The sequence below is a fragment of the Mixophyes fleayi genome, chromosome 1 (genome assembly GCF_038048845.1).
Source record: "Mixophyes fleayi isolate aMixFle1 chromosome 1, aMixFle1.hap1, whole genome shotgun sequence".
NCBI classification, from domain to species: domain Eukaryota; kingdom Metazoa; phylum Chordata; class Amphibia; order Anura; family Limnodynastidae; genus Mixophyes; species Mixophyes fleayi.
This window is the reverse complement of record NC_134402.1, coordinates 396,842,766-396,986,944: the sequence shown is the minus strand read 5'-3', so window position 1 is coordinate 396,986,944 and position 144,179 is coordinate 396,842,766. Positions and strand designations below refer to the sequence as shown.

Here is a 144,179-nt window from a genome sequence, read left to right as displayed (position 1 = left end):
TTATCACTAAAGCTAGGTACACACCGAAGAATTTTCCGACCGACGTGTTATCTACAATGACTATACATTGAACCAAAGGTCCGATCGCTCGGACGATTAATGCGTACACACTCGTCACAGTTTAGACGATTAACGTAAGACTGTCCGTCCGGGCACCGACTTTTCCCAGCCATACTGTCGTGAGCAAAGATTAGAATTTTGTACACACTGAAACGACTTATGAGGTCCATGTCACGATATCCCCAAGAAATTTGAATGAAGGGCAGAGCATGTTCAATAGTACCCACCCCAAACCTCACAAAAAAGCGAAGGTGACATGTTTCAGTTTTTTTCAGAAGCTTATGCCACAAAGCACTAGCCACTTTCACCATTAAAAAGTCCAATGTTATAGTACTAATATAATATGATATATAATATAATATGTTGAACCTTTATTTTTTAACTGTTCATTTTTTCTACAGAATTCAATAAATCTGTTAGATGTACAATGTGTGGTTTATTCTGTGTATTTTACAAATATATGCATTAACAAGTAAATAAAGGTTCAATAATAAAACATATTCAATGTACATGTAAAGGGTTACAGAACACAGGCACAAGATGCATTATCATTTACACAGGTATACTAATATGCAACAAGACATATATAAAATACACATCTATACACAACTATAGGAAAAACAAAAACATGTTATATGCCAAAATTTATATAATTATGCACACAGACAAATGTAATACACATATTTTGTATTTTTATTAATCTGTATTGAGTGTACAATAAAGTGACACATAGCTATAATTAAGGAGGCAGACATAAGCTATACACATATAAATGAAACGTTGTTTTTTTACAACACTGACAAAGGTTTCTAATTAAAATGGCAGACATATGCTATACGCATTAACGCAATAGACAACTGCTATTGCTTTACCGCTAGAAGCACCTAATTACCAAATGAGTGATGTGCGGTCACCTCACAACGTGGGACTGGTACAGGCATCATTAATTAACACACACACCCCCAAAGAGGAGTTGCTCGTGGATCGTATACACACTACATGATCGTTAGGTGGATTGGTCAGAAAATATTAAACAGTACGACCAACCAAATGAGCCTACAATCGACACTTTAGAATGACTTTTGACCATCGTGTCATTATACACACTAACCCGACTTCAATGCCCATTTTAAATAACATAAAATAAAATGTTTAAAAGCATAATAGTGACATATGTAAGACAGTCCTCGTATCCTCTTATTGTTATGATTAATAGAAAATATAAAGATTCAGAGCAACAATTTAGGAGAAAAACTTAAATATTGACATTAATGAACGAGGTGGACATAAAGAAAGTAGGTTGGCGTTTGTAATGATATTTTTACTGTTTCCACCATGTTCAATTTCTGGATCATCCAAAAACTCATAAATATAGGTGCAGATTTATTTTGCAGGGTGTTTAATAGACATGTACCACTTGTACCATGCACACACGCACCAAATTGTGCATTTTCTAGTTCCATTCTTCATTCAATAGAGTAAAACTGTCTAGCACACATGGGCCTAAGTCATGCTTAGCAAGGCCTTCCCTGATCCGACCAACTCTTCACATTGGCAAATGAGAGGTTGCATTTGTTCTGTGATGGGATAGAAAAGGTCACGATAGATAGAAAGGTCAGACAAGCAGAGTTTGTCAGTGTGCAATAAAACATACAAAGATGACAAACATATGCAAAATATTATAGTCTGGCAGTGAAGACTGTTAGTGCAGCAATATTGCCACAGTGTATCAATTGGTGACAATATGATGAGTTTTGTGTGATATAGGTAATAAATTGTATTTTCTAGTTAGCCTCTAGCTATTTCACATGTGTTAAACACTGTTTTGGCATTTTACCACTAATAAGTAGCCAAGTCTGCTTCAATGTACTTTCCCAGCTAATGCATATCCATAATAATCTACATGCAGTCATGAGCAAACATCTCATAGTTTAGTTTGCAGAGCTATTTTCCCATCCAGAGAAAAAAAATGTGGTTAAATTTGTCTGTAGGCAAAAAAGTACAGTCAACATCAAGGGTATCTAATTAATTCGGGATTTGTTATTATAGAATACTGTTTTAATAATAAAGTAGTCAAACTGTATATTAAAATAGGTGCACTAGAAATGGTGCTAGATTTTATGCTATAAATTGAAATAAAATTCTAGCAAAATTAATAAAGTTATGCAAATTTTTTTTTATAGAGACCACTATTTATAGTGAACAATTTTGTGGATGGTAAAAAAGCAAAATTCATAAACATATTAAAAATAATAGGTGAATATTATTGACAGAGATATACTTATGCATTATTTCTTGGGTGGTAAAGATTATACATTGCTTGCTTATACACTTTCTCAAAGTCACACACTTAGAGCAGTTTTCCAAGCAGGGCATGCATATCTGATTAAGTCACAATGACCCCATCACTCTCATTATTCACGTCAGGCATCAACCCTTGGCACGCATGTCACAGGATGGCACTTGAGGAGCTTTTGTTTAGCACATGAGTCCTGTGTTCCTGTTTTCCTCCTCTCCTCGTGGTGTACAGCTGCTACGCATATTGCAGCTTCTCCCTGATTTTTAGCCCATGATTTTCCAGGCAAGTTGCATTCTCTCTGTTATCTACGTTTGGTACATGTCATTATATTATTGTGAGCAAGTTTTTTCAAGACTAAAAAACAGTTAGTCCTGCTGGCAGTAGATTAACAGTTCCAAATTCTGAAGCATGTCTTCGTCTACAAACTGAAATAATCAACCTACCCTGAACAAATTTGCTGAAGGACAGGGAGGCCCATAACATTTTAAGTACCCATCTGTTACTTTTGTAAAAGATTATATATATTCAAATATGGGTGGCACTCCATAATTTTTTTTGGCTTGTAATGTTCATCATCTGGCACCGAAGAGAACAACATTGCGTACCCCTGATTTAAGCCATAAATAAGGCTAAAATGAGTAGTGTTTTATTATCATTGTTTCTCCTATTAGAACAAGCACTATGTGAGCACTACGGTCTTGATGAAGTCAGGAGTGCGCAGAGCCAATTTACGTGCGTTTTAAAACAAACACACGTTGCGCTAGCATGACTTGATGAATCAGGCCCAAAGAGCAGGGCCGCCATCAGGGGGGTACAGGGGGTACTGTTGTACCGGGCCCGGGCTCACCAGGGGGCCCGGTGCAACAGCGCAACACAAACTTATATGGGGGCCCACTGTCTTGCAGTCCGCTGGTCTCCGCTGCTCTGCGCTGATGTCTTCAGCCTGGCTGTCACCGTGACAGCCAGGTACCAGAATGCGATCGCAGGGGTGGAGGAATCAGTCCCCTGCGATCATGTGATCCCTGCGTGACAGCCAGGCTGAAGACATCAGCGCAGAGTAGCGGAGACCAGCGGACTGCAAGACAGCGGGCCCCCAGGTAAGTTTGTGGTGCACTGTTGCTCATGGGGGGGTGCTCATCGGGGGGGGGGGGGGGGGGCTCGTACTGGGCCCCATGATTTCTAATGGCGGCCCTGCCAAAGTGTTCTGCAGTGCTCATTTATTGAGCTTCGTAAATAAGGCAGCGTGAATTAGTAAATCAATGAGCTGATCTGTTTACTGTCTGAAGTGTCCTGGACAGTTTATAGCATTATTAGAGATGGGGAAACTGTAGTTAGGTCATAAGTTATTCTTATTATCCTGAGCTGCCAACCAGCCAACATTTATAGAACAGATTTAATTTGTGCTTAATTTGCACTGAAGTACGCCAACATATAATAAGAAGAAAATTACACTGTTATATAAACAACTAATCCTCAGTGAACTTTAAAATGTTTTCCAGACTGAAGCACCATATGGGAAATACCAGGAAGAAAAAAAATCTCACCTTTCTCTTATCTCATATGACTTTGATCATTTAAAACAGATTAAGAGCATATTGAGAAGGAGGCAAATGTAACCAAGACTAAATTCCAAGCACCATCTGATTCTGTTACATGCTATTTACCTATTCATTGCAAAAGAAATATGTTACAGTTCCTTGTCACGGAAACTGTACATTTTTTTCTGTAGTACCTCCTTCTAGAAGGAGGTACTACAGAAAAAATGCAGTAAAGTAGGAAGAAATATCTGTTTTACAAGAATTTTTATTTCTTTATTTGCTAAAAAAAAAAGGTTTAAAGTGAAGCAAAAGGGTACTTATATATTTAGTTATCTAAAAAAGGGGGGGCATCTCTTTAAGGCTGGTTACCCACTGTCTTCTGAATGCTCACCTCAATTGCGTTTTGAATGCAAGTGAAAAGGATAGAATGGATTTTATTTTCAAATACCTATGCATGCTATGTGTTCATGCCCATTTTTATTGATGCTTGTGTTAGTATTTGTGTTATCACACCCTTTTTCACGCTGCTTCTTCCATTTCAGTGTATTCAAAGGATGTCCCTCCACCTGAAAATTTCTTTAGTCTCTAAGAGAGCACATTGCGTACATACAGTTTAACCACTGTTGTGTTGTATTTTTTCCATTCATTTCAATTGAGTTGTGTGTTAAATTGAAATGCTATTGAAATAAATAGGCCATTCATTTCAATAGTCCTTTACTTTCGATGGAGTCGCTACATAAAGCACACTGGAAATCCCATTGAAATTAATTGGTTGTTTAAATAAATAGAAAAAGCTCTGTGCTGCTTGTGTTTTGGATGCATACACAAATAAATGCAGATTGTGCCCTGTGCATATCAGGTACATCGCATGTGATCCACATATAATTTATGAGCGTTCATATGCCTTTTCACATGTGATTTACATGCAGATGGTTAACCAACCTAATTCCACAACTTTCTATTTAGTGGTGTAGCAGCAGGGGTCACTGAGGTTGCATCTCTGATTGGACCTATGGGTCACCGGTGCCCAGGCTGCAAACCCTATTGCATACAGCCTGACATTAGATCCAATGGTAGCTTTGTTGGTCTTAAGTACTGCTACTGACTGCTATCTGTCTGGGAGCAGCACTACCTCCAGTAGTAAGGTACGCCTGTCTCTCTCTCCTGTGCATGTGACATCAGCAGAGGGGAGGATAGTAAGGGTACTACAGTCATGGTGAGTAAGATGAAGTGTATTTTATATGTATTTGATGTGTATGATTTATGTGTCTAACATTATCTATTATATGTGATGATGGTAAAGGAGATATATGTAAGCTCTATGTAATATGTGACCAAATGTAAATGAAAGTCTGATTAATATATCTGGATTGTTCGGTGCATTTATACTGATAATGTGCATTGTTAAAGTTATATGTAATTAATATATACACTTAGGGGCTCATGGAGAGTTGAAAGTAAGTCTGCTTTTCGCATACAATACGCATTTCTGTGCTGCGCATGAACACCAAAATGCCTAAGTCTGCATATGAAGATTTTGTTGCATTTTACAATTCCGACTGAAAGGTGGAGCAGGGAAGGGATGGGCAATCATAGGCCTAATACAGTAACAGTATGTTCACGTAATTGCGACTGAAGTAGACTTGGGCACATATGCATATAAAGCCTGCCAGGAAGTGAATTTCTTGTGAGTGCTGGAGAGCTGGTGCAATGAGATGCAGTGATGATGATGATGATGACAATCAGAGGAACTAGCTAGCTGCTTCTGATTGTCTGATTGGCCCTTTACATTGATAGTACTTTTTCTTTTTTTTAGTATGGTTGCTATATTATGAAGTTGTAGTCATCTGCTAAGACTGAACGCCATTACTCTCTCCTAATTCTCCTTGATCTCTCGGCTGCATTTGACACCGTTGACCACTCTCTTCTCATACAAACGCTGCAATCCCTAGGTCTTCAAGACACAGTTCTATCCTGGTTCTCATCTTACCTCTCTAATCGCTCTTTCACTGTTAATTTCTCTGGAGCCACCTCTGCTCCGCTTCCCCTATCAGTTGGAGTACCACAAGGCTCGGTGCTAGGTCCTCTGCTGTTCTCTATCTATACCGCTTCTCTTGGAAATCTAATAAGTTCCTTTGGCTTTCAGTATCATCTCTATGCGGATGATACCCAAATCTATCTATCCTCTCCTGATATCTCGACATCTGTGTTGTCCCGTGTAACTGACTGTCTTTCTGCCATTTCATCTTGGATGTCCTCTCGTCAACTCAAACTTAATCTTTCTAAAACAGAGTTAATAATATTCCCACCCGCCAACAAGAGCATACCTGACATTTCTATCTCTGTTGATAACATGACCATAAATCCCACCCCACAAGCTCGCTGCCTAGGTGTAATCCTTGATTCACGCCTATCCTTTGTTCCCCACATTGACTCTATATCTAAATCATGTTACATACATCTAAAGAACATTTCCAGAATCCGCACATATCTCACACAAGACACTGCTAAAACCTTAATTCATGCACTAATCATCTCCCGCATTGACTATTGCAATTCCCTCCTTACTGGTCTTCCCAAAAACAGACTCAAACCCCTAAAATCTATTTTGCATGCTTCGGCAAGACTGATTTTCCTTGCAAATAGCTATTCCTCTGTTGAATCACTCTGTATGTCTCTACACTGGCTGCCTGTCTTCTACCGAATCCAATATAAAATACTTTTACTAACCTACAAGGCCATCAACAAAGCTGCACCAACATACATCTCCTCTCTTGTCTCAAAATATCTCCCAACTCGGCAACTCCGTTCTGCAAAAGATCTGCGTCTCTCATCCACCCTCATTACATCCTCCCATTCCCGGTTACAGGACTTTTTTCGGGCTGCACCCACTCTATGGAACTTTCTCCCTCGCACAATAAGACTCTCCTCTGTTCTACAAACTTTCAAGCGTTCTCTGAAAACCTACCTATTCAGACAAGCTTATAATATTCCTCAACCACCATCTTAACCTCACTACCTTTAGCCTGTTACACAATTTCACACAAGACAACTACCCCCGGACCAACATTGTTGTGTGACAGGATCATTTAGCTTATGAGTCACCCTACCTTTGCAGTCTGGCTGGGCCAAGATGCAAAATGTATACTTAACCTCATGTGTCAATCTCCCATTGTCCCATAGATTGTAAGCTTGCGAGCAGGGCCTTCTTACCTCTTTGTCTGTTTTACCCAGTTTGTTTATTAGTTTATTACGTTTGTCCCCAATTGTAAAGCGCTACGGAATATGTTGGCGCTATATAAATAAATGATGATGATGATGATGATGATGCTTGCATTGCTTAATAGATATTTCCATTTGTAATGAGGCAGAAAAGATTTCCATTTTAGTTATAAAGGGGTAAACAACAGTTGTTAGTTTGTATATTTAATTATATTTTATATGGAAAATGTGACTTTCCAAACACTATTCTCTTTTAAGTATATGACACTTCATTACATTATTTTATTGTGAACAAATAGGGTAATGTGACTTTAGCATTTTCTATTAACCCTCTCAAGCCTCATCTCTACGCAACTCCTATGATATTCTTACGCTTTCTCTACACTATCGTGGTGAGTACATATACAAACTTAAAAAATAGGCAACATAGATGGGACCATATGGCTGCCATGGAAAGGAAATCAATGGCAATAATTAGAGATGCTCAGACTCGATTTTCGAAAAACCGAGTCCCCCCAAACATTCTGGCTCAGTACTTTCCCGCTTCCTTGGAACTGGAATCGAGGCAAAATGTCATTGTTGTAAGTACCTCCCTCCACTGGAGATCTGGCACCATTGCTCAGACAGACACAGGAGGGATAGCAGCGTTCTTGGCAGTCTCCAGTGCCATTGCTCAGCACCATTGCTCACACAGAAACAGGAGGGGTGGCAGTGTTCTTGTCACTCTCCAGTGCCATTGCTCAGCACCATTGCTCACAAAGAAACAGGAGGAATGGCAGTGGACTTGTCACTCTCCAGTCTCCAGTGACATTGCTCATTGCCATTGCTCGCACAGAAGCAGGGGTAGCAGTGTTCTTGTCACTCTCCAGTCTCCAATATCATTGCTCTGTGCCTTATCTCGCACAGAAACAGGGGTAGCAGTGTTCCTGTCACTCTCCAATCTCCAGTACCATTACTCACACAGAAACAGTATTATTAAGTTGTCAATTCACATGGTGGACAGTATGATTAGGTAGACTATTCAGATGTGGACAGTATTATTATAGGGCAAGGGATATGGTTAAGTACAAGTCTAGGGACAGGGAGAGGGACAGGGATAGGGATAGGGACATGGATAAGGATAGGGACAGGGTTACGGACAGGAGGGTTAGAGTTAGGGATAATACTGTCTATATTTGAATTGTCAACCTAATAAATACTGTCTACATTTCAATTGCTGTCCTAATAATACTGTTGATGTCATTATATTGTCAAGTTTATAACCTTGTCTAGTCTACTGCCCATCATTCATATTACGGCAATCCAACATAAGGGTGGGTGGGAGGTCCAAGGACAATTCCATCTTGCACCACTTTTCTTTTCTGCCACTGCTTTTTGGCAATTTTTCCTAGATGTGATATAAACTGCCACGTGTTTGTTTCGTTGCTCTATCGCTTAGTAACCAGCCTGCTCGCTGCAGTCTTTGGCCTAAACTGGATGAAAATAATATTGTGACCTGTCAGGTGGTCAAAATTGACTGGAAATTACTGCTATTAAGGTTAATAATAGTGTAGGAACAAAAAAGAGCCAAATTATCTGATTTTAGCATTTTTTTAGAAATTGTTGCAAAAAAATACAGATTCAAAACCAAAACCATAACCAAAACACATGAGGGCGGTTTTTTCAAAGCCAAAACCAAAAACCAAAACACAAAGTTAATACAGATCTAAAACTACAACACGAGGGTCAGTGAACATCCCAAGTAATAATTAGCTTATTTTCTTATTACTCAGTGGCAGACATCCACAATGGGATGTTAGTGGGTTTCTCATAATCATCAGTACAAATGCAAATATATGCAACAAAATTTTTTTGCTTGAAGGACATCCCTTCCACACTGAGCTTCTGCAGAGGATCTCACATTAAGAAGATAATGTCTGGTAAAGGTATGAAGATATGACAACCATGCTGATTTGTATAAATACTCTGCTGTAGGCTCTACAAGGGCAATGGCAATCTATGCCCTAGTAGAACGTGCCTTTATTATTCCTGGCACCTTTTGACTGTTCCTCTGGTAAGTCACCACAATCACATCTTTGATCCATCTTGCAAGAGTCTGTTTTGATGGAGCTTGGCTCCCACAGTGACAAATGTTTGATACAAGGGTGATTCTTTTCACTGCCTGAAAGAAATTCATAACAAGTTTATCTGTTCCCAATTTGGTGTCCCAAAAAATATTTAGAGCTGACCCTTGGATTTTCAGGGTATTGAGAGTAAGCCCTGTATGCATCCCTATGCATTGGTTGCTATAAACAACATCCAGGGCCGGTGCTAGGGTCCATGCTGCCCTAGGCAAAATTGGAGCCCTCTCCCCCCCCCCCCCCGCAAAAATCGGCGCCCTCCTCCCTCCTCCCTCCTCCCCCCTCACCCTGTCTTTTCTTACCTTGTCTCACCACCGCCGCCTCTCTGCTCCGTCTCCTCCCCTCCACTCACTGACACTAGTGAGTGGAGGGGAGGAGACGGAGCAGAAAGGCGGCGGTGGTGAGCAATAGCCTCTTTCCCCCCCTCCCCATGCATCTGAATGCTGTGTGGCGGCTGTGACAGGTATGGTCAGCGGTCGCCGCACAGTTTTAAAATTAATTTCCAGTTCTGTGGCGCCCTCCAGGCGCCCTCCAGAGCCCGGCGCCCTAGGCAAGTGCCTAACCTTGCCTAATGGGAGCGCCGGGCCTGACAACATCTCCATTTTTTCAAAACACAGCTTGAAAAATTTACCCCTACGGCTGTTCCAAAAGCATTCCCCAAGCCACTGCAAATCACAGGTGGTATGGCCAAAAGAGGAAGTACTGCTATGACTTCCTTTGCTTCTATCTTTGTCTTCTGCAGAGTGCAGATAATAAGAGGATAAGGAGGGAAACATATCCTAGTTTGCAGTTCTGTGGGATTGATAGAGGATCTATTCCCCTTGTTCTGATGTCTCTGTGATGGTAAAAAAAAGTTTTTAAAACAAATGAGTTTTAGGTGTTTGAAGAGAATACCATTAGATCTATTTGAGTTATCCCATAGTTTTGTACTTGGAGTTGAAATACTTCCTTGTGTAGGGTTCATTCTCCTGGATGGATTTGATATTGAGTCAAATAATGTTATATCTTGCTGTAATTGCCTGGTACATGGATATCAAATTCTTTTTTGCACACAACAGAAATGTGGATACATCCACAATCATGGACTTGCACCTTAGCTGCTTAAAAAAAAAGCAACTACTATCCCACTGTCTGATAATACTTTGAGATGTTTTTGTTTTAAGAGGAATTAATATGTTGATTTGCGTGGCATACTGTTCTCATTTATATAAAAATATTTGCATGTAGATGTCTTTTGTTCTATAGCCTTGTACCACTTTTGCATTTAGATGAAAGTCTTTGGTCATCACACCCATTCAGGGTCTAAGAAGGACACATCATGATATTTTAATTTTTGATTTTTACGCTATATCAGAGATTTCTATGGAAGCCTGATAAATTGATCTAGGCATGTTGGATTGTGATACCACTGATAGAGTATAGGGACAATTCGAGATCGTTTATATACCACTTTGCCCAAGGAAGAATGCCTTTTGTGGACGAGAACATTCCTAGAAGATGGAGACACTTTTTTATCAGCACTGTTTTTTGCGACTGAAACAGTTAAGCTAGATGCTGAATTCTGATAAACATACTATGTCCTTGTTAGCAGTGTCGGACTGGGGCATGAAGCGCCCATTGGGGGACTGCAATGCTAGAGGCCTACCACAGGGGGTGTGGCCAGTCGTCATAGATACGAGACCAGACACTTGAGGGGGAGTGGTCAGCCCACGAAAGACATTTAGCACCATAGTGTTGTATATGAAGAATGCAGTATGTATATAAAGAGTACACAGTCTTGACCTGCCCCTTAGATTGGGCAGAACAGTCACCAAAAATCGGCATTGCTCCACTACTCAGAACATTTCACAGACTGTCCTACCTGTTCTTGTCACTTTCACCACCTGTGGCTGCTGGTTTCTTTAGTTGCGGCTTGTCTGGATCCTGGAATGTTGGGGGCCCTATTTGGAAAAAATAATGGGTACATTTAGAAAATTCCAACCAGCCCCAGCATTAAATCAATAGGACCCACAATTAATACTTAGGCCTTCCTCCAGCCCCAACATTAAAGTAATAGTATTCCCATTTAATAAATAAACCTATTTCCCTCACTCCAGACAGCCCCAGCAATAAATTAATTGCATTTACATATAATAAATATACCTATTTCCCGCAACCTTCACTGCCATTAAATAATTAATATTTACATTTAATAAATAGACCTCATGCTCCCCAAACTCAGCCCCACATTTAATTAATAGCCCCCAAACCACCCCATCTTAAATTAATAGTCCCCACTATCAAATTAAATTGCCCCACCATCACCCCACAAACAAAATAGCACCCTTTAGTTAGTCACCACCTACCACACACACATAACATTGCCACAAGCCCGCTGTGCCATCACTCACACATTACTGTGTCCCTTAATCACCATGCTGTGCCTCCTTATGATCACACTGTGCCCTCCATGCTGCTTTGGCCCCCCTTCACACTCTGCCATGCTGCTTTGACCCCCCTTTAAACTCTGCTATGCTGCTTTGGCCCCCCTTCATACTCTGCCATAGTGCCTTTGCCCCTTTTCACTCTCTGCCATGCTCTCTGTGCTCCCCCTTCACTCTTTACCATGCTGTCTGTGCTCCCCCATCACTCTCTGCCATGCTGTCTGTGCTCCCCCTTCACTCTCTGCCATGCTGTCTGTACTCCCCCTTCATTCTCTGTTATGCTGTCTGTGCTCCCCCTTGCTTCCATTCCTTCACTTACCTTTTCTATCGGCTTCTTTCTTTTCTTCTCTTCTTCTGTCTTCTTGCCGACTCCTCTCTGCGCCGTTCTTTACTGAATGTCGGGCGTGATGACGTTACGCGCTGGGGTCACGTGAGTATTTTTTTTTCTAATTTTTTTTTAAGTTACCCGCTCCCCCCTCCATCGAAGAGGGGAGTGATCAGGGTACCCCGGCACTCTGGCGCCCCAGTCCGACCCTGCTTGTTAGGATTATCAGCATGAAAACCACAGAGAATAGTTGTAAATGCAAACAGAGTGTCTTTATTTTGAACACCGGTCACAGAGGTTATAGTCAAATGCAGTCAATAGTAATACAGCTCTCACAGGGCCGTAACTAGGGCTGCGTGGTAGGGGCGACCTCCCAGGGTGCAACACTGAAGGGAGGCACAGTTTATGAATATCTTCAGGTAATTTGGTTAAAACTGAGGACTAGGGGGGACAGCATTTTTGTTTCTCGCCCCAGGTGCTAAAGTTTTAGGTTACGGCTCTGAGCTATCACAAGTCCATACGTACAAAAGGTAATGCTGCTAAGATATATTTGCAGATAGAAACAAAAGTACTTGATAATATTGGTAAGATATATTGTAGACAGGAATAAAAGTACTTGATAATGCTGGTGACCAGGATTAGCAGATGAGTTGGTGCATAATAGGTTAAGTGTGGATTCATGTTACCAGGTTTAGCAGATTAAGTGCAGACACAAGCAGACTGAATTACCAGGTTTGCCAGGAGGCACGAGACATTGGACGATCCATGAGAGAATCAGGCAAAAGGACAGTCAGGCAAGCCAGGGGTCAGAAACTGCTAGATCCAAAATATACCGGGGAATAAGCAGGAGTCAGCTCAAATGAAACTAGTGTCTGGGTCACAAAAGGAGGTGGAGGATGATGGAACAAAGCAGGAGCCAAATGCCAGGAAGAAGTCAGGTTCCAAACAGGAGTATCACAGATACCAGAAGCAGAGACAAATGACCTGGCACTAATCTGTAGGAAAAGGCAGTCTTAAAAGGTCAGAAGCAGATGATCACGATCCAGATCAGATAATGAGGATTTAACCCCTTGCAGGCAAGGAGAAACTGTCCAGGTATAACAGCAGCCCCTCTGGTAGCACAGAGGTACTGCATGCCAAATTCAAAATAAGGACAGAGTCCTAAAAGTCCTGTGCCGTGTCTTTCTGAACTCTCAAGATTTGTAGTTGCTGAAATGGCCCTTGTCGTCTTTAATCTGCATTGATTTATCCAAAAAGAAAACCATGACTTGGACTGTTCTATATTTGGCAATGTGCTCTGATATTCCTGTTACCAGAATGTCGTCCAGATAAGGCCATACTGCAATTCCTTGCTTTCTGAGAATGGCCATAAGTAATACCAGCACCTTGGTGAAGTTTCTTGGAGAAATGGACAGTTCAAATGGGAGAAATGCAGTGTTCGAAGTGGAAATTTAGAAGTGGCTGTATGGAAATTTACAAGTGGATGTATGGAAAATGTAAGTGAATGAAATTTAGTTTTACAAGGCAGTAGAAGAAATGGCTTTATGGCATACCACCATATGCCAGCCCACTGGAGACACGAGAACTGTAAATGGAGTTCCCTCCAAAACAACTTGGTGATGCTGAGCTACAATAGGAATGTGTAGATATGCATCTTGAAGATATATTGAAGTAAGAAAGTCTTCTTTCTCTATTGCATGTAGAATGGACTGTACTCATTTCACTTGGAAATATATTGCTTGAATTAATTGATTAAAGTGTCTCAGATTGAGACTGTTCAAAATCGTCCTGAGGATTTTTGTACTAGTAATATTTTAGAACAAATTCTTTGCCCCTCTACTGCAACAAGAGCAATTACCTGCATTTTCTAATAGATACTGTAGCCTGTCCCGTAATGCCTTAATTTCTACTGGAGATGAGGGAAATTAGATTTTCACTGAGATATTCCCACTAGATAATTGATGATGTCAGGATTTCGTGGAAGAAGATCTAGACAATAGTAATTGCAGGGTCTTTGACTAACTTACCCTCTCTATTTCTGAATGCGCAAAAATGTTGTTTAAATGTGTTTTCATTATGCTGCCAGAAACTTTGTTTCCCTGGACAATAATTTCAGGCTTCTTTAAATTGTTGGTGAGACGCTGATGAAGATAAGTTTCTATTCTGCCTATCTTGTAGTAAACTATATGATTTACCTCCAGTGACTGTTTGAATTATTGTGTCCAGTTTTTCTCTAAATAGAAAATCTCCAAGAAACGGAAATGTCGTTAGATTAGTTTTTGAGTGCGGATTCTTTCACCAAGGTCATAGTCACAAGGCTCTTCTTGTACCCCACTGGTAGAGACTGTAGATGAAAAATAAGAGGCCTTACACAGAGAGTGTCAATTCCTTTTTATATCAATCCAATACTTTTATTCAATACTGTCTATTTATTTTATCTTGCATATTCTTATTTGCATCCAAACTCTCAGTACTCTGGAGTCTGCAGCCATCGCTATACTGGACTTAAGGGCTATTCCTAAACTAATAAGCATTTTCTTAAAACATTTCTCCATAGAATCATAAAGTGTGCCTGTATCTTCTAATGAATATTTGTCCTTGTAGATAAGCCAGCCACGGCTGTATCTATTTTAGGCACCAAACACCATTTGGATGCTCCCTCATCCTGAAAGGGACACATACGGTTAAGTCTTTTAAAATTAAACTGTCTTTAATCCTTGTGATGCCATTCTTTATTTATTAGATTTTTTACTACTTCATACACTATAAACACTATATTTTCCTCCATTGATCTAAAAGAGAGGATCTTGGCATAAAGCTGAAGCTGGGGTATCATATATCCATGTGGTTTTGTTAATTTGTTTAAGTAAGACATTAACTATTTCAGCATTAAGTTCTAATGGATTTTTCCCAATTTCTTCTGACTAATTTAATGATAACTCCAGTTATTCCCAGGTATTCACTAGCACCTGAGGGACCAGTCTCTTCTGACCCTGTATACTATACTAGTCTTCTTTAAAGGCGAATTTCTTTAATTTGTTCAGGCGGTTGAGCTGGGGTTTCTTTAGACCCAAAAACACAGTTTATACTTACAGACCCTGCACCAACCTCTGGTAATGCTATACCACAAATTCCACACACACACAGTAATGCATTTTTCAAGATTTATTTCTTCCAGCGGGATTCACAAGAGCACCGAGAAAAGACAGACACACCAAAAATTATGCTAGAAGAATTATTTAAATAAATTACCCTTAAAAATGGGTTTTAATCTAAAAGACCCAGGGATAAATTTATCAAGCTGGGATTTTCCGGCAGCTTTGGAAAGTGGAAATGTTGCCTATAGCAATCAATCAGATACTAGCTACCATTTTGTAGAATGCACTAAATAAATGATAACTAGAATCTGATTGGTTGCTATATTATTATCATTTATTTGTTAGGCGCCACAAGGTATCCGCAGCGCAGCGGTATCCATTGCTATAGGCAACATCTCCACTTTTCAAACCCGCCGGAAACTCGCAGCTTGAAAAATTTACCCTTCAGTTTTCTTCAGCCTTTAAGGAGAGAGCTCAGGCTGTATTTCTGCAGAACTCATGTTGTCACTGAATCTGTCAGCATTCAGGATGGAACTGATCATCATCATCATCATCATTTATTTATATAGCGCCACTAATTCCGCAGCGCTATACAGAGAATGCACTCACATCAGTCCCTGTCCCATTGGGGCTTACAGTCTAAATTCCCTAACACGTACAGATTAGGGTCAATTTGTTCGCAGCCAATTAACCTACCAGTATATTTTTAGATTATGGGAGGAAACCGGAGCATCCGGAGGAAACCCACGGAAACACGGGGAGAACATACAAACTCCTCACAGATAAGGCCATGGTCGGGAATTGAACTCATGACCCCAGTACTTATTGTGTCTTCCTTCGGTTAGCTGACCTAGGAGTTGTATCACCTGCGCTCAGGGAGCTCCCTGTTACCGGAGTGCCCCAGCTTACCGCTCTGCGATTGCTATGATGAAGGCAAGATAGCAGACAGTGCTACCAAAGTGTCACAGGGACCATCCAAAACACAGAGAACAGGTAAGTACATAACATAATAAAGTACACAATACTTACACCACTTCACTCAGCTGAGAGAAAGAAAAAGACTCCAAATGGAAGGAAGAGTCACACTATATACCTTCTGGGGTGTTGATTTTTCCTGACTCATCTTAGTAAGGAATTAGCCCATTGTGGATGTCAGAAATGGAGTGAAAAGGCAATAGAGGGTATGGCGGCAAACCTTAAAAAACAGCATGAGTTATATATAAAATTTACATACAGATGCAAAGGAGACATGAAAAGACCCAGAAAAATTATGCTTGTTTGAAAGATACCTTAAACATTATTTTGAAGTTCTGCAACCATTCAAATGGCTTCTCATGACAAGCAGTAATAATTAAGAAAAAGGTAGAATAGGGACATTTATTTGGTTACATAATTGCCAAAATTATATATTATGTTTAATTCATTTGTAAATAACATACCTAGCCACAATTATATCTGTGTACATGAAAATAGTTTATATAATTGATTTTAGCAGCAGTAATATTTTATAAGATTAGTTAAAAAAAAATTGCAAATGTACTTAAAAAGGAGGACATGACAAGCATTTATACAGTTTTGTACCATTTATTTGATTTACGCTTATGCTATGCTTGAAAAAAATTAGGTTAAGACCACTTTGTAGTACTATATAACAAGGTCCTGCAGTTGTAATTCAACTGTTATTGGGGTATACAGAGACACAGACAGACACTAATGTTCCCAATATACATTGAAATCTACTGATACAGTTACATTACACTGTAAAATGTTAAAATCAGATACGAAAAAAGGCAAATCTAAACCATTTATTTCTGTAGCTAGGCATTGCCTTATTACACATTGAAATGCATCTGGTATAACAGCGCAATTATGTCAGATTTCAATGGGAATATGAATAAAATCAGTTTATGGATGATTATAATTTGCTGCATTTTAAGAACAAATCTAAAATATTATTTTCAGTTCTAGGTTGCTATTATATGAAAATATAGTCTTATGTTCATGAACCATGCAATTAATTCAGTGGAAAAACAACATACAAATAACTAAAATGGATTACAAAGTATAATATAGTATATAAGACAACTTTACTTTGTAACTAAATAAAAAAGTTTTTCTCTTGCAAGTTTCACTATTAGTCAATAAATGTAATTGAGGAATTCAGAAATTGGATATGTAGAGATTCTCGGGCTCAGTTCCCCAAGAACCGAACACACCTGAACTCTGACTTTTCGCGCCCTCGGAATTTAAAACGAGGCAAAACATCATTGTGACGTCATCGGAGCTCACGAGTTTTTGATGCTATAAGTACCGCCTTCCACGGCGATCCAGCGCCATTTCACAGAGGGACACAGAAGGGGTAGCAAAGTTCTTGGCAGTCTCTAGTCAGGGGCGGATCTAGGCAATTGCTCTACCCGGGGCGATTTTAGGGGGGACGATTTAGGCCCCGTCCCCTTTCTGATGTCTAAGGCTGCCGGCGGCTGCACAGTATGTGCAGGTCCGCTCGGCAGTGACAGTGTGCTGCCCGGCTGCTCTGATTGTTTAAAACACAATCAGAGCAGCCGGGCAGCACACTGTCACTGCCGAACGGACCTGCACAGTGTGCAGCTGTCGGCAGCAAGCCCGATTGCCCCCCCCCCTGGATCCGCCACTGTCTCTAGTGCAGTTGGGCAGCGTCATAGGTAGAACAGAAAGAGGAGGGGTAGTAGTGTTCTTCAAAGTCTCCAATGACATTCAGGAGAGCTCCATTGCTTCATTGCTAATTGCCATTGCTGAAATAGAAATAAGGCTGGCAAGCTTGTTCTTCTAAATCTGCAGTCAAATTGTACAGTGTTATATAGGTAACATACAAAGAGGAGAGCTCCATTGCTAATTGTCATTGCTGAAATAGAAATAATAGGTCTGGCAGGTTTGGTCTTCTAAATCTGCAGTCACATTGTACTGTGTTATCAAAATGGATTTACAGCAGTACACAGAAGACCAGGAGCACCACAAAGCTGCTGGCACCAGTCATGATGATAGTAATCCCTATATGTCATCTGCTAAAGCCTATCTTAAAGTGCATAGTGTTTTTAAGTCAGAGAAACAAAAATGTAGAAAAAACACCTTTTACCTTGCTAAAGAAAAAAAGACCTCTAATCCAGGCAAAGTTAAATGCAGAAAAAAAATAAAATTGCCAACATGCTATTCTACACAAGCAGTGGTAAGGAAAGAATGAGGCCTTCGCCTTTCCCTATGAGTGCTACTTCTGCAACTGTCACTGAGGCATCTTCTTGTAAGGTCAGTCATGACCAAGCAAGACCTTGTCATTCGGACTCCAAAAGTGGTGTCCAAATACTTTTACGTGTGAAAGCCGAGCGGGAAGAAAACAGTAAGGCATTAGAGGAAAATGTATGTTCTGATTCAGAAATTAGACAAATCCTGAGGAGAGTCTATCCACGAGTGCTATGTGTAATCCTGACCTGTCTGATAGTGTACCTCTAAAGAAGGCCCCTTTCAGCATTTCTGCAGATGTGTGCATGAACAGCCCAAGTGTAGCCGATGATACACAAATTGAGGATGCCCCTTTGGAATTGCAACAGGATGAGGGGGATATTTGTGTAGCTGATGAGGGTGCTAATGAGGATGTTGATGAGGATGATGTTGTTTGTGTAAGTCCTGCCCCAGTGGAAGCAGTTCTTGCACGTGATAATGAACAAAAAATCCACCTCTGATATGTGGAATTATTTTTACCCAAATCCTGACAACAGTTGTCTAGCCATTTGTAGCATTTGTAAAGCCACAGTAATGTAAGTAGGGATGTCTAAATAGATGTGTATATGTATTACCTTCTACTTTGCTGCTGTTTCTTCAGTATTGCACAAAGTGTTTGTAATCTGCACTTTACGTCAAAGGTACCTAACTATATTATATTTTGGGGGGGAATTGGGGCTGATTCGAAGCTCAGTGATGAACTTGCTTTTTGCTGTGAATTACAATGGCTCTTTTTGTGCATTGTCTGGCACCCTGGATTGGTCTGTGTCTGATAAAATCACGCATCCTGGGGGTGGGGGGGGGTCAGCGCTCATTGCCATGCATTAGATGTAGAATTACCACAGGAATGGGTGGAGCGATCAAATAAACCATAACTGATTTCATGATCCAAGGACAATTCCATCTTGCACCACTTTTCTTTTCTGCCACTGCAGTGTGGCAATGTTTCCTAGACAACTATGAACTGCCGTGTGTTTGAGTCATTGCTCTGTTGCTTAGCATCCAGCCAGGTCGCTGCAGTCTTTGTTTGAAAGTGTATGAAAATAATGTTGTGACCAGGGCCGGATTAACCCGAGGTCTAACTGGGCTATAGCCCAGGGGCCTCGGGCATCAAGGGGGCCCTTCAAAGTCCGCAGCAGCATTATTGATCGGTCCGGGGGCGGGTGCACCCCCAGCCCGATCAATGCTGCTGAGCACTGTCAGTCCAGTCCAGTCCTCCGTCCCCGGCGCTCAGTACTCTGCTCGCGAGATCTCCTCAGTAAGGAGCATACAGCGCGCCGGGGACGGAGGACTGGACTGACAGGTAAGCGCTTTGGGGGGGCCCTCACGGGGGATGGGGGCGGTGGGCGGCTCACAATGGTGGCCTCACGGGGGAATGGAGGGGCCCTTAGCCCAGGGGCCTCCATTCCCTTAATCCGGCCCTGGTTGTGACCTGTGAGATGGTCAAAATTGAGTGCAAATGACTTGAAATTAGTGTTATTGAGTTTAGTAAGAATGTAGGGGCAAAAATATGTGATTTCAGCCAAAACAATAGGGATTTTAGAAACAAATCGGGATCCAAAACCAAAACACGCAAGGGCGGTTTTGACAAAATCAAAACCGAAACCAAAACACAAAGTTAATCCAGATCCAAAACCAAAACCAGAACACGGGGGTCAGTGAACATCTCTAGTTATGTGTTTTTCCTGTGTTAAACATATAAAGGGATGGAAGCACAAGGATGATTATCAACTATTAAAATGTATATATATGAGATTAAGACTCCATGGGCCCCTGGCAAGATATTGGTTTGGACCCCACTCCTCTGATCTTTCTCTGCTAAAATGTCTTTCCGATGACATTCCCCACCACCTTTCGAACAAACCACTTTATTTTCTTACCCTATACCCAGATGCCCCCCGAGCTAGACACGAAAAAGGCAATTTTGGGCCGGTACAGGGACGGCCCAAGTTTCTATTACTTTGTGGCTGGTCCCTCCTCTGAGACCAGCCACAATCCATCGCTGGCTCCGCTTGTCTCTCCCCTCCTTCCCCGGTGTCACATGGGACACGCAACACGTGGCAGGTGCCGTCCCATGTGTAAAGATCAGCGCGCTTGGATGGAACAAGGTAAGTGGTGTGTGTGTCAGTAAAGTGTGTGTGTGTCAGTAAAGTGTGTGAAATGTCAGTTAAGCGTGTGAGATGACAGTAAAGCATACTTTAGTACCAAAAAAGAGAGAAAAAGTGTGTCCAAAAGTTGAGGCACTCAAATGGTCAAAGATCTTTAAAATATATAGCTTTATTAATTTTCATTAAAATAAGTTTTATTCAAACAAAAAATAGATAAATTCATCAAGGACTTGTAGCGAAATATTTAAAACTTGCATGTGATGTATATAACCATGAAAATTGTTCCTGTTAAGAAGCTAGAAAGAACTACCTAGCTGCGTTGCTGCTCCGTTTTATAATTTGAAACCTCCTTATCAATGCTAAAGGAAACTAAAGGAAATTAATAAAGCTATATATTTTAAAGATCTTTGACCATTTGAGTGCCTCAACTTTTGGACACACTTTTTCTCTCTTTTTTGGTACTCAAATAAATTTTTATATAGTGTGTGAGTGCACCCTCCATTTAATATTATAAGAAAATTCCCTTATTATTAGTAAAGATTAAAGGAGTACACATGGTCTACTTGGTGCGATACAACATGATTCTTTGAGGTAAAGCATACTTACCAACTTGACAAAGTAGGTTTCCGGGAGAGGTGGGCGTGATGGGGGCGGGGCTCCAAAATGCGCGTCATTTTGGGCCCGCCGCCGTGACGTAATGGCGCAAACACGGCGGGCCAAATGCCTCGATTCATCGGGAAACGCAATGTTTGGGAGCTAATTCTGCCGTATTCACTAGGAAATGGGCACTTCCTAGTGAAGTGGGCAGATCCGGGATATTGCCACACAGTCCGTGAGACTCTTGCAAAATGCGGGAGTCTCCCGGACATTCCGGGAGAGTTGGCAAGTATGCAGTAAAGTGTGTGTGAGATGTCAGTATAGTGTGTGTCAGTAAAGTGTGTGTGTGTGTGTGTGTGTGTGTGTGTGTGATGTCAGTACAGTGTGTGTCAGTAAAGTGTGTGTGAGATGTCAGTATAGTGTGTGTCAGTAAAGTGTGTGTGTGTGTGTGTGTGTGTGATGTCAGTACAGTGTGTGTCAGTAAAGTGTGTGTGAGATGTCAGTATAGTGTGTGTGTGATGTCAGTAAAGTGTGTGTGTGATGTCAGTACAGTGTGTGTGTGTGTGTGTGTGTGTGTGTGTGTGTGTGTGTGTGTGTGTGTAATGTCAGTACAGTGTGTGTGTGATGTCAGTAAAGTGTGTGTGTGATGTCAGTACAGTATGTGTGTGTGTGTGTGTGTGTGTGTGTGTGTGTGTGTGTGTGTGTGTGTGTGTGTGTGTGTGTGTGTGATGTCAGTACAGTGTGTGTGTGTGATGTCAGTACAGTGTGTGTGTGTGTGTGTGATGTCAGTATAGTGTCTGTGTGATGTCAGTAAAGTGTGTGTGTGATGTCAGTACAGTGTGTGTGTGATGTCAGTACAGTGTGTGTGATGTCAGTACAGTGTGTGTGTGTGTGTAATGTCAGTACAGTGTATGTGTGATGTCAGTACAGTGTGTGTGATGTCAGTACAGTGTGTGTGTGTGTGTGTGTAATGTCAGTACAGTGTGTGTGTGATGTCAGTAAAGTGTGTGTGTGATGTCAGTACAGTATGTGTGTGTGTGTGTGTGTGATGTCAGTACAGTGTGTGTGTGATGTCAGTACAGTGTGTGTGTGTGATGTCAGTACAGTGTGTGTGTGTGTGTGTGATGTCAGTATAGTGTCTGTGTGATGTCAGTAAAGTGTGTGTGTGATGTCAGTACAGTGTGTGTGTGATGTCAGTACAGTGTGTGTGATGTCAGTACAGTGTGTGTGTGTGTGTAATGTCAGTACAGTGTATGTGTGATGTCAGTACAGTGTGTGTGATGTCAGTACAGTGTGTGTGTGTGTGTGTGTAATGTCAGTACAGTGTGTGTGTGATGTCAGTAAAGTGTGTGTGTGATGTCAGTACAGTATGTGTGTGTGTGTGTGTGTGATGTCAGTACAGTGTGTGTGTGATGTCAGTACAGTGTGTGTGTGTGTGTGTGTGTGTGTGTGTAATGTCAGTACAGTGTGTGTGATGTCAGTACAGTGTGTGTGATGTCAGTACAGTGTGTGTGTGTGTGTGTGTGTGTGTGTGTGTGTGTGTGTGTGTGTGTGTGTAATGTCAGTACAGTGTGTGTGTGTGTGTGTGTGATGTCAGTAAAGTGTGTGTGTGATGTCAGTACAGTATGTGTGTGTGTGTGTGTGTGTGTGTGTGTGTGTGTGTGATGTCAGTACAGTGTGTGTGTGATGTCAGTAAAGTGTGTGTGTGTGTGTGTGTGTGTGTGTGTGTGTGTGTGTGTGTGTGTGTGTGTGTGTGTGTGATGTCAGTACAGTGTGTGTGTGAGATATCAGTAAAGTGTGTGTGAGATGATTTCAGTAAAGTGTGTGTGAGATGATTTCAGTACAGTTTGTGTCAGTAAAGTGTGTAAAGTGCAAAATTATAGCCCCCCGGGCTATAACTTGCCAGCCTTCCCCTGCTCCCCTGCTCCCAGCCCTACCCCAAGCACAACAATTAGCAAAATGAATTGACCACTGTAAGAAAAACAAAAGAAAGAAATGCATTGCACTCTACCTCTGCATTTTTCCATTTTCAAATAACAGCCTGTTTTAGATAAAGTTGGACCTTTGGCAAGAATCATGGTGGAGCATCCTATGCAGTGAACGTGCGCAGGCAGCTTATAGCAATTTCAGATATCCCATTCCCATCCATATTGCACAACACATCTGCTAGCCACCTATTGCTATTCCTTTCTTTTTATAATGGTACTCCATCTATGCTGCAGTTTGAGAAGAGGCTTCCTTCTGCGATCTGAACTGGAGCTGACAGCTCATGCATCAGCTTCTGGTTTCAGCTCTTGTTCAGTAAACAGCTAGCAGCACAGGTTATGGAGGCGTTTACAATATGAACAAGCCTCTACAAATTTGCCAAATAGCTAAGGGCTATCTCCAAAAGGTAGTTAATATGCTGATCCATATTTGGTGTCAAGTTTAATAAGCAGGGGCCTGATTCATTAAGGTACGCAAACGCATACGCATCTGTGTTTCATACTTTGAGTGACGCAAACCGTTATATTTGCGTGGGAGTTTGAGATTGAGTTGACTTTGAGTGCCGTATCTGCTCTGTTTGCGCTGCGTATGTGGTGTTTTACGTAGCTCAAGTCCCGTTAAGCAGATGCGTATGCGTTTGCGTACCTTGATGAATCAGGCCCCAGATCACTATTTGGTGCTAAGCATAATATGTTGAGCCATGTTTGGTGCCAATTATGATATAATTATTATATTTTGTACCAAGTAGAGATGTTCACTGAACCCCATGTTTTGGTTTTGGTTTTGGATCTGGATTAAGTATGTGTTTTGGTTTTGGTTTTGGATCTGTATTTTTTAGAAAACTAGCTAAAATATGCTAAAATCACATCATTTTGCTCTTTTTTTTTGTTCCTACATCATTATTAACCTCAATAACACTAATTTCCAGTCATTTCCAGTCAATTTTGACCACCTCACAAGACACAATATTATTTTCATACACTTTCGGACAATGACTGCAGCGACCTGGCTGGATGCTAAGTGACAGAGCAACGACACAAACACAAGGCAGTTCATAGCACATCTAGGTATCATTGCCACACAGCAGTGGCAGAAAAGAAAAGTGGTGCAAGATGGAATTGTCCTTGGGACCTCCCACCCACCCATATGTTGGATCTTAAGAAGGATATGCACACTTTAACAAACCAAGCACTTCAGTGACAAGGAGTTGGTTTGTTTGGGCCCCCACAAAACAAGCTAACAATAGCCTTAAGGCACCTAAGGTAACAGTGCTGTTAATGAACTCTTCTGTGGCAAGATGCTGTTGTCATCATCCTCACCCTCTTCCTCACTCTCATCAGTGTGTACATTATCCTCACACATTATTAATTAATCACCCCTGGAATCTACCGTTACAGAAGTCTCAGTATTTTGAAGTAATTGGCGGGAAAGGCCTTCCTAGTGGAAATAGTAGTTCATTTTTATGAACATCATCTTTTCCACATTTTGAAGAAGTAGCCTCCTACGCCGATCGCTGACAAGCTTCCCGGCTGTGTTGAAAACTCTTTCTGAGTACACACTGGAGGGATAGCAGCTTAGATAGTGCAAAGCTAGTTGGTACATGCGTTTCAAAATTCACTTTTTATCATCCCAGTATGTAAAGGGACTGTCTGATGGGTCTATTTCTATGCGGTCGTTGAAATAATCCTTCACCATCCATTGGATGTTGATAGTAGGATCAGGTGGAGTTACGGCAGAGGTGTTACGCTTTTGGGTCAATTCTTTTAGACCAGACCAGAGGTCAAAATGTTGTGCTGAATCATCTGCATCCTCCCTCGGTCTCTTGGGAAAGCTACGTTTTTTCCTAGCAGCAGTTGACTGAGAAACTGAAGGAGGAGACGCCGTCCTGTCAGGTAAAACTTCAGCTGTCATCTTGCTCACCAGGGGCTCCTTGCATCTCTTGAGATCTGGGTCAGTTGGAAACAAAGAGAAGACATAGCTCTTAAACCTAGGATCAAACACAGTCGCCAAAATGTAGTGATCCGATTTCAAGATTTTGATAACTCTTGGATCCTGGCGAAGGGAAAAAAGTAGATGATCTACAAATCCGACATACTTAGCATAATTGCTTTGCTTCATCTCCTCCTTCAGTTTCTCAAGCTGCTTTTCCAAAAGTCTAATTAAGGGAATCACTTGGCTCAAGCTAGCAGTGTCTGAACTCCCTTCACAGGTGACTATTTCGTATGGTTTCAGCACCTTGCACAACACAGAAAGTATTCTCCACTGTGCTTGAGTAAAATACATCTCCCCTCCTTTCCCAATGTCATAGCTTGTGGAGTAAGCGTGGATGGCTTTTCGCTGTTCCTCCATCCTCAGAAGCATATACAGGGTGGAATTCCACCTTATTACCACCTCTTGCTTCAGTTGGTGGCAGGGAGAATTAAATTGCTCTTGCAGCTGCTGCAATCTAGTACATGCTGTTGTCCACATATTTTACAGGTCACTGAAAGCATCTCCTGCACATCCCTGTCATTTTTTAAAAAGCTCTGCACCACCAAGTTTATTGTGTGAGAAAAACCGGGAATGTGATGGAATTCAGCCAGCTGTAATGCTCGCACAATATTGTTGGCGTTATCAGAAATGACATATCCTGAGGAGAGTCCATGCAGGATAAGCCATGTTGCAATGACATCTCTAACTTTTTGTAACAGATTGTCAGCTATATGCCTCTTGGTGAAGCCGGTGATACACAGAGTAGACTGCATCTGAAAAATATGACGTACTTGGGTACATGGTTCTTCTGTTCCTGCTGATGAAGGCGAATCACCAACCCAGTGGGCTGTCACAGTCATATAATCTTAGTTTGCCCACTTGTCCGCTGTCCACATATCTGTGGTCATGTGTACAGTGGGTATATGTGTACAGTGGGTATATGAATGGAATTTTGTAACCCAATAATTACATTTTTACGAACTTTCTGGTAGAGGTGAGGAATAGCTTTTCTAGTAAAATGGTGTTGTGATCGAATTTGGTAACGGGGACACAAGACCTCAATTAACCGTCTAAAACCAGTTGCATTAATAGTGAATATTGGATGCAGATTGGCGTCTGTGATTCGCTTTGCGACTGGGTGACAGCTTTCATACTTGCTTCCTCTGGCAAAGGATTGTTTAACAGTCAATTGTTGTAAACTACTAGTAGTCTTCTTCTTGTTCTGCTTCTGGGATGAAGATCCACCCCCCAGCAGCAGCAGCAGTAGTAGTGGGACTATCGCTCAAGAATTCTTCTGAGGAATCCAGAATAGTGAAGGAGTCATCTAGCCTTAGCAACTTGGATGCAGGACTAACTGCGATCACTACTGAGGATATTGATGAGGAAGGTGTAGATTGCAGGTGCTGGGATCTAGCTGAGAGAAGAGACCTAGCTGATGCTGGACTGCTTGTTGTTATTTTTTTAGAGAAAAGATTTTCCCAACAACTTGCCATGAACTCGCTTCAAATGGCGTAACATGGAGGAGGTTCTAAGATGGTTAATGTCCCTAACTCTGCTGATTGTGGCTTTACAAACGCTACAAATGGCTAGACAACTGTTGTCAGGATTTGGGTAAAAATAATTCCACACATAAGAGGTGGATTTTTTGGTTTTATGCCCAGGCATGACAATGGCCTTCTTCTTATCATGTGCAAGAACTGCTTCCACTGGTGTAGGACTTACACAAACAACATCCTCATCAACATCCTCATTAGCGCCGTCACCTACACAAATATTCCACTCATCATGCAGCAATTCCAAAGTGGCATCCTCAATTTGTGTATCACCGGCTACACTTGGGCTGCTAATCCACACATCTGCAGAAATGCTGAAAGGAGGTTTCTTTATGGGTACAGTATCAGAAAGGTCAGGCTTTCACATAGCACTCGAGAATAGATTCTCCTCAGGGATCTATGTCATTTCTGAATCTGAACATACATTTTCTTCTAATGTCTTACTGTTTTCTTCCAGCTCGGCTTTTACACGTAAAAGTATTTGGGCACCCTTTTTTGAGTCAGAATGACTAGGGGCTAGATATACTAAGCTGCGGGTTTATAAAAGTGGGGATGTTTCCTATAGCAACCAATCAGATTCTAGCTATCATTTTGTAGAAGGTACTAAATAAATGAAAGCTAGAATCTGATTGGTTGCTATAGGCAACATCCCCACTTTTTCAAACCCGCAGCTTAGTAAATCTAGCCCTAGGTCTTGCTTGTTCATGACTGACCTTACAATGAGATGCCTCAATGACAGTTGCAGAACTAGCACTCATAGAGAAAGGCGAAGGCCTGATTCTTTCTTTGCCACTAGGAGTGTAGAATTGCATGTTGGCAATTTTATTTTTTTCTGCAGTTAACTTTGCCTGGATTATAGGATTTTTTTTCTTTAGGAAGGTAAAGGGTGTTTTTCTACATTTTTGTTTCCCTGACTTAAAAACACTTTACATTTTAACTTAGGCTTTAGCAGAAGACGTAGAGGGATTACTATCATCATGACTGGTGTCAGCAACTGCTTGGTGCCTCTGTTCTTCTGTGTGCTGCTGTGAATCCATTTTAATAACACAGTACAATGTGACTGCAGATTTTGAAGAACACTGACAGCCCTATTATTTCTATTTCAGTAATGACAATTAGCAATGGAGCAATGGACCTCTCCTGTTTCTGTGTGAGCTATAACTCAATAGAATGTCACTGGAGACTTTTAAGAAAACTGCGGTACTTATAGAATCCAAAACCCGTGAGATCCGACTATGCAATGATGTTCTTTTGCCTCGTATTCACTTCCTAGGGTATGCGAAAGTACCAAGCCGGCACAGCTCGGTACTCGAATCGGTGAAGTTCGGGTGGGCTATCTCTAGTACCAAGTATACAAAGCTAAACTATAGCTAAGTCAAGTATGAAATGCAGACCCATACCTAGTGTCTCCTACAAAAAGGTGAGCTATTTCTGCTGCCAAAGTATAATATTGTAAACTATTTGTAATGTAATGCAAGACTGTAACTAGGGCTATGCTATAGGAGTGACAGCCCAGGGAGCATCACTGAAGGGGTGCAGTTTAAGAATATTTTAGGTTCATTTGATTAAAATTGAGGAATAGGGGGCGGCATTTTTCTTTCTCACCCCAGGCGCTAAAATATTAAGATACGGCTCTGATGTAATGTGGTCTGTAATTTATCAGTACTTCTGTTACTGGTCATGGTTTGCTAGGCACAGTAATTCTCTGATTATTGATGGTCATAGTGGCCTATAGCTGCGAGACGGTGTGCTGAGATGCAGTGGTGTGAAGCAGGAGCCAATCAGCAGGTGATACCACGCCACTGAACATATCATGTTGTGATGCAAGGGGTGCAAATTTATTTTGACTACCGGTAAAATGCTGACTGCTTTTGAATGTAGCACACAAATACTTGATATCTTTATTTAAACATAGTGATTTAGAGTTAAACTAGTCCAGTTTGTTTCGGTCTAAGTTTCCACGATACCTAAAGTTACGATATTACAAACATGCAAGTTAAAGCCATATATGCTGTCATATATAATATGTAATATACTGAGCCATAGCTAATGCCAGGTATAACATACTGAGATATATCTGGTGGCAACTAAAAATTATTGAGTCATATCTAATGCCAAGTAAAATACGCTGAGCAATATCTGATGCAAAGTATAATTATGCAGAGACAATGTCTGCTATCAGGAACACAAAGCTGTGCTATATCTGGTATAATATTCAGAGGTATACAAAATTAAGCCACATCTGGTGCCGAGTGTGGATATGGAGCCATATCTGGTGGAAATCATAGCATAAACAAATTTTGTATATAATATTATATTTTGTGCCAGATATAAAATGCTAAGTAACAGATAGGAGGACTCTTAAAAATAGAGACCATTTTAATGGGGGGGGGGGGGGGGGGTAAAAACAGCAGAATGAAAAGGAATATGATTAAATTTAATACAGATCCTGTTTTTATTACTGATTATAGTTCCCGTTATAAGACTGTATGTGATATTCTCCAAAAACATTTACCTGTTTTAAATACAGATATAACTTTCATGGAGGTTATAAGTAGATTTTGTAGGTTTATTTTTAGAAGAGGAAAGGCTGAGAGATTTACTTACACCCACTTTCTATACATCTAACCGGGGAACACAGTGAATGTGGCTCAGATACCGGGGCATGTACAGAGGTGGTGTCAATTGATGTTTATGTTATAAAAAAAGCAGTAGTAAAAACAGCAATCACACATAGAAGATTTGCTTCTTTAAATAGCAAATTAAGTATTTTTTAAGCATGCATCTGATAATAAATTTTCTTAACTATCGCCTTTTCAAGCTCTCTTGTGGACAAACAAAAATGTCTGACAGACACAGACACAGGCTCACAGCTCTCAGCTGGTCATGTGATGGCAGAGGGGTGGGGATGTTACAGTGCAGACAGAGCTCAGAGGCACGTTCCAAAGCATCTTTGCTCACCACATCATGTGCCATGTGACTATGGTTTCCATGGTAGTCCACAATCATAAATCATTAATAGCATTATGAAGAAAAGACAAGGGAAATTGTAAATACCAACATTCTTCATATAGCATGCCACAGAGGTTTATGTAAAAAAAAAAAAACACCTGATTTTTTTTCATGTTAATGCTGTTTTAAGGTTTTATGAGATCCATGCCACAGGAAAATATTTAATTTTGAAAGAACACTGCAATTATAGCCCCAAGAAAGTAATTTACCTTCTTTCCTGTTCATGTGGTGAGAAATATGTCAGACAAATGAATTAGGGAATGTTTAGGTTTAATTTAAAGAGAGGATGAAAATCATCCAGTTTCCAGAAAATTAACAAGGAGGGGACCCAAAAGGTTATGATCATTTATTTATATAGCGCCACCATATTACTCAGTGCTGTAAAGAGAATATTTGTCATTCACATCAGTCCCTGTCCCATTAGAACTTACAGTCTAAATTCCCTATCACACAAACACACGCACAGCCAATTGACCTACCAGTTTTTCTTTAGAGTGTGAGAGTAAACCAGAGCACCCAAAGGAAACCTACGCAAACACGGGGAGAACATACAAACTCCATATAGATACGGCTTGGTCGGGAATCAAACATATGCAACTGTGAAGCAGCAATGCTATCCACTTTGCCACCCCGCTGCCCAGGTCTATATATACATACACTACATGGCCAAAAGTATGTGAACATCCGAAAGTAACAGTCATATTTGTATCCATATACTTGCTGAAAATCTCATTCCAAACTCCATGGGCTTTAATAGGGTGTAGGTCCCCCCTATGCTGCTATAACAACCTCCATTCTTCTGGGAAGACTTTCCATTAGACTTTGGAAAATGGTTGCACATCTATTCAGCCACAAGAGCATTAGTGTGGTCGGGTATTGATGTTGGGCGATAAGACCTGGCTCGGCATCAGTCAGGGTTCTGTGCAGGCCAGTCAAGCTTCCACACCAAAGTCAAGAAACCTTTTAATGGCCCGAACTTTGTGCACAGGGGCATTGTCATGCTGAAATAGAAAAGGGTCTACCCCAATCTGTTGCCACAAAGTTGGAAGCACTTAATTTCTAAGAATGTCAGTGTCTGTTGCAGCATTAAGATTTTTTTCACTGAAATTAATGGGCCAAAGCCAAACCATGAAAGATAGCCCAATATCATTATTCCTCTTCCACAAAACTTTACAGTTGGTAGAAAGAATTTGGGTAGGAAGCGTTCTCCTGGCATCTACCAAACCCAGATTTTGTCCATCAGACTGTCAGATGATGAAGTGTGACTCCAGAGAATAGCACTGTGATTTACATCACTCCAGTTGACATTTGGCATTGCGCATGGTGATCTGAGGTTTGTGTGGCTGCTCGACCATGGAAACCTAATCAATGAAGCTCCTGATGAGCACTTCTGCTGGCATCCAGAGGCACGATATGTGCTTCAGCACTCATTGGTCACATTCTATGAACTAGTGTTGCTTATCGCTTTGCATCTGAGCTCTTGTTGCTCCTAGACATTTCCACTTCACAATAACAGCACTTACAATTGATTGAGGCAGCTCTAACTGGGCACACATTTGATGTCCTGTTTGAAAGGTGGCATCCTGTGAGATTTAAAAGTCAATGAGCTCTTCAGTATGACCCATTTCACTGATAATATTTGGGTATGGAGATAGCCTGACCTAATTGCCCCCCTCTCAAGATACATGTGCTGCTGAAATCGGGGGCAGGTCTGTTGTGCTCGAAATACAAGACACTGCTGGATATGTCCAATACCTATGTGGATTATAAATTCACCAAAGAATGCACAGGGAAAAAAAATATTGAATTAATGTAACCTGTTCATAATATAGCATCAATGATGAAACAGTTTTTTTTAAAAAAAGTGTTTATTCTTTTGTTTTTCCCCCATGAAAGACATATATTATGATGTTGTTTACGTCTACTGAGCATAAAATACATTTATACAGTTGCTTGTGATTGCAAACACATGTTATAGCATGCATACAAGACTGTCATTACTACTGATCAGGACTTGGACTAGTCCTGTAGCTGGAGCAAGAGATACGGCAGAAAAAGAAGTAATTTTGAGATGGCCAGAACTTGATTCAAAAGTGGCTGCGTGCGGTTGAGTTTGGCACGCCCGTACTGTAAACTGACTATGGTTTCCACGACTCCGTTCCCTCCCCGAAATCTTAGGCTGTAGTAAGTGTCCTTTGTTTTCAAAGACGCAGCAGACAGGGCTTCGTTGACGGACGTCTCTCCCGTTTCTGGGCGTACACAGAGTGATTTTGCGTATGATACGCTCAAAAATCGGCAGATACGTGCCTTGATGAATCAGGCCCTAGATGTCTAGTCGTTTGTTGGACAGGACTTGATGACGCTCTTTGTGTTAATATACCCCCGTCTCCCCTCACTGTGTGATAACATGATTGCTTCATTTAGCAGGGGATGGATCCATAACTATGCAAATCGTGGCCTCACACACTCCTCATTGCCGGAGCTGGGAACAATTCTCTCTGACAAGGGGTATTTTATTATTATTATTATTATTATTATTATTATTATTATTATTATTATTAATATTATTATTATGCCCCCATCAGCCACATAGAGAAAGGAACAACTGCTCAGCTATACCATGTCCTTCACTTCTGATTGTTACTAATCACAGTTTAGTCAGAAAACATCTGTCTTAGCAATAACAAGTTATATCTACAAACATATTTCCATATAAGGACTCAGGTGATATGGTGATAAAAACAAATGAGTTAAGCATTTATTCTAAGCTAAATGTTTTCCTTTATTAGTGAATATTCATATTCGTAGTCACTTCTTGAGCCAGATTTTTTTTAAAAATGTAATCTGCGCTAAGGATTACTTATGGCACTTTGCAGAACTCGAAAGTCATGAGTAATTCATTTACATGGTGACTAGTGTATGTATTATCACCATACTTACCTACTTTCTTCAGCTCCCTTCCGGGAGCCAGCCAGTGGAGGGGGGCGTGAAGGGGCGGGGTGGCCGAAATCGCGTCATTTCGGCCCCGCCCCCTGTGACGTCATGACGCAAATTGCGTCATTTGACAGCGGGGGCGGGGCCAAACGCCGCGATTCACAGGGAATCGCGGCGTTTGGGATCTAATTCTGCCCACTTCACTAGGAAGTGGGGCACTTCCTAGTGAAGTGGGCAGAATTCGGGAGATTGCCACACTCGCCCGGGAGTCCGGGAGACTCTCACAAAATGCGGGAGTCTCCCGGACATTCCGGGAGAGTTGGCAAGTATGATTATCACATCTAGACCTTTTGTAAGTGGGAATAAAAGTTGTTTTAAAAAAATATTTCTTCTCTTTCTCTCTCAAGGCTAAAGTTACATAGGTGATCAAACTGGTGCTATTTATATATTATTTGAGACATTAAGCAAAACACCAGCGGGCCTCTCTTCCTGTTTGTAATCTTGCCAAGCAGGATATGTTAATTTATTCTCGGTATTCATAGCATTTAGGTATTCTAAGAAGTAAAAAGCTACAGCTAACAATGTATTTTAAAATATTTCCCTATCAGCTAACGGTGTTTATATTGAAGAACACATATTAGAGGTGAACATGGTATTATTTTCTCAACATAGAATGTATAAAGGGGTTCTCCAGTTTTTTTTTTAAAAAAAATATTGCTAATCCTGACATGCACTATTTAGTACCTAATAATATTTAATTATTTTTTTATTTGTACTTTGCTAGCTGTGATCTAGAGCTGATTAAGCATTGTACAGAAAGTGTACACCAATAATCTCTCTACTCCAAATCTGTAACAAAGAGGCATGAGAGCTTGATGAATAGGATAGGATTATATAACTCCCTAGGGGTTTTTTCCCCCACATATAGTGCCTCATGGAGAGTTGGACACAATTTAAGCTTACAGAATAAGCGGTAAATTGTTCCCGTTATTTACTTCATATTTCAACTTGCAATAATAAGCAAAATGCATACACTTTCGTTATTGGTCTTTTATTTATAGGGTGCCACAAAGGGTCAGCAGAGCCATACAGTGAGCAAACAACAAGACAGTACACAGCATTGAAGGAAATACAATATATACATTGCAATACAATACAAAGCACAGCTACAAGTAGCTGTAAAGGTCAATGAGGTGCAAGGCGGTATAGAGCAACTCACGATAATTAGAAGAATTAAGCAGGAGAGGGAGGTTATTGAATAGGAGGCAAATCAGCACAAGCTGAACCTGTGCCCAGGAGCATGAGCACAGATAACAGGATCAGAGCCACCAATTAAGGTAAGGAGACAAGGTATCTATAGAGACCAGAGGCAGAGATCCCAGGGTGGTGGCCTAAAACATTGCTAGTGTGTTTGAGCTCAGGCCGTTGGTAAATCCCGCAGGTATATGTATGGCTGCACTGCTGTAAGAGGTTATCCACGGCGGGAGCTCTTAGCGAGTTAGTACTTTGTTGTGCATCATGGTTTGTTTTTTTTGCTAAGACCAGGATTGCTGGATGTATGACAGATGAAGAAGATGCCATGGATGCCAGCCTGGATGTAGTTGAGCAGTAAAGAAGCAGGTGCGCACTTAGGTTGGGTTTCCAGTACTTTACTTAATATTCCCCCTCACTGGGATGCAGAGGCTAGAGGTTTTCTTGTAGTCTGACAGCCCCAGTGACACCTTGGTCACAGCGTATTGCTACTGCGCACAGCCCCTTACTTTTGCTCTGGTGGTTCCGCCTCCTAAAAGCCCCCCACCTTTCCATAAAGAAGGCAGATTGTGTCTATTGAGCTTTAACAACACAGATCCCACCACCAGCTCTACTCAGGTTAGTACTACAAGCGCCACCATGCCCAGACACAGGGGGTGATGCAGAGTATGAAGCGCGCCAGTTTGGTTAGCATATTTTCTGCATGCCCAGAAATTGGGTGTAGGCATATGCTCCATATGCCCGACTTCCATGATTATGGCACCTATACCCACCAGAGAATGGAGAGGCAGGATAGGGGAGAGAAGGGGTGTGCAAAGGCAGTTGAAGTACACTAAAGGCTTTCAGACAAATGTGGCTCATGCAGACCTGCAGAAACACTCATACACCTGTTATAGGGTAGGTGGAAATAAGTGCTGTGGAATCCATAGGTGCATATGGTGCTACATATGAGCAGAAATACACTTGATTTCCATTCTAATTTTTAAAGAGTAGTTTACTCCTATTTTGCGGCCTACTCTGCATCAGCCCCTAATGGTGGCCTGGGCATCGTGAGACCAGTAGTGTACATACTTGCCAACTTGGGTAAGCTGGCGTCCGCAAGATCGGGAAGTGAGGTGGGAGTGTGGGGATGGGGCTCCGGAAATTGCCTGAATGGCTCAGCCCCCTAAATTACATCACACAGTTTTATCTAATTACAACAGGGGGTGGGGCTACGATGACGCGTGAATTGCATCATAAGCCCCGCTCCCCGCCACTAAACTAATGGTCGGCCAGGAACCGGAAGGTCGTTATACCATGCTGTCTGCCTTTTCTGTACTATGGCTACACCTACTTCCCCCCCCCTCCGCCATTCCACCTCTCTAAGTGTAGTATAGCTGCTGAGTATGCGTAGTTTGAAATAGCATTTTCTTGCACTTACAAGTCGGACTTATGTCTGATTCTATATGTCCCCCATACCACTTAAAAAAACTGTAAATAAGATAAATTAGCCTTCAATATATATCTTTGTGTGCAGAGATTGTACCTGGAGGTTAGTGAGCGAGGTATTGTAAAAGAAATGTTATAAAGAATGAACTCTGTTGTTAACCCTTAGGGTCTATTGCGAACAGTAAAAACCTCTTAAATGCAAGTAAGCATTTTTAGAAATGTAACTTGCGAGAAAAAAAATGTGTAGCCTTGGTGTAACATTTTTGAGTGTGGAATGAGCAGTATTTTACAGAGATCAATAGAAAAGCACCAACAAGTGTCTCAAACCCACACAAAAAGAGTTATTAACTGAAGTACATAACTTAGAACAGCTGGGTGCACCTGAGTTTGCCTCCATCCTATCCAATCATGTAAAAAATAATTATTTTCATGCTGCATTGGATAAGATGAAGGCAGCGGTACATCCAGTAAGTTGGTGTAGTTATGAATTTACACTTTATGCTAATTCTTTTATTATTATTATTATTATTATTCATTTTTATTTATAGGGCGCCACTAGGTATCCGTAGCGCCGTACAGGGACAAACAAAATTACAATACAAAGGTGAGATAGCACAATACAGTAAACAAAACGCACAGTAACTCAGTGAGCTCAAAGCACAGCTAGAGGGCCGGGGGAGGGGGGGCGGGAGGGGGAGGTCCCGCACACAGCGGAGCCCAAAAGGGAGGGCACGGATGGCAGGGAAACCCCCAGATTGGAGAGGAGGGAGCAAGAGGGAACAGGGAGAAGGAGGTCCTAGAGGAGGAGGGCAAGGTAGCTGGAGAGCAGAGTTAAAAGTGGTGAAGACAGGAGGAGAGATGACCCTGCTCAAAGGAGCGTACAATCTTTTGACTTTACTATGTACTCACTCATTGCTGGGATGTTTCCATTATTAATTAGGCTCTGTCCAATCTGAGCTATATTCAGCAACATAATGAAACCATACCAACCACATGTGGACTAGACTACTACTTGATGTACATACTAGAGTTCACTATGAGCGATGTGTGTACTTCTCCATAGGGACCAATGATCCCTATTTCAAATTATATGGAGCCTGTTTTCACCATCCAGCTGTTAGCAGCTCGGTTTGAATGGACCAGGTGCCTCGTGTACACAACTTTAGATAGAGATCTTCATTATCTCATGTTTATGGCACCTATTAATGATAATTATATTGACTGAATTATAAATACAAATAATATGCCTTCATTTTGCTTTGTTAAGGTGAAGAAAGAAATAGCTTTAGTTATTACCATCCATCAATTGAAGAACTCCACCCTGAGAGAATGGATACTGACATTTAGCTGCAATTGGTGGGATTTATATGCATGCGGGAATAAAAAAACAACTCTTGTAAATCCGTTATAATGAATAAACTGTCATTCATGTTTCTAGAATATAATGCCTTAATCAACACGTCGGCCCCTATTTATCAATATTGCGACAATGTTTTGTTTGTGTACTGATGCACTGCTGTTTCAACCAGTTTTTAACCAGTTATAATTAATGTAATTTGGGCTAATTTTTTTCTTAACATAAATCGATGATGTTGAATAGAAATGGATACAACTGGAAAATAAGCAAAGGTCAAAAATGCAAAACGTTATCACTGTTGAAACTGGACATACTGGCAGTTCTGAAGTACATGCAGAACATAGATGAAGAAAATGATAAACGTGAGAGAGATTTGCTGAAAACTCATTTATTACACCTTTAAATTTGACCGCTAGAGTAATGCGGTTCGGTTAAGTAGGACAGTTATGGCTGCCAGCAGCTGACTGTTTTAAGATTTCTGAGTGATTGGTCCATGTCTCATGCCTCCGCCTTCTGCTGCCTCTCCTTGTTCCAGCTGTGGCACAGCACTGGTAGCTGCACAGACATGCCCGTTGCCAATGGCTACTTTATTACTGCAAGCCTAACAGTAGCCACACACACTTCCCCCAACAGCATCTTCAATTGTTATTCCGCTAACTTATGTCTCAAGCGTTCCCCACACCACTTAGATTGTAAGCCGATTTGGGAAGGGCCATCTTTGCCTTCTGTTCCACGTCACTGTAATTTACTTGTGTTATGACCCCCTGAATGTACAGGGCTTTGTGATATGTCTGCACTTTATAAATAAAAAATAACAAAATTTCATAGGGCATATTTTCCGAAATATCATGGGTTTACCAGATGATTCACAGAGTCTCATGATGCACACACCTGTACTCCCAGAAGCCGAAGGACTGGTGGAACCAGAAACAGGATTAGCAAAACAGAGTCCCATCTGGAAAAGCAGCTTCTTGCTGACAAAAAAATAAAAATTGTATTTACAACAAATTGTATCCTCATATTAACAAACTTCAAATGAATATGTACCTCTCACGCCATGAAGAATCTACTGTAGTGTATAATGTACAAACCAAAAGGCATAATTAGGATGAAACAGCTGGGGCTGTAGCTGTGGCAACAGACGATCCAGTCCTATACTCGCCTCGCTCTTGGAGCGGTACCTTATAATGTAGTTGCCATAATAACTTTGCCTAACGTCCAGGGATAGTTCCAGGTTTTAATGACTTGTACCTGGAATTTTTGGTGCTGGAAATATCCCTGTTTTTTAATATTAACTAACTACAATGTTTTTCTGTATGTTAGATGCTAATCATACCATCTATCTTTGTTCTCCGGTCTTTAAACTTTTAATATAAAATGTAATATTTATTGAACAGAATTAAGTTCTAATCCAAATCAATAAAAATCTTTGGACTATAGTGCTCCCAGGTCCACCAAAACAATTCTGCACAGGATGATCTTGGCTGCAGCAAAGTGCCCCTTGGAAACTATTTTAAAATGTTGACAGTAATGCAGTGTCATGCGCAGCTTCATCTTCTGTTTCTTTACAGAACCAGAGCTGATTGGATATGCTTATACAGCCTTTCTCAGCATAATAGCAATTATTAGTCAGCCTTGGAAGAGCGTAAGGGAAATCCAAGGGCTTCAATTGGTCTAAACAGACTCAAGGATGTCTACATTTAATAGTGTCACTCAACTGGTTTTAGTAAAGCTCCAGTTACCTGGGTTTGCTGTTGTGTCCCAGCTTGGCCATCCTCTTGGGATGTAGCGTTTGGCCAGAGTGCAATCTGTCTGGTTTTTCTTAAGGTGCACATTCATCCTTCAGTCATTAACCCCTCATCTCCCTCATAAACGCTACATATTTGATCATTAGCCCCTCAACCTACAATAAACCTCTTTCATCACCATCCTTCATTAATTCCCCTTCATTATCATTCTTTATTATCCCGTTATGATCCTTTAATCATTAATCCTTCATCCTCCATCCTTTACTGCATTTCATTATCATTATTCTCAATTAACTCCGTCTTATCCACCTGACAGCCCTCTCCCTCAGTTGTTAAAGGAAAAATTGTATATGTAGTACAATGCCCACAACAAAATGAAACCAGCAATGCAGTGTACAATGCTTCATTCATCAGCAAAATGTAACTTTAACCTCTAATTAGAACAAAAATAAAAACACGCTGCACACTTTATTGCATAATTGTCTGTCCAATTATGCATACGGACACCCCTCCATCGATTGGGATGAACCCAATGTTTAGGGGGGTTAAGGTCCCAGTCGGATCTCCTGTTGCTGTACATTGGGCAGAACTTTTACCCGGGGAACTTGTTTTGAGCCTTCACTGTATGGATTTGGTCGAAAACTTCACAGAGTGGAAACATTGGCTCCCAGAAGACATACTAGGGGATTGAGGTCTCAGTTGGACCTCCAGTTAATGTACGCTGGGCAGAACTTTGACCCAGGGAGCCTGTTCTGGCCCTTCCATTGGATGGATTTGGATGAAAACTTCACATAGGGTTGGCAAATTGGTCTGGGGTGCCTAATGGAGTGGATGGGGTCCTGGTTGGACTTCCCGTGGGTGTATGCTGGGCAGAACTTTGACACAGGGAGCCTGTTCTGGGCCTTCCACTGGGTGGATTTGGATGACATCTTAGCAGCTAATTATTATTAAAATGTTGACCGTTATATCCAACTCATTGATAACTTAATAACTTGAAGATTTAAACCCGGCAATGCCGGGTACTTCAGCTAGTTGTAAATATTTAGAGCCTGATTCATGTTCGGATGTACATTCATGTGCGTAGAATATCTTGCATGAAATAGCTCAGCAACAGACATTACGCCAATGCACACAGATGCATGCACTTCATGTCTGAACAAAAATAACAATAACTACTCCCTACAACTTGAGAGGCGGAACGAGGGAGGGAAGGGGTAAGTTAACGTAGGCCATGTACACTAAGGATGTTCCAACAAAGATGTGGCCAATTCAAGTTGTGGTTGTTGTAAGTATGCTTCTATTGTACTCACTACAGGGCAGGCCTAAGTGCTGACTGTTAGTGATGACTGACACTGCATAGTATTTGAATTAAAATGTGCGCATGTGTGCCACTAGCAATTACAAAAGTGTAAGCAACTAATATATACTATGAAAACTCATTGTTTGGACAGTACAAATATTTATATAAATGATTCTGTTAAGCGTTATTATTTTATTTTATAGTTAAATAAAATCTGTATGCGTTCTAATGTGAACATTTATCAAGTGCCTATACTGCAGCCTGTTCTGTGTGTCCATGTACCACATGCAAAGTGCTGTTAGGCACAGCATACTTACACCCAGATTCAAATCACAATGGGCCTGAGTCATTAAGCAGAGCAAATCAAAAAAAGGAGTAAATTTTATCCTGGACAAATCATGTTACAAGGCAAGGGGTGCAAATGAGTTTATTATTTTGCGTGGAAGCAAAATACTGGCTGCTTTTTCATGTACCACACAAATACTTGATAGCTTTATTTTTACATTGAAATTTAAAGTTAATTTAGGACATGCCCTACCTGAAGCATAAACCTGTCCCCACATTTTAAATTTACCTCCCCCTCCAATGCAACATGGTTTTGCTTTCCTTAATGACTCAGACCCAATGTATCTGGAGATACACTTGGAATTGAATAACGTCAGAACTATGCATAAGTTCTGTGCTCTTTTTAAAAATGCAAGTTGCGTTCGGACGTGAATCAGGCCCCTGTGTGCACAGTATGGCAAAAGAGATACACTGTACAGTAGACCCATCTGTCCTTATATATGCTTCCCTATAGCCTCAAATAAACCATATAGCCAATTTGCCAACGTATAGCCAATACACCTCTATATAGTCTCATCATGTAGCTGTAGTGACAGCATTATTGTTTCTCCGTTTTCCATGTCTATTTGTGCTCCCAAGAAGGATTGTGGGAACAGGATGGCAGAGGTACTGAAGAATCAATTGTTTACTGGTGTAAAAAACAAATGTTGACCAGAGTCCACTAAGTTATGTCCATGTGTCACTGTGCCAAACTTTCTGTCACTGGATGGGGCTGAGTGATTGGCAGGTATGTGTATACAATGCAGCAATTACTCACCTGCTGTTGTGTTACAGTTAATAAGTAATATTAAGTAAGTCAATCAGTAACCATGAGATAGAGACAACAAAAGAGATAGCAGGAGAAACTGAGAGAGAGAGAGAGAGTGAGAGAGAGAAAGAGAGAGAGATACTGAGAGAAATGCAAAGAAACAGAGAAAAAAAGAATGGTATATAGAGAGAAGGGGAGAGAAAGAGGTAGAGAGTTCTTGATGCAGTAAAATAACATTAGCAAATATTTCCTAAAATATATTTTAATCTGGCTGTCTGAATTATAGAAAAATAAAACTTCAATTATGCCAATTATGATTTAGCCATTACAAATCAAATCTTAATAAATCTTCTGCAGATTGTATTGACATATTTATGATCCTTTTTGTGCTGCATGACCCACATGTTATTTATTATGTTTCAGTCTGGACACCTATCAACATTCCCTATTGGAAAATTAAGACAACTGTAGCCACACCCTGATCCGCCTGAACCAAACGGATTTCAGGTTCGTCCCTTTTCTGCTAGAAAACAACCTTTTGCCCATTGAATTATTATTTTCTTTTTTAACATGGCACCCACATATCTAGCAGACCTCCCAACTTTCCTAATTTGAAAATTTAAATATGTTAGGCCATAACCCTGATCTGCACATTCCATGTCACAAATACCCAAAATATTGAGACTGGCCCTCCTAATTATGAATTGCACACATTTTTAATCCAGGAAGTCATTATAGAAGTAAAAAGATTCAGATAATTATACCGACACCATTGTTGGGGAGAAGGCACTGTAAGCTCCAGAACTAAAAAAAAAGGACAATTACATGATGGGGTCAGAGGAAGAATAATGTTAGCTTGGCGGTCACTAAATGCTGAACCTGTGATTGTTACTGCTCTCCAACCAATCCGGGATAATTAGAAGTATACCTTTCAACACCATGAAATTAATCACGCTGTAATTAAAGCCCCAGGCAGACGTTATCTGGTTGCCTATGACATGGGGTGCATGAGACTATTTAAGTGGTATATGAGGCTATACATGGACACATGAAGTACTATAGGGAACATGTAAGACTGCATTGTGGCATACATATAAGCGGAACCGCCCATAAGAATTATGTGTCCCCTGACAAATTGTGTTTGATGAGTTTATTGACTTCCAAAACTTCAATCGAAGGATCAATGGTATGTACTCTATGAGTCTCATGCAGATTTGGATCAAAGAGTTATGGCGGTTAATAAGTGCTGGCTCTGTCCACCAGACTCTCTGATTGGAGATGAAATGTGTGTCCCTTGGTATTTATTCTCGCAGTCACTTTAAAATTACTGTGGACAGAGTGAGAAATATTATAGATAACCTCTATACCTGTTTAACTGGGATATTTACTAATAATGGCATGGTAAGCTTTGAATTGAGGTCAGAAGATCAGCTGTATGGTACCGTAACTATCATTGTATTGTATATAAATAAATAGTGATAATGATGATGATGATGTTGATGATTGTATTGTAAAAAAAAACAACTTATAGGAACTATACTTAATGTCACGGGCACTAGGAGTCTTTACCCAGGGATCACCAGATGGTAGGCTTACCAGAGCAATGTAGATGGTAATAGGGTACTCTGGTAGCTGGGTGATCACGGAACATGAAATGATGGCCGATGAGATGCTCAGGAAAGTCTATGACTAGCAACACTGGTAATAATGAGGTAATGATACACAAGGAACTGTATGGACAAGGACACGTGAAGGTAGTCAGTGGTCTGCGATAGCAAGTTGTACCACTGCTATAGTGAGGAGGAATGTCCAACAGAAACAAGGAGGTGATGAGAGTCAGCGGTCTGCGGGTAGCAAGTTGTACCGCTGTCTGAGTGAAGGAATGGAATCCAAGTGGAGGTATCCAGGTAGTCAGTGGTCTGCGGTAGCAAGTTGTACCACTGCTATGTGAGAGGATAATGGAACAGGTGATACCGGAAACAGGGATCAGTGGTCTGACATCAGCAAGTTGTACCACTGAATATATATGTGAGGAGGTGCACGGGGGAAGACTGCAACACAGGATATACACAGGCACCTTATACACGATCCACAGTAATATGCACAATATAGATATATATATATGTAAATGACTGATCAGGTCTGCAATCTAGAAAGTCTCTTGAAGTAGTCCAGCACAATGATAACACAGTCAATGATGGCAATAGACTCAGCGGATAGCAGACTCCAGAGAGAACCAAACACAGTCCAGCAAGATATGCAATACACAGCACAGTCAATGAGAAGTATGCATACCGTGGTTCAGCAGTAGCAGTCAGATGGGATTGCAGCGGTACCTGAGCGGCTGGAGACCGACTGGATAGGAAGTCCCTGGATAGGTGAAGCAGCGGTCTAGCAGGTGCAGCGCACAGGTGAGTAGACCGACAGGGACACGAATCCACAGGAGTCAGCAACACGTGGAACTGGACTCATAGGAAACCCAGGAGAATGGAGATGATCCAGCAGAGGGTAGTAGAAGAGATACAAATCCAATGCTGACAGAAGGGTAGAGACCAGTGGAACACGTGAAGGCGTGGAGAGTGGATCAGCAGGAGATGGACGATAGCGCTGACCACAGCGGCAGAACCCAGCGGCAAACGGAGGTAACCAGTAGCAATCACAGGAACCAACAGCGATGGGAAACAGGAGTGCAGCGCAGGGCAGGAGCTGTAGATCACGAAGTGTAGCAGATGGTAATGAAAAGCGGCAGTCTCGAGGAAGTCACAGCAAAGATGAGATGAGAGTGTAGTGCACGGAGGCAGCGGATAGTAATCAGCTGGCAGTCACGATGTTGAACACAGGCAAGTTGCAAGCAGGAGACTGTAGTGCACAGAGGCAGCGGATAGTAGGCAGCTGGCAGTCACGATGTTGAACACAGGCGAGTTGCAAGCAGGAGACTGTAGTGCACAGAGGCAGCGGATAGTAGTCAGCTGGCAGTCACGATGTTGAACACAGGCAAGTTGCAAGCAGGAGACTGTAGTGCACAGAGGCAGCGGATAGTAGTCAGCTGGCAGTCACGATGTTGAACACAGGCGAGTTGCAAGCGGGAGACTGTAGTGCACGGCGGCAGCGGATAGAAATCAGCAAACAGACTTGATGAGAAGCAGGTGAGTGAGGTAAAAGCTGGAGTGCACGGAGGCAGCGGATAGCAATGAGCAAACAGTCACATAGATATAAAATAACGTTGAAGTGGTGTAGAAGACTGTAGTGCACGGAGGCAGCGGATAGGAATCAGCAAACAGTCATGATGATACAGTTGATGGTAGAAGTGGTATGGAACCACAGTAGTAGAAGTGGTTTGGAAACCACAGGAATCAGCAGCGCTGAATACACGAGTAATACAGGAACACCTTCAGAGACTCATGAGGAATGAGACTCCAAGATCAGGCCACGTGGTGTTGACCACAGGTGCTTAATATAGGGAGTGTTGCCTGATCTGCCAATTGAGTTAAAGGGACATACACTGACGTATAGGAAAGGGCTGCGCATGCGCAGACCCTCAGGATGGAGGACGGCCACGGTTCCTAAATGTCCGGGAAGAGGCACTCACGGTCCGGTGAGTGACAGTACCCCCCCTTTTAAAGGTGGGCACAGAACGCCTGGAACCGGGCTTGTCCGGATTTTTGAAATAAAACTTCTTCAAAAGGGCAGGAGCATTAAGATCTTCAGCTTTGATCCAAGAGCGCTCCTCAGGACCAAAGCCCTTCCAATGAACGAGGAAACGAAGTACTCCTCGCGAAATTTTTGCGTCTAGTACCTCAGTAATTTCGAAATCCTCCTCCTGATGAACTTGAACTGGCTGCGGAGCTGAGGGAGGTTTTGAAAAACGGTTGATAATAAGAGGCTTGAGTAAGGACACATGGAAGGCATTAGAAATCCGAAGATTCTTAGGAAGAAGAAGTCTCACACATACTGGATTGATTACTTGAATGATCCTATATGGACCAATAAAACGAGGAGCGAATTTCATAGATGGGACCTTCAAACGAATGTTTTTAGTAGATAACCAGACACGATCTCCAATTTTTAGTGGTGGAATAGCCCGCCTCTTCTTATCTGCAAAAGACTTATATTTGTTAGATGTCTTCTTTAAACAGGTTTTGACCTGAGACCAGATATTTTTGAAGGTCTGACAAACAGTCTCCACAGCAGGAACTTGGGTGGGAGGGAGGGCAGGAAATTCCGGAAAAGATGGATGGTGACCGTGAACCACCAGCACTTGACTTTTTGAAGATGACTCCTGAGATCCATCTTCAACGTCCGATGACGTCCCGAACGCCCGATGAAGAGGAAGGCGTTCAGACTGAACCTTATCACACAGATCCGTAGATGAAGGATCCTGTGGAGGAGAACCTGGTGGAATAGACGAATGCTGTCTTTTGAATGAAACCATTTGAGAGAGACAACGATGATGACATTCAGCTCCCCAAGATGTAACTTGAGAAGTGCGCCAGTCAATCTGGGGAGAATGACATTGAAGCCATGGAAGGCCTAAGACAATCGGACTTGTCGTAACAGGAAGAATTAAAAACGAAATCTCTTCATGGTGTAGCCCACCAATCTGAAGCGTTACTGGAGACGTACTCTGGGTGATGAGACCATTGATGAGACGTGATCCATCCATAGCAGTCACAGTAATCGGTGTTTTTAAAGTGATCACTGGTAGAGACCATTGATTCACTAGAGATTTAGAAATGAAATTTCCTGCTGCTCCAGAATCAATCAATGCCTGTGACTCAAAGGATTTGGTAGCAAAGGAAATCGTAACATCAAAAGCGCAGGCTTTTAATTTCGTAGAAGATGGAGAGGACTCCAGGAACCCTAACCTTATCTCCCCAGTATTGGTTAGAGCCCGACATTTCCTGGGACAAGAATTGAGCATATGCGTAGAATCGGCACAATAGATACAAAGTCTATTCTTTATTCTTCGGTCCCTCTCCTCTAAAGTTAATTTGGAGCGACCTATCTCCATGGGTATCACCGGAGATGAAGCTGGGTGAAATTGAGGATTTGAGAGAAGAGGTGTTTTAACCGAAGTTGTTTTCTCAGGTTCTCTTTCACGAAACCTCAGGTCTACACGATGGCAAAGAGAGATCAAATCTTCTAAAGAGGAGGGTAGTTCTTGTGAAGTCAGTGCGTTTTTAATTTTATCGGAAAGCCCCTGCCAGAAGGCGGCAATTAATGCTTCAGTGTTCCATTGAAGTTCAGAGGCTAAGATCCTAAATTGAATGACGTACTGAGCCACAGTGCGAGATCCTTGGCGAAGACGGAGAATGCTGGATGCAGCGGAAATAACACGACCTGGTTCATCGAATACATTTCGGAACGTGGAAATAAATTCGGCACTATCCTGTAACAATGGATCGTTTCTTTCCCACAGAGGGGAAGCCCATGCGAGAGCTTGTCCAGAAAACAATGAAATAAGATAGGCCACTCTGGAACGATGGGTAGAAAAATTTTGAGGCTGGAGCTCAAAATGAACTGAGCATTGAGTAAGAAAACCCCTACAAGTTTTGGGGTCTCCATCGTATTTTGACGGAGTAGGCAGGTGAAGCGTGGAAGCCGTAAACACCTGGGATGGCACTGGGGAAACGGAGGAAGGCACAGGAGCATCAACAGTAGTTGTGGCATCTTGCACGGACGTTCTTTGGGAAGCTAACGCCTGGTAACACCGCAGTAAATGCCGTTGGCGAACCTCCTGTTGCTCAATACGGGTAACCAGATGCCGCAGCATCTCTTTGGCTGTAGGTTCCGTATCTGGGTCTGTCATGGCCTGATCTTACTGTCACGGGCACTAGGAGTCTTTACCCAGGGATCACCAGATGGTAGGCTTACCAGAGCAATGTAGATGGTAATAGGGTACTCTGGTAGCTGGGTGATCACGGAACATGAAATGATGGCCGATGAGATGCTCAGGAAAGTCTATGACTAGCAACACTGGTAATAATGAGGTAATGATACACAAGGAACTGTATGGACAAGGACACGTGAAGGTAGTCAGTGGTCTGCGATAGCAAGTTGTACCACTGCTATAGTGAGGAGGAATGTCCAACAGAAACAAGGAGGTGATGAGAGTCAGCGGTCTGCGGGTAGCAAGTTGTACCGCTATCTGAGTGAAGGAATGGAATCCAAGTGGAGGTATCCAGGTAGTCAGTGGTCTGCGGTAGCAAGTTGTACCACTGCTATGTGAGAGGATAATGGAACAGGTGATACCGGAAACAGGGATCAGTGGTCTGACATCAGCAAGTTGTACCACTGAATATATATGTGAGGAGGTGCACGGGGGAAGACTGCAACACAGGATATACACAGGCACCTTATACACGATCCACAGTAATATGCACAATATAGATATATATATATGTAAATGACTGATCAGGTCTGCAATCTAGAAAGTCTCTTGAAGTAGTCCAGCACAATGATAACACAGTCAATGATGGCAATAGACTCAGCGGATAGCAGACTCCAGAGAGAACCAAACACAGTCCAGCAAGATATGCAATACACAGCACAGTCAATGAGAAGTATGCATACCGTGGTTCAGCAGTAGCAGTCAGATGGGATTGCAGCGGTACCTGAGCGGCTGGAGACCGACTGGATAGGAAGTCCCTGGATAGGTGAAGCAGCGGTCTAGCAGGTGCAGCGCACAGGTGAGTAGACCGACAGGGACACGAATCCACAGGAGTCAGCAACACGTGGAACTGGACTCATAGGAAACCCAGGAGAATGGAGATGATCCAGCAGAGGGTAGTAGAAGAGATACAAATCCAATGCTGACAGAAGGGTAGAGACCAGTGGAACACGTGAAGGCGTGGAGAGTGGATCAGCAGGAGATGGACGATAGCGCTGACCACAGCGGCAGAACCCAGCGGCACACGGAGGTAACCAGTAGCAACCACAGGAACCAACAGCGATGGGAAACAGGAGTGCAGCGCAGGGCAGGAGCTGTAGATCACGAAGTGTAGCAGATGGTAATGAAAAGCGGCAGTCTCGAGGAAGTCACAGCAAAGATGAGATGAGAGTGTAGTGCACGGAGGCAGCGGATAGTAATCAGCTGGCAGTCACGATGTTGAACACAGGCAAGTTGCAAGCAGGAGACTGTAGTGCACAGAGGCAGCGGATAGTAGGCAGCTGGCAGTCACGATGTTGAACACAGGCGAGTTGCAAGCAGGAGACTGTAGTGCACAGAGGCAGCGGATAGTAGTCAGCTGGCAGTCACGATGTTGAACACAGGCAAGTTGCAAGCAGGAGACTGTAGTGCACAGAGGCAGCGGATAGTAGTCAGCTGGCAGTCACGATGTTGAACACAGGCGAGTTGCAAGCGGGAGACTGTAGTGCACGGCGGCAGCGGATAGAAATCAGCAAACAGACTTGATGAGAAGCAGGTGAGTGAGGTAAAAGCTGGAGTGCACGGAGGCAGCGGATAGCAATGAGCAAACAGTCACATAGATATAAAATAACGTTGAAGTGGTGTAGAAGACTGTAGTGCACGGAGGCAGCGGATAGGAATCAGCAAACAGTCATGATGATACAGTTGATGGTAGAAGTGGTATGGAACCACAGTAGTAGAAGTGGTTTGGAAACCACAGGAATCAGCAGCGCTGAATACACGAGTAATACAGGAACACCTTCAGAGACTCATGAGGAATGAGACTCCAAGATCAGGCCACGTGGTGTTGACCACAGGTGCTTAATATAGGGAGTGTTGCCTGATCTGCCAATTGAGTTAAAGGGACATACACTGACGTATAGGAAAGGGCTGCGCATGCGCAGACCCTCAGGATGGAGGACGGCCACGGTTCCTAAATGTCCGGGAAGAGGCACTCACGGTCCGGTGAGTGACACTTAAATTGCAGAACTGTGTATTGGTGGTGGTGTGGTTCAGTGATCTGCTCACTTGAGAAATGACGGAACTGAACGGCACGTTGATAGGTAACATGGCCAGCACATCACATGAACGGCACCATGATAAAACTGTCATGATGGCTTTGAGCCTTTGGGAGTAATGTGAATGAATGCCCTTGTGTTTATATTCTTCCAAGTCCCAAAAGGTTACTGTGGCTGGATCACGTAAAAATAACTTATTGTAGATATTTCTATCAATTAGGGGCGCAGTGCGCCACTGTATATCATTGCAAATGTACTGATTTTTTTATAGTGTGTTGCAATGTTGTATTAGTAATGTTTTAATTTCTGAGGTATTGATTTCTGACACAGTAATCATTTGTTGAAGTAAATCTGATTTTTAACTTCAAGATGAAGCTAATTACAGTGACCAACAGGTCTTTTTAGCTTGGATACACAGCAGGGATCATCACCTTTTCATCCTGTGTGTTAGAACCTGTCTGAACAATGTAAACCGTAAGTGATTTAGGAAATCACAGATTGGTGTAAATTTTGTTAAGTATAACTTGCATTTAAAATCCAAGTTTAGAAAACATATTACATCCTGATGCTAATCTTTGAATGTAATATCTTAGACATTTTGATGTCTGTTTGGAAAGGGACTGGCTTACCCCCTACCAACATAAAAGTCAGAAACTGTATAAAAAGAGAATTGTTTGACCATGTTTTGTACTATTGTACTACATCTGTAACTTCTGGAAGATCGCTAGTGCCTCAAATTAGCATGTAACTTATTATAACACTTGAGCTAATAAAACATCACTGCTTCAAGATCCTGCGTTGACACCTACTTACCTGCTGTAATTCCTATGATTAGACCAATCTAATCCCTTTACCTGACTGTTCTGAGGTTCTGTTCAGCATCTAGTACCAACGCTTTGCCTGCTACTCTGCAGCCCTGGCCAGTTTGATAGGCCAGGCGGAACCATCCACAGCAACCCTGATCTGAAGGAAGAGGTCAGGGATACCGCCTAGGCGCCCTGTTACCCAGAAGGAAGCAGTTCTAGGTCCTGGCAAAGGAGCCTAGTGGTGGCAGCAGAGCTCCTCCTACTGTGTTTTGGAGAGGTGCAATTGGCATAAAGAAAAGGGATGGTGGCAAAGCAAGCCCAGCCATTCCCCAGCACCTTGACAGGGTGTCATAAGAGATCCATCCTGTCACAGATTTCTGGTGGCAACCAGTGGGATAACCCCAGGTGGCTTTTCATGCACCAGTCAGTAGAGCCAAGTTATTCAGGAGAAGAATAACTGCAGCCAGGAGAACACACAGGATGTCTTCATACACCAATGTGTCCAGGACAGACCTTGAAACTCTGTGTAGTGCCAAGAGCATTGATATCAGGCAGGAGATGAGAGGTGATGTTGCCATAATGGATGGCATTCCAACTGATGTGATCTTGGGCAACTATACTGGGGGTCTAATTGTGACTGTATTTCTCAACTCCTTTACCCTGAGCCAAGCTGCCAGACAACAGTCTTCAGAATCTACACCTGCACAACCCAGTCCAGAGGAAAAGACTGCAGCTGCTAGACAACAGCCTTCGTCAGCAACCTCAGCATCAGCCAGCCCAGAGGAAAAGACTCCAGCTACTAGATCTTCAGTAACCAGTGAGCTCTTTGCTTTTGGAAAGACTACGTCCCCTGGCAACGCAGAGGAAGATTTGCCTCCAGCTAATCGGATCTTGTGGGGGTGCAAGGTGATGCTCGTGCCCAGAGCAGTATGCCAACTCCAACAGTGAGTATAGTTGACCACAGTGACCTCCCTCTGAATAACCCCATTTGACTGACCCTAATAACCCCAACATAGCCCATTCGGCAGACAGTACCAATTTAGACAGTATTGGGGGAAAGAGTTCAGTGCAGCTCAGTTCTCTCATCCCTCACTGGAAGGCATGAGGTGCAAAGCTGGAAGGAGCCTTTCAGGGATGGAGGTAGGGAGTGTAACCTGGCATAAAGGGTTGCTCTACCGGGTAGCTAGGAAGGTAGATGGGGATAGACCAGTCCGGGAACAAGTACAAATGGTGGTCCCATGGGGATTTCATGCGGAACAGATGTCAGTTGCCCATGAAATACCTATGGCTGGACACCAGGGGTGGGACCAAACACTGAGGCGCGCCTGACACAAAGCTTTTTCTGGCCTAGAATGTTGGATGAAGCCTGAGCCTACTGTAAGTCCTGTGATGTGTGTCAGTGGCTTGGGTGCCCCAGTACATGTGCTCCCCTCAGGTCCTTGCTAATAGTTGAGGAACCTTTCCAGCGAGTGGCTGTGGACATTATAGGTCCACTACATGTGCCCAGTAGATCGGGGAAGAGGTACATTCTCACTATGGTGGATTATGCTATTCAGTATGGGTACTATATGGCCAAGGACCTGTTCCAGAAGTTTTGGGAAAGGGATCTACCCACCCAGGATGTTGCTGTGGTGGAGTATGTGTTAAATCTCACAGATCGGCTAGAGAATCCCATGGGGCTTGCACAAGCTAACCTAGCATAAGCACAGACCAAGCAGAAGGCTTGGTATGATCAGGGAGCGCGCTGCAGAGTATTTGAGGTAGGCTAGAAGGTCCTTGTTCTGATGCCCACATGTCAGAACAAGCTCTAAGCTGCCTGGGCTGGACCGTACACAGTGTCAAAATCACCTACATGGTGTCATTTGATAGCGACGGTAGGCGGCAGTGGACCTACCACGTGAAAATGTTGAAGGCATACCGTGAGCATGTGGAATCAGTAGCTGCGGTTTGCTGCTTTCCGAATGAGGAACCAGGGAGTGATCCACTACCTGACCTCCTCGCTTATGCCAGAGGTGAAGGTAATGTAGAGGAAGTAAGCTGGGATGAGAAGTTGAGTGCCCGCAAGAGGGAGCAGCTTGAGGCAGTGTTGCGACTCAGTTTAGTAGGAAGCTCGGCCGGATATTTTGGTGATGCACCATGTGGATACTGTTGAGCATAGGCCAATTAGGCAACCTGTTTATCGGGTCTCACCAGAGGCCAAGGATTGTATGTTCAGAGATGTGAACCAGCAATCGTGCAGTTCATTGGCGTCCTCCATTGTATTGATTCCCAAAAAGGACAAGACAACAGAGTTTTGTGTAAATTTATGCTGCTTCAACGAGGTGTCTGTGTCTAATGCCTATCCCCTGCCCCGCATTGACGCTCTGTTGGATGAGTTACCTGGAGCAAAGTATATATCAACATTTTACTTGAGCAAGGGCTATTGGCAGATACCATCGACCCCAGAGGCTCAAGAACGGTCAGCGTTCATGACTCCATTTCACCTGTTTGAGCTTAAGCCCATGCCATTTGGGATGAAGAATGCACCAGGCACCTTCCAACGTGTGGTTGATTACCTACTGGAAGGGTGTAAAAGCTTTGCCCAGGTTTACTTGGATGACATTGCCATTTTCAGTAAATCCTGGGAGGACCATCTGAACGAGGTAGGGCAGGTGTTGGAGAAAATTCAGTGGGCAGGTCTGACCATCAGAGGAGACAAATGTCAAATGGGGATGTCAGAGGTACAGTACCTGGGGCATCATGTGGGGTTGAGATAGGCTTAGGCCCGGAACAGCGAAGGTAGACGCAATCTATGACTGGCCCTGACCCACAACCCAGAGAAAAGTACTAGCCTTCTTAGGGACTGCAGAGTACTATGGGGGTACTATGGGGAGTGAATAAGGGGTTGAGCCTGTACCCTGTGGCGAGTCGAGTGGGCACCATTTGCAGGATTAGGGAAGAAATGAAGAAGCGGAGGCAAGGGAAAAGTGGAAAGATAGGGGCAGGAATAAAGTGATGAAATGGAGAGAAGAGGCGGATGGTTGAAGGCAAAGGTAAACAGGAGGAAGAGGACACGAGGAAAGAGTGCCCTGCTCAAGGGAGCTTACAATCTAAAGGTGAGGGGGAGACTGACAGAAGACAAAGTGGCAAGATGGAGTGAGGGATGAAAACACTGGGGGGAGGGAAGCACAGGAGTAAGTAGGAGGCAACAAAAGCCGATCTGATGCTTATAGAGGACCTCATATCAGCCACTCAAACACTAGGGGGTTCTGCTAGATGGGGGAACCTGTAGGACTGGATGTGGGTGAAGTTTATTAAATTTTGATATATAGGGTCTGATGTAGTGGTGGTCACAAATTGGACGTAATATACGCTCAATAAATCCAAATATAAAAAATAGCGTATTTACACCCAGATGTTGAGTCATTTGCATCTTAAGATCCATACAGGTTGGCACCAGCAGCATATGCACCTGGTTTACACCAAGCAAACATCACTGACACTTACCTCCCACATGCACCCACCTTTTTAGCCATTTGCTTTATGTGCAACAAACGCATTCACTATTAAGCATTGGTAAAACTGTTCTAAAGCAAAATCAACTCCTGGTTTTGTGTCCAAAAACAAACAAACAAGTTAAACACATAAAAGCATAATAGATGCCCAAACAATAAAGAAAGCACCAATCAGCATCACTGGTGCAATCTCAAAACAGCAAATCACAAACGGTTCACTAGTGCCGAAGACTGGTATCATCATCATCCACTATATGTACCTGCCCTTGACCACCTGCAAATAATATGGCTTTTCCAGGCATACATGCGTCTTTTTCCCCAAGTTGCATTCATTCACAACTGTGTGAGCATGCCGTTACTGTACTTGACCTACATCAGAACACCTGCTCTCCAGGCACAGACTGGTGTAAGTGGCTTGGGCACATTTTGGGGGGCCCACTTTCTGGGGATGAGCAGAGTGATTTCAAACAAGATATGCTACACAAACTAGCGTAGTACTCCCTCCCTATAAACCCCATATTGTTTATATTTCAGTTGAATTCATTTCAGCAGTTCCTGAAAATTGTGTAGATTATTAAGGAGCCACTTTTTTATCTGGTGCGCACATGTTTACCTTTACAGTTGAATGACAAATTCTGAGTCATGGCTGCATCCATTAATATTTAGACATGTTTGGGCACTGCCTTTAACATTAATTCTTGCACAATACCTTAAACAATCAAGATTATAACAGTTTGTGACAAACCTCATAAAACACACAGTCTTTTGGTAACATTATCCTACTGTCTCTTAATCAGTAGACGGGTATTAAGTACAATGACAAGTCATCTCTTGATAAGTACATCACCTACACTGAATAAGCATCTATTCATTATGACAGACTGTCTAGCACCAAACAGTGCTGACATATTTAATTTATGTTCCCAGAAGTATAAGTAGGTTTATGTCTATCAGTACTTTTTTTTTAATACACATTTTCACTTAAGTGCTTTGGGGTTGTGAATTTTCGCTATATATCGCATAAACAGTAAGATGTTCTGTAACAATAATGTGGTACAGAATTATGGTATGCAATGTAACTGATCAAACAGGCTAATTAGGTTAGGATGACATTTTTTGTTTGTTTTTTGTCCTGTTTTATTAATTCCAGGAAATAATAGGCATGATACAAATATTATGTGAATTAAATAATCTGGTAGCTTCCTAGAATAATAGGATCAACAGGAACCTTTTTCATTTTATTAAATATATCAAGGAACAAATTGGTCTGTAACATGTAAAAGGATGTACTTTGTGCCATTCTGTGGACCTGTATCTGGGTTTTAATAAAGACTACCTGTTTTCATTTTCAATATGGTAGAAAATCTGTATAAACTTCATATATAGTTATTAAGATGTCTACTATTAATATAAGTTGTTTTATGATTTTATAAGCTGCAAATATTAAATAGATTTGAACATTGTTATGTTTTGACTAATAGGGGCATATTCAATTGTCCGCGGAATTGCCGAAAATCCCGCGGTAGGGGCATATTCAATTGTCCGCGGGATTGCCGAAAATCCCGCGGTCCGCGCACGATTACCGATATTTCGGTAATCATGCGCAGAAAACCCGTTAATACGGTAATTTACTCGCTGGATTTCAGCTCGCAGCTCAGAGAGCCGCGAGCTGAAATCCAGCGAGAGATTACCGTATTAACGGTAATATTTTTTCCGCACTCGAACTTTGGAACAATTGAATATGCCCTATAGTGTCTAAAATTATCAGAGAACACTCGAAAGGAAACCAAGTTATGCTGACTATAGCATGGTAAATACAAAGAAAACATGGAACAGTTACTATTCCCAATGGTATTATAGGTTATTGAGTGATGTAAGGATTTAATCTAAATGGTAGCCTTTCTGTGGTGGTGACTAACTGGTATATTTATTATACGGTGAAAATCTCTAGATACGTTGAAAACTTTTTGCCAGATTTAGGGCATCTCCCGATTTCTCTCCCATAGGCCAGTGAAGACGATTACCGGCATCCCCATGCAAGTCATGGGGAAGTCTATTTACCATGGACAGTGGCTGTACTTGTACCATCGCTATCCTCTTATAGCTACTGCCATCGCAGGATTCAATTAAAACAATTTTATTTATATATTTTTTTATTGCACCTGGAACCGTAAGGTCAAGTTCCGACAACTCCTAAACCTGCATACGCAAACTTCTTCGCCTCCACAAATGTGGCCATTTCCAGTTCACAGAAATCTAGGTACATTTGCACAGATAAAGGCTCTCCATGAATGACCTCCATAGTGAAGATCGGTTGATTCACACACAGGGACAGTCCCAGTGATGTCATAGCAGCTTAAATGCCTGCTGAATCAGCAGTTCTGACCTTCATTGGATCCCTTTAGGAGACTGTTTAAAGGTGTAAGAAGAGCTTCCGATGTTGTAACGCAATGAGTAGGTAGTGGTTTACTTTTTAACAGAGCTACAGCGGAGCAACAGTTTAACACTGAACAATGTATTTTATTTTCATGGCTCATATCTGAAAATGTCATTGTATTTGTTTATATGTGCTATTGCATATTTGGGGGATTTGTCCGTGTGTTCACACTGCTCTATTTATATTCTATGCAGCTTGAAAAATCGGAAAACAAAAATGCTGGTACTTTGTCAATTTGGAAGTTAATAACTAACAAAGAGAGGCGCAAAAAGGCAATAGAATTAAGATGAAAGGAAGACATGTGGAAAATGACAATTAATACTTTTTTCTTAATAATGTGTGTATGAGAACCAAGAAACCAATGTGTATATATAATCTACTTGTAATTAATACAATTATTTAAAAAAAAAAAAAAACCTAATATACAAACAACATAGGTCTTAGAGCTCTGGTTACTTCAAATTAAATATAGCAGCCGTCATTATCACAGGAATCATGTACATAATGTTCTTTAGTGTACAGTGCTGCCTATATAGACCAAAGTCAATAAATGGTAAATGATTGGCAATAATGCTCATTGTGACGTAAGGTCAGGAACTTGGAAACCTTGGGTAACATTTTATGAGTATGGAATTGTCAACCTAGCAGCTGCATTGGCTGATCAGATAACTATATATTTTATCTATGTTATATAATGAAAACCAGAGTAACATTTATAGTTTTGCCTGAATTCTTAATTACACACACATAAACAATATACTGTTGTGTAATCTATGTATAGTATACATTACTGGCAGCACTGTCTCCCTTCATTGCAGGGGCACACGCAGGATTTCCCCCCCCCCACTCCTAAAAAAAAGCGAGAGAGCTGCTGCGCATGCGCCTGCACATGCGTAGCAGCTCCGTTTCGGCAGCAATGTACTATACAACAGCCATGGCGCTGTCAAAGAAGCATCCGCGCAACTGTCACGGACGCTTCTTTGACAGCGCCGCGGCTGCTATATAGTACAGTGCCGCTACGTGGGGCACTTTGTTAGCGGAGGGGAGGGGTTTCTGGAGACCCAGAAACCCCCCCTGCATGCGCCCCTGCATTGTTCAGAAGCAGATGGTACAATGTGACAACATTTTTGGCATGGTACACTAGGGTAGCATTGCATCGTCCTGAAAATTTAGCTGTAATTACACAGGACCATGCGGCTTCAATGTATTGAAAAGGATTCCATTTAATTCAGTGAGGCAATGAGTTTACCCAGAGCACAAACACTGCATGAAATGCATAATTTACATATATTTTTGATGTGCTGTGCAGGACTCTTTAATTTGAGTGTGACCTTCGAGCGTGTGTAAGGAGAGTCATATGAGTGAATTTCATACATCCAACTTGTTTCAGATGAGTAATGCAAACATTACACTTAAGGCAATTTACCTGTGGCTGCATGTATGTAAATCTATAATCTCCACATTACAGTGTTTAACAAAAAGAGAATATACAGAGATATAATGTAGTGTGTATCAAATAGCAAAAAGTTGCATAGTAATATAAAGATATAAAAGGTTTGGTTGGAAAAGCTACAGATCTGCCTTAGTTGTCTGATACATGGTAAATAGCCGGAACAGGGCCTGATGCTGAGTTAGGAGCAAAGCAAAAAAAGGAGCAAATTTGCTCCCTGGCAAAACCATGTTACATTAGAGGATACCGCCTGTCAAATCATGTTACACTGCAAGGGATACAAATTGATTTCTTTTTTTACATGCAAGGAAAATACTGACTGTTCTTTCATGTAGCGCACAAACGCTTGTTATATTATCACACTGCAATTAAAGTTGATCTATGACATGCCGTATCCCAACTATATATCTATCCCTACATTTTAAATTTACCTCCCCCTCCAATGCAACATGGTTTTGCCAAGGTGCAAATTTGCTCCTTTTCTTTGCTTTGCTCCTAACTCAGCATAAGGCCCTGTTTTACAACAGCACAATAAAACAAATCACAGATGACGTGTGTCAAACTAGGCTTTTATTCATGACTCAGTTAAGCTAGGTACACACTAGAGAAAATTTCTCCTGATGTGTTATATTTAATGATCTTACCAGCAACTGAAAGTCTGATCAGCCTGCCGATCCATATATACACACTTACATGATTTTACACGATTTACTTTCAGAACTGTGCTCTTCATCTGTCATAACCATTTGTAGAAAAGATTGTGACTCTGTAAACTCTATGGAGATCTGCCTACACTGCTGGTGGTGAGTGCATACACACTGCAGAAATTGCTTGACATCATTCCATCATTTATAGAGATTTTTAGTCTGGTTATAAAAACAAATCAAATTATACGATGTGCTTTGGTACAAAAAAACATGATTGTGGGAGTGTATACACTAATGCAATATCAGACCTAACAGTCATTTATCCTGTGATTGGCACGATAATAGGGTGAAAAACCTATAGTGTGTACATAGCTTAATATAAGATAAGTGCTCTAAAGATTTCCTCTTAGGCCAAAATGACACAGAACATAGGTTAGGCCAAGCTGGATCTCCCAGTTCATTTTCTCCAGAAAAAGCTTTATACTTAGGCTTCCAATTAATCTATGTTGTCAGTCATAAGCCCTTCCTACCTTTCTGTCTGTATTACCCAGTATTTCTGTGTTTGTCCCCATTTGTAAAGCGCTACAGAATTTGCTGGCGCTATTTAAATAATGTTGATGATGATGATTCACAGTTCATGACAGATTCCATTTCTGATTACACACTAAACAAAATGGACATTATGAACAAGCATATTGTGGCTTCATAACTTACTATTGAAGCTATATTTTTCTGGAACATGTAATATGGGCTTTTGCAGGAGTGGTCTACTCAGCCACAGTTAGCTGCCTATACACAGTGGAGGGAGCTATTTTGTGGTCTGAGCAAATATTCAGAGGAGACACACAGTGATTTCACTAATCCCTAGTGAGCTGTTAAATGAATATTGGTTAAGCCCACAAATTGTCTGCCTTTAGTGAAACTCTAGTAAAAGCATGTAATTTGACTCCAGAGGACTCTGCTCTAATAGACAACCTCCCTCCCTATAATTCGGCTACTCCAGACTTGGGCCTATTTGGGATTTTAACAGAACTCTGGGACACTCTGAAGTGCTCCCTTTAGTGATTTTAATTAGCATTTCAATATAACACATTACTTTGCAGAACAAAAAGACTACAGACCCGGCTTCAATGCAGGTAGAACATATCTAAAAATGCATACTTATTTGTAAATATTTTTTTTATACAAAATAAATCTGCATTTTAGGCTTAATGTTCCTTTTTCTGTGTGTGTGTGTGTGTGATCTCTATATTATAATAGTAATGTATTTGCTACATAATGTTCCATTTTCTGCAGTTTAACAATCTATACACTGTCGTCTACACGGCCAGCTCAACATGCATTTCAGATTTGACTATAATATATGGGATATGCATAAGATACATCTCATGTGTTAGCATATTGTCACTGCCAAAAAGATAAATGTGTTGAAGTGGAACAGAGAATATATTCATTTTTCCAAAGGCTATATTCTGAGTGTGTAACATTCCAGTGGGAATAGTTCACTGGCAAATAGACCTTGGGGCAAAATACTGAATACTTTTACTGTTTTAGCAAGCGTCCATACGAGAGAGAAAAATCCACACAGGCTTTGTGAACACTGACATCTCACTTCAATGACTTTGCACTTGGACTCTGTGATATTTTCTGTTACCTACACACATTATCTAACTCACTGGGAAAATGGAAAAGCACAAGAAATGTCTTTGTAGAAAACAACGTGGCTCCTGGCCAACACGACAAATCCTACTCCAATTGAGTTTATGATCACTGCTGTAAACATGGGCAAGGATACACAAGTGATTTTTAGTCCAGGGATTGTGATTAATCCCATTATAAAAATTCTAAGGCCTGCAAGTAATGGCTTTCAATTAAGCCTGCTACATTAGTGGTTTGTTGCCTGCAGATCACAAAGATGGGAGTTCCCTTTTTCAAACAAAGGAGCCACTTTTTAATTATTGTTTGTTGATCACTCATAACCACCAGACAAATAAACACATATGTATGTAAATAAATGTTTTAGGTGCATATTTGTACTCTTGGCACATCTGTACAGTAAGTCAACCAATACAAATGGGGTGCCAGACAGGAGACCAACAGCTATTCAGAAACCTATAACAGTCCCTCCTTTTCAACTGTTTGCCCCATTTTCATTTAGTAAATAAAATATATACAACCAATTTTCCTCTATTGCTCCACGCTCTGGAAAATATTATTTATTCTAGGCTTAAGCTAGAAAGGTAGTTGACTTCTGATTTAATGCAGTAGGTTTTCTAGTTTCTTAAATGGTATGTTTTCCCTGCCTTTACAACATACTTGCCTACCTTCTCCTTGCTTTTTCCGGGAGATGGGCGTGTCTGGAGGGCAGGAGGGGGCGGGGAGGGGGCTGGATGCGACCAATCGCATCATATGGCACCGCCCCACGACGGAAATGTCGTTTTGTCGTGGGGGTGGTGCCAAAATGATGCGATTCACCACGAATCGCGTCATTTTGGGGTGCCAGTAGCGGGATGCGGGAGATTTGCCAGCAATCCCGGGAGTCCGTGAGACTGACCCGAATTTCGGGAGTCTCCCGGACATTCCGGGAGATTTGGCAAGTATGCTTTACAATAAATACATCTCATATTTGGGGGGAAAAACAATTACACAAACTGTGATAAGAGGTGACAGGAGTACATATCAACCTACAAAGGAGGTATCATTCTAATCGGGAGACTGGCAGCTATTCAGCAAGTTATGACAATCCACTCCTTCAGCTGTTGCCAAACTTTTATAGTAAATAAATAAAAAAAATATGTTATTTTCAGGTATCGCACCACTTTCTGGAAAGTGCTATGCATTCTAGTCTTCGATTATAAAGAGAACAATAGTATTTTATGGAGATGCAAAGTCTTCTAAAACAAAACAAGGTGTTATTTGAATGGGTGCTACACAGAAGAAATCATTTTTAAATTGGAATGTTATAAGCCCGATAATGCCAAAATAAACTCAGCTAAAGGAGGAATGCCTCAGAACTCAAGGGGTTAAAGAACCCATAACCTACAATAAACAGTGCCAAATGCAAAAGAGGTATCAATAATATTCATTAAATGTAAAGGTTTGCATACCATGACAGAACTTAAAATGTTTTATATTGTAATTACTATGTAATTTCTATGCAGCTGCAAGCAATATATTTTATTTTTGATCAGTCCTTTGGGACAAAATGCGGCTACAAAGCCTTTCAATTGGGCTAGTCTTTTACCTAGCACAATATAGGTCAATTAGCTGTTTTTGTAGCTCTATGTTATTTGTACATCAAGCTATCAGAAGGAGCATTCACAATGAAAAGTAAAAGTTCTAGGACCTTACTAATATGGCAATTGTAGCATGTGTTGTACTAATCTATTGAACCACCTTGTCCTCAAATATGATGTCAATCGTTGAAGATGTAATAAAAAAGCTAAAGTGCCCCAAGAGCACACAAGACATATAATGCAGAAATATGTAGATAACAAGGTTTCAGGGAACTGGAAGGGGATGCCTGGCAAAAGAAAACTTCTCATATTGCCACATGTGAGTGTCATTGTAACGTGAATTAACCTTTTAGAGTTTTCTCCTGGAAATACATTTTGCATCTGGAGAGGCGAAATGGGGGCATTCACGTGTAGGTTCAGTACACTAAGAGTTGGACACTTCTTTAGTGCATCTCTAAAGCTGTTGTAAAAATACATGTGTATATTTTGACAGCAGCAGGATGTATCCGTTCAATGTAAATAAATAACATAGTAACATAGTTGATGAGGTTGAAAAAAGACACCAGTCCATCAAGTTCAACCTATTTTGGATCTCCTGCGATCCTGTAAATAAATTATTGAAAGAAATAAACATGTCCCCCACCAAAGCAATAACAGTACAGCCGGTCCCCACTTACGGAGTGGGGGACCAGAGGCAGGCTGAACTGGGGGCCAGGTGGGCATCTGCCCCTCCGGGTCGGTATCATAGTGGGCTTCATTTTTTTCCTGTAAAATGTTTTTAATAGGCTGCTGAGTCAAGTCTTTCCAGCCCTTCCCTGTGGGGGACAGAGTGGGGTTTCATAGGTTAGGCAGCATCACACAATAACAGTGGTGTCCACCTGTCATGGTGTGAACCAACACCAGTATGTATAACAGAGGGCTGGAGCCTCTACCTTGTGCCCACTAGCTACGGTCCTTGTTCCTATGCTTTAGCAGTACCCAACTGGTCATTGATTTTGGGGGCTGGGAGGAGGGAAACGTCTTTCATTTTCCTTTCTTTCTTCAACTCTAAATCAGTGTTAATATCCATAGAAATTGCATTATTCTTTATGCATCGCAGCTCATAGTGAAACATGGGCACTTTGCAGGCAGGAAGGTAAATACTAAACTAAACAAATAACTCAAATATTGTAACCTTGGTTGATTAGACAGCAAAAGAAAAAAAAACAGAGCCAGGAGACACTTATAGGTATGTAATGAAACATTGTATAACATTAGCACAAAGATGAAATTACCTTACAATGTTTTAAGTATTAAAGAACCAGCTCTGCAAAGAGAAGCAAGATGCAGTCTTATGAGTAACTGCCCATCCCTGTGACACAAACAAGGAACTAACAAAGACATACACACACTGAACTAATACACAAATACACACAGACTGTATTAATACAAATACACTATAATAAAATAAACAATTTACTCATCAAATCTGTCTGTGCACCGTGTGACTCCGATGCTATGTGTACACCATGTCTGGTATATACATGGATAGCCATGAGCTAGCAAGTACAGATTCCGGTAAGAATGCCAGCAGAAAATTGAGCTTACAACATAACATCAAGCTTGTACAAGGTGGAGATACGCAAGACATAGGCGAGTGAGGGCTTACATTTTAGAGGATACACAATGAATGCAAGTGTCTGATTTTTTTTATATTGGTTAGTGCACATTTTTCAGAAATTAACCCAATAGACCACATATTACCAAAATTGAAACACTTGCACACATACATAAGTCGACAACATGAAGCACATGAGTGCACACAACACACAGTGATAGACCTAGTTCAATTTCATACTGGACAACGGCTGGGTTAGTACTTTTCCCAAATGTTCTCAGTAGCACAGCCAAATATGAAAGCATTTATTTACCAAGATTTGTCTGGGATGATTGAGATATATATATATATATATATATATATATATATCTACTATATAAATGCCTAGTGGCGTGTGTGAAAAAAAAAAAAAAAAAGCTGCAGCGCCACCTGCTGGGCAGAGTTATACACTGACCTATATATTTCTTGAAGGAGAAGTGACAGTTGGGAGTGGTTGGTGGTTGCCGGGGATGACAGTGGGGCATTTTTAACACCTTAAGTAGCTTGATGAAGGATGTGGCGATGAAGATGAAAGATGAGGTGATGGAGAAAAATGATGAGGTAGTGACATGTGGACAAAACCACGTTAAAAAAGGGCGCTTGCATCGGAAAGTAACGCTCTTCCCCTGAGGAGGCCTGGGCTAGGCCCAAATGCATGACAAGAACCTTTTTAACACCTTAAGTAGCTTGATTTGACTAGAATGCATGAGTATCATGCACGGGTTAACTTGTATATATATATATATATATATATATATATATATATATATATATATATATATATATATATATAAATAACTTATTTATATAGCGCCAATCATACTAGGCACATATACAGAGAATATGTCATCATTTAAATCAGTACCTACCCCATTGGAGCTTACATCTACATTCCCTAACACAAACACATACAGTACGGTCCCCTTTTGTCAGAAGCCAATTAACTTACCAGTATGGTTTTAGATATTTGTTTACCTTTAAACCATATAGTTTGTTCTATCTTTCTCCACCCTTTTCCTATCTTGTGCATTCTTCTGGATGGAGACTTTTACAGGACATTGGTTACTAGATCTCTGCTAGGGTCATCATGTGACCATGAAGTACTTCAAAGGGTCATGTGGCACCTTTGTTAATATAATAACAATTTTAATAATCTGCAACCCACAAAAGATATATAAAAAGTAGGATGAAAGACACAAGTATTAAATACCCTATGCACTGTGACATAGGTTTAGATAAGCTTGTAAAGAAGACATTTGAAACCAGTTTAACATTATGCATTAACAAAGTAAGGTGTTCATTGAATACAACTGAAAACATGTAATTAATCAACATCTCAAATAATAATGCAGAATACTCCCTTTCCTCTGCGGGTAATTTGTTTGTCCTGACACCCTAAAATTCATCACTGTCAAAAACATACAAATCTTGGCACTCAAAAAATCACAATGTCTGGGAAATGAAACACACGTCTAGGAAGAAACTGACATCAATACAAAGCTATATATGAAAGCTTATCTCTGCTGTTTTCATTTCACACTTTATAACTTTTAGAGAATAAAGAATATTAACACATCACTGAACATGTAGATACATTAGATATATTAGTATAGATATCTATATAGATATAAATAACGTAGATATATTACATATATTTTCAATCAGAAACACAACCATTTTAAACATATTGCAGTATAGCATGGATTGCACCGTTTAATCAATCATAAAAGCTGTATTAAACCTAAACTGATGATTGTGCTCAGTGCCTCCCACATACACATTGGGGCTCATTTACAAAGCACACGCCATACACACCGTCAAAGTGAATTGGATTATTAACTGGTGATTCTGGATCTGGTCTGACTAGTGCACTTCAACTCTTGGGAGACACTGCCACAAACTAGGGGCGACTTCTGGGGAGAGACAGAAAATCCCCAGTGTAGCACAAGTCCAACCTCCTAGCACTTTAGTAGCACAAACAACGGTCCTCTCTACTCTCTGTCAGCTCCTATTCATCTACATTGTTTTTGTCATTATTTATGTACACTCTTTATCTCTTATACAGCCATGCCCTACAAATAAATGTTTACTATTAACAAAGATGAAGTCAAAACCTCTATACACAAAAAAAGAACATGTCTGCTCTCATTTTTTCCCCCCGCTAAATTTCACATGCTTTAAATGATAACACAATGATTTGGAAGTGTTGTTGTTAATTTTCTCCTTCATTGTTGAAAACAAACTCTAAAATGATCAACTTCTCTTTCAAAGACCTGCAACATTGTAGCAACAATGTCAAAAAAGTAACAATAGTCTTGACTGACACCAAGGGGGGTATTCAATTGTTAGCGAGATCCCCGGAAAAACGAGCGCTCGAAAAATATTACCGTTAATATGGTAATATGCGCGTAAATACCGTTAATACGGTAGTTTACTTGCTGAATTTCATCTCGTAGCTCAGGGAGCTGCGAGATGAAATTCAGCGGGTAATTACCGTATTAACGCTAATATTTTTCGAGCGCTCGTTTTCCGGGGATCTCGCTAACAATTGAATACCCCCCCAAGTTGTACTGTAATGAACAAGAAAGGGAGCGCTCTGATTAGTTTCTTTTTAAACTGAAATGATACCTGTCAGCTGAGTGACAGTACCCTGTATATGGTGTACAATTGAGCAAATTAAGAAATATGTTACTGCCAAGTGAACAATGTAATATACCCTATTAATCTGCAGTGGTAACAGGAATTAAGGATTTAAATTAAGCATTCACATTTGTTGATGTAAATTATGAAGATATCTGGTCTAATAAACAATCTGATAATTATTATCAAACTCATCTGCCAAAATCCTAACCACATCTTGCTTATTTGTTGTAGTTTACAAACTGCTGCCAAATGTAAGGTCTTTGTTTAATATTTTGAGCCATCTAACTGAGCCGTAAGAGGAATTTATTTCAACTCCAGGTTTAGTGGCTGTTAATGAAATATCTGTCAGGTGATGGGGCCTTTAATTAAATGCTGGGTGGTTTTGGAACTATTAATTGAATGTGGGGCTGAACATCCATATCATTTAGAGCTAAAAAAGGGAAAGATTCCTATTACATTCAGTTTAATCAGTTCCTATATAAATACTATATTTTACCCATAAGGCATCAAAAAATAAAAAAAATAATGTGCAAACATAATACATTAGAAGATGTATAATAACAATCTTGTTGTAATATTGTTGAAAATATCCACTTTACAGTGTGATAACAGAGGCATAATATTTTCATTATGCTTTTATACCTCTATTGACATATGGAATATACAAAAAAAAAACAATGTCAAAAGTTAGTTAATAATTAAATAAGCAATGCTATGAAAAAATAAGATATGTTTTGTAACATAAATCACTGTGACAGACTATAAGAAGAATTTTGGTAACTTTCCTTTTCATTGGTTTGTTTCTTCAGGCTGCTATTAATGATTTATAATTATTGTGTACAGTGTTTACACAGTGATATGTGACTACCATGGCAACCACAGTCACATGTCCAATAATGTAGTGAGAAGAAATACTTTGGAACACCACTCTGAGCTTAGTCTGCTCTGTGCATTGTAAAATCTTCCAACACCTTCTTTCCCTCTGCCATCACATGACATGCTGGAATCTGTGTGACTGACAGCCAACTTGTTATTTAAAGAAAAAAGGCTATGCTGCTTTAAGGAAAGAGCTACTGACTTTCCTTTAACAAAGTTATGTCTCACATAGAGCTTGGTAAAAGCATGATGTGAGCCTAGTCATAATGAAGTGTGCAGCCTATAATTATTTTTGTTTTTCTGCAGTTAACCTCATAAAGGGTCTGAGGTAACTGTCTGCGTGGACGTGAATTATTCTTTCAAGGCCTACTTAAGGTTAGAGTTTTAGTTTTTCAGTCTTATGGTTTATTCAGCATTCTGACAAGAAAGAAATTGTCATGCTGAATTGCGTCTCATTTTTAACTGCCCATTTCAGACTCAATACTTTCCAGCAGTCTGGTTGATTGAGAAGGGTATCTAAATAAGATCTGACTCTGAAAGGACAGAGCGTGGAAGCAGTAGGCATGAGTTTCTTTCTTCTGTCCTAAAATAAATGCATAGTTTCTTAGCTGTCTTCCAGAACTAATTACTTTAGTTGGTGTCTCCTGAAGAAACTTACACCCTCTCCAACAACTAAGATAATAAAAATGCTAAAAGAAGCTCCAACAAGAATTCCAGTTTTGTATATGTCCCTGTGATCGTCTGAAACATAGGGTAACATCTCATGCAATAGCAAGACCAGTATATGAAGGCATCAGTCAAGCACCATATGTGCTACTGGGCACTTTCACAGAAGCGTTTATTTAGTATTATTTAGTATTAATCTTGCTGGGAGGGGAGGGGGGTGAGAGCAAGCTGCTGATTGCAGTGCAGCAGTTAGTTGGATGCAACAGTGTTTGAAATAACTATGCTGCAGTATTCACACTCGCTGAAGATCATAGTTCATAATGTTTTAGTATAGGTATGCTATGCGTTCATTTGTTTATTAAATTTAATATGGTTATATAATAAAATTAATGACAGGTTCAGTATGTCGACATGGTTAAAATGGCGACACTGTGACTGTCGGCAGTTGCTAAAGTCAACAGTCACAATGTCAACATTAAAATGACGATGGCACCACTAGCTGGCGGAGCTACCGGCACAACAATGACTGTCGACATTTTGGGGTTGACAGACTGACCATCAACAGGTTCACCATTGACAGATCATACCCAAACCATCATCATCGTGTAGACGGTTGTAAAAGGCATTTCTGTGTTCAGGTCTGCCTAGGCTAGCAAATTCTGAGAACACACCCTGTACTCGGCCTACACTAAAACAATCCTTCCCTCCCTTGTCACGCCTCTTCAGGTGCAAGTATACATAAGGTGTAGGTGCTTGCAATTTTTTTGTGGACATATGCAGATTGAAATCATGCAATTTATGCTATACAAACAGCTGTATATTCAACTCTGCATCAGGCCTTAGGACTTCTCTATATTTTCTATCAAAGCAGTTGCAACAAAATGTTGTACTCAAGGTAAAAGTGTGAACAGTTTAAATATTTAAAATTAGTTGTGAAAGTAAATTTCAATTCATGGTCAAAAATACAGATTCATTAAGGAACACAAGTCCCATTTCATTTTTTGTGTGAAATTGCGCATAGGGGACACTCAGGACTTGAGCTAATTACCCTGTTATTGTTCCTTCTATTTACTGCTCATTGATCTTCTCTGGACTGTAAGAGACATTTAGGAGCCTAAACCGGCATGAGGTCATCAAAAGAAGGACATCTGGGGGAGGTAGGAGGGAGGGAAACGATAAGCGATCCCAGCAAGGAAGACCCGGCACCACTCCACTGGATGGTCACCATCAGCATGGAAATTTGGTGGGTTTTAAAAAGGAGGTTACCCCAATCAGATCCTTATGTTAGTGACTGACTTTGAGTAAGGGGTGATACTGAGCCGGCTGGGTTGAACGTCAATATCTGCAAAACAAAGGGGATGAGAGTCAATGCTAAAATTGAGAGCAAGCTCAGGATCAACAGAAATGAGTAAGTGTACTCCTTTGTTTATATAGGGAGCAATGTCTCAAAAGGAGTTGTTGAGGATATTAAAAAAAATCCACATCCATGGCGCCTTTGTACAATTGTATTATGTCTAGTAAAAAACAGAACATCAACAAAAAATTAAGGTTGAGACTGTTCAACACTAAGAAAGTCATTCCTTCTCTAAGGCTGTGAGACTTGGAAGGTTCCAACACTGAAAGGAGAAGGCAGCCTTGAATTGGAACCCTCGTGGAGCTTATAAACATGGTCAGGGAACACAGGGAAATGTGTAAGGAAATGAAGAGCAGAACCTAATCAAAGTGCTTCTCTAAAGCCCTTTACTTCATATAGGAGCTACAGGAAGAATAACTCAGCTCTAAATAAAGTACAGTTGTAAGAGTAGATTGCATCCAACTCTACATAAGGCCATCTATGTGTCTGCACATAGCTGGCAGTACATGCACTTATATTTTTAATTTATGGACACTAACTGCAGTCTTCAATTTATCAGCATTCATGTAACTGGCCCCACAACATAAAATTCTCACAGTTTCTTGGCCTAGACAAAACCCCCTTCTGATAATGAATTCTGATGGGTACAGCTTCTTGGTATAGAAATGACTGGACTCCTAACCTGTGATTTGTAATTTCTATTTCTATTAATCTGACGTAAATATTAATTGATGAATGTATAAAAATATTCTCATTATAGGACCTATACCTAGTTTTGATGATTGTTAGCTTGTTTTATTGAGTTGTGATAATCCACTCAGAAGACAATAGCTGGAGCATGCCCTCCTGCAAAGGATATGTTACATAATTTGGGGTGACCTTTGAAGTCAGTTTCGGATTGTCCAGGTTCGGGAAAAAATAACAATATATCAGAGAGCAGGCAAGGAGGTTGCAAGTACAACCCATAAGCTTGCTCCTTACATTCACACAGGGAACACATAAAACTATGTCTAAGATATATATCCGTCCTGTGCTTCACAAAGAAAATTATGTGTGATTACAGCCCATTACAATAACTTGCTGAGAGTGGGATATTTTATATCTCTTATAGTTTATCTATATGTGATGCATGTGGGTGGTTCTGTTTATTGATTACATACATTGGTCCTGATTCATCAAGTCATGTATCTATGATTTTGAGCATTTCATACGCAAAATCACTCTGCGCATGCCCAGAACCAGACCATATGCCAGCAAACACAGCCATGTCCACTCCAACTTTGAGCGCAAAGGACACTTACTATATACTACAATTTAAGGGAGTGAGCATTGCGGAGAAGGGGCATTTTGCCATAGTCAATATACAGTAAGGGCTGCCAAAATCAAGTGCACACAGCCATGTCTGAATAAAGCTTGGGGCGTCACAAAGTTACTTGTTTTTTTCTGCTGTATCTCTTGCTCCAGCTACAGGGCTAGTCTAAGTCCTGATCAGTAGTGATGACATGCTTGTATGCATGCTATAACATGTGCTTGCAAACAGGAGCAACTTTAAAAATTTATTTTCTGTGCAGTAGTCATTAAGAACATCCTAATAAATGTATTTCAAGGGGGAAGGGAGAAATTAAATAAAAAACTTTAGGTTTTTTTTTTACAATTTTATCATTAATGAATTTATTATCAACTTGTGACATTAATTATTATATTTTTCTGTGCATTCTTTTGCAAATGTATAATCCACATAGGCTGCCATGTCTTGTGTAGTAGAGTACAGCAGATCTACATCTAAATTCATCATATATGTTCAGATCCATTATTTGAAGAATTCGGGGATGCGGTTCCGGCCCATTGAGTCAATTCTGTACATACAGAGCACAACATTATTGGACAACAGGTGATTCTGCAGTTCACTCACATGACCGGGGAGAGAGGCAGAGCCAGGCCATGGGTATCAAACTCAGCCTTAAGTAATATTTAAATAATATTGAGCTTACATTTGTCTACATCAAATTAGTCACAAGGGGAAGGTTAATCTTTTCTATAAATATACTCAAGATTGAATGATTATAAGAATGCTTCAAATGATTAACTGAAAGGTATAGAACAAGTGAATTAGTTGATGGCATTAAAGGTGGGATATAGCTGATTGCGTGAGAACCATATCTTGCAGGGCTCTGAGAGGTATATAAATGGATTAAGAACATACTGATGTGTGGAAGGGATGATTACAGTATAGTGATACAGAAGGACTGACCCTTAATAGCCTTGTCAAACTTACTGTGGAGTAAAGTAATTCTTTTTTCTATGCCATTAAATAAAAGCTCAATTTAAAACTATTACTGCTGTGATTAACCCCTTTCCGGCCTAGTGACAGAACCGTGGTTTGTTCCTGAACTCCTGTAGCAACTCTAACCTGCTGGCACCAATAATGGTCCATTCTCCAAGCTGGGTTCTCTGGTGATGTTTAACAAAATAAAGACATTTCTGGGATAATTAAAGGCTAAACTAGTTATTAAATCCTTAATTAGGTGTAAATCAGTATTTCTAATGAAGCAATCAACTAAATTTAATAAGGGGTCTGAACCTTTGTGTGCAGAACACACTGGCAAGTTTAGGGTGCAAATGACCTACTCTGTTTGACTCTTGTTACGTCTTTTGAAGTAAACAATTAAATAAAGCTGTGTCTACCTTCTACTCCGAATCTGTTCATCTTAATTATGCAAATAGTTGTGTGAAAGTAAAATAAAGTTATATGAGATTATCATTTCACAGTAAACTAGTATGAATATGAAGACAGATGATGAAAAAAAATGGCAATCAAGTTCAATCAATATTTATTTATTTTTGCTATTACAGTGCCATAGTTAACAAACAGTATAATTAATATCAAGATTTTGGCAAGAGCATAATATGCATAAAACAAACATATAATTCCTTAATCAAATATCAAACAAATGTGTAATTAAATGTCAGGTTCTGGCAAATAGAATAAAAATAATTACAAAATGTAGCTTAACTATTTGCATGCTGTTTTCAATATGATTATATATTTTATATTTAGCTATGTATATATTTTTTTTTAAAATAAGTGATGAGGGAGTGTGCCAGGAACAGAGAAAGTAATGGAGGGAGGAAAATAGTGCTTCAATACTTTGTGTATCAGTTTTACATTACATGCACAAATTAACATTCTCAGTTTAATAACTATCAAATAATGTTTTTTATTACATCATTATTACCTGTTGTACAACCAGTAATTCCAAATACTATCATATTTAGTATCTAAACATTAGGGTGTTTTTTTTTATCTTGTACATATAATCAGTTGTGACTAGAAAAGGTCATAAGAGTTCATTTGGTTTCCACTGTTGAGCAATATGTCTCTGAACCATTACTTATCAATTTAAGTAGCCTGTTTGTGTTTTGTTGTGGGTCATTTCAAGGTACATCTGACTAGGGTCAGAGGACTTTGATTGTGTCACTCTTTATCTTCTGCTTGTCCGGATGTTTCCAGTGAGCGAGGACAGAACAAACTGCAGCCATCAAAATCAGTAAGTTGTAATTATTATCCCAATGCTTGGAATACCGACACCCACTATTCCTACAAAATAAAACAAATAGTAAAATGACGAGATGATGAAAACATACACTTACTTTCACAGCGACGGCGTTGATTTCCAAAACACTCTGTTATGCGACGGCTTGTAATTCCGAAGATGCTACATGCCGGTGATGGTTTGTGACGCCAACAAACACATTTAAAGAGGTATGTTAATCATACGGTTAACGTTAGTGTAAGGGTTAGGGATAGGCTGCGCCAAATGTCCGCTACTTACCTGATGTCAAGATCCACCGCCGGCATGCAGCATCTTCAGATTTACCAGCCGTCACATAACAGACTATTTGGAAATCAATGCTGCCGCTGTGAAGGTAAGTTTATATTTCCACCATCTCGTCATTTTACTATTCGTTTTTTTTTTTAGGAAAAGTGGGTTTTGGTATCCCAAGCATCGGGATACCGTACCCCACCCAAATCAGTGGACTGCTCACAGCAGCTTACTGTATTTCAAAAGATGAGTGTGCTGATCTTGTGGACTCAGCAAGTTCATTTTGTTTGACAAAAGAAGATATCAGCCCGAACACTATTGTGTACTTTTCAGACATACAATTTACTTGTATGTCTTTAAGTCTTGCAAGAAATCAAGTAAGCAGTGGATAATTTAAAATCAAAACTCACAGCTTTATACAACAGAACCAATGTCTTCAAGTCAAAGCCTGCAATATTTGTCTTTCTCAAGAGAAAGAAAAGAAAGAAGATCTCGGGAACAAATCCAGAAGAAATAACACAAGAATCAAGGGTGTTCCTGAAACCGTAGATAACTCAGCCCTTCCTAATTACTTAAAGTGAATACTTAGGCACATGTCTCCAGATCTCCTGTACTAAAATTGACAGAGCCCACATAGCCCCAATACCTAGGCCTTCCGTAAAACAACTACCTAGAGACATCATTGTGAGATTACACCATTTTAAGTCAAAACAAAAGATAATGATTGCTAATCCTACCACATCTCCTCCTCACTGGTCACACTCTTTCACCCATCACCTCTCTTTCTTGCTCCGATGAAGCTGTCTCCTTTTACAATCACACCCTTACCACTGCAATTGACTCTGTCGCCCTGGCTGTCACCATCAAGCTTTTTCGGTCCCGCCTCAATTGTGGCACTCAAAACTATCTTCAAAAATGCTCCTGCAGTGCAGAATGGCTCTGGAGAAAGTCACACACTCATGCTGACTTCCACCACTTCAAGTTCATACTTGCCTCTTACAGCTCGACCCTATCACTTTCTAAACAATCCTTCTTTAAGGCTCTCATTTTCTCCAAATCCTTCAACCCCTGTCATCTTTTTGCCATCTTCAACTCCCTCCTCTCCTCTCTCCTCCCCTTCTCCCACTCCCCCATAGCGCTCTGCTGTCGACTGTGCTACTCACTTCACCTGCAAAATTGAGTCAATACGTCATGACATCTCCTCCCAGCATTCCCTCAATCCTTCCCCCCTACATCTCCAACCTCATCTCTACTTATACTGCTTGCTGCCCCCTCCACTCTGCCAGTGACTGCCACCTCACTACTTCATCTCTTCTCATTTTTGCCGTTTTCATCTCCGCAACATAGCCCAGTTCAGACTCCTCCACTCCACTGATGCCACTAAAACCCTCTCTAAAGCCACAGCTCCTTACCTCTCTAACCTCATCTCCACTCATACTCCCTCTCATCCTCTCTGGTCTCCCAACGACCGATTCAGCTCCCATCTGGTCACCACCTCACTCCCGCATTCAAGATTTCTCCCATGCTGCCCCCCTTATCTGGAACAATCCCCCATTCTATCAGACTCTCCCCCGATCTGCCGCACTTCAAACGCTCCCTCAAAACCCATCTGTTCAGATTAGTCTATCCCTCCTCCATCTACCCCTCCACTCCTCTAACCCTCTTCACTATCCATTTACACATACCATACACTACCTCCCGCTCACTCTTCCTCCCTCCTTCCTACGTTCATCTTTTCCCCTAGAGTCCCCAACCCCTCACCCTATCTTCCATCTCTGTGTCTACGGTCAGTCTCCCCCTCCTCCTTAGATTGTAAGCTTACTTGAGCAGGGCCCTCCATCCTCATGTCCGCTTCCTCCTGTTTACCTCTGCCTCCAGCTGCCCCCCTCATTTATCCCGTTTGTCACTCAATTCCTGCTGCTCTCTCATCTTCTCCCTTGCCTCTGCATCTCTACCATTGCCCAAACCTGCTACTGGTACCTACACTTGTGGGCTCAGGCTCAGCCTCATTTCTTCACTCCCCACCTCCCTCCCTCCCTCCCCTCCCACTCCTTCTCTGGACTGGTAGTATCTCTTACCTCTTTGCCTTTGCACCTGTTTTTTGTAGTTTTTGTACTTTTGCACTTTGTTATGCCTGTATGCCATGTATTGTTACCCTGTACTGTTGTCCCTTGCCTATGTACAACGCTGCAGACCCTTTGTGGTGCCTCATAAATAACTGATAATAATGTTGATAATAATAATAATAAACCAAATTTAGCATGTTTATCTCTTGGAACATATGACCTGTAAATATATGAGATATATATATATATATATATATATATATATCATGGAATAAATTACCTGGTGTTTGTAAAACCTGAGAACTGTGGGCTTCACACTTATCTGCTACCACTACCTTTCCATATATAATCTACTGGCTTTTGCCTGGTGCTTTCGCTTAGAACTTTCTCCTTTTCTTTTTATATTTTAAAGCTTTTATTTTTGCAAGGTCACATGAGAAACTGATAGTATGAGTTCACAAATTTATAACAGAAAAATAAGCGCACAGAGTGTATGACCAGCGTAGAGGTAGAACTCAACGCTTCACCAATAGAATTATAAATGAGGAGAAAGAGTGACAAAGAGTTTGTCTTACAGAGTAGAGAGAAGAAGAGAAAGGGAGAGAACAAACAAGAGATAGAAAGAGAAGAGAGGAAGAGTAGAGATAAAGAGGAGCAGTGACTAGATTCAAAGTGAGGGATGTAAGGAGCTTGTAAAAGAAAAAAAAAAAAGAATGAAAAGATGAGGGAGGCTGAAGAGATAGGAGTACTTAGTTATGTGAATGGTGAGTGAGCCTGGACAAAGGAGAGCCATAGGTCACAAACCTTGGTGAAAGCTCTAGAAGAGTTGCGGATGATGCTGGTCATATTTTACATTCACTGTGTCTGCCAGACTCTATTAATTATGGTCTGTAGAGAGTGGGAGAATTTCTGCTGCTAGCCCGCTACTATTTGTCAGTTAGCTGCCGAGAGAATGTGTCTAATTAGTCTGTTCTGTTGGCGGGTCGCCGAGGGGACTCCCAGAGGAAGAAGAAAAAACTTTGCCTCCAGGGGGATATTCACCTGAAGAATTGACTGAATCAAGTGTTTGATCTCAGTCCAGAAACTTGTCAGTTTTGGGCACATCCACCAAATATGCATTTGTGGGAGCACCCCAGCTAGCACCGATCAGAGGAGTCAGGGAGGATTCTATGAAGTTGCAAAGGCGCATAATACCATCGGTATAACATCTTATAGATATTCTCCTTAATTCAGACACAGATAGAGCATGGATCTCAGACCATTCCTCATCTAATAACTCCTCACCAAGATCACAATCCCAGGCTAGTTTGTGGGGGTCCCGAAGACCTAAAGTAGGGGGAGCAAGCTCATAGTAAAATGTAGACATTAGACCTTTTGTTGAGGATTGACGTAGACAGAGTGATTCAAAGGTAGAGAGAGGGTGGGAGAAAAGGCGGTCTTTGAGTGTATTATGGAAATGGAGTAGTTGTAGAAATTGGTAAAATTGTTTTGAGGGGATGTGAAAGCGAGATTGGATGTCGGAAAATTAAGAAAAAATTGTGGAAGAAGTTAGGTGATTAAGATTTCTGACTTTCCACGAGTGCCACGGCTGAAATGAATTAGGGAGAAGTCCTGGGGAGAAATCTGGGGAATTAAATAATGTTATCAAAGGAGAGGGGTGAGGCGAGAGGCTGTATTTTTGAGAAGAATCCCAAATAGATAGGAAATGTTAACCTTCCTTTTTATCATTACCTTTTAAATAACCCTTACATAAAAATTGGGTTCTTCTTTATATTCCTCAAAACTACTTAGTTTATGTTTAACATGTTCAGCTTTACAGAACTTTTTTGTCAGGTATTTTATGAAATTTACTATTCACCTATTATGTTATTTGCCTTGGAAACTTTGAATAAAGACAGTGATTAAAAATATGTACTTACTTCTCAAATGTTGTCTAAATCAAGTTTTCTCAACACCAAGTATGAGCTGCTCTATTATTTTATGGCATCTGACTTATTGGTGTAAACATAGGTGAGGCTGTGTTGAACTGACTGACCTCAACAATGATTTATTCATTCTCCACATGTTTCCCTTGGTTGGCATTGTATAACCCCTCAGTTCTAAAACATTCCCCTTTAAGGCACTGTGTAGAGGGATGGTAATTCGGTAGTATATCATAGGGAGAATAAGATGATGGTTTGGAAATCTGACAAGGTTATCGAAAGAGATGAGGTTTTCAACACTTGAATGACTGGAGACTTAAAGAAAGTCTTGTTGTATGGAGGTAATTTCAGAATGGTTGCAGCATGCAAAGAGTTCCATAACTGGAAAAGGGACCAATTAAGTAGTGAGGATGAAAGGTTCAGATCTTGGGCAGAGTGATAGGGTCAAGTTAATTGGATGAAAACCTCCAGTGTATACCAAGCCTAAGTTAAGGTTGACACTTAGGTAAATAGCTTTAGGGTAGTGTTTATTGTCATATAGTGAACAGAAGAGAGATGTCAGTTAAATAACTTGTTTTGTCTGGCAGCAAAAAACAAACAAATCCTGGAGCTTCAAAATGATCAGGATAAAGAATGTGTGAGAGTGGTTGGTGTAATATGTACACTTAAATTTGGGTAAGAGGATATGTATGAACGACAGAGAACGATCTGTGTGTGTGAAAACAGAGTTTTCATGTTGAAGTTCTAATCTGTACACAGAAAATTGATTACAATGATATATAACAATTGGAAAAGAGAAAATTATCCCTTGGCAGAAATTTATTGCTAAAATACTGGCAGCAAAATAGCCTCTTCTAGTTTGAAAATCTGTATATTTAATTCATATTAGCCATTAAATGTGTTCCCTTGCTAGTTAGCCTACATGTGATTGGTAGAAGAATATAATTGCTCTACTTCTGGATCCCTAGCAGTAGCTCCATTGAATAGGATGGCAGTCCTTGTAGCACCACTGCATTATGCCTATTGCACTGCAGTCTGAACATAGAACTAGTGGTTACAGTGCTATTTTAACAGCTCTTGCAGATTTCCAATTGATGGAATAATCTATTTTTGAAAGGGTAAGGCAGTAAAACTGACCACACACAGGTTCAACCAAGCATTTTGCTTTAGAGCAGAACTAAAGGACTACATTCCAATTTTGTCACACAAAAGGCCACACTAACAGCTTTTGGACTACATAGGGGCCTGTTAGTGAGGTCAGAAGATAACCAGATTCACTAATAAGCCTGATAACAATCTGAATGACTGTTATCATTATCAGACATTGTGCTCACCATTGGACAATAATATATGATATAATAATATGTGATGTAAAACAGGATGGGTTGGACCAGTAGTAACTCACCCACCTATCACCTGCAAAGTAAAGAATTAATTTGTGCTTTTAACTGAGTGAAGGGCTTGCAACGTTCTGCCTGAAAGACATTATTTTCTTTCTGTGTATGGATTTATTGGTGTGGATCTGGACTAGGAAGAAAGGAACTGACACACCAGATTCTTAAATATAACCAGGTGGGCTGCACATGGCTTGTTTGGATTTACAAATGTCTGACATGTTATTCTATAGCCAGCTATTCCCTCTAACTTCATAAACAGTAAGTTAAAAGCCTCTGGAGCCCCTTACACATCACAAAATCATGGAAGGGGTTAAAACAGGGAGTTGTACTTAATCAACTTGGATCAAACCTTTTATCAACTGGTTTGAGCAACCATTGGTCTTCCCTAGATTCTGCTAGACTCCTGGACACCATCCAATTAGCGGATAATCCCATGTGGGGCTGTTCATCCTCCTCACCCATTTTGAACTTCTAGAAATCTCCCAGCCAATCCTAAATCAGCTGACCTTAGAATAACCTTGCGCAGCAGGATTTTTGGACTAATTAAGAGTCCTGCAAGTTTCATCATCATCATCATCATCATTTATTTATATAGCGCCAGCAAATTCCGTAGCGCTTTACAATTGGGAACAAACATTAATAAAACAATACTGGGTAATACATACAGACAGAGAGGTAAGAGAACCCTGCTCGCAAGCTTACAATCTATTGGAAGTTTGTGTGTTTGTGGATCATCTGAGCTTGTTGCTGAAGTTTAGTCTCAGACCAGGTAACCTTTGTTCCTGACTGCAATTCGGAATCTGAATCGCATTGTAAGCGGAATGTCTGGATCCAGTGATTCAACGCTACATTCTGAGTCTAGGTCACAATTCTGCATAATAGACACATTTGTATCTGAACATCCTGCATCAGCGAACCTCCGCTCCAACGGGAGCTGCATGTCAGTCTTCCCTCCTGGTGTGCCAACAGGAGTAGGCTAACTGGTCTCCAGACTCCTACCACACTAGTAGAGAGCTTGTGGTCAAACTTCCAGGACCAGTAAAAGAAATGAACCAGATCGATAGGATGGCCAAGAATTCCATGTCAATTGCTGGAGGCAGTACTTCACAAGTCTGTGGTTTTAACAGCGTAGGTCGGGAATTAACATTTACCACCTGGACTAGCAAAAACTCACACTCATTGATTGGCTGGGAACTCCTTTACTTTTTCACCAAACACTTTGGAAATGCTACACGGAAAAGGAATGTAGTTAATTGTATCTTTAGTAGTTATAGAGGACTGGCGTATCATCGATGGATTTGCTGCAGGGACAATCTTATGACCATTTATGACCATTTTTTCATCACTACAACTTGGTCTGTACACATTGCTTTACTTTGGCCGCATAAGCTGTTGTTGTAATTTGGCCAGAATTTGCATATCTGATATTTCGTGTATTGAGTACCCTACAGACATTTTTTTAAAAAGGATTGACTAGAAATAGGACTAATAGTGGACGTATAGCGAATACTGGAATATTGAATCTGGGATGCTTTGGGAGTTTTGTTCAATTTTGGTGACACTGTGATTTGATTTAATTCATGTTATTGTTGTTTGTTATTGTTTGTGTTTTTACCTTCAGTAATAAAGATACTGTTACATCTTCTATCTCTCCTTGCCTTTGTGATCCTAAAGAACCCTAATGTGACGGAGCTCACTAGGTAATTAGGGTTTCCTAGTAAGCTCTGGCTCACCCTGGTATCTTCACAGATGTTATTTGTTTATATTTCAGATGGGGCTCTTGATGCCCTATGCTTGGGAGGAAAGGAATGGGTTTGGTGATACATGTTTAAGGAGCTTTAAATATCCACGGAGGCTCAACATTTGTTTATTCAAGAAACTTAAAATTAATTATTTTTCATTCCATACTACCATCATAAATGACCTGCCCTCCCCATCTCCAGCTACTGTGCGGGCCTTTAAACAAAAAGCATTGCTGGAGAATCTCTTACCACATAGTAACTTGTCAGCAAAACATGTAAGTAAAGGCTCTGTTGACCACATTAAAATGCCTGCCCCTCTTCTGCTTTTATATCAGAATGGGAATGGCACCATACATAGATGTGACTACCGAAGCCAGATCATCCGTTAAGTAATCAAAAAATTTCATTTGTGGCCAAGTGGGGCCTAGATTAATCTGTTTTTATATTGGTGGTTTTTTTTTTTTACTGAAGGGCACATACTACACTATCCCATGTTTCTATGTTTCTGTGGGTTTTTTATAGGGATGTGCACCGGCGACTTTTGAGGTCTCGTGTTTTGTGTTTTGGATCCGGATTTTCGTTATTTTTGAGGTTCGGATTTGTCTCGCAAAACACTTGACGAAAGGTCTCGGTTCGGATTTAAGGTTTTGGATTCGGATTTTTTTGCAAAAAAACATAAAAAGTTTAAAAATCAAGTTTTTGGGCTTATTTTCACTCCTAGGCTATTATTAACCTCAATAACATTCAATAACAAGCATTTCCACTAATTTACAGTGTATTCTGAACACCTCACAATATAGTTATTAGTCCAAAACGTTGCAACAAGGTATCTTTCTGGACTGCGTAGAGGAGTGGGTCACCACAATATATATTAAAAACCCTGAACTTTTATGATTCGCACCAATAAATGTACCTGGACTGCGTAGAGGAGTGGGTCACCACAATATATATTAAAAACCCTGAACTTTTATGAATCGCACCAATAAATGTACCTGGACTGCGTAGAGGAGTGGGTCACCACAATATATATTAAAAACCCTGAACTTTTATGATTCGCACCAATAAATGTACCTGGACTGCCTAGAGGAGTGGGTCACCACAATATATATTAAAAACCCAGAACTTTTATGAATCGCACCAATAAATGTACCTGGACTGCGTAGAGGAGTGGGTCACCACAATATATTAAAAACCCTGAACTTTTATGATTCGCACCAATAATTGTACCTGGACTGCGTAGAGGAGTGGGTCACCACAATATATATTAAAAACCCTGAACTTTTATGATTCGCACCAATAAATGTACCTGGACTGCGTAGAGGAGTGGGTCACCACAATATCTTAAAAACCCAGAACTTTTATGAATCGCACCAATAAATGTACCTGGACTGCGTAGAGGAGTGGGTCACCACAATATATATTAAAAACCCTGAACTTTTATGAATCGCACCAATAAATGTACCTGGACTGCGTAGAGGAGTGGGTCACCACAATATATTAAAAACCCTGAACTTTTATGAATCGCACCAATAAATGTACCTGGACTGCGTAGAGGAGTGGGTCACCACAATATCTTAAAAACCCTGAACTTTTATGAATCGCACCAATAAATGTACCTGGACTGCGTAGAGGAGTGGGCACTGGGCACCACAATAAAATATATAAAAAACCTTCAACAGATCTGCATTACACTACACATACGGCTGCTCCTCCATCCTCTCCATCATATACATGTTGGAGTTTTAGCGTGTGACAACCTCTTGTTTTTGATAATGTCAGTGCATTTTGAATATTTTTCAATTTGCCCCACACCACTGAATGTACTTTATCTATGATACGCATCTATCTATCTTGACTGCGTAGTGTGGTGGCCCCGGTACACAATTTGGTACCGAGGCCACAATATAATTAAAAAACCCTCCACGTGTCAGAATTCCACCAAACAAGTATCTGGACTGCATAGTGGGGTGGCCCCGGTACCCAATTTGATACCGGGGCCACAATACCTCCTCCAAACATGGTACAGACAATTCGTCATTGAGATCCCAGACAGACAGGGTCAAAGTGTTATTGTTTGACTTTGTAAACCCAAAAAACTGTCCCTGTTGCACATAGTCGTGCAATGAAGACTGACTTTTTCATTTAAAGGCACGATCTTTCAAGTGTAGTGTTTGTAAGTCTAAGTCATATTATACTTTTGGTAAAATTGGTTTATTTTGTTCCTCTTTATGGTAATTAGTAATAGAATTAAAGTATGAAATAGAATTAAAGTATGAAATAGAATTAAAGTATTAAATAGAATTAAAGTATGAAATAGAATTAAAGTATGAAATAGAGTGGTATATAGAGTTGTAGTGTGGTATAGATAGAGTGGTCCACACAATATAATAATAATAAAACCCTCAACTGGTCTGAATTCCACAAAACAAGTATCTGGACTGCGTAGTGTGGTGGCCCCGGTACACAATTTGGTACCGAGGCCACAATATAATTAAAAAATTGGGCATCAACTGTCACCGTTGTTTAATATCTGATACACCTAAATATGGACTGCACAGTGGAGTGGCCCCGGTAGTAAATTTGGTGCCGGGGCCACAATACCTCCTCCAACTTTCAAGTGCAGTGTTTATAAAGACAGACAGCGTCGAAGTGTTATTAGTTGACTTTCTTAACCCTAAAATTGTCCCTGTTGCAAATATTCGTGCAATGGACAGTTACTTTTTTATTGAAAGACTCAAGCTTTTAAGTGTAGTGTTTATAAAATATAAACAACAATACAGTAGTTTTAGAGCACGTCAATACCTCTTGTTTTAAATTATGACACGGCATTTTACTTTTGGTTTAATTTCTTGTATTTTTTTAAATTTGGTTTTACTTTTTGAACATGGCAAACGACTGTTGATTGGTCATATAATGCAAAAAAAAAAGGTCCAAGATGGAATTGTCCTTGGGCCCTCACACCCACCCTTATGTTGTTGAAATAGGACATGCACACTTTAACAAACCAATCATTTCAGCGACAGGGCCTACCAAACAACTTTGGCTGAAATGATTGGTTTGTTTGGGCCCCCACACCAAAGCTATTCATCTCTCCCTGTACAGACTAAACAGGCTCTACTGAGGCAAGATGTCGTCCTCATCCTCAACCTCTGATTCCTCTCCCCCTACAGTGTGTACTTCCTCCTCATCACACATTATCAATTCGTCCCCGCTGGACTCCACAACCACAGGTCCCTCTGTAGTATCTGGAGGGCAGTGCTGTACTTCATTGAGGAATTGATTATTCATTTTTATAAACATCATTTTTTCAACGTTGTGAGGAAGCAACCTCCTTCGCCGCTCACTGACCAGGTTCCCCGCTGCACTAAAAACTCTTTCCGAGTACACACTGGAGGGGGGACAACTCAGGTAAAATAGAGCCAGTTTGTACAGGGGCTTCCAAACTGCCTTTTTTTCCTGCCAGTAACAATATGGACTGTCTGACATGTCTACTTGGATGGTGTCAGCAAAGTAATCATCCACAATTTTTTCTATTGTGACAGCATCCAATGCAGCGAGAGTAGACATGTCTGCAATGGTTGGCAGGTCCTTCAGTCCGGACCAGATGTTATCAGCATCCCCGCCAGTGCCTCTTTTGGGAAAACTGAGCTTTTTCCTCGCAGCCATAGATGTGGAAGAAAATGAGGGTGGAGCTGTTGGCATGTCACGGTCCTCTTCAGAGGACAATCTCCTGACCAGCAGGTCTTTGCACCGCTGTAGACTTGTGTCCGCCGGAAACAGAGACACAACATACGCTTTAAACCGAGGATCGAGCACGGTGGCCAGAATGTATTCCTCTGACTTTAAAAGAGTGACCACCCTCGGATCCTGGCAAAGCGTACGAAGGGCTACATCCACAAGAGCTACATGCTTGGTGTAATCGCAATGGCTTACCAGCTCCTCTCTCACTTTCTCCAGCTGCTTCTGCAACAGCCTGATCAGGGGAATGACCTGACTCAAGCTGGCAGTGTCGGAACTGACTTCTCGTGTGGCAAGTTCAAATGGCTGCAGAACCTTGCACAACACGGAAATCAGTCTCCACTGCGCTTGACTGAGGCGCATCCCCACTCCTTTGCCTATGTCGTAGGTGGCTGTGTAGGCCTGAATGGCCTTTTGCTGCTCCTCCATCCTCTGCAGCATATAGAGGGTGGAGTTCCAGCGCGTCACAACCTCTTGTTTGAGGTGATGGCAGGGCAGGTTCATGCTTTTTTGATGTGCCTCTAGTCTGCGGTAGGCACTGGCTGAATGCCGAAAGTGTCCAGCAATTTTGCGCGCCACCGCAAGCATCTTCTGCACACCCCTGTCACTCTTGAGGTAATGCTGCACCACCAAATTAATGGTTTGGGCAAAACATGGGACGTGCTGGAAATTGCCCATATTTAATGCCCGCACAATGTTACTGGCATTGTCTGACACCACAAATCCCCATGAGAGTCTAAGTGGGGTAAGCCACTGGGAGATAATTTCCCTCATTTTCTCTAATATGTTGTCAGCGTTGTGCCTCTTATTAAAGCCTGTAATGCACAATGTTGCCTGCCTTTGCATGAGCAGCCATTTTGTAGATGCTGCTACTGATGCAGCTGTTGCTGTTGCTGCGGAAGGGGATGCATCTACCCAGTGGGCTGTCACAGTCATATAGTCCTTCGTTTGCCCAGAACCACTTGTCCACATGTCCGTGGTTAAGTGGACAGTGGGTACAACCGCATTTTTAAGAGCACTGAGGACACTTGATCGTACTTCTCTGTACATTTTTGGTATCGCCTGCCTAGTGAAGTGGAATCTCGAGGGGATTTGGTACCGGGGACACAATACCTCCATCAACCCTCTAAATCCCACTCCACTGATGGCGGACACCGGGCGCACGTCTAACACCAACATTGCAGTTACAGCCGCAGTTATACGCTTTGCAATAGGGTGACTACTATCGTATTTTGTGGTCATGGCAAACGACTGTTGGACGGTCAATTGTTTTGTGAAAGACTTAGCTGTCTTACGACTTCCCCTCTGGGAAGATGACCGACTAACAGCAGCAACAGCAGCAGTGGCAGTAGTAGGCGTACCGCTGCAGGATTCCTCGGATGAATCCCGTATTGAGGAGGACTCAGTCTGGCTGCTGACTTGGGCTGCAGGACTGAATCTGATGGAGATTGTGGAGGAAGTTGACGAGGAGAGTGTTGCTGGTGTGTATCCAACTGGACCACGGGATTTAGGTGTCCCTGTACCGATGAGGGTCCTAGCCCCAGTTCCTGAACTAACCACTGAACTATGAAGGTTATTCAGGTGACGTATAAGGGAGGATGTTCCTAGGTGGGCAAGATCCTTACCCCTGCTTATTTGAGCTTTACATAAGCTACATATGGCCATACATTGGTTGTCTGGATTTGGATAAAAATAACTCCAGACCGAAGAGGTGCATTTTTTGGTCTTCTGACCAGGCATGACGATGGGCTTTTTCATCCCATGGACATCAGCTGTTTCCCCCCCTGGTGCCTCATTTACAATAACCACATCACCATCCTCATCATCAAGTTCCTCCACAGCGCCAGCTACATCATCAATAGCCTCCTCCCGAGCCACCTCTTCCCGTACAGTGATGGGAAGGTCAGGCTTGACAACCACCAACATCCTTGGACTCGCCTTGTGGATTTGTGATAATTTCTCTTTAGAAGGCAGAGTTGTTTGCTGTTTTGTTGCTGACAGCATAACTCTCTTCAATTTTTTGTAGGGGGGGAGGAGGAGGAGGGCTAAGATCCGTGGGTGAAGCTGAACCACTAGTCATGAACACGGGCCAGGGCCTAAGCCGTTCCTTGCCACTCCGTGTCGTAAATGGCATATTGGCAACTTTACGTTTCTCCTCAGATGATTTAAAGTTTCTCTTTTTGCTACTTTTTCTTAACTTGGGCTTTTTGTATTTTACATGCCCGGTACTACGAGATTGAGCATCGGGCTTGGAAGACGACGTTGATGGCATTACATCGTCTATGTCATGACTAGTGGCAGCAGCTTCAGCATTAGGAGGAAGTGGGTCTTGATCTTTCCCTACTTTATCCTCCAAATTTTTGGTCTCCATTATATGTAGCACAAGATACTGCAGAATGTGTGAACTTGGTAATATTGCAGTACCAATGGACTTATACTGCTGGATTGGTTTTGCAAATTTGGTTATAATTATTATATATTTTTTTTTTTTTAAATTTTTTATTTTTTTTTACTTTTTTTTTATTTTTAAAAAACTTGGGAATAGTGGGGAAATAACTATGCCCTTAGAAGCACAGAGCACAGGACACAGCACCACTGGACTGAACAGGACACGGCACAGGACCCAGCAGCACTACGGAACTCAGCAGGACAGAGCACAGGACACAGCACCACTGGACTGATACTGCAGAATGTGTGAACTTGGTAATATTGCAGTACCAATGGACTTATACTGCTGGATTGGTTTTGCAAATTTGGTTATAATTATTATATATTTTTATTTTTTTTTACATTTTTTATTTTTTTTTACTTTTTTTTTATTTTTTAAAAACTTGGGAATAATGGGGAAATAACTATGCCCTTAGAAGCACAGAGCACAGGACACAGCACCACTGGACTGAACAGGACACGGCACAGGACCCAGCAGCACTACGGAACTCAGCAGGACAGAGCACAGGACACAGCACCACTGGACTGATACTGCAGAATGTGTAAACTTTGTAATATTGCAGTACCACTGGACTTTTACTGCTGAATGTGTGAACTTGGTAATATTGCAGTACCAATGGGCTTATACTGCAGGATTGGTTGTGCAAATTTTGTGGTAATTAAAAAAAATTAAAGTAGTTTTTGGTATTTTTTAAAAAAAACTTTTTTTTATTTTTTTAAACACAGGGGAATATTGGGGAAATAACTATGCCCTTAGAAGCACAGAGCACAGGACACAGCACCACTGGACTGAACAGGACACAGCACAGGACCCAGCAGCACCACTGACCTCAGAAGGACAGAGCACAGCACACAGCACCACTGGACTGATACTGCAGAACACAGCACAGCACAGCACAGCACAGCACAGCACAGAACTAAACAGCACAGAACTAAACAGCACAGAACTAAACAGCACAGAACTAAACAGCACAGAGGACCACCTAACACACCCTCCCTCTACCCTGATCAATGCCCGAGTGAAGATGGCGGCGACTAGCGGGGAATTTATAGGATCCGAGTATCGTGAGATCCGACAACGGGATTATGAGTCAGAGCCTCAGTTTCACTTTTGAATTTGGCGCCAATACCCGGATCTGTCTCGGATCCGACTCGGATCCGCAACGTTCGGGTGGGCTCGGATTTCATAAATCCGAGTGCGCTCATCCCTAGTTTTTTACAGATGGGGGCACAAAACAGTATCTTGCCTAGGGCCACATGGGGTATTAATCAAAATCTGGTGACAACAGAGGCAAAGGGACAGAAAAAAAACTGAGTTCACTGGTAACCAAGTACTTGAAGTAAGACAGAGAGATTGCAAATTTCAAGAAGAATGTGAAGGTTTCCTGAATATTTTAAAAATTAACATGTTATTACAAAGTTTTTCTTGCATTCCACAACACTGAGATTCAGCTGCTCTATCTGCTTTGACGTTCACCTGCCATCAAGGTGTTGTGGATCTCTAGATTTACACTATGCATCAGGTTACAGGGATGAGCATATTTTCTGGAGGTCATACATGTGTAAAGTGTGTCACTACTATAAATTTCCTGATTCAGCATGACTGTAAATCTTACCTGCAACAGATTAATTGTAAATTAAAATGACAGACCGTGTATCTTGCGGGGTGTTTGTGGCACATACTTTTCAACTTATTTTTTACAAAGCCCTCTTTTCACTTTTCATTTTCAGAGGTAAGAGCTTAGTAACAATAAGTGATAATAATAAAATTATAATAATTAGTAAATAATTGTGCTTCAGATACCCCACGACAGGCTACTGCTGCAATGGTAAGAATCTCCAAGGGTACTCAATACATTATCTTATTTATATGGCACATATACACCAAACAGAAAAATATAGAACAAAAAAAGATATTATTAATATTATCATTGTTCTGTTTGTTTATAGGACACCAAAATATCCTGCAAAATGGTAAAGTGAGATATTACTCATAGAGCTTACAATCTAATAGGGAGGGATACAGGAGGGTGGGCAGTGAGGGTGCGGGGGTGAGGGCAGGATGGACCAGAGACAGAGAATTTAGGTTAGAAATTGAGACAATAATGAAGAGGTTAGTTGTTAACCATTTGTAAGTTTGAAAACTGAAATATATGGTGCAATGCCAGCTATGTACACCTCTTGTTTCACTACTTTTGTTGCAAAATGTTCAGCCTGTGTATGCTCAGAAGGCTATTCTAAATGGCTTCACCACTAATTCTTAGGTAGCCTCTCTCTAGTATGCAAAGTCCATTCAATCTTACCCTTTATCCTGCCAGTAATCATCATCATCATCACCATTTATTTATATAGCGCCACTGATTCCGCAGCACTGTACAGAGAACTCATTCACATCTGTCCCTGCCCCATTGGAGCTTACAGTCTAAATTCCCTAATATAGACACAAACTCACACACAGACTCATACAGACAGACAGTGAATCCCCAACAGCTGGCAGTGGCTCAGGCCATGAATCTCCCCACTTTTGACAGACCCAAACTGAGCCAATTTACAATTAGAGTTCTCACTAGCCCATGAGCAGTTTAGCAAATTCTTCACTTCTCGCAGCCAAAATGGGACCTCATCTCCTAGTCTCTGTTAGGTCATCTACTGGTACATTCCATGACTCACACTGATGTGCAAGTATCATATGCCCTAAGAGCCTCACTGTTATAATAAGGCCTCTTCTCTGGCATGGTGTTAGGGTTTTCATCTGCTTTGCATCCTGCTTGCTACTCAGATCTGCTATGTTGTTCAGGTGTATCTCTCTCTGTTGGTTGACTGTTGATTGGAAAGCTTCACTGTGTAGCTCTCACCTGTCTTGCTCTCATTGCCAGTGATAGATTTACACACTAGCTTGCTGGTTTCTGTATCTGTATCCTGTGTGATTCTGATCTTGAGTACTTTCCGGCCCTGCATTCAGCAGTCTCTTGGTTCCTGATACCTGTCTGTGCTACTATTTGCCTCCTGTAGGCACCATCTAATTAGTTACATCCTGTAGCACCAGAATAGCTAACCATCCTCGTACACCATGTTTGCAGCATTGTTGCTCTCTTGTATTGTGTCCTTGAGATGCACAGAGGGAAAGGGAACTTATGGCACCACCTACCCATAGCTAAGCTTCACATAACTGTAAGGACACAGTAAATATCCATGCAGATTCACATGATTCAGCCACTTATGTCAGGCAGTTTTAAAAGCAGTGCCCAAACATGTTTCAATGTTAAAGGATGCAGCCATGACTCAGAACTTGTCATTTGACTGCTAATGTAAACATGTACACACTAGTTAAAAAAGTGGCTTTTTAATAATCTACACAATTTTCATGAACTGCTGAAATTAATTCAACTGATTAAAATAGTATTATCCTTGTTTGTGTGCATATTTTGCATGAAAACACACTGTGATGCACGTATATGCACCCATGTAGATGTGCATGATTCCGGTGCTAGTCATCATTCCGATGACTACAAAGCCGACAAGAGTTATTTAAACAGGAAAATGCCAAACAGTATAATAGCGACATGTATAAAATACACACTTACTCAAAAAGTGACAGGCAACATCTCCAACATCAGAGATGTTGCCTGTCACATTTTTGTAGTTTGTATTTTGTACATGTCGCTATTATACTGTTCTGCATTTTCCCGTCTGTATAACTCTTGTCAGATTTCTGATCATCGGAATCACGTATCTTACCCCATGATTCTGCCACTTATGCCAGTCTGAGTCTGGAGAAGCTGGATGGGGCGTACTAATGTAGGTCAAATACAGTAAGGACTTGCATATGCAATTGCAAACAGATGAAGACCAGGAAAAAGAGCCGTATTATTTTTGGGTGTCAGAGGTAGGTTTAATTAGCAGATGAAGATGATAACACTCTCCAGCACTAGTGTACCATTTATAATTGACTGCTTTTGTTTTCACCACTGAAGCTGATTGGTGCTTTTTTTTGTCACTCATACGTATGTTATGCTATTGTAAGCGTGTTTAAGCAAAAAAATGTTTATTTTTGTTTTACATGCGATGGGGAGTTGTTTCTGCTGTATTAGTGAGCCTTTTTTTAAAATGTTATTTATGCTTAATAGCAAATGTGGTTGTTGCACAATAAACAAATGTATAAAAAACATGGGTCCAAGTGGAATGTAAGTGTCTGTCATTTGTACCTGGCATAAACCGTGTACATATATTTCTGGTGCCGAGCTGCGCGGATCTTAATATGGTTACAGCTCATATGTGCATAAGTGTTCAATTATTATGTCTAGCTTTTTTAAATGTAAATTACATCAATTTTACTTCCAACTCTGCATTTTTTATATTATAGCTTGCTTTTGTTATCTAGTAATTAGGCTGTTAGGTGATTGGTTTGTAGGATTGATTGGTTTTTATTTTTTTTGATTTTTGCTTTTCTCTTCAATTTTTTTAATTCTGGTTTGGGATTAAGGCTGGAATCGGGTTTGTTTACCAATTATGCATTCCCTGGTTTGCATTCCAGTGTGGAACACAATTCTGCTTCTGCCCATTTAGGCTTATTTGATTTAATATGTTGCAATTTATATTTTGCACTTGAACATTAATAGTTTGCTTTTGTTATTAAGTTTATTTTGTTACTAGGTGATTGACATGTAGAATCGGCTTTGCTTTTTTATTTTGATATGTAATTACTAGCAACAAAGTTGACAAGCTGGGAGAAGTTCAACATTTACACCTGTAGTTAGCTGGATTCAAGGAACCAAAACAGTAAAGAGAAAGGGAGAAGCTGATGAGCTGTAATTACTGTACAGCGCCAACACTGTAGACGGATGCACAACAACAACCATGGAGTAAAGACAGGTCAGGCACTTTCACCTCCTTAATTCCATGGATTCCCAAAGTTTAGCAGGTGTAGATAACCAGACACCTCATATACAAAAATGGTAGCAAGTGGAACCTGACACAGTCGATTCAAGAACAGAGCACAGCAATAGTTCAGTGCTAGATAGCAGCAAGTGGAACAAGTCATATTCAATGCATGAATGGAGCACACCAATTGTTCACTAAATATAGGCTTCTGTCACGAGCCACCGAACTAGCCGAGACGGGTTGTGTCCCTGGCCTTTTGGCTCTATCTTCTGGATTACTCTTGTTTGCTGGCAGCCACAAACTTTTGTTGTGTTTAATAACTTCCTGCTTGCTACTGACCCACGACCTCTTGCCTGACCCCGGTTATCCGTGTTCTGAGACGCCTGACTCACAGTCTCCTAACTCCGTGCTACCAGTTCATACTCATAAGCTTTTACTACATTTAATTCCTGGGGCATCTGAGTATCTGCAAGTGCATTTTACTCCACGGGAAACGCGACTGATATAGGTTAAGACTGCTTGTTTCAAAAGATTATTATAGGTTCTGGTAAGCCGTATCAGTTTCAGCCTTTGGTAGTACACAGAGGTACAACTCTGGCATAGTAGTGTGTTGTAGCAAAATGTCCAAGTGCACACGGAATACAGGCAAAGAAATAAATCATAGTTAAACAATGCATGGTCGGAAGGGGAAGCAAGCTAACAGCTGTAGTCAGTATAGAGTAAAATGAGGATACATGCAACAGGATTGCTGGACACTGCTCTGAGAGATTCAATCACCCGGAATGGGCTCCTTACACTGACTGGATCTTAAAAGCACAGTGATTCCCACTAGCACCTACACAGCATCAATGTTCATCAAGGCATTATCTTATTAACCCTTGCTGTGTTTCTTTAGCCCCAAACCAGCTGCCCATCTGAAAAAGGTCTTGGGAATCATAATTCGTAGAAAGTCTTTTGTATTGCACTTTCTTTATAGCAAATGTTACTCTAGGCCTCTGGGCTTCAGATGACAGAGGCTGAAACTTTTCATAACAATTGTATTTTAGCTGAAGTAGGTTTCACAGTTCTAAAGACTACAGTTTATATAGCAGGTAAAGTGCAGTCCTTATGCAAATAACAAGGATATTAGAAGTCACTGATAATTACTCTAGCCACAATATGATTCTCTTTAAACAGGATATGGAACTCTGAGATGTCATCTAATATCAGAAATAATTGTCATTAAAAAGTATATTATTCCTCAGTACATCAGTTTTAATTTTTTATATAAAAAAAGAAATCAGTTATGCCTATGTCGAAGTCAGATAATTGGATATGGTCATTTCAATTAATATCTAGCAACTTGATTGTCTTTGTCTGAAATTATGCGAATAGCACGCTACAGCGTGGAGGAGCGTAATCAACGGCAACACGTGACACTTATACACACATTTACACGGACACGCACACTTGTAATTAGATCATATTAAAAATAGTTGCAACACATAGTTATTTGTACTGAAATATAGCAGAGTCTATGGTGAAACGTTATCTAATATATATAAGCCTAGCGGCGTGTGTGTGTGTGTGTGTGTGTGTGTGTGTGAGTGTGTGTGTGGAAAAAAGTATTTTCTCAGAAAGGGCTCATCCAATTGACCTGAAATTTGGTATACTGACATTATTTGACAAAAAAATTATAATAGTGAAGTCAGTTAACTTTCATCATCCCCCCTTCCCCCCGTGGGAGGGGTAGTAAAGGCTAAATTTACCAGTTGAGGGCTCAAACTCTTGACCGTGTGGGTATTTATTTACCAGAGCCTGTGCTTGGTCATGGACAATTGTATGTCGCATTTTCACGAGACTTTCAGGAAGACTGATTGAGCACAGCGATAAGGTGTTTAGCAGAAACGTTGTGTACCGAGAGGTTTTAGAACAGTAAGACAATGGAGATTAAGGATGTGGCGATGAAGATGAAGGATGAGGTGATGGAGAAGAATGATGAGGTGGTGACATGTGGACAAAACCAAGTTAAAAAAGGGCGCTTACGTCAGGAAGTAACGCTCTTCCCCATAGGAGGCCTGGCCTAGCCCCAAATGCATGACAAGAACCTTTTTAACACCTTAAGTAGCTTGATTTGACTAGAATGCATGAGTATCATGCACGGGTTAACTTGTAATGTTATATACACGTTAGTGAGATCTAAGGTTCAGGTCACGGGAAACTTATCATGTCTGGTATCATTCTAATCCCCTATTTATACACAGACGTCCGGTTCAATCGCTGAAAGGATCGCACCTTGAGTATGCTAGTTATGGATGATAGGGAATAAATGATTACAATGACATTGTCTGTATAATGCTAATAGACCAGTTTGAACTAGTTCTTGGCAGGAAGATTAAGTATGCATCTTCTGGAGAGCTGACCCCACACCTGGATGGCATTGTTTGAACTGGCCAATGACCTGCATTACACTGGACCTTCCTAAAGCCTGAACCTATGGAAACATGCCAAATCATCTGTATTGTTTTCACTGTATCACTGACTGTATATAAGCAGGAGCTTTGGGACCAGTAGTCAGTCACTTTGACCACAGACTTCAGACCTGAATGACTGTACACTGGAACCAGAGCGCTTGCTAATAGTAACGCCTGTACTTATTTTATTCTGACTTATTATTCTGCTACTTTTGGCTATTAACTCACATTGTGCTTTGGAACCACATCACTGGAAGTGGACAATCATTATTGGATAGCGACTAGACGTACTTAACACCTACTTTTTGTGGAGTAGTGAAAAATTAGATTTTATTATTGAAGATTATTGAACTGTGATAATGGGGTAGAGAGGGTACATTCTTAACTGCATTCCTTGCTAAGCAGAGGCCAATTTTACTATACAAAATTAATTTTGGCAGATGCATGTCTCATCCTATATTTTTGTCCCTTCATGTAGCAGAAGGGCCTATCTAGCTGCACTCCAAGCAATTTAATAAAACATCACAAAATCACTCTCACAATTAATATAAGTCATAATTGAGGCTGAACTGAGATAAAACGTAAAAGTGTAATGAAAGAGGTGGTTCTAGTAGTGGGAGGTGACATTTAGGGCCTGAGTCATTAAGGAAAGTAAGGCAAAAAAAGGAGTAAATGTTCTCCAGGACAAACCATGTTACAATGCAAAGGGTGCAAATTAGTTTATTGTTTTGCACATTAAGAAAATACTGGCTGTTTTCTCATGTAGTACACAAATACTTGAAAGCTTTATTTTTACACTGACATTTAAAGACAAACTAGGGCATTCCCCACCCCAAATATAAATCTGTCCCCACATTTTATATATACCTCCCCCTCCAATGCAACATGGTTTTGTCCAGGTGCAAAGTTACTCCTTTTTTATGCTTTGCTCTCCTTAATGACTCAGACCCTTACACTTTTGCGCAGTGACCGTCTTTAGAATTTTCCAATTCTGAGGCCCTAAGTGCACCTTCAAGTGCACTGGGTGAGCTATCTAGGCACACCGCTGCATGAAGAAGGTCATTGTGCTTCAGAAATGACCACTGACGGACACATGGGGCTAGATTTACTAAGCTGCGGGTTTGAAAAAGTGGGGATGTTGCCTATAGCAACCAATCAGATTTGAGCTTTCATTTATTTAGTACCTTCTACAAATGACAGCTAGAATCTGATTGGTTGCTATAGGCAACATCCCCACTTTTTCAAACCCGCAGCTTAGTAAATCTAGCCCATGGACTCATACTAATTAGCAGACAAATACTGAACCATTGACAGAATTAACACCACCTACTCTTACTTTTCTTGGAGCTCTCTCAATTTGACTGACTGAAGATGCCCACAACACTGTGCATTACTCGTGCCGCAAGTTACAGCCTACAGAGGTTGCATTATTGGGCACAGGAACAGGTGTGTGTCCATGAATGGAGTATGAGAGAGGACCTCAACAGATCCGTCATATTGATAATATGTAATTGAAATGTTTGTAGTGTATACTTGCCATTTTCTGATATCAGAATGTGCAAATCTTATACAAATATTTACAGAAATGTCAATAGACTAGATCCTTTGAAGTGTTTTAAAGAGATCCCTGCACAAAGAAATGATAGTTAGTGAGCTGAAGTCCACAATATTCCCAACCAGCCTTTATGCTGATGTTTTTTTAGAATGAAAAGCACTTAAGGAAAATTTTAACACTTTATTTTGTGTGATTGTTTTAGGCAAAGTGGATTCTGTGGAGTTAAAAGAAGCTGTGTTTATTCAAATCGTAACTATGAGCCTCTCGAAGGCTATTTTTAAATAGCTATAATTATACACCCTTTAATTGTTATAATCAGATATTTTGTTAGAAAACCGTAACAATATGCCCAGCATGTTGTTTTTGAGGGTGGTTAATGAAAGAAGATTGAATAGTGGCGTAGTGGAAAAAGAATTTAAATTACAATGCTTCATGTACAGTATATGGTTAGAGTCCACTTTAAATGCAGACAGCTTGGAACACAAATTCAAGAATGTTCTAAAGTATCCCATTTTCATTCTAAAAAATCTCATGTAGAGCTCTAGTATAAGGATGTTTTAGAATGTACATCATGTTGCTGACACTATGTAGGTCTGGACATGGAGTTATGAATACATTACATTTTCTAATGCCATTAAACTGTCAGGTCAAATTTATCTGAGAATTGTATTGCCTCAGTCTTTTGCTGGCAGTGTAATGATTCTGAATACTTGTGTAAAATTTATATTACATTACTTTCAAGAAAGTAGAAATGAACAGATTTTAATTCCCTCTGTCAACAACAAAACATAAGAGAAAATGTGGTACAGTGATGAGAATAATACAGGTCTGCCACTCATGGTTTTCTGCAACCTTAGTCCTGGGCCTCTTGTGGCCTTTGTCCAGGGCCCGCGCTCCCATTAGCCGACGTTAGACAGTTGCCTAGGGCGCCGGGTTCTGGTGGGCGCCACAGTAAAGTATTGTACTTTAATACTGTGCAGCGACTGCTGAGCATAACTTCCATGGCCGCCGCACAACTTGAGATATATCCACAGGGAGGGGGGAGGGGCTATGGATCGCCACCATTGCCCTCCCCTTAAACAGCCAATGGGGCACACCGTCCCTCCGTCTCTTCCCCTCCACTCTTCCTCCCCTCACTGAATGTCAGGGGTGACATCATCATCACGTCCCGACAGTGTAAGTGAGGGACGGGACCCGGCAGAGAGGTGCATCTTTATGGAGTCAAGTTTAAGATAAGGAAAGAGAGGGGATGGGGCATTGGTATGCTACGGGGGGGACGGGACATTGAGATCCAGGGAGGGGTGACTGAGATCCAGAATGGGGACATTTAGATCCAGGGGGGGGGACATTGAGACCCAGGGGGGGGACAGTGTGCTGGTGGGGGGCATTGACATGGGGGGGGTATTTTGACATTTTGCCTAGGGTGCCGAGAACCCTAGCACCGGCCCTGCCTTTGTCACAAATCCAGCCCCAGTGTTGTAACTGACACACATTCCTCAGAATACAAATTTCATACCTGCCAACCCTGCAGTTTCTTGCATGGGTACAGATAGTGAAAAGGGAGTGGTCATGCCATGATGGGGCATGGCCACGTTACGATGGGGGTATGACTAGCACTTCTGAAATGTTAGATTACCCTTTATCCCCTTCCCCTCAAAACACCCAATCATTGTCATTCACCATTGCTCTGTTATTCAGAACATACCTCTTAAATGTCCATCTCGCAGATTCCTGCAGTCAGGGCAAATTGGGACTGTCTAAACTAAATCAGGACAACTTGGAAGTATGCAATTTTTGGTGATCAAAAAGAGGTGTAGCTTACTGAGACAAGGGTGTAACATTGATGGAAATGGGTGTTTTTATCATTTTTATTAGGCAATCTGGTACCAAATTACTCTGAATGTTGAGCTGGTAATTGTATGCTCTAAATGAGGTTGGCCAATCGCCATGGATGGATGGATGCTTAGGTCAGCAGGACAAACACTCTGAAAACTAAGCTGACAACAGATCACTCTCTGATCTTTGCCAAACAAGACATTTCTTGCTATCCACACTATTACATTTCTTATGCTTAGGGTGTCATAATTAAATCTGCTACAATATTATAAAACACAGGAGGAATGACTAACCATTTGCCAAAATAAAAAACTAACGGCATTTGATACATTTAAAAGGTTAAAGATACGCCTCATTAACAGTTTTAATAATTTAGAAAAAGTGTATCTGGTGCATAAGCCATGAGTTAATCTCAATGTTAACACTGAAATCAAATCCCTGATCTACATTTCATTCACAGAGGGATTATGGATGACAAAATAGATCAATCAGTCTTAACAGTAGTACATGCTTGGACAACACCCAAGTGACCTATGTGGGTTCTTTGGCCAAAGTGAGTGTTAAATAGGAAGTTCCGTGTTCTGATAATTAGACACACTCTTATGCTATCAGACAAGCATATATTCATTAGAAGTGGGCTCTCTGGGGGTAATTCATTAAGGAAAGTTAAGCAAAAGTAAGCAAGTAAGGCAAAACCATTTTGCATTGGAGGGGAGGTAAATTTAAAATGTGATGGCAGATTTATAGTTGGGGTAGGGCATGTCCTAGATCAACTTTAAATTTCAGTGTACAAATAAGCTATGAAGTATTTGTGTGCTACATGAAAAAACAGCCAGTATTTTCCTTATGTGCAAAATAATAAACTAATTTGCACCCCTTGCACTGCAACATAGTTTTGTTCAGAAAACTTGAGTATGAAAACTTACTTAATTTTTTGCTTAACTTTCCTTAATAAATCAGACCCAAGGAGTGCAGTGCTTTGTACAAAGAAAAAGTTTTGCAGTGTTTAATTAGTTTTCTTAACATAAGGTGTGCATTTAAAAGAGATGCCTAGTCAAAGAAATCTTTGCATTTTAGCGGGATGTTGTTAATAAACTATTCTATACTTGTTTTACCTCCTGGCAGCAAATATCTTTTTTGTGGCTGCTCTACAAATCTGCACACATGAATAAGGTGCAAAATGAACAGTCATGTCACTGAACACTGCTTTGAACCAGCAGTATCATAGTGTTACGGACTTACCTTATCGCCGCCGTCCGGAAGCCGAACTTCCGGGTTCGGCGGTCACATGACAGCAGCCTAGAGCCGGGCATTTTGATTCCCCATCAGTATTTAAATCTCACTCTGACGCTCGCTGAGTGTCAGAGCATCGCTTACCTGTTCCTGGCTCCTGTTCTTTGTGGATTGTTGTGCCTTCCAGCCTCCTGTTGTTTGCCTGTGTTCTGACCCCTGACTGTTCCACTATCCTGCCTCTCCAACCCCTGTGTACCGACCCGGCTTGCTGACTACTCCTCTATTCTTGTGACCCGTGTACCGACCCGGCCTGATTGACTCCGAGCTTGCCTTCTGATTCTGCCTGCTTCTCCTTCCTGTGTACCGACCTGGCCTGATTGACTTCGCATCTTCTGTTCCTACTCCGCTGCACTACATCTTGGGGCGAACCTGAGGACCGCGACCTGCGACTCCTGGGAGTGAAGCCCATCCCGCCTTGCGGCGGTTCTTGGTGAACACCAGGGAGATCGTTAGACTCCGCACCTCAGGTAAGCCAGCGCTAATCAAGATTAGTAGTAGTAATCCAGTAATCTGTTACACATAGTCCATAGTCAACACTGGCCAGGCAGCTGATATGCCCATACTAAACTAACATCTATCCAAATCGCACCCCTCACATTGACTGGTATCTCTGCTTGTAGGCAAGTAACAAGCCAAAATTGAACCTAATCAAGCCCCTAATACCAAATGCTCAGTGCTCCATTCTTTTGCCATCAGTGATAAGTCCACTACAAATTGTGAATGTCACAATCCACCAACACCCCCGCCCCTATATACTGTACACATTGGGAGCTGTTTGTAGACTCCAGATGTAAGGGGGTTCAAGGGTCAATCACTGTGCAATATGACTGGGGAGATCAGTAGATGTCTAGCACTGAATTCAAGCAAACTAAATGTAGTGCATAGCTTAAATAAGCCATTATAATAAAATATTACTTTTGAGAAAAATACACAGCAAACTATAAGATTTTTGTTATTGTCACCTGTAGGTAAGTTGTAACTTACAAAATACACTTATGTGGGAAATTATTTTAAAGTAGTATTTTAAAGCTACTCCTATGCAAAACTTCTATATTTAAGCATACATGAGCACCTATGAGCAGGGCCTAGATAAGGCAGAGTCACAGAAGGTACAAATTGACATGTAATCTAATGCTATATCTCGAGTGCGATAATTGTGAACTAACTGAATGTTTAGGGGAAATGGGAGAAAATGAACTGTCTATTAATCAATCACCCACAATTAAAGCTGCTGTTAGTTTTCAATAAACAAATTCACAGATTATATAAGTAATGTAATATACTGTACTGTACTGTATATAAACACACAAGCGCACATTTGCACTCCCTATCATATTATTACATAGCTAGATAGTTATCTCCAAACACATGACAGTTACCTGATTTTTAAATATCAGTATGCTGGTTATGAAAGCACATGCATCAAAATGCAGTCAGATTGCCTGCAGCAAAATAATTAATTTAAAACCAGTTTCTCTATTTTCTTTTAGTAACAATGGGGAGATATTAAAAGCATGTTTTCATTACCTACATATTGTTTTTTAGTTATTAATAAATATTGTTTCAAACAATCCGATTGTATTGATGGGGGAAAAAAAAGTCATTATCGCTTACATAGTATTAGTGTCCTTGAGTGTCTCCAAACTCGTTAAAGCTTTTAACGTCATGTTAGGCAACCTCTCAAGTTACAGCACTGATTGTGGGTCTCATAGACTGAGACAAAATGCTTAAATCATAACTCTGCCTCACCAAACCCAGTCATCTTCTGGGACTGACCCAGTGAGCTGCACAGCATTGACCAGGTGAAATATATAATACAAAGCCTTGAGCACTAGCAGTGCTTGTAACAAGTTGTAGTACTTTGTTACACAAGGGAAGCTCTTGTCTGATATAAACAATGTTAAATAATGTGTGCTATACTACCAGTTCATCTCTCATTTCTTTGCATACATTTCTTTGCTTACAATGATGTAATAGTTGGGATGGCCTACTAGGCTTTTAGACTCCCCTTGATCAGTTGCCTCATGGGGAGAACCCAATAGGTGAAATTAGGAACTAGACAGGGATTGAACTGCAATTAGAAGTGCCAGAACCTTGTTATGTAGCATTGTTTCTCCAGCAAGTGTCTCTTAAGCAGGAAAGTGTGGTAAGTGTGGTAGATGGACCATAATAATAATAATTATAGTCATTATTATTATTATTGTTGTGATATTATTATTAGTGTTTAATTAACACTGCCTGTTGTGCTGCACATTTAGTTAACCATATCTGTTCCTGTATATTCCTTGCTACCTGACTTGATTCTCCATTGTGATCCTTGACTTTGTTTCTCGACCCTGCTTGTAATCTGTTTGCCCTGACCTTTGGCTTTGATACTGGAAATCCCTGCTCACTGCCAGCCCTGACCTTTTGGCCTGTCCCTGACTATTCTGCATGCTACAGACCATTGACCCCGGCCTGCTTCTAACCACCCACTCCAGTCTTGTTTCTGCCTCCTATACCAGCTGCAAGTTTATCATTGGTAGCCGTTAGGCTAGGTACACATTGGGGTATTTTCCTCCCAACCTGTTATTTACACCGATTGTACCTACGACTAATGTTCCGATCTGTCAGGTGATTCATGCATACACACTATACACGATTACGTTCAGATCATCTGGTCCAAAAGTAGTGTAGTCGGTTAGAGAATGTCAGCACGATAATTGAACAAAATAAACTTTGACTTTTCCACAATCTAATTATAAATTGTGCTAGCTTCTGTGATTCTGAAACAAAATATTCAGTCTCAAAACGAACAAATTACTTACTAAATCTACAGCATTTCTACATTCACTGTTTGAGGCACTTCGTCCAGGAATCAGTCGTGAATTCATACACACTACATGATCGTTAGGTGATTGGGAGGAGAATATTAAACAGTGCGACCAACCTAATAAGCCGACAATCAGCATTTTGGGACAACTTTAGACCATCATGTAATTGCATACTAACACAGCATCCCACCAAACAGTCGTATGTCGGCTGTTTTGCAAGATTATTGGACAAAAAAGCTCCAGTGTGTACCTAGCCTTAGCCTTTCGCATTAGCAGCATAGTTTATTTTTGAACAATAAAAATACATCACTGAACTTAAATTTTTAGCTTTTTGTCTATTTGTTAGATGTCTATCTAACGAATTGACCCCCTATGACTAGAAATCTAAAATCCTGAATCCTCGTGGATTCCTATTTTTGTTATGGTACTGCTAAGATTCCCTTGAGCAATTCACTATCTTCTCATATGCCTTATTCTTTGAATCTGAGTCAGATGCAAAGAATTGTGCGTGTCACTACTACTGACCAGCACTACTTTAATGTCCTCTGTTGGGTAAAAAAGATGATCTATGTTGGACACGCAACTGTGTATAGTATCTAAACATGATGTTTACAAACATCAAACAGGGGTCTAATCCTAGTAAACCATAGATTCTTTTGCAAATTTGACAATTTTTCTTTAGGAAACTTTGAGGCAAATCTTAAACTTTAGCCAACTACGAATTCCGGTGAGGAATATTTACATGATGTCAAAATTTCCTCAAGAAAATGACAATAAGGCTTATTTACTATTTGCACAAATGTTCTATAAACCATACCAGCCAATGGTATTAATTTAGTGTGGTTTAGAAAATGACAGCAAACACCTAAGTGGTTGTTGTTGTTGGTTAAGGCATATTGTACCATTTTATTAAATACACCTTCATGTGTTTCTCAAAAATTAAATTGGTTCAGTCAATCTAACAGTTGGAGGTATATTTACTAAACTGCGGGTTTGAGAAAGTGGAGATGTTGCCTATAGCAACCAATCAAATTCCAGTTATCTTTTATTTAGTACATTCTACAAAATGACAACTAGAATCTGATTGGTTGTTATAGGCAACATCTCCACTTTTTCAAACCCGCAATTTAGTAAATATACCCTCTGGAGTGTTCTGCATTATGTTCAGTAACCTGATTCTAGTTGTGGCACCTAGCAATACTAGTGACCTGTGTGTCTTGCAGAAAAAAATCAGAGATGTTAAAAGTAATTTTTAAAAAAAGCAACGTATTTGGGTGCCCATATCATTTACTTTTGCTAATCGGTTGGTAATGCACATAGTGCAAAAGCAAAAACACACATTGAGATAATGTCCTAAAGAGTAAAACATCAATACAAAGTCCTGGCTACTAACACTTCCACTTTTTTCTGCTTCTCTCCTAAAATACTGCTCAGTTTAGCCTAATTTATGTCTTAAATTAACAATGAAAGTCATATGACATTGAGACTCTATATATTATGTGTCACTATCATACAATATTGTCTTTCATTGGTAAAAATATGCTTATGTCCTTTTCCATATCAATTGTGCTTGAAATGCACAAAGGTGTCCCATTGAAAGTATAAGCTGTAGCTAAGTTTCCACTACCTATTGCAATAAGAAAAAATGGTCTGCAAACACGCACAAACCAGGAAACACCCTGGTAAATGTACATGCTTCATCCTTCCAACCTTACTTAAATATCTTGTCCTGCAAAATTAAATCTCATTTTTGCCTCTAAACGCAGGGCCGACAGAGCACAGTAAGCCCAATACGCAGCCAGGGGCAGACTGGGAACTTAAAGTGGCCCTGTAAAAAATTCTTGATGTGGCCTCATGTGGGTGGGGCCAAAACAATGGTAGGTGTGGCCAACACAAAAGTAGGTGGGATTTAGAACTACTGGAATTTGGTTCTAGTAACACTTAGGAAAAGCTAGATGTGATGACTTGAGACACAGAGGTTCATCTCTAAAGCAATGCAGGGCAAAAGCTGCCAGTCCTGTGTTATAAAATGACATGAATCCTTTTGCATTATCTGCGACTGGTTTATGTCTCTGTGCTCAAACTTGTTTAGCTGCCTACTAACATATCCTTCCAATATCCCCTTCATAGAAACATAGCTTTCTTTGATTAATAAATTTAACTATTACAAAACATGCTGCCACAATCCTATCTGATCAGTCTGCCAGAGCAGCATATGCACCTCATGTACTGTTGCATCTGACCCCGACATCATGATATGAAAACTACCTATCAAATCACTCTCTACATATAATATATAAATGTGTACTGTGTGTTTCAAAAAAAATGCATTAAAAATAATCCTTATAACTAATGGCTATCCAGTGTGGTCACCACAAAGGTGAAATGCTTCAAGCATCTGCAAGAAAACACTTCTTTTGTAACAATTGTGTATTAGCCCTAAATGTGCCCAGTGATTGGGGGATTGGTTTTACTTAATAACTGTGCATACAATGGCATAAGTGAAGGGGAGAGCTATTCCAAGGGTTTGCTGGTGATATGATAAGTGCAAAGGAGGCAGGATTAATGATATTGTCAGTGTAATTGCGGCTAGCCATATGTTCAACAAAGTGATCTGAGAATGGGACCAGTGCAAGGTAGAAGGCAGGCAATGGAATCAATGTAACAACCACTAAAGTATCACTAAAGTATCAACCGAGCTGAAATAAGGCTCTGAGGGGCCCGTGACACTTAAGACAGAGGGGAGGGTTATCATTTTAGATCCATTTTAGACAAATACACAGGCAAAACTGTGTGCGCTACTGTTAGATCCACGCAGCTCTGCCATCACGAGCAGTACTTGGCTAAGCGGGACTTACCTCCAAACTGTCCTTGTAGTCGGACCAAATCCTGACTAATCAAGAGAGCCACCCAAATTCAGGACTGCCCCACCAGATTCAGGGCAGTTGGCAGACTGTCCTGCTCTCTCCTACCTGTTATTGTCACTTTCACCACCTGTGGCTGCTGGTGTCTTTAGATAAGTTGCTGCTTGTCTGGATCCTGGAACGCTGGAGGCTCTATATGGAAAAAATAATGGGTATATGAAATTTATAAAATGCCAACCAGCCCCAGCATTATCAATAGCACCCTCATTTAATAACTAGGCCTCCCTCCAGCCCCAACATTAAAAAAATAGTACTCAGATTTGATAAATAGATCTATTTCTCACCAATCTGCACTGACATTAAATTAATAGCATACACATTTAATAAATAGACCCATTTCCCTCCAACTAACCCCAGCAAAAATGAATATCATTTAAGTTTCCCAGTACCATTTCTCCCAACCATCCCTGGCATTAAATAATTCTTATTCACATTTAATAAAGAACCCTCCTCCCCACATTCAATTAATATCCCCATACCACCCCAGGGTTAAATCAAAGGTCCCATCCTAATTTAATAGGCCCCACTATTAAATTAAATAGCCCACCAATAAATTAAATTGCTCCACCATCACCCCACAAATAAAATAGCACCCATTAGACCCCACCTAAACTCCACCATAAAATTAATAGCCTACCTCCCACCATTGCACTATTAGGACAGCACCCCTCCCTTCCCTTATATAACACATTATATTAAGAACCCAACCATTCCCTCATACAGCATAGCAGGCCCCCCACTTTCAATCACACATTCAGTATAGCAGCCCCCCCTTCTCTCACACACAGTATAGTTGCCCCCCCTTCTCTCTCTCACACACAAACACACACATAGTATAGCAGCCCCCCTTCTCTCACACACAGTATAGCAGGACACCCTTTCTCTCTCACACACACACACACACACAATATAGGAGGGCCCCCCCTTCTCTCACACACACACAGTATAGCAGGGCCCCCTTCTCTCACACACATTATAGCAGGGCCCCCCTTCTCTCACACACACACACAGTATAGCAGGTCCCCCCTTCTATCTCTCTCTCTTTCACACACACACACACACACACACACACAGTATAGGAGGGCCCCCCTTCTCTCACACACACATACAGTATAGCAGGGCCCACTTCTCTCACACACAGTATAGCAGGGTCCCGCATTCTCTCACACACACACAGTATAGCAGTGCCCCCCTTCACACACACAAACACACACGCTGCCCCCCCTTCTCTCACACACAGTATAGCAGGGCCCCCCCTCTCTCTCACACACACACACACACACACACACACACAGAGTATAGTAGGGCCCCCCTTCTCTCACACACACAGTATAGCAAAGCGCCAGCTTCTCTCACACACACAAACACACACAGTATAGCAGCCCCCCCTTCTCTCACACACGTTATAGCAGGGCCCCCCCCCTTCTCTCTCACACACACACACTATAGCAGGGCCCATCCTTGACACACACAAACACACATGCTGCCCCCCTTCTCTCACACACAGTATAGCAGGGCCCCACCTTCTCTCACACATGCACACAGTTGAGCAGCCCCCCCCTTCACACACACACACACACGCTGCCCCCCTCTTCTCTCACTTACCTGTTTATAGGAGCTGCTTAAGATTTCTCTGTCTGCTCATATGGGATGGCACCTGTCACACAGTGCACATCCCATGAGACATCTAACACTGACGCCCCACCCCCAACGGCACCCGGTCCGGGGGGGACTGCGCTCGGCACTCACATCCGCCCCTCATTCGGGTTAGGAATAAATCTTTTTTTTAAAACTTCTCCAAATAAACACCAAGCGGCCTCCTGTGGCCACTGTCCTACCGGGAGAAGTCCCGGTAGGCTCTATGGCCAATCTGCCTCTGTACACAACACAGCATGAGGGCAGCATGCTTACCGGGAAAACCTGACTGCAGCAAAAGTTTTCCGGTACTGGTGATTAGAGAGATGCAATGATCATATGTGTCTAAGTCTGCATAGAGACTTAGATGAACCCCATTTAACTGCATATGCGCAGTATGGAAGAGCACATTTTACGCTTCAGAGTTGGACTTATGTCTAACTCTGCAAGAGGCCCTTGTTACAAAACCTTTACTTGCCCTGTTGACCCACAGTTTTACAATTTATATGTAGTGCTGGCGACCCGAGTGGGCCGCACATGTGCATTAGATACCTCCCCTGCTGGCAGAGAACTATATCTCCCAGCATACAGTGGGGAAAGGAAATATTTGAATCAGCTGTTAAAAACAGCAGTTGGAGATTCAGGGAGGCAGACATCCTGAGGGAGTCCCCTGCAGCCTGTCAGGGAGAGAGTAATAGGAGTCTGAGAGACAGGGGGATTAAGGAAAGAGACATACCCTGAGAGAGTGGAGAAGACTTTTCAGTGGATGAGTGGAGGCAATTACCGGAATCCATTACAGAAGGGAGCCATGCTGCAACTTGATGCCAGAGATCTGTTGGTTAACTGCATCTTATAGCACTAATTATGGGTTTATCTGGACTGAGTACCTTATTGTTAGTTAGACTGGGAACAGATGGGAAGACATGAAAAGAATTGGTAATAACCCTTTTGCAGGACTGTGATTTAATGACAAGGGTATAGTGCAGGGAAAGGCAGAAAAGTTTTTCATTAAAAGAAAAGTAACACAAGAGTGAGCTGTAGAAGCCGTGATCATCAAAGGAGCCAATAGTTGTCATATCAGAGAGAAAGAGGGAACCATGCGTGTACCACATGTGTCTCTGCAGCCATATTTAACTAGAGTAAAGTCTAAGGAAACATTGTGCTTTACAATATCTTCAAGGGAAAGACATAGGGCTAGATTTACTAAACTGCGGGTTTGAAAAAGTGGAGGTGTTGCCTATAGCAACCAGTCAGATTCTAGCTGTCATTCTGTAGAATGCACTGAATAAATGATAACTAGAATCTGATTGGTTGCTATAGGCAACACCTCCACTTTTTCAAACCCGCCGTTTAGTAAATATACCCCATAGTGCTTAGTTAAGAGAAAATAAATGGAGTTGCTATTGCTTGGAGGTTCGTGTATTGTGTTAATTCGATTGCATGCATGCTATAACATTGCATTTGGAAAATATCCTAGTGTACAGTCTATCAAGTTGATTCAAGTTGTTTCTGAGGAAGTAGAGTGGAGAATCTCACTTAAAGCCAAGTTTTGAGAAATGTATTTGCCAATATATGTTTGTGATGCTAATATCAGTTTGTGATATGTGATGGTTTATGTGATGTAAGTTAAGTGACTATAGTGAAATTGCAGGATTGCAATCAGAAAGGATAAGTGGGAAGAGGAACCTCTTAGAGATCTAGAGAGCGATACGTGAATATCTACAATTCATCATCATCATCATTTATTTATTTATATAGCGCCAACATATTCCGTAGCGCTTTACAATTGGGGACAAACATAGTAAACTAATAAACAAACTGGGTAAAACAGACAAAGAGGTGAGAAGGCCCTTCTCGCAAGCTTACAATCTATTTGACAATGGGAGTTTGACACATGAGGTTAAGTCTACATTTGCAGTCCGACTGCAAAGGTAAAAGTGACTCATAAGCTAAATTGTGTTTATTGTTTGTCAAAAGTCATTTGTGAGGAATTGTATATATCTTTGTTTATAATTATCTGTCACTTAACATATTACTGTGTTAAAAGTTACCTCAAAATATCTTTTAACATTGATATCTATATTTTTGATAACAAAACCTACAAAACTTTAGGAATCTATGCTCCACCAATAAATGTGCTGCTGTGGCTTCGAAAGTCCAGTCTGGTGTATTGCTACTTTATTTATGTGTGTCTGTGGTATTTAGTAGGTGGGCGGAGGGTTCCATAGCCTGGGTACACACTACAGGTTTTTCATTCGATTATCGGGCCAATCCCATCACAAACAACCGTTCGTCCCGATATCGCATTAGTCTGTATGCTACAACGAGCAACGATTATCGTTCCAAAGCACATCGTATCGGTTGATTTGAATATAAATGGACTAAAAATCTCGGTAAATGATCTAATGGTGTTGTTCCAATTCTGCAATGTGTACATACCCACGACCAGCAGTGTATCAACAAAACCCAATGAAAATCCTGCCTTACCAGACTAAGGAGGAGGTACTGCATAAGAAGATTTCAAGGTACAGATTAATATACAAGGAGGAAACACGCACAACTGTACACACCCTCCATTTGGGGAAAAGAGGTGTTACATATACAATACCGTTTTTCACCACTGTAGGAGGATGGAATTTTATTAAAACTGTAGATTTATAGATTTATAGACTATATTATTTGTATGCTATGTGTATATCAAAACTGTTGCGTTATTTGACAAAAGTAATGGTGGATTGGAGTTTATGAAAGTCCAGTGTTTGCAACTGTATAGTTATCAATAGGACCCCATATCCATCACCCCCTGTCATAAATCCTCTTCTTGCCCTCATAACCTATTATTGCTATTGAACATATAAAGAAAAAAAGCAAACAGTACTTAGGAGTCTCTTTTCCTTTAATATTACATTTCAAATATTTTTTTCTGTTTTTTTTTATTATTTTTACTTTATTATTAATAGTTTAGCATCACAATGTAATGGTAAAATACTGTGGTATTTCAATAAAGTAAGTACCACTCGGGCCGCTCTGAAACGCATTACTTAGCAAAAGATCAGAGAAATGTTGCAGAGTTAACTTTTTTAATGTCATTATCTGCACTGGTCAGTTCCAGGGTAGGGCCAACACTCTGCAGAGATAGTGGCTGCTAAATGACCTCACACACTCAGCAAAAACAGAAACAGCTGAAAAAAAAGACAGCAGTGTACTGCAAATTGTATCTTTCCTATTGCAACTAAGGTTACTGAAGGTAAAATACATTGGCGCTGATGCTGAGTTGGCTGCTATTAGATTGATTTAAATAAAAAAAAACTCTATAATACAGCAGATATAATATTCCTTCTTAAGTACAAAAAGAAAGTAGTAATAAAATCAATTTTAATATATTCCCACAGAATCATATAATATATATGCACAGTTAATTATAAAGCCCCTATCAGCTTCAGAAGTGAATTTGCAATTAGCCAATCAGAAGCTACTACTTGAGACCTTCCTCAATATCAGCATATATTTGCACCAGTCCTCAGACAGCCACAAATGATACGGCTACTGACAGGCCTGTATGTGTCTTCGTGCTTCTCCCTGCATCTGTATGCAATGACATTAAACACGCCCTTACCTCCCACTTCATTACACTCAGCTGAAGCTCCTCCCACATCTGTAGGACAGTGTACTGGTGGAATCAAGAAGAATTCAATCAGTTACTGTGCCATCACATGTTGTGCAGGTGAAATACTAGCTGTTTTTGCATGTAGCAAACAAATACAGGGCACATTTATTTTTACACTGCAATTTAGAGTCCAGCTATGATGCACCCGCTCTCAACTCTAAATCTGTCTGCCCATTTTAAATTTTCCACCCCTGCAGAGCAATATGGTTTTACCCAAATGCACGATTGCAAAGGCTACTGTGAACCATGTACGGGATTTAGAGACATTGGGACTATCTTAATGTGTCACGTTTCTTTTTGCAATGCCCTTACTACAAAAGTATTTGTGTACAATTTGCAGATAATAACCAACACCTGATCTCAGCCAATTTCCAAGAATCAAGTAATTTGAAGGACGGGGTGGGGGTGGGCTCTATCACTACCCTCTAACCTGAGAAAACCTCGACATGTGCAATCTCTGCCCTTTAAATTTATATATTCTAATAAATATAAGCCTAGTGGCATGTGTTAGTCTGTGTGTGTGTGGGAAAAAAAAAACCAAGCTGCAGCGCCACCTGCTGGGCGGAGTTATACACTGACCTACTAAATTCTTAGTGTGTGTGGGGGAAAAAACTCAGAAAGGGCTGAAATTTGGTATACTAAGATGTTTTTAATATGTTAATTTAATTTGTTAATTGTTAAAAGTGTTTATAAAGATTTAAAAAAAATATACATATATTTCTTGAAGAAGAAGTGACAGTTGGGAGTGGTTGGTGGTTGCCGGGGCTGACAGTGGGGAGTGGTTGGTGGTTGCCGGGGGTGACAGAGCGAGAGTAGTGTGATACTCAGAACCGCTGAGAGAGATCCCTGTGTCTGGATAGACATCTGGATAGATGTGGCAATAAAGATGAAGGATGAGGTGATGGAGAAAAATGATGAGGTGGTGACATGTGGACAAAACCACATTAAATAAGGGCGCTTGCATTGGGAAGTAACGCTCTTCCCCTGAGGAGGCCTGGGCTAGGCCCAAATGCATGACAAGAACCTTTTTAACACCTTAAGGAGCTTGATTTGACTAGAATGCATGAGTATAATGCACGGGTTAACTTGTATGTATATATATATATATATATATATATATATATATATATATATATATATATATATAATGCCACCTGTTAATAGTAAAGGCATGATGATACAACAGTGAAATAAAAATAAGTTTTTGGGTTTTTTTTTGCTTTTGTTTCATAATGTCTATTGAACATAAAATACGTTTTTACAGTTGCTCCTGAGTGCAAACACATGTTATAGCATGCATACAAGACTGTCATCACTACTGATCAGTACTAGCCCTGTAGTTGGAGCAAGATATACAGCAGAAAAACTAGTGACTTTGAGACACTATGGTGGGGTATTCAATTGTCAGCGAGTTTTTTTTGACCGTGTTAAGTCATTTTAACGCTGTTTTTTTGAGCGGGTTAACTTTACCCGCAATTCAATTCCATTTTTAACGCTACTTTTTTTTCATCAAACAGTCCTCTCGCGCTCCAGTAGAAGATCTTTTGAAAGTATAGGGTGTGCGAGAGGCAGCAGCGTTAAAAGCATTTCAATTGTTTTTTAACACGGCGGGTAAAACAGGAAAATATGTTGTTTTATCTCGCACCTCCTTGGGGTGTGTTAAAAATAAAAAACCTCTGAAAAGTATTTGAAATCATGTAAAAATGTGGAACAAAACTTAAACTTATGTTTATCACTAATGCCTAACTTGTGTAAGTTGATTTTCTTGTGAAAAAATAATGAAATAAAAAACACATAAAAAAATAAAAAAAATAAAATCACTAATTAATTATTTTTATGTATGTTTTTGGTACAAATATGAATGTACTAATGTGTTTTGACATGGTATAGATGATTGTATGGTAAAAAATAGTTCAATTAAAAAATATGCTAAAGAAAGCACAGGAATGTAGATATTATCAATAATTGTAATGCAATCTAATGTATGGAAATGTATTCAAAACCTTTTTATACATGACCGCGTTAAAACTCCCATTCACTCCTCTAAAATTTTGCAAACACAATTTTTAATGCACGGGGGCAGCGTTCCCTCTTTTTCAGTTGAATTTCAAAAGTTTTCCGGCTGCGCTAACTCAAAATGGTCGCTATTGTCGTCAAAACCCGCGGGAGATTTTTAAAAAAAAATTCTACACGGCGGGGAAGAAAAAAAAAACTCGCTAACAATTGAATATCCCCCTCAGAGCCTGATTCGGTCTTGGCTGCGTGTGCTTCTGTTTGGTACACCACTACTATATATTGACTATGGCAAAACGCCCCTTCCACACTCCATTCACTCCCAAATCGTAGACTGAAGTTAGTGTCCATTGCCTTCTAAGATGCAGTGGAAAGAACTGTGTTCACAGATGTATCTCCCAGTTCTGGGCATCTGCAGGGTGATTTTGGGCACGATACGTGCAAAACCGGCAGATACGTACCTCAATGAATCAGGCCCATTGTATCAAGCAATGTATATTGTAACAGAGATATTTTGGATAGTTTTATTATAATATGGAGATATGAAGGAAAATGTAAGTACACAAAGGAGACATGAGTGAGGGGTGGAGGGACACAGAGGAATGATAACTGGAGAGGTGGGGGACCCAGGGCAGATAGCCTTGCTTCATTTAATATGTTTTATACAGTATTATACTATATAGTGTTAAAATCATACTTGCCAACTCTCCTGGAATGTCCGGGAGACTCCCGCATTTCGCGAGAGTCTCACGGACTCCCAGGAGAGTGTGGCAATTAGGTCCAAAATGCCGCAATTCACCGAGAATCGTAGCATGTGGCCCCGCCCCAGCTGTAAAATGATGCGTTTGCATAATTACATCACGGGTCCAAAATGACGCAAATTTTGGAGCTCCGCCCCCACCATGCCCACCTCCCCCGGCAGGCTCCCGGAAGCCAACTTTCAAAAGTTGGTAAGTATGGTTTAAAATGCATCTAAAATTAATTTTGCTCTATCAAAATCCATAAACCTGCGGGTGGGCCTAGCACAGCCTTTCAATTCAATGTGGAAGTTCCACACTAGACTTCTAAATTTTCACTTCAACCACTGGTCTAAATAGAGAGTCACCCAATATTACACTATATTGTGCAAAACTGGTTACAGTGCAAGATACTGTATGTTAAATAATTATACATAATGGGCCTGATTCATTAAGGAAAGTAAGACACAAAAGGAGTAAATATTCTCCTGGACAAAAAACCATGTTACAATGCAAGGGGTGCAAATTAGTTTATTATTTTGCACATAAGTTAAATACTGGCTGGTTTTTTTTACATAGCACACAAATACTTGATAGCTTTATTTTTACATAAATTAAAAATCTGTGCCCACATTTTAAATATGAGCTAACCCTACAACGCAACATGGTTTTGCCAGGGTGAAAAGTAACCCATTTTTTTGCTTTACTTCCTTTAATGAATCAGGCCCAATAAATTCAAACACAAAAAGAGACTCCCGGATTCCGGATGGGTCTCCCGGACTCCCAGGAGTGTATGGCAATCTCCCGCATCTGCCCACTTCCTAGTGAAGTGGGCAGAATTAGGTCCAAAATGCTGCGATTCTCCGGGAATTGCAGCGTTTACGTCATTACGTCACAGGGGCAGGGCCAAAATGATGCGATCTTTGGGTCCCCGCCCCCCCGCACACCCACCTCCCCCCAGCAGCTCCCAGAAGCCAACTACAAGAAATTGGCAAGTATGGTGTATCATCATTTATGTGTAACCGTTTAAATACAATGAAAATGTGCTGACCCTAAAGAGTTAAGCAACACATTTCATACTTTATTGTTTCCGTTTCTGAACTCCAGGGCATTGTTATTGACATTATATATCTTTTGGGAAGGCCACAAAGACATGTTTCAAAAAAAGTGCTTTTGACAATATATACCTTACACTTACATCCCACCAGTTAAACAGTCATTGTTTTCTTACTTGTTTACTGACACTTAGATAAAGGACTGTAATGCTTCAATTAGAGTTAGGACCAAATCCACTTAAAGGGTGCAAATTTACAGGTGGACAAACTATGTTGTGATGCAAAGGGTGTAAACGCAAATTTTATTTTGCATGCAGGGAAAATACTGCCTGTATTTGCATATAGCACAGAGATATTCCAACCTGCAGTGCAACATGGTTTTGCCAAGGTGCAAAATTCCACCTTCTAGCTGGACTTGCTCCTATCTTTAAATGAGGCCCTAATTGTGCAAGACTATGTTAAATATACACCATTTCTTCATTTTGTACACGTTAGTGTACCGAATATAAATAGGAAAATAGTGAGCTTGCGTGTATATCTTGAGCCAGGCGCATCTCAGCTTGCGTCTAGCTCAAAACACTAGTATTTACACCAGGTATACAGGGGTGTATGATTATACCCCACAATAGCGTAAAGATGTGGTTTGACAGAGTTAGTAGTAAATGTTCATGTTGTAATACCCTATTCGTACACAATAAAATAATGTAATGAAGTCTCATATACACAAGAGAGAATAGTGTCTTGACAGTTATTAATGCATGCAAAAGTCGCATTTCCTATATAAAATATGATTAATTGCAAATCCCTCCACTTCTGTTGTTTTACCCTTTAAAATTAAATGGGAATCTTATTTCTTGTAATAGTCCAAGTGGAAATGACAATTAATGTGAATAGATGGCTGCAACTTGATAGAACATTGCTACAATGATAATGATTTAAGTACTGGAGATGTCAATATTCAAGCAGCCAATCACAAGTGATTAAACAGTGTTGCTATCTTCTTAGTATATTATTGCAAGAACCCTCCAGTACCAGCTAGAAGGCATATCTGGGGATGAATCAACGACTAATTATGTCACAATTATGTGAACACGTCATTATTGTACTCAGTCTAAGCTTAGCAGCCCCTATTCCACCTCTCTACGTTATGCAAATCAACAGTATCCCAATATCTGTATTCGGACATATGCTTATAATTGTTTGTGTACATGCACATTACAGACATGTGTATTTTCCACACAAAAACATTGGTATGTGATCAATTCTAAATAATTTATGTTTTTAAGGAAACTTACATATATGGACAGTTCATGTTCATTCTTTCCTGGGATGTTTCTAATTATGTCGCTGAACAAGACAGCAATTAAGTTAATGTCCCTCTCATCCCTCATCAAGCTACCATAAACATTTGCATATGAGTTGTGTACACTTTGAAAGACAAATACTATAGTAGCAGCCATTATTAAATACAATAAGTATTTACCACTTTTGAAGCAGCATAATTAGCATTTTAAATGAATTCCCTTAATTTTGTTGCACTATAGAATATAATGCCTGTGACCATTGCCTCATTATAGCAGACATGCCAACTCCATTTCAGACCCAATTCATGAGGGTGACATTGGTCTGGTTCAGGATCTCCTACTTACATATTTACTACAAGTTAACCCGTGCATGATACTCATGCATTCTAGTCAAATCAAGCTACTTAAGGTGTTAAAAAGGTTCTTGTCATGCATTCGGGCCTAGCCCAGGCCTCCTCAGGGGAAGAGCGTTACTTCCCGACGCAAGCGCCCTTTTTTAACGTGGTTTTGTCCACATGTCACCACCTCATCATTTTTCTCCATCACCTCATCCTTCATCTTCATCGCCACATCCTTCATCAAGCTACTTAAGGTGTTAAAAACTCCCCACTGTCACCCCAGGCAACCACCAACCACTCTCAACTGTCACTTCTCCTTCAAGAAATATATAGGTCAGTGTATAACTCTGCCCAGCAGGTGGCGCTGCAGCTTGGTTTTTTTTCCCACACACGCCACTAGGCATTTATATAGTATATATTAAGCTGGACTCATTTAATGTATTGATGTAAAAGCATTGCTTCATATCAACATATCAACTGAGCCCAGATTAATTCTGTCGAAAACTAAACAGGAAATCCTGATCAAGACAAATTTCTCCCTCACGAAATGCACCATGTTGTCATATTTGCTATAGGCTCACTCCTGTTTCTTTCTATACTTCAGTTTGTGATGCATTTATATTTAATGTAGATGCCCACTCAAATTCTTTTGGTAACATTCATATGAACCAAGTGATAAGGAGATGATCTGTAAACACTTCATTCATTGTTCTTTACTCATACTTGCCAATTCTCCCAGAATGTCCGGGAGACTCCTGAAATCCGGGTAGGCAAGTATCCCGCATACTGCTGTTTGATGGCCAAAATGATGCAATTCGCGGTGAATCGCGTCATTTTGAAAATGATGCGATTGATCGCACCCCGCCCCCTCCTGCCCTCCAACCACGCCCCCTGCCCGGGATATCCTGGAATTCACTGTTTAAAGGTTGGTAAGAATGTCTTTACCATAAGGGTGATGTCAGATAAGCATTTTAAACGCTTGCACTTTTCCAGCTAGAAAGAGCTATTGTTCATAACGTTCATTCGCTCCCGCCTGACATAGTGAAGTGAGCGGGGAATGTTCATCCAATCACATGAGCTCGAGCAAGCTCCACCAAAGAATGTGGGTTTTCAGAGTAAGATGGGTTTTCAGAGTATGTGCCTACTTTTACGGAGCAATTAAAGAATGCGATTTTATTTTGCAGAGCAGTAGGATTGCAATAAAACAGAGATATGTAGATGGTGCATTTTTGCATTTTAAGAGACGCCCCTTGCTGTGTAGAAGGGAGCCCAGCCATTTCCAATCTACAAAAACACTGGCATTTTGAACCACCTCTGAGCTGGCGGAAATCAAGTATCTTCATCTATTTTTAATGGGAAGCATTTTGCTACTGCCATTGCACATTCTGATGTGCACTTTGTCAAATATAAAAAAGCTTCAGACACAACAATTAGCTACATGCAATAAAGTTACCAATGTCGTATTATTGTCATGAGTAATCTAAGCCATGAACAAGGTCAAACTGAGCAGCATTTTATAAGGAAAAAAATAATTTAATGAAAGGTTCTAAAGTGATAGGAGAGTGAACTTTGGCATGATGTTACACTTTTGCACAGTGAACTTATTGAGGTTTTCTGCATAACCACAAACCTAGTGCACTATTAGATTACAGAGGCATCCTCCAAGAGTGAAGACTAGGCAGGCACCTTGCAATGAGCTTGGCAGAGTATCGGGCACACTTGCATAGAAACTAAGATGTATTGCAGTGAGCATCCAGTGCACTTCGTAAATGAGGTCCAGTGAGTTTTCATGTAATCGCCCAAAGAAACACACCTTCCTGTATTCTCCATTCCATGTATTCTGTATTCTTCCTGTATTCTCCATCTCAAATGATCATTTCCCACCCAAAATCGCCTAAAGTATCTTAGAATTAGTGAAAAACCCCACTAAATTATACAGAGGATTTATATTGCTTTAAATTTATGTGAAGCAATTAATTTGCACTATTGTGCAATTTATCGCACTACACTGTGATTAAAAATCATTGTCTAACAGAATATAGCAAACAAGGACTTATAAACTCACCGATTTCTAGTCATTTAGAGATTTCACACCTGAAAATAGCATAAGATTAGTTGGCAGTGGTACAAGCTGTTGCACATTGAACACAAAAAGAGGAAAACACTGTATACCCAAAGATAGCACTTAAGCTTGCAAAAAATTACTGAATTAATTATATGGGTAAAGTAGGGAACAGGGAGAAGAAAGGGAAGGAAGGGCATGGTTGAAACAGAGAAGAAGGGTGGCAGATGAGGAGATGAGGAGAGAGCTCATGGGCTATGGCTTATGGGTTGTTACTCATATATCTAGATACCTGCTCAGTTACAAATGAACTAAGTTCTAGCACCTGACAAGAGGGATGCGTCTAGGACAGAGAAAACAGAGGCTAAATGGCATCACAAGCTTTGCGAAATGTGTCCTCTTTATATTAGAGGTAGTAGGTAATCGTTTCCATATTGGCAATGACGTAAATCATTTTGTTAAGTGATGCCATGGAGCAGGGTTAAGGCTCAAGGCTTAAGGGTTCTGGCCGCCCTAGGCTAATATACCTGTTGTGCCCACCCCCCCACACACACACAATGTATTGGCAGATGGGAATACTCCTGCATTTGAATGTTCAGGACCATTCTCCAGCATTCAAATTTAGACAGATTGTGGCGTTGTCACTTACCTGATCTTGCTCTCCTCTCTTGCTGGTTCTTGCAGCTTTGTTGTCTTCTCGCTGGCTTCTGGAAAGTTGGGGTCCTGTTTTGAAAATGTAAAAATTGTATTATAATGTGAAATGTTAACAAACCCTTAATGATTAGGCCCAAAATACTCCATTATGGCCAGAAAAAACTACCCCATTGTACAATATCTGAACATTTGTGGTCAATCAAATACAAACATCTACCTGCAGAAGTTTTCTTTACCTCCCACCCTGCATCCATTTCTCGCCCTGCAGCTATTGTCTTCACCCCCCTTAAGCCATTTTATTTAAACCCCCTGCAGCCATTGTCCCCCCCGCAGCAATTTTACTTACCTCCCACCCTGCATCCATTCTCCCCCCTGCAGATATTTTTCTCACCCTCCTGCAGCTATTCCCCCCTCCCCCCCTGCAGCTACTTTTGCACACACACACACACACACACACACCTTGCAGCTAGTTTTTCTCACACACATACACAGGGGTGGATTGGCCATAGACCTTACCTAGAAGTTTCCCGGTAGGCTGTTGGCCTAACGAGGGCACCCGGAGGCCACCTCATATTTTCGCAGATTAATTTTTTATTTATTTTAGCCGCGCGGGGGACAGGGTGGGGGCGTTGGGGGGAGGGGCGTCTGGGGGGGCGACATTCAGAGCAACTGAAGGTAAGTGAGGGGGGCTGCCTATACTATACTATACTAAGGGGGGGCTGCCTATACTATACTATGCTAAGGGGGGCTACCTATACTATACTAAGGGGGGCTGCTTCTAATATACTAAGGGGGGCTGCCTATACTATACTAAGAGGGGGCTGCTTATACTTTACTAAGGGGGCTGCCTATACTATACAAGGGTGGCTGCCTATACTATACTATTCTAAGGGGGGCTACCTATACTAAATTATAGGAAGGTGGGGGGCTGCCTAAACTAAACTATAGAGAGTGTGAAGGACGGGGGGGGGGCTACTATAATTTGTGAAGGAAAGGAGGGTATGTTGCTATAATGTGTGATATGAGGGAAGGGAGGGGGCTGTCTTAATAACACATCAGTGGAAGGTAGGCTATTATTTTAATGGTGGCATTTAGGTGGGGGCTAATTATTTAATGTGTGCTATTTTATTTGTGGGGTGATGGTGAGGCAATTTAATTTATTGAGGGCTATTTCATTAAATAGTGGGGCCTATTAAATTAAGATGGGTTGGCGTAAATTTTAATTCAAAGCTGATGTGATATGGGGTTATTAATTTAATGTGGGACTGAGTTTGGGGAGGAGAGTTATTTACAAAATAGGAATATGAATTATTTAATGCCGGGGATGGCTGTGGGAAATGGTAATATTAAACGTAATTGCTATTAATTTTTTGCTGGGGTTGATTGGAGGGAAGTAGGTCTACTTATTAAATGTGTTTACTATTAATTTATTGTAAGGACTGGTTGGAGGGAAATAGATCTATTTATCAAATGTAAGTACTATTATTTTAATGTTAGGGCTGGAGGGAGGCATAATTATTTAATGTGAATGCTATTGATTTAATGCTGGGGCTGGTTGGCATTTTCTAATTTTCATGTACCCATTATTTTTTCCAAATAGGGCCTCCAGCATTCCAGGATCCAGACAAGCAGCAACTGATCTAAAGAAACCAGCAGCCACAGGTGGTGAAAGTGACAAGAACAGGTAGGAGAGAGCAGGACAGTCTGCCAACAGTCCTGAATCTGTTGGAACAATCCCGAATTTGGGTGACTGTGTCGCTTAGTCAGGATTTGGTCTGACTGCAAGGACATTTGGGAGGTATGTCCCGTTTCACACTGTACTGCTCGTGAAGGCAGAGCTGCGTGTATCTAACAGTAGTGCACTCAGTTTTTCCTGTGTATTTGTCTAAAATGTATCTAAAATGATAACCCCCCTGTCTTAAGTGCCTCAGCCCCCCAGAGCCTTATTCCAGCGCTGGTGATACTTTAGTGGTTCTTACATTCATTCCATTGCCTCCTTCTACCTTGCATTGACCCAATTCTCAGATCACTTTGTTGAACATATGGCCAGCTCCCATTGCACTGACAATATTATTAATCCTGCCTCCTTTGCACTTAGTATATCACCAGCAAATACTTGTAATAGCTTTCACCTTTACTTATGCCATTGTCTGTCAAGCCTTCCCACCCCCAATCACTGGGCACATTTAGCGCTCATATACAATTGTTGCAAAAGAAGTGTTTTCTTGCAGATGCTATTTCACCTTTGTGATGATCGCACCTGGACAGCCATTTATTAGAAGGATTATTATTAATGCATTTTTGAAACACACGGTACACATATTTATATATTACATAGAGAGAGAGATTTAACTGGTAGTTTGCATCTCATGACGTCAGGGAAACAACAGTGTGTGAGGTGCTCATATTCTCCTCTGATAGACTAATCAAATACGATTGTGCCACCATCTTTCGTAATAGTTAAACTTATTAAACAAAGTCAGGTATGTTTACCATGAGGGAAATTTTGGAAGTAAGTGTTAGTAGGCAACTAAACAAGCTGGAGCACAGAGGCATAAACCAGTCACAGATAATGTAAAAGGATTCATGTAATTTTATGACACAGAACTGGCAACATTTGCCCTGCATTGTTTTAGAGATGACCCACTGTGTGTAAAGTCATCACATCTAGGTTTTCCTAAATGTTACTACAACCACCTTCCAGTAGTTCTAAATCCCGCCTACTTTTGTGTTGGCCCCACCTACAGTTATTTTGGTCCCGCCCACATGAGGCCACTTCAATAATTTTTTCCAGGGCCACTTTAAGATCCCAATCCGCCCCTGCACATATACCCCCCTGCAGCTATTTTTCTCACCCCCCCTGAAGCTATTTTTGCACACACACATACACACCCTGCAGCAATTTTTTCTCAACCACATACACCCCACTCAAGTTATTTCTTCTCACACACACACACACACCGCCTGTAGCTGTTTTTTATTTTTTCTCACACACATACACCCCCCTCCAGCAACTATTTTCCCCACCCCTCCTCCTCAACTCACTTACCTCATTACAGCAGTCATCCTCTTCTAGGACAGGCAGCTTGCAGGAAATCCCCTTGCCTGTCACTGCAGGGGCAGAGAATGCTTAGTCAAGTCTCGTGCGATGTGGAAATCTCGCAAGACTTGATTAGGAGCTCCGTGGCTGCACTGACAGGCAGCTAACAGCATGGGATTTGCTGTCTCCATAGTGACAGTTGGGGCCACCCCCTTTGGACCAGGGGCGGCCCGATGGTAGACAGCCACGAAGCGCTCCATTTTAAGAAAAAAAAAGTTTTAAAAAATTAAATGTGGGCAGTGCCGCGCCCCCCTCAGATCCTGCACCCCAGGCTGCAGCCTGATCAGCCTAATGGTTGATCAGGCCCTGCCATGGAGGGGACTCTGCTGCTTTCATGCCTTTGCCACCAGGCACTCTGTGCAGCAAGGATATACAAGATCATTTCCACTGTGTATTTATCAACATTTTGTACTGGATAACACATAATAAAGATCCCTAGTTCCTAAAGCTGGGTACACACTACACTGTTTTGGTCCAAACAGCCGACATACGACCGCTCGTTCAAAAGTCGGGCCAGTGTGTGCAGTGACACGATGGTCGAAAGTCTGCCCAAATGGACGATTATCGCCTCATTTGGTTGGTCGTACCATTTAATATTTTCGTTCCAATCTCGTTTCGCTGTTTAGTGTGTATAAACTTCTGACCGATCCACAACAGTGAGTACGAAATTACAGTCATTGCTCACAACAACATGGCTGTAAAAAGTTGCTAAAGGGACGTCCGCTCTTCCCTTTATCGTCCTAAACAAGGCTAGTGTGTATGCAGTCCATGGACTGAGCGATCGGAACATCAATCGCATGTAAAATCGCTCGGCATAAAAAGTTGGTCAAAATTTCTGTAGTGTGTACCCAGCTTTAGACAGAGAACATCCAATCATTTTGTTAATGAGGTTCATGACCTTGTCCTAAAAGGAGGCGATAATGGTGCAGATCCTCCAGATATAGAGAGAGGTGTCCCTATGAGCAAAGTTCCTCTAGTGCTGGGGAGAAGGATAAACCAAAAACTATATAAAACCTGTCTGGGGTCAGATACCACCTATAAAATACTTTACTAGTATTCTCCATAATTATAGTGGCGTTAAGTTAGTGGCCACTCGTTTCCTCACATCCTTCCAATAGTCTTTCCCAGGAGAGGGGAATCTTTCTCCAGATTGGTGCCCATGGAGGTCCTGGGCACTTTTGCAATGATAGATTGAGATGAGACAATTTTGCATAGGAGCTTTTATAAACGCATGCCCATAGGAGCTTTTATAAACGTATGCCCACATGGAGTGAGAACAGTAGATACTCGCTCTGGGGAGATTATTTATGAAGTGGCAAATGTGGAAGTACCCATAAAAGTGAGGTGATATTTGTCTGCTGAATAGCTATGAACTTGGCCCAGCTGTCTGCATCCACAAACTCACTTTAGTAAACTCATATTGTCTTCATTGCATTTAGACAATTATCATCTTAATTGGATTAGCGTCACAGATACAATTTGCCCACCTCAGTATCTTTATCTTGAAGAGTAAATATTTGTAAACCGTATTAGACTATTCATAGTATCACTATGATGTTTGCTAAAGAGGAAGAAGGATAAAAAATAATGAGAAAAAACACGGTTTAATATGATTTGAAAGTGGAAATCGTTATTTTAATATATGCCATAAGTGAATGTGGCATATAATCAGACATCCTCTTAGCAATACTGTTTTGCAGTATAGGACACTGTCCAGCTTTACTATGTGTTTACATTCTGTAGAAAAAAACACATTTTGACCTCAAACCCACTAGTGTCAATTTTGTGCATTGTGTTATTGTTTCTAAAGCTGATACAATATATATGTGTCTGAAATTGCAAATCATTGTTTACAATGGCCCCTCTCCCTCCTGTGACACTATTCAAGTTTGGGAGTGTTGCATTTCTCTGCATGCCACATGCTTAACTAATTTGTATTTACTACACCCGTTGTTGAAGCCTAGATGACCTCCAATAACTTCCCAAGTTAAAAATGCAATGAATAACCGCATGTGAAATACTTTGTGTTGTCATGCAGTTTCACTAATGTTTGTACATGTGTTAATGTACATCAAGCACTAATGGGTATGAGTCAGTGATCGAAGTGGGCAAGTATACAGTGGTATGCCACACCGCCACTTCTCCTACTGCCTTCATTGTAAAGCTCTCAAATTCCATTCACTTCCATTCCTATTACATTTTCCATACTGCCACTTCTAACTTTCCACTTTCCACTTCGACCACTGGTATGAGGCATAAAGTATGAGAAATCTTGAGCCTTCCAAGACTTATATTCATAAGAAAAGCATTCAAATATATAACCAGATATTCAATTAAATAATAAATATAATATATACGGTTTATTTTTCATTACTAATTCTCCATTTGGTGTCATTACAACACATTATTGCTGTAATACTCCAGATGCTAAGGGTCCTCATCCACTGGTGTAAATAAAATTATTTTACTAGCAATTTTTAATGTTTCTAAAAACATGTAAATGGTATGGGAATGGAACCCACTGGCTTCAATAAATCATACCTACTAGCGTCTGCGGTCTTGGAGCATTTGCGACTTTTGCGTGCTGCATGCTCCATTTACTTGCGTTCTATGCATGGAGGTCAATGGAGTGAACCGACGACCACTAATGTTTGTTTCCGCTGCATGTCACACACAATGGCAGCATGGTGGCGAAGTGGTTAGCACATCTGCCTCACAGCGCTGGGGTCATGAGTTCAATTCCCAATCATGGCCTTATCTGTGTGGAGTTTGTATGTTCTCCCTGTGTTTGCGTGGGTTTCCTCCGGGTACTCCGGTTTCCTCCTACACTCCAAAAATATGCTTGTAGGTTAATTGGCTGCTATCAAAAAATTGACCCTAGTCTCCCTCTCTCTGTCTGTGTGTATGTTAGGGAATTTAGACTGTAAGCTCCAATGGGGCAGGGACTGATGTGAATGTGTTCTCTGTACAGCGCTGCGGAATCAGTGGCGCTATATAAATAAATGATGATGATGAATTGTGTTTAATATACAGGGTCAATAGCAGGTTAATGCAATATCAATGGGAAACCAGCCCAAGTCAGTGATTTTTTCATTGTGCGAAGAAGTTGTACCTGATAGAAAAAACAAAGGCATATTACAAGCTGTCATAATGAGTAAAGTGCAAATAAAGACATGCCAACCAGCAGTGCATTAAAACTGTCATCAGTTCTCGGTCATTCTCAAACTTTGTATTGTGCGAGATCATCCACCGAAACATTAATAAAACTTTAACATCCTCTTCTCTATTCTACTATCCCCTACTTTGGATTGTATATCTCCAATATAATACACAGAAAGCCAATGTTCAAGGCTATTAAAATAGTCTTAAATATTTGGCAATAAACACCAAGAGAATCTTGCCAATAAAGACCAAACCTCTCATTGGAAGCTTCATTTATCCCTTATAAAGAGCATAATTGCCCCATTCAGTCTACAGAAAAGGTCTGGGCTCCCTTACAGTCCTGCACCCCTGGCTACAAATGTCTCTATTATAATGCACCAAAGATACCAGCATGACCCCTTTCACCAGGGAGGTACTTTTTGACTGAATTAACCTGGGATCAGTTAATAACCTGCTGTGGTGTAAATAGTTTATTCTACATAAATTAATTATAGGAGTTAAGTGATAATTTGATGTGCGCTAATTTTTACTTAATTCACATCTTTCATTAAGACCATTTCCATACATTTTATTATTTCATTCTGGTAGTTGAGAACAAGATTTACAATTATAAACTTCTCTCAAGCACTAAGGGCTAAATGTTTTGCAGAGAATTGAAAGATTGTTGAAACGATGTAAAAAAGAACAGTGAACTGCCAAGAAAGGTGGGGGATAAAATGCACAAAACAAACCCAAAGGGTCTTGTAAATGTTGTATAGATATACTCTCTTACATAGCCTTCATTTTAAAATGATACGATTTTCAGATCATTTATCTTCTAGTAACAATAAGCATATAATAAAGGATGAGTCACCTTTTGGAATTTTTGCGGGGTCTAAAGTTGCAAAATAAACCCAAAGGGGCTATTTTGAAAGTGTAATCTCTATTCAATACTTGCCAGACCCCTGAGAAAGCAGGTCTTTTTCCCGGATCCCACCCATTTCTTAGAGAAGTGGGATAGTGGCCTCAATGACGCGATGTGCAGAGAATTGTGTCATTTTTGCCCTGTCCCTACTGCAGTATGCCGCAATTTATTGTGTGTCACTCCAGCCCTGCTCTTGACACTTGTCCTCCCCTTGGGATCTCTCGGAGGGGGAAAAACTAAAGTTAGCAAGCATGCTCTATTCTGTACCGTATGACAAGCCTGATGTTATTGTATTTAAAATGCAAACAGAGTTTCTGTTTCAGGTGGTAGCAGAAAATTTAGTGACTTGCAAATAATCTTATTTTCAGATTTTCTCATCGGCAAGCCACAGGATTTATCATCCGGCTGTTTCTGGGATGAAGTCCAACCTGCTAGCGATGTGTGGTCATTTGAAAAGCTCCAAAACCACTGCTCTTCAGTAAATCTCCCCTTTGTCTTAATAGAAAGGGAACAACGCAAACTTTTTTTTAAAAAAATGTATAACCATCAACTGAAAATGGATTATTTTCTGCTACCAGAAATGTTTGCATGTGGTTTAGCGTAAACACCAGGTTTCATCCTACCTGAGCTAGGTTAAAAAAAAAAACACAGAACCCCTTCAGTGGCAGCTCATGCTACTCAGCATCAGACTGACTCTACATGGATGGACCAACCAAACAATTGGGCCCCGTCAGCTAGAGATGCCCATCTCACGCTATGTGGCCCTGGGCCCCTCCTGGTACCAATGAGTACCAGGGAAGTAGTAAATATTATTATTATTATTATTATTATTATTATTATTATTATCATAGATCTGTAAAACGCCACAGTGCTCCACAGAGCCGTACAGTAGGAAAAACAGTAGATACATAAAACAGGAAGATAAAAGGTAGACAAAATAAATGCAGACATGAAAACAGAGGTACGGAGGACCCTGCTCATTACAGAGCTTACATTCTAAGTGCAAGAAGGCACAACTAAAACAAGTGGAGCAAATGTGGCTCAGAGTGGAGATTGGGACAGTTGTGAGGGTGCATTAGTGTGAATAGTGTTATCGAGGATAAGGTCACCTGTTAAAAGAGATGGGTTTTCAAGAGCATATAAATATTTGAAGTATAAGAAATACTGCTAAAATGTTATAAATAAATAATAGAATCCCATGCTTAATAGATCTATAATAGTGACTCTATTTAATAAATTAAAAAAAGTATTTATTTATTCATTCAATGAGAGCACTATTTTATTATTTGTTCGATAGAGGCGCTATGATAGATTTGCCATTTGAGCCATCTCGTCTCTCACATCCACCTCTTTTTTTCCAGTAATATCTCCAGTGGGGTTTCCGGCAGTTTAGCAATCCACAGCATGATAAATTTCACTCTTTGTATTTCTTACATGAATAAAAAACAAAAAAACGCGGGGGTGATAGCTAATGAGGCATTTGTAGAACAGCGTTTTGGCCTTTAGTAAATCTGACTGTTTGAAAAGTGTCAAGAAAATCACTGAAAATCCTGTAGTTTAACAAATCTGCACTTCAGTATATTTCCGTAGTGTAAGTGGTAAATATGAGTCCAGTCTAATGTCTCCCTGACTAAATGGATGAAGAAAGTGTGTGTACAGTAGTACATCATAGGACATAAATGTACAGCACAAGTGTACTGCAAAAGTGACACATAAATCCAAATAACTAGTAAATGATTTTATTCTTTGACAGACGGACTATTGTGTTTAATTGCAAAGTAACTTATTTGAAGAACACATACAAGCTGAGACTGTCCCGAGGGCTTATAGAACAAATCTGTATATGCAACATTCAAAGTACACAATCTGGAAAAGTTAGTGCTGTTGACAACAGCTGGGACAGCACATAATGTTCCATCAGCTGGTGATACAACTGCAGCAATATTCCAGCAACTCACCAAAATGATACAAATTATACATAAGCATGAGCAAAAGTTTATATACTGCAGAACCTTCACTTCAGGACAGAAAGTTCCTGGCTCTTTTATTACTGTGGTGTCATGTTTTTATACTGTAAGAACTTTTACATGATTTGCCAAATACAAATCATTTGGAAGCTGGTAATCTCTAGTTTACCACTGCCTGCAGTGGCTAATATGTACTGAAAACCAATGGACATTATTATTATTTAATTGTATGCTTAATTGTGCACTGAAATTGAATAACTGTGTCTAGGACACTGTGTACACACTGTACAGATGTAGCATGTTCGGTATAATCAAGCAGTGTGAATGAAGTGTAAGGAATGCACCCAATCAGTAGTAGAACAACTGATGAGGATGACGTGATCGACGCACAGTGTGACAGGTGCTTAATCGTGCCACTTATTTAAACAAATCGTGCTCCATCTGTATATGATATATAAAATATGTTTATTCACACTGATATCCCTTGCAGCTCTGTGTAAGCTCAGCAGTACATACAGGGCATTAGAATAGGTACAATAGTGAACAATGAGAGAACAATAGAGCAGGTAATGCTCCTGGAAGTGAACACTAAGGACCTCATTTAGAGTCGGACGCAAAGTCCGTAATAGGCGCATCAAACAACAAAACACTACCACGCATATGCAGCAAGCACCAAATCCGCCTGCATCTTGGATGCAATTAACACTTGTGACAGCTTGCGAGGAACACGTGTTTGTAAAGGCGTGCCCATGTAAATAAATTCTAGACACAGTGAGGCGCAGACGCAACACACGTCAAAAAAAGGGTAAAACTATGCGGCAGGAATTAGGTGGCGCAAGCGGTTAGCTAGCTGCAGGAACTGCTCGCAGCTCGATAGGGTATTACGAGTGAGACACGACTGGGGTTGCTTGCCACTCGTAATACCCTACCAAACTGCGGCACACTCCCACTCCTACACTTCTTAAACAGACTTTGCGTCCGACTCTAAATGAGGCCCTAGGTGTGCAGGGGTGTGATGATGCAATCAGTGTCAGTCGCTGTGCTCCATCCAATATTTTACGTGGATTGGATCTTCAGGTCATGCCTACCTCTCCTTTCCATACATGGTTCAGCATTGCTTGAGATTGCATAACTGCGCTCAACCATCTGCTGTACTTCTGGAAGTATTTTCTTGCAGACAATGACCCTTCCACCATTCCAATTGTATAGACAGCTATTCACTCTGTTTCACTTGGGGCCTCTGCTGCTTTTAACTACCAGCTGAATGCAGCTCAATCCTAAGCGTGTGAGGATTCCGTAGTTATACAAATGTATGGGAATCAAATGCAATTAAGCAATGCAAGATATGTTTACAAGTGTATCTGAAATACATGATTGATCTAGAAATTGTGGTGGTAGTGGGGGGGATAGGGGTAAGGGGAGCACAGCCAATCATTTTTAAAAGTTGTCTCCTTTGAATCTGGACACCCTAATTATAACACACATGTATTAGCAAAAATTGGAAAATATGGTTTTATAAGTCCATCATCACATAGTTATTGTTTGAATGTGGCTCAATCAATCATCAATTGTCACCTTTCTTTGTCTTCCAGGTACAGTCCCAGGATTTCAAGATGTTTGTTGCCCTTGAAAATATCCCTATTTTTCGGTACGGGCCGTATGCACAATAAAATGTTTCTGTTTCTGTTGTACGCAACGTGATTGTAATTCTTACAGTTTATTGTTAATAATCTTTAAGCTAATATGTATAAAAGATGAGTATTTATAATGCAAATAGAATATTAGTATTGAATAGTGTAAAGATATCATGCTGGGGACCAGGACCATCTTAACAACATTACGGGCCCCCGGGCAAAGCAGTGCATCGGGGCCCCTATATATATATATATATATATATATATATATAGGGGCCCCGATGCAATGCTTTTTTTAAATGTACTCGCTCAGTGACCCTTGAATTTTTTCTTTTGCAGGATTTTTTTTTTGCAGGATTATTTATTCTTATTAGGAGCCTTGTCTATGGGGCCCCCTTGCCCGTGGGGTCCCCGGGCACCTGCCCATCGTGCCCAATGGAAAAGATGGGGATTGTATTGCTCCAAGGTCCACCAAGACCAAGTACCACACATAATGTACCAGCTCAGCAGCAGAGTGTCCATGGAAATTCTTTATACTTATTAGTTTCTACTGATTTTAATGTAAAAGGGAGGTGGAAATAATAATAAAAGTGAAGGCTGGGTTAAGGGAAAAGTACGTACAGCATATCATCGTCATCATCAGCTATTATTATTATTTAATAGCGCCACTAATTCCGCAACGCTGTACAGAGAACTCACTCACAGCAGTCCCTGCCCCATAGGAGCTTACAGTCTAAATTATGTTAAATACACAAACACACAGAACGAGAGTAAAGCTGGGTACACACTACAGAATTTTCCACCAACTTTTTATGCCAATCGATTAGACATGCCATCGATGGTACGATCGCTCAGTCCATAGACTGCATACACACTAGCCTTGTTTTAGACGATAAAGGGAAGAGCGGACGTCCCTTTAGCGACTTTTTACAGCCATGTTGTCGTGAGCAATGCCCCCCAGGTTCGAGGAAGTATTGGAGGATTGTCGTGGAACGGTCGGAAGTTTTTACACACTACACAAAAGAAACTAGATTGGAACGAAAATATTTAACGGTACGACCAATCAAATGAGGCGACAATCGTCCATTTTGGCAGACTTTCGACCATCGTGTCACTACACACACTGACCCGACTTTTGAACGAGCGGTCGTATGTCGGTTGGTTGAGCCGATTATTGGACAAAAACCCTGTAGTGTGTACCTAGCTTTACTAAGGTCAATTTAATATTCAAGTCCAAGTGGAAACACACTCACTCTGAGCAACAAATGTCTATAGCATCGACAACATCAATGGTATTGTCAGTACAGCGAACATATACATACAGTAGTAATATACATAGGTTATTTGCACAGGTTAAAAGTAAATGATTAAACCATACTTGCCAACTCTCCCGCATTGTCCGGGAGACTCCCGCATTTTGCGAGAGTCTCCCGGACGAGTGTGGCAATCTCCCTGATAGGAAGGGGGAAAAATTTAGTTTAAACGCCGCGATTCACCCGGAATCGCGGCGTTTAGCCCCGCCCCCACTGTAAAATGACGCGATTTGCGTCATTCCGTCACGGGGGCGGGGCCAAAATGACGCGATTTCGCAGCCCCGCCCCCTGCACGCCCACGTCCCAGCCGGCATCTCCCGGAAACAAAAAAAAAAATGTTGGCAAGTATGGATTAAACACCATCTCTTGACATTAATCCTTGACCTCTGTGCTCTAATTATGCCAGTTATACCACTTCACTTGTGGGAACGACGCTGAGATAGAGCACTCCTACCCTGCAGCAACTAAGCTATATCTGCACGACCACTCATTAGTAATTAAACATATTGAAAGTCATGCAGTTTGCAGCCTAATCCTGTTCCTCCTTTAGGAAACCAGTCCATCATTATCTGGGATATGGAATAGGCATCAAGTTAACACCTTTAAGGGGGATGGGTGTGAAAACTAAAGCTTGCTTAGCTGTAAATGAACTCATTTTGGATTCAGTCTGGAAATGTGTGTTTAACGCCCTAGTTTGCCACCTGTGGTAAGAAAGCCCTGATTTATTCTACATAACAAATTGATGTTTCAGTTCACTTGAAGTTTGCATTTCCTTTGCTAAACTGGCACATACTGCTAAATGTCTCATATCTGATTTATGCCTAATAAAAATATTTTGTTAGTGTGGTTTTTTTTTCATTTCCTGTGTCTTTCAGATTCTTTGTTAGGTGCAACACCATTTGCCTAATGCTAGAGCACTCTGCACAATAGAACATTCATCTTGCTCTCTAATGACCCTAGGATGTGGGTCAGTGCTTTATAAAGAAGTGCGTCATAAATGGTAGATAATTATAGGCATGTAGTTTGTGGTGTTAAACTTGGGTACAATATGTGATTTTCTGAGACTATATGTGAGCTAATTATATCAGCGTATTATATTACGGTGGATGTTAATGAAATGAAGAAAATCGCATTGGACATTATACACAAAACAAGTAAATTACTGTCAAGAATAAAATGACTCTGTGAATAGGCAGTAAGGTGGGGGTGGTGATAAAAGCAGAGAACATGTGACTTAGGGCAACCATCTCTCAAATTACCCAGCAGAGTAGCTATGTCTGTAGATTCAACAGGGTTAAAGGTCTTGTGGGGGCAGGGTGGACATGTGTCCTAGCACCTTTTGTTAATATTCATATCACATTATACAGTAGCATAGTGCCACTGGTACACATTTATTGAATGATTCTGTAGAGCAGACTGTGTTTCTTTAGACTTCATACTATTTCCTGTGTTTGTGTGTTTCCTTCCCTTTTCCGTAAATGAAACAGAAAATTATTATACGTGACCGGTGTCCTTACACATTCAGAGAAAAGTGAGCTGGCCTATTTTTAAACCAAGTATCATGATTTATTGTAGTAATCTAGAGAGGATACTGTCTAGAGCAGTAAATCATGAAAAGCACAGAATAAGCAAATAACTACCAGCAAAGACTTTTACACATAATTGCGATATATTGTCTTTGTTAGCCAACTCAAAGCTCATCCTACCATTCTGACTTAATGAGATATTTTCAGAACGGTAGGATGAGTCATGTTTTTAGCCATATGGATACTACTCTTCTGTGTATGGTGAAATCTTTAATCTCTTGAGTCATGTATGAAAGGACAATAGCAACAACTCAGTACCAGTAGAATAAATCTCTTTACTCCCTAGAGGCTACAAAATTAGATTGAACTCATAGTAACTATACATCCATGGATGTGTAGTTAGCTGCTCCATTGTCAGCCTTTACTCTAATTTAATTAGTGCTGAGGGTAATGATTCAAAAAAGGCTTGAGATTACACTAGTTTCAAATATTTTTTTTTTAGCTATTTACTTATTTTGTATAAATCGGGCTGGAAAAAATGATTTCAAAACAAAATTGTCATTTTTAAAATGATGCTTTCAAACAAAATAGTATGTAAAAATGTTACCATTTATACATTAGATTATATAAACAGAATCATCCATATTTGTGTTACCTAGTTATTGTATTTAGTGATAGGGGATTTTTTCTATTGTTGGTAGCCAGGAGTGCTTCTTATAATGACCACTGACTGGTAGGTTAACTAGGATGTTGAAGAAATCATGATCCAATCACAGACTGTTTGTCATGATACCCAATGAAAATGAGTTACCTGTTACTGAGATGTGATGTAGGAACAGGCGGGCGGGCCATAAATTTTAGCCATGGATAGTAGTGTTACCATACTGGTATGCCAGCTCTAAGACCTGCAGAACCTGCTTGCAGAGATCTTCACCTATAGCAGCTGCCGTACTTATAGAACATGATTTACTCACCAATACTCGGGTGCGCCCAGATCTTAAGCTCAAGGTAGTGCTGGCCTAGGTTGATGGAGATCAAACCCCAGTGTCCAGCAAAAGTCCAGAAAAAATGGTGTACAACAGAAGTCAAATCCAAAACCAAAGTCAAGGCAGGCAGAAACGCAAGGAGAACATATAAACTCTATACAGATAAGGCCATGGTCAGGAGTCGAATTCATGACCCCAGTGCTGTGAGGCAGAAGTGCTAACCACTACAGTTCAAAGGTTGAGACAGGCAGAGTTCGAGCAAAAATCAAAAATACAAGCCGAGGTCAAATTCTAAAATGTCCAAACAGAGAACTATAGAGACAAACACACACTAACAGAGAGAAAATATAACTAGCACAGAAAAGGAAACCTTTTAAAGCACAGGTATCAAACAGCAGCAGCCTACATAAATGATTGATAACTGTGTCAAAGATGCAATGATTGAACATATTAAATAGCTAATTCCAACATTACTGTACCCAGTGATGAAACTACCTAATCACCAAGGAAACAATCTGAAGAAACATTACTGATACAAACAGGGCTGTAACTAGGGCTGTGCAATAGGGGTGATCGCCCAGTGCGCAACGCTGTAGGAGCCCACAGTTTATCAATATTTTAGGTTAATTTTACAAAGTGTTGCAATCTGTATTGGCAGGTAAGCAGAAGATAGAAGCATGCCCATGTGGAGAAAGTGCAGTTTGTCCATACGAACAGAGGGCATGTTGTTGCCATCCATGACACTGTTATATTAAAAGTGAGAATGCACTGCATTCAATCTGATATCAGAATGACTATAAACAGTCCCAAGCAACAAACTGATCTGGTGCGGCCGCATGCAGACTCCAGTGTTCCTGCTGCCCATCACCAGTCTCAATAATTATGCCATGGTGGAAAAGGGAATAAGAATGCTGCTGTCTAGCTACATTAAAACATTAGTGCAAACCGTTCTAAGGGGCCTATTTATGTCACACTATGAATAATATGCTCATTTTATTAATATACGTTTTTTAAACTATTTATTATTTTTTATTTTTAAACTTATTTTATTCCAATTTTTTTTAGAAATTGAAAGTGAAGTCCAGGCTTCAAGTTCCAGCCGGGTCACATGTGTAAATTCCTTCATAATGACCAGTAAGTTAACTCTTACTGCTATCGGTCAGTATCGCTGAGGCAGCTGAATATCAAGCACAGTGGTCAAGAATAAATTAAAGAGATAGGAGGATTTCTATTGCTGAAATCAGAGCCGTAACGAGGCCGGTGCGGGCGGTGCCGCCGCCCCGGGCGCAGTCCCAAGGGGGGCGCAGTGGCCGCCCGCACCTGCCTCTGAGTGAGGAGTGAAAAAAAAATAAAAATTAAACAGACCTCAGATTCAGACTGCCGGCCGCCCGGCGCATCCAAAATGGCGGCTGGCACCCGGCTCCACCCCCTTCTGAACTCTGCCCTCTGCCTCAGCGTCTGATGTCATGACGTTGCTAGGCAGCTGAGGAGCAGAGAAGCAGAGAGGAGCCAGGCAGCGACGGCTGGTCAGGAATAAAGACAACAAAGGTAAGTTTCAAAGCAGGGGAAAGGGGATGTGTGTTGCTATTATGGAGGGAAGGGGGGCATGTGAGCTGCTATTATGGAAGGAGGGGAGGGGGGCATGTAAGCTGCTATTATGGAGGGAGGGGAGGGGGGGTATGTAAGCTGCTATTATGGAGGGGGGATGTGAGCTGCTATTATGGAGGGAGGGGGGGATGTGAACTGCTATTATGGAGGGAGAGGAGGGGGGCATTTAAGCTGCTATTATGGAGGGAGGGGGGGGGGTGTGTGCTGCTATTAGGGAGGGGGATGTGTGCTGCTATTATGGAGGGGAGGAATGTGTGCTGCATCTTGCTATTATGGAGGGGGGGGATGTTGCTATGCTTTATGGGGAAAGGGGGGGTATGCTGCCATAATGTGTGAGGAAAGGGGGATGTATTAATGTGTGATATGTGGGTAGGGAGGTTGGGTGTCTTAGTACATGGGTGGGAGGTAGGCTATTAATTTAATGGTGACGTTTAGGTGGGGGCTAATTATTTAATGAGTACTATTTTATTTGTGGGGGGCTGGTGGGTCAATTTAATTTATTGATGCGGCTTTTTAATTTAATGGTGCGGTCTATTAATTTCAGGTGAGGTATTTGTCTGTATTGCAGTCACAAGAATGCTCTATATTAAATGGCGGTCATAGGAATGCTCTCTGTATTGTACGGTGGTCATAGGAATGCTCTCTGTATAGTATGGCGGTCATAGGAATGCTCTCTGTATAGTATGTGATCATAGGAATGCTCTCTGTATAGTATGGTGATCATAGGAATGCTCTCTGTATATTATGGCGGTCACAGGAATGCTCTCTGTATAGTATGGCGGTCACAGGAATGCTCTCTGTATAGTATGGCGGTCACAGGAATGCTCTCTGTATAGTATGGCGGTCACAGGAATGCTCTCTGTATAGTATGGCAATCATAGGAATGCTCTCTGTATAGTATGGCGGTCACAGGAATGCTCTCTGTATTGTATGGAGGTCACAGGAATGCTCTCTGTATTGTATGGAGGTCACAGGAATGCTCTCTGTATAGTATGGCGGTCACAGGAATGCTCTCTGTATAGTATGGCGGTCACAGGAATGCTCTCTGTATAGTATGGCGATCACAGGAATGCTCTCTGTATAGTATGGCGATCACAGGAATGCTCTCTGTATAGTATGGCGGTCATAGGAATGCTCTCTGTATAGTATGGAGGTCACAGGAATGCTCTCCGTATAGTATGGAGGTCACAGGAATGCTCTCTAAGGTATGGCGGACACTAGGAGGCTCTTTATATTGTATGTGTGTGTGTGTGTGTATATATATATATATATATATATATATATATATATATAATTAATTTCGTGTGATGGTGATAAGGGGGCACAATGTGATAAAGATGGCTCCATGGCACGGTGTGATAAAGGAGAAACTGTGATGGAGGGCACAGTGGGATGAAGGGGCAGTGTGATACAGATGGTACCGTTACATTTATGTTTTAATTTGTTTCAGTGAGTTTTATTTCAATAACCAATTCATTTTTTATACAGCTAGCATGTGATAGCTGCATTTAAAGTACTTTGATTCTATGGTGACTTATTACATAAAGATCCTTACAAAGCCAGACCGTGAAGAATGGGGAGGGAGAGGGTTTCAGTGCAGTCTAGAACTTGTAAAGCGCTAGCCACGCCCCCACAATAGGTTGACCACGCCCACGTGATGATTGACACTCCACTTAGATGGGGGGCGCCGGTTCCCTATCTCGCCCAGGGCACTAAAATGGCTAGTTACGGCACTGGCTGAAATAATCAGTGATAGAAAAACTAGTCCTATCGCTTATCTTATATATAAAAATCATTGGTCTGTTTGTTTGTTTGTTGGTCTGGTTATGCATTTGGACACCCCTGCACCGATTGGGATGAAACCAATGCGAGGTGGTCCAGTTGGATCCTGCCCAGGTTTTAGGGGGGTTAGAGTCCCGGTTGGACATCCCGTTGGTGTACGCTGGGCAGTACTTTGACCCGGAGAGCCTGTTCTGGGCCTTCCACTGGATGGATTTGGATGACATCTTATCTGTTAATTATTTTTAAAATGTTCACAGTTACATCCAACTCATTGATAGCTTATTAACTTGAAGATTTAAACCCGGGCAACGCCGGGTACTTCAGCTAGTTATTAATAAACTGGCCCATATAAGATATACAGAATTCACTGAGCCACAAACACTCCACTAAAACACATACAGATATAACAATGATTTAGCCTTCAAATTATATTTTTACATCAGCCAACGTCTTTATGATGTTTCCTAGTAGTATAATTTTAACTCACGTTTAACAAACTTTAACAATCTGTGCTTTTGATTGAATGGGGTGTTTGTTTCTTAATGTGTTGCATTATGTCGCTCCCTCTTTCTAATGAGGGGATTGAACTAAGAGATGATGCAGACAGCTGGTATTTAAAGCCACATTAATTAGTAAGCTTGATCCCAAGCAACTCCCTCTGCCAAGCACAGCCAACAAGTACATACAATATAGGGCAAAGGTCTGCATTATTCTTTTAGCCCTGTAACCTATTGACTGATACAAATCCATTGTTGTACCACTGTTATTCCAAGAAATATATTCATCTTTTTTGTTACCTTTGCAGTGCAGTTTTTCTGGGAGTTATGTGCAATAAATTTGAAGTATATTCAATGCAAATGAAGTCTGCAACTACTGAAATTGGCATATTTGGAGTTTTAAAGGGAATTACTAACATAAAGGAAATCTGCATTGAGTCAGACTGATATATCTGAATAACTGAGTGAATCACTGATAAGCTTCTCTACTCTAATATGAAGTGTGTAGCTCATTATATTTCTGCTTACTTAAACCATACTTGATGACATTTTTTTTTTACCACTCCAGAAGATCCTGAAGGTGAGGTGAAGTACGACTGCAGAGGGAGGTAGGACGAGGCAAAGAAGTGGGTAGGTTGTGGGAGAATGGCCCCCTCTCCCAGGAGACTTGGTAACACCCCTGAAATTCGGGAGTCTCCTGGACATTCTGGGAGAGAGGGCAAGTATGACTGTAGATACTACAATATTAGGCTCTGGATGGCAGTATTTTTTCTCATTGTCCTTTGTAAAGACATAGGGCCTGAGTCATTAAGGCACGCACACTGAGCACAACGTGCATTTGTTTTAGAACAAATTCGGCAACCATACATTAAGGAATGGATTAGAAGATACCTGAGGTGATGAATATGGGGTAGGTGTACTCTGCTCTACTAGACAAGACACTGCAGGATACGTACAATGCAATACAATAATAAACTCACAAAAGAACACACGGGGGGCTGAGGAAACTATATGTTACTTATTAATAATATAGGCATTAATAAGAAAACGTGAATTAGAAAAAAAATATGAGGCTGTTCTTAACGTGTACTGTACATAAATTACATTTTTACAGTTGCTACTGATTGCAAACACATGTTTTAGCATGCATACTCTGCTGTCATGACTGGTTTTCGGGATTTAGACTAGCCCTGTAGCTGGAGCAAGAGATGCAGTAGAAAACCAGTGTACTTTTGCATGTGCCGTGAATTGACTTGGACGTTGCTGAACGGGAATGCCCTTACTGTACATTGACTACATGCATACGCTCATTCTCTTCCCCGTTCCCTCCCTGAAATTGTATACTGTATTAAGTGGCCTTTGTGATCCAAGACGACTTGGATGCGGCTGCGGTCCTTGGCGCCTAGTCCAGTTCTGGGCATGCGTATAATAAATGAGCAGATGATATGCACAAAATTGACTTCTTAATGACTTAGGCCCATACTCTGGAAGACATAAAGTTGATTAGGTCCACTACAGAAGATTTTGTTAGATAATGTGATCTGGTTCTGTTCATGCCTGCAATACCATGTTTCACCACTGTGTTGTTTTACTGTGCAGTTTTGCAGTCTGCTGTAAAACGTGCTGCTTTATGTATGTTCTTCAGTTTAGTAAAGTGTTTTGCAGCATACATAGCACAGCTCCTGGTCTCCATGTTTTGCTTGTATGAATGAGCACCAGGGGATGGCTGGCAGACTTTAGCCCGGAGGGCAAGCACATAGCACTGGCCCATAAGCAGCGGCCTATCCTTAAAGGATGGTCTTCGGTACAATATACATTTATCAATATAAAAAGAGGCTATTTTAGTGTTGCTTAACGCAGCAATACTTTATTTTTATAAATGATAAATCTTAAATAATGAAAACAAAAAATGCAACAAAAAACAAACCTCACTTTATATTGTATTTTATTGTATATATCCCTTCTTCCTACAGCACTTTTGCTTGTTTTTTTAAATTCCTCGCTGATTATAATGGGCTATAAATCATATTATAGCAATAGTTTATATAATGTTCTATTACAGTACTGAACACAGGGGACTGATTTATCGAAATGCAAAAAGCCCATTTGCTTAACCTAAAACAAATAATATGAGCGGTGCTACTGGTAGGAGGAGCAGAGCACTAGGTGTCAATCTGACACCCTGGCCCAGAGCTGGATTAACGCTCTGAGAGGCCCAGGATATTTTAGACAGGCGGGACCACTATGATGTAACATGGTTATCATTTTAGACAAATACACAGGCAATACTGTGTGCACTACTGTTAGGTGCACTAAGCTCTGCCTTCACGAGCAGTACAGTGTGAAGCAGGATATACCTCCCAACTGTCCTTGCAGTCAGACCAAAACCCGACTAAGCAAGACAGTCACCCAAATTCAGGACTGTTCCAACAGATTCAGGACAGTTGGCAGACTGTCCTGCTCTCTCCTACTTGTTCTTGTCATTTTACCACTTGTGGCTGCTGTGTCTTTAGATCAGTTACTGTTTTTCTGGATCCTGGAATGTTGGAGGCCCTATTTGAAAAAAAAGTAGGTACATGAAATTTAGAAAACTCCAACCAGCCTCACTGTTAAATCAATATAACTCCATTGTTTTATAATAAAGCCTCCCTCCAACCCGAAATTAAAATAATAGTATTCACATTTGATAAATAGATCTACTTCGATCCAACTACCCCTGACATTAAATAGCATACACATTTAATAATAATAATTCTAATTCCCCCAACATTAAATAGTATTTCCATTTAATAAATAAACCAATTTCCCTCCCTCCAAACAGCCCCAGCAATAAATTAAATAGCATTTACGTTTAATAAATATAACCATTTCCCACAACCATCCCAAACATTAAATAATTCATAATCACATTTAATAAATAGACCTAATTATCCCCAAACAACCCACATTCAATTAATTGCTCTCAAACCACCCCATCTTAACTTCACAGGCCCCACTATTAAATTAAATTGCCCCACCACCCATAAATAAAATAGCACCCATAATTAGCCCCCCACCTGTACTCCACCATTAAATTAAATTAATAGCATATCTCCCACATTATATTAAGATCCCCCTTCCCTCACACATAATATACTGGGCTACCTCATACACACACATAATTAACTAGCCCCCCCACACACAATAGATACTGGCCCCTCTCACATACTGAATAGATACTGGCCCCACACACACACACACACACACACATACACACACATACAATAGATACTGGCCCCACACACACACAAACACAATAGATACTGGCCCCACACACACACACACACACACACAATAGATACTGTCCCCACACACAATAGATACTGGCCCTCCCCCACACACACACAATAGATACTGGCCACACACACAATAGATACTGGCCACACACACAATAGATACTGGCCCTCCCCCACACACACACAATAGATACTGGCCACACACACAATAGATACTGGCCACACACACAATAGATACTGCCCACACACACGCAAACACACACACAATAGATGCTGACATACCACCTTGTAGCCCCCACCGGCACTTACTTTGTTTCAGCCGTTCCGCACTCTGGATGATCCTCTTCACATGTGGGACAGCACCTATCACGTGGTGTGCGTCCCATGTGACAACAAGGCCACACGTAATGGAAGGGAGGGGGGGGGGGGTCGGATCCTAGGAATCCGTGGCCAATAGGAAAAGGTGGCTGGTCCCGGAGGAGGGGCCAGCCACCAAGTAATAAAGACTACGGACCGGCTCAAAATACATTTTTTTGGTCCGACCCAGGGGGCATATGCACCCCTGTCCCCCGGCCCAGCCTGCCCCTGATGAGCACATACATATACACACCAATTGTCGACAAGTGGCTTATGAACTCAAGCCACATCTCCCAGACCAGAAGGGAAGTGGAGTGGAGCGTTTGTGGAAGAAACACCGTGCCCTCTGTGCTGCAAACACTGGTAAGGAATCGCTACCATGGCTATGCACATAGGAACATTAAGTGACTTTGACATAGAAAAGGATGACTGGCTGCTATATACAGAAAGACTGGAACAATATTTTGTGGCAAATAATGTTGCTGCAGAACGAGTGGCACTTCTATTAAGCGCTATGGAGGAAAAGCCTATGGTTAGCTACGCAGTTTAAAACCCCTGCGAAGCCAGTTGCAAAGTCTTTTACAGATATTGTTCAGATTATCCAAGAGCATCTGCCCCTAAGCTTCCCCTATTAGCCGGACGGTTCAGATTTCTTAAACGGAACCAGGAGGAGGTGGGGTCAGTTGCTGCATATATGGCAGAGTTAAAAAGACTATCGGAGCACTGTCAGTTAGGGGATGGCCTGAACAATGCTCTGAGAGATTGTCTTGTGTGTGGGATTTAAAGCAAGAGTGTGCAAAAATGTTTATTAACAGAGACAGATCTCTCGTTTAAATGTGCAGTACAAGTGGCACTATCAATAGAAACTGCAGCTAAAGACGTTGTGGAACAATTCAGCATCTCAAATTCACAAAATAATGGCAACAACAACACCCTTACATGCAAATAGTGTCCTGTCTGATGTATGCTACCATTGTGTTGCAGGTTCAAATTCAGGGACTGTAGGTTTAAACGTGAACTGTGTAGTAAATGCAACAAACAAGGGCATATTAAACGGGTTTGCTAGTCGCAGGCATATAAACCAATAGCCATTGGTGGGAGACCAAATCTCAGTAGAGTGTGGAATACATATGCTTTGGAAGTCTACAAGGTAGGCTCAGACAGTGACCATGATCTGGGCAGCTTGGAAGTGTTTTGCAGTAAATGGGGGTGACAAGCAATCAATTTGGCTCACTCCACGGGTAAATGGCCAACCTATAAAAATGGAACTGGACACAGAAACAGCAGCCTTGGTAATGTTGCAATAGGAGTATAAATCATACTTGCCAACTCTCCCGGAATGGCCGGGAGACTCCCAAAATCCGGGTACGTCTCCCAGACTCCCGGGAGAGCAGGCAAGTGTCCCGCATACTGGAATCAACTTGCCAAAATGACGCGTTTTGCGAGGAATCGCGTAATTTTGGCCCTGCCCCCCGTGACAAAATGATGTTTTTGTCACTTGGGTGGGGCCAAAATGACGCAATTGACCGCGTCCAGCCCCCGCACTCCAACCATGCCCCCGGCCCGGGATCTCCCGGAATTCACTTTAAAGGTTGGCAAGTATGGTTCCTAAATGTCAAATTAGATAAAACTTTACTGCTTTTAAAAACATATACTGGAATGTGAGTAATTCCATGTGGAGTGTTGCCTGTACTCGTGCAGAATAATGACCAGCAGAAGACTCTGGACTTATACATTGTACGGAAATCAGCCCAGCATTGTGGAGACGAGAAATGCTGCAAAAAATACAATTGGACTGGTCAACCATCAAAAGCCTGAGCGTTTCACACACTTCACCTTTGTCCCTTAAGACAGTCCTTGACCGAGCTGCAGTTGTTTTTCAAACAGGCATTGGGACTTTGCAGCGCTGTTCCTAGGTGTCATAATACTCGTCCAGTACCTTACGCTATCCGTTAGAACAGGGGTGGGCAAACCTGTCCTCAAGGGCCATATCCAGTTCATGTTTTTAGGATTTCTGTCTGTAGAAACAGGTGGGATAATTACTGACCCAGCCAAATAGATTAACTCAGCTATACATGATTAAAGAAATCCTAAAAACATGAACTGGATATGGCCCTTGAGGACAGGTTTGCCCACCCCTGCGTTAGAAGGTGGAGATGGAGTTGGGTAGGCTGGAAGGTAAGAAAATCTTATCCAAAATGCATTGGAGCCCTTGGGCGACTCCAGTTGTCCCAATAGTAAAGAAAAATGGCACAGTATGGCTGTGCGGGGACTTTATGGTTACAGTAAATCCAGTATTACAGACAGATCACTAGCCATTACCAAGAATTGAAGATATATTTGGGAATTTGGTAGGAGGAAAAAAGTTTAGTAAGATTGACTTAGCTGATGACTACCTTCAGATGGAGATAGAAGATGAGTCGAAGATGTTCCTTACCATTAATACACACAAAGAACTATACATGTACAATCGTTTGGTGTTTGGTATTACTTCTGCCCCTGCCATGGACTACGTGTTACAAGGGGACTGGGTGACCTTATTGTGACAGGCTCGTCTGACACAGAACACCTTCAAAACCTGAAGTTGGTGTTGCAGCGCCTTTAACAATATGAGTCAAAAGAGATAAGTGTGAGCTCTTCACGGCCTCTGTCATGTACTGATCAAGGGACTGTGACCATGCTTTTACACAGGCAAAGAAATTGATAACGTCAGACACTGTATTAATCTACTACAACCCCTCACTTCCTGTCAGAGTGGCCTGTGATGCCTCAGCTTGCGGCATTGGAGCTGTTATGCCTCATACTATGCCGGATGGACAGGAGTGGCCAATTGCCTTCTCATCCCAGGAGTTATCCAAGGCAAAACATAAATATGCACAGATTGACAGGGAAGCCTTAAGCCTGGTTTGGGGAGTGAAACAGTTCAATCAGTATTTATATGGCAGGAAATTCACTCTTATAACTAACCACCAACCGCTTTTGTCCATCTTTAGCCCTTGGAAGGATATTCCTGTTACTGCGGCTTCAAGGATGCAGCACTGGGCCCTGGAAGTTGCTATACTATAGAATTTAAGCGGCCTGCACACCATGCTAACGCAGATGGATTGTCGCGATTGTCTGTACAGACTGCCCTATTGACACAAAAAATGAGAATTCTTGGGATGTGTTCACAATGACGCAAGTGGAATGCCTTCCCATAGCCGCCTGTTTGATCAGACGAGAGACTGTTCGAGACCACCTTGGCTTAAGTACTCTGAGCAAATCAAACAGGATGGGTTATGTCATCAGCCAGGAGTTTTGTATGGTGGCCAGGGTTGGATCTGCAGTTCGAGGATATGGTCAGAGAGTGTTCTGAGTGTCAATCTGTCCAAAATATGCCAGTACTAGCACCGTTGCACTCATGGGAGTGGCCGTCCACTCCATGGCAGTGGATTTATGTGGACTTTGCGGGACTGTTTATGGGGTCCATGTGGTGGTGATGTCTCTTCCAAATGGCCTGAAGTTTTTACAGTCACCTCTACTACAGCTGCGCATATGGTGGAAGTGTTGAGGAGTCTTTTTGCCAGGGGTACCGGAGCAGTTGGTGAGTGATAACGGGCCTCAGTTTACCGTTGAAGAATTTCAGACCTTCATGAAGAGAAATGGAATTCATCACATTACCTCCACCCCCATATCACCCGGCTACATGGGTTAGCTGAATGTTTTTACAAACCCTAAAGTAAGCTTACGGAGCATTTATCTGCATGGGGAGGGAATTGTTAGATATTGTAAACTGGCTATGCCAGATACACATTGCTGTTCATGCCTGCAATACCATGTTGCTACACTGTGCTGTTTTGCAACCGCTAGTTAATACACTTACTCCCAGATATTGTCCTGGGTGGGATTGAACCCATGACCCCAGTGCTATCAGAAATCATAGCTGACCACTGTGTTACTGGTCTGCCTGGAAGATGGCCATAAACTAACAGGTGGCTGTTAGATACACTTTGCTTGATAGTGTACGGTGGTAAGTGGTTAGCACTTCTGCCTCACAGCGCTGGGGTCATGAGTTCAATTCCCGACCATGGCCTTATCTGTGTGGAGTTTGTATGTTCTCCCCGTGTTTGCATGGGTTTCCTCCGGGTGCTCTGGTTTCCTCCCACACTCCAAAAACATACTAGTAGGTTAATTGGCTCCTATCAAAATTGACCCTAGTCTCTCTCTCCCTCTGTCTGTGGCTGTCTGTGTGTGTATGCTAGGAAATTTAGACTGTAAGCTCCAATGGGGCAGGGACTGATGTGAATGAGTTCTCTGTACAGCGCTGCGGAATCAGTGGCGCTATATAAATAAATGGTGATGATGATAGTGTATCTAAACAATCATAGGTGATGAGAAACCCACAAACATTATAAGCTCGGACTAATAAATAGCTGTGACACTTGTCAATGTTTTTCTATTAATCCTTTTTCTTTTTGATTGAGGGAGTGCTCCTTCTCGCTGATGTGTTGCTGTCTCCCAGCACAGCAGCAGTAGAGGAGACACAAGTTTGTATAATGGAGGTGGTGCAGGTTTAAAGGCTTATATATAAAGGGGCATGTATAAAGTGGCCAAATATGGGGCACTGGTTGTTCTAATGATGTGGCACATGTTGGTGAAAGAGTGGGGCACAAACTGTAGTAAAACAGTCAACAAAAGTGGATTAATCATTTTATTTAACTCGACAATAGTAAAAGTAGCATATAGCCAGTTGCACATTTATTTTTCCTGGCTGCATGAGTGATAAATGATCTTTTAAAAAAAGAAATCTATAACTGTGTGGAACTGCATGGATCTATGGCACTAGCAATGGTGCCAACATTTGCACTAGACAATGGGGGAAGTTAGCAGGATCAAGAGAGTACCTGGCTAAATGCAGATTAAGTACATGCGTGAACATATTACTGTAGTGAAGTAAACAAGAATTTATTTTGGAGGATGCGATGATTGAAATGAGATAAAAGGTTACAAAGGTTGCAGGTACATTTTTCCCTGATTTTAAGGTAGACAAAAAGTATTTTTCTTCCTGCAAACGGATTTGAAAACTCCAACACCTCTGAAGTCATGGAAGTCATATTCCCTATATGCACTTTGGCACTATTTTGTGTCCCATTTGTGGTCAATATTTTGAAATGTGCAATGTCCCATTACTCTCATGATTAACACACAGATACAGCTAAACCAAGCAGTTATTAAATGTTTACACTAATAAAGGCTATTGTCTTAAAATTGTAGCTAAAAGGAATCTGATATGCTGTTATTTACTAAACAGGATGAGAAAGAAATAAGAAAAGAAAACTGAGGCAATAAAAATTAGACAAGATACATTTAGTAGCAGACATATTACATTATTATTGTCTAGAAGAAACTAGAAGACATAATGCTAAAGGGATCCACTTCCTAATGTAGCAGCCTGAAAACTTGCTTTTTCAAACATGAATTAAAACATGTACACTTCATTACATTATTATATTGTGTAAAAATAGAATAATGATACTTTACCATTTACTACTAACATTAATAAGCCCAATGCTATTGTGTGGAGTAAGAATACACACTTGTTATGCCTGATGTACGCCTGGTGAAAGTGCTACTGTTTTTGCGCTGGATGCGTCTTGAGGTGCATCTAATTCATCATATACAGGTAAGTTCTTGTGCATCTTTTCCTACGTATGTTATGGCACAAAAAAAGCCCCTAAATGTGAAGTGTAAACACAAAAGAAATGTGAGTTTAAGCAACGGAAGCTGAAAAACAATGCTGATAAATACCTTCATTGGACCACCGGTCCAAACTGAAGCTCCAGTAGAAACCCAAAACAAACACAGGGAGAACATATAAACCCCACA

General features: G+C 41.0%; 1 long non-coding RNA gene across 4 annotated transcripts; it reads left to right on the top strand.

Moving 5' to 3' along the window:
* The first annotated feature begins 40,772 nt into the window (after positions 1-40,772).
* Positions 40,773-128,288, top strand: LOC142098388 (uncharacterized). Of its 4 annotated transcripts, none has more exons than XR_012678346.1 (4): positions 40,773-40,881; positions 41,099-41,182; positions 97,129-97,468; positions 127,310-128,288. It is a non-coding gene; the product is annotated as an uncharacterized LOC142098388 (long non-coding RNA). The 4 variants fall into 4 exon arrangements; XR_012678350.1 differs by lacking the exon at positions 97,129-97,468 and adding an exon at positions 123,738-123,847 and having other exon boundaries at positions 127,310-128,285; XR_012678347.1 differs by lacking the exon at positions 97,129-97,468 and having other exon boundaries at positions 127,310-128,285.
* Positions 128,289-144,179: the final 15,891 nt, after the last annotated feature.